General features: G+C 50.2%; 2 protein-coding genes across 11 annotated transcripts in view; one reads left to right on the forward strand and one right to left on the reverse strand.

Annotated features, from left to right (window-relative positions):
• The window catches only part of SLC6A12 (solute carrier family 6 member 12), a 24,810-nt gene extending 19,430 nt beyond the window's left edge, over window positions 1-5,380 (forward strand). For 5 of the 9 annotated variants that reach the window (XM_047866329.1, XM_047866332.1, XM_047866330.1 and 2 more), the window contains 2 exons: window positions 501-671; window positions 1,826-2,753. In XM_047866329.1, coding sequence (XP_047722285.1) covers window positions 501-671; window positions 1,826-1,969 — 315 coding nt within the window. In that variant the 3' untranslated portion in view covers window positions 1,970-2,753. Of the gene's footprint in view, window positions 1-500; window positions 672-1,825; window positions 2,754-5,369 lie in introns of those variants that run through there. The other 4 variants (XR_007153901.1, XR_007153903.1, XR_007153904.1 and 1 more) reach the window with 2 other exon arrangements.
• An 11,440-nt stretch (window positions 5,381-16,820) lies between these two features.
• On the reverse strand, window positions 16,821-121,672 carry IQSEC3 (IQ motif and Sec7 domain ArfGEF 3). 2 transcript variants are annotated; one of them, XM_047867497.1, is made up of 14 exons: window positions 121,116-121,672; window positions 87,583-87,666; window positions 65,502-65,781; window positions 52,971-54,100; window positions 50,818-50,979; window positions 35,300-35,422; window positions 34,678-34,844; window positions 29,420-29,559; window positions 28,182-28,307; window positions 26,116-26,215; window positions 25,778-25,939; window positions 22,873-22,965; window positions 20,532-20,581; window positions 16,821-17,255 (listed from the first exon to the last, which is right to left on the reverse strand). In XM_047867497.1, exons 1-14 carry the CDS (start codon window positions 121,670-121,672, stop codon window positions 16,821-16,823), a joined length of 3,609 nt encoding a protein of 1,202 aa, XP_047723453.1. The 2 variants fall into 2 exon arrangements, with proteins under 2 accessions (XP_047723453.1, XP_047723454.1); XM_047867498.1 differs by lacking the exons at window positions 16,821-17,255; window positions 65,502-65,781; window positions 87,583-87,666; window positions 121,116-121,672 and adding an exon at window positions 20,369-20,443 and having other exon boundaries at window positions 52,971-54,094.
• Between the last annotated feature and the right edge of the window lie 224 nt (window positions 121,673-121,896).

Raw genomic sequence — 121,896 nt, forward strand, 5'->3', positions numbered from 1 at the left:
ATTACCCTCCAGTTTCTGCTCCCTTCCTCCATCCAGCTGCCAGACTTCCCAGTTATGGTCTCTTTCTGTCTGCCTGCTCAGGGCTCCTCCTCCTTCCCCCCCCCCCCCCACCTTCTGTCTCAGCCCTCCATGGAGTGATGCCTTGGCCCACAGCTTGTAATGGCTTTTACTATTCTACCTCATTGAAGCACCTCAGTGTATTTATTTATCTATCTGTGTATTCTTTTAAGTTGATTTATTTGAGAGAGAGAGAGAGAGTGAAAGAGAGAGGAACCAAGCAGGCTCCTCACTCCACGCTGAGCCCAATGCAGGGCTCGATCTTATGACTGAGATCGTGACCTGAACTAAAATCAAGAGTTGGATGCTTAACCACCTGAGACACCCAGGCGCCCCCACTTCAGTGTATTTTACTTGTCCTCTGTCACTGGATATTTAAGCAGCTAAAGAGAGGATTTCAAGGGCTCTCTGTCTAATCTGCATCCACTTATCCCTCTTTCCAGGCCACCTTCCTCTTCTCCTTGAGCAAGTACACACCTCTCAAATACAACAACATCTATGTGTACCCTCCTTGGGGCTACTCCATCGGCTGGTTCTTGGCTCTGTCCTCCATGGTCTGCGTCCCTCTGTTCATCATCATCACCCTTCTGAAGACCCAGGGTTCCTTCAAGAAGGTAAGGGCCAGGGGAAGTGATATATTAAAGGGGGTTGCTGAGTGAGGTTGCAGGCAGGGCACGATGGGCAGGGCCCAACTCTGAGTGTGGGACAGCTCTTTGGTCTGATGAAATCTCAAAGAGAAGGGTCTTTGAAGACCAGTCCAATGGCATCATTTCCAGAAACACTCAAAAGACCTAGAGTCCTAGACCTTCAGAATCTGACCTCCAGCCGATCATGTGGGCAGGTTGACCATGGGTACACTGTCAAATGCTTATGGAGGAAACTGAGTCACAATAAGAACTTCAAGGTGCCCAGACAGAGATTTATAGGGCACAAATTCCTTGCTCCCAGGAAATTAATAACCAGCTATCATTGTTCATTCCTGGTTTCTTTTCTTAATTCTGCCTGGGGAGGCATGGGCGAAAGCTCCCTGTTTAGAGTTTAAGACATGCCTTCCCAAAAGGGGATAGCGCATGCTCCACAAAGACATTACACTTGCAGAAATCTATCTGGCCTACAAGTAATGGAAAACCCGACCTGCAATAAGCAAATAGGCTTATTTTCTTTTTACATCAAGAGACCAGAGATGAGTGCTGCTGGTGTTTGGTTCAGCTGCTGAAAAGAAGTTGTTAGGGCCAAACTCTTCCTCTATTTCTGCACCTCCATCCTGAGCACATCTTTTTATCATCATGCTTACCACTTCATGGTCAGAAGAAGGTTGTCATCATTCCAGTCATCACATCTGCATTCAAGGCAAGAAGGAGGGGAAGAAGATGGCACCAATAACAGTAATAATAGTAGTACTGCTCCTCATAAAAAATAATAGGCACTTATTGACCAACTGACCCTGTGCCAGGCACTATACTATGAGCTGTGTACTATTATTATCTTCGTTTTACAGATAAGGCACAGAGGGGTTAAATGGGTTGCCTAAAAGTTGCATAGGTAGTAACATAGCTGGGACTAGAACCCAGCCCATTCATGCTCTTAATCACCACGGGATTGATCATCTCTTCTCTCTTCTCAAAATATTTATTCATGTATTTACTCATATCGTGCTGGCTGCCCCCAGTGTGCCTGGCTCTATACCAGGCCCTGGGGATACAACCAGTATGAAACAGCTTTGTCTTTCTCACCAGTAGCACCCACTCGTTCCTTCTTCTCTCCACAGCGCCTGCAACAGCTCACCACCCCCGACCCCAGCCTCCCGCAGCCCAAGCAACACCTGTGTCTGGACCGTGGTACCAGCCAGGACTGTGGGCCTTCCCCAACAAAGGAAGGACTAATCATTGGGGAGAAGGAGACCCACTTGTAGGACGTGGCCAGCAGCCAAGTGGCCATTGAGCCAGGAACCTCTGTCAGGGCCACTACAGCAAACAGCCTTTGCCTCTGTCCCTTAGCACAGTCCTGCTGAGCACCTCTGTGATGTTCATGGGTGCCCCCGGCCAGAGGCCACACTGCTCTCTCCTCAGCGAGGACAGCTCCTTCTGGTGGGTTAGAGGCGGTCCCACTGCACCACGCCATACTGTTGGAACACACCTTCTTATTTATAAAGGAGGGTGGTCTTTTTTGAGTCCACCATCTGATTCTAACATATTACACTGTGTGGAACTCCCACTGTAGGGATGTTCCTGTATCTGGTGATGTTACAGCTTACTATATTTGTGCATTGGGAGGGTAGCACTGATGGGAATATGTATCATGCTTTGGCTTGGAGAGCCCAATGGAACACACCATGTTGGAAGTGACAACGAACACACTATTGGATTCTGACATTCCATTAGAGGGGTGCTTCATTAGGCTTAGTGTTCTGGAGTCAGTCCATGGGGAAGGAACTAGAGAAACAGCCAAGAGGCAAACCTTCACAAGCCATCATTGTCTTAAGGTGTCCCTAGCTGCAGCCCTAGTTCCACATGCTTCCTGCAATGTTGTCCTCAACTCATGGAGCATTGGAATGGAAAGAACTTAGAGATGATCCCTAGACTGTGCAAATGCATGGTGAGGGTGTCTGTACTTTCCTATGCCTGCAACAGACATTGCTGATTGAGTCTTTCCCACCTCACAGTCCTTTCAAATACAGTGCTCCAGGTGCTCCAGTTGCCACTGTGTTTTTTTTGTCCAACCTCTTGACTTCATGGATGAGGAAACCGAGGACCAAAGAGAAAGTGACTCTTTCAAGTTCTGGCTCCTTAGGGCCAGAGATATGCCTAAAACCTGGTGTCCTTGTTCTCAGGCCGGTGTTCTTCCCCATTATACATATTTAACAAGCATGTATGGATTGCCTGCTACTGTGTGCTAGTTTTCTCTGCCTCACCCCATTTCTGTTTAGTTATGTTGTCTTGGGGTGGGAAGGAGAGTTGTCCCCTCTATAGAGGGGTGAGCAGCTCTCCCCAGATTGGCATCCTTACCTTGGCATTTTCTCTGCCATCCCATACTCATCTGGCCAGATTTCCTCTCTGGAAAATCCTTTTGTTCTTGCCATTTTCCATCTCTCCTTCCCCCCTCCCCCTGCTTCCTTGGAGTCTGAAAGACCTCTGGTCTCCCACAGAGAGAGAGGTGTTGTGTTTGGGACGCTCCTTTCCCCATGTCCCTATAAAATTATGCCAGTTCCTGCCAAAGGCAAGGGAGGAGAAGGAGAAGAGGTGGGGTAGGCCACTCCAAGAGAGTTTCCTGGGGCAGGACCTGGGAGCTGGAAGAAGGGCAGCCACCTGTATAGATAGCCATCTGCAATGATGCACAGATAGATGTCACCCAGAGCCACTGCCCAGTGGCCAAAGTAAAAAGCCATGGTCCAGCCAGGGTGAGTTCCATCTTCAGAGTGCCTGGCGTCCTTCATCCAGAGCTGTTAGGGCTTCTCCACTTGTGAGAACAAGTACGTTGGCACACTGGGCACAGGCAGATGTCCAGACCCCTGGGTTCTGCCTCCCTTTGACTGCTCTGCACATCTGTGCTTACTTTTGTTGGACTAGTTAGTGGGTGAAGAAGGAGGTCCAGGAGAAAGGGATAGAGAGAAATTGCTTCAGCCAGATTGCGCTCCTGTATGACCCTGGGGACATGTGAGGCAGGTTCAGTGCTTTTTGCTGCCACCTGGTGGTGGATGAGAGCAGTGCAGCCTCCCCTGGCCCTGCCTCCTCTGCCCTTGCAGGCTGGCTGGCTGTTCCCTGTATAAGCTCTCGCCCTCTGGAAACTAAATACTTCCTATACCCTCCTCCCATGGCCCAAGCAGGGCTCCCCATTACAGTTGGCTTGCCTTGGAGTTGCCTAGCTGCAAGGGCATGGGGGGCGCTGAGGTCGGCCAGGCCTCTCAGCCCCCTGCCACCTCCCCATAGTGTGCTGTGCTTTTTAGCCTGGGCCCTTTCAGCCTGGAATATGGCATTTTCTATTGTAGGCGGTTGCCCTGTTCTGGACTCTGGTGGGGCACTCGCTTTCCCCAGCTTGTGGGGCCCTGAGCCTCAGCTTCTATCTCTGCAGACTGCAGACACCCATGGCCCTCACCCATTTTTCCTCTCTCCACATAAACTCACCAGGAGTTTCTGGTGCTCCGGGTTCCCTGGCTTTAAGCTCCCAGCCTGTCTGGGAAGGTCTCCGCTCTGGCTCGGGGGCCCCACTGGAGACAGCATGTCTGCAACCATTCCCCTCTCTCACTGCCTCTTCCACCCTGGCACCCAAGACAGAGCCTCTGTGGTCTGCGGCGGGCGGGGCGTGTCAGAAGGCCTTCATGGGGCGGTTGGGGCCGAGGGAACACTAAGGAAAAGAGACCTCAGACCAACTTCATAGCTTATGGAGTACCACTTATCGGGCCCACAACATGGGCAATGAGTAACAATATGACTTTTTTAAGTTTATTTATTTTGAGAGAGAGAGAGTGCACACGTGGAGTGGGGGGAGGGGCAGAGAGAGAGGGGGAGAGAGAAAGAATGCCAAACAGGCTCCATGCCTCGGGGCTTGATCTCACAAAGTGTGAGATCATGACCTGAGCCGAAACCAAGTCGGACGTTCAACCAATGAGCCACACAGGCACCCCAACAATTTGACTCTTCAAAGTGTCCAGAGCACTTTACTTCAGGAGTTTGTGTGTATGTATGTGTGTGTGTGTATGTGTGTGTATGTGTGTGTGCGTGTGTATGTGTGTGTATGTGTATATGTGTGTGTATGTGTGTGTGTGTGTGTGTATGTGGGGGTGTGTGCATGCGCATATATGCATAAAGAGCAGATGCAGGGTTATAACTTGGGGTCTGATTTCATCTCATCTAGGCTGTTTGAGTTTTAAACTGGTGGCCTGATCTGGCAACTATGATTTGGCCAGTATGATATTTAAAGAACAACTCTGAAGGTGAACGCCTCCAGGCACTGTCCAGTTTGCCACAGGCTCCCCCAGTCCCTATTATTCATACCTGACCTTTTCACATAATCTGTGCTGTGGGGGAAGAACTGAGAACTCTGCAAGGGAGGGCACGGGAACACTTGCTTTGAGCAGGACGGGGGACCAAAGGCAAGTGGTCTCAGGCATCCCTGTGCCTAGAAAAGGGGTGGTTCATGGCTTGTTCATGTATGGATTTCCCATTCTGTAAACCCTCTGATGTAATTTATTGATCCTGGTCAACTCCCCCTCCCACCTGAGCTCTTCCCTTTCTCAAGGAAGGGGGATGGCTAAGTTTGATTTCAGAGACAGATATAAAGTGTCATGGGGCACATGGGTGGCTTAGTCAGTTGAGCATCTGACTCTTGATTTTGGCTCAGACCATGATCTCAGAGTTGTGAGATGGAGTCCCGCATCGGGCTCCGCACTGAGCATGGAGCCTGTTTAGGATTCTCTCTCCCTCTTTCTCTGCCCCTCTCCCCACTCTCTCTCTCTCAAATAAAAAATAAAAAAAGTAAAAAAAAGAAAAAAATGCCAGGACACGGCAGCTCCCATGGTAGAGTGGACTCCGAAGCCAAAAAGGACAAGGTTAAGCTGGCTTTTCTGAAGTTTGGGGCCTCAGCTGCCTCCCCAGCCCACCAGCGCATCCAAATGTGCTTAGAAATCATCCTCCCCTTTACTGCAGGCAAAAGCATTTTTACCTGACTGGCACTCCTCCACTTTGTGAGGCTAAGACTGTCCCTGCTTTCTAGGCACCCTGAGTTCTTCCTGGGAATCCCTTCCCCACCTGAGGCTGGGCTTCTGGGGAGCCCACCTCCCAAGGCGGGGGTTTGCCATTCCCAGCTGCTCACTTTGCTTTCCCTGTATGTCCCCCTTGCTTGGCTGGACCTTGGTGCTGGCCTGGGCTTGGCCCCTCCCCCTCTCATCCAGCGTGCTGCCCTGTGCACGAGCTGAGGAGTGGACTCAGGTGCGCTCAGTCCCCTCCAGCCAATCCCCCTGAGCTGGGAGAGCTCTGGGAGCTGAGGAAGCCTTGAACTCTGCTGACACTGGAGCCTCTGATCCCTGGGGTGTGGACTTCCCATTTGCAGGCTGTGGTCTGTGAGGAGAAACTGCTCCCCCATCTAGCCTGGCACCCTACTTTTGTAGTTCTCCCACCCTGCTCCCTGCAGAGCCCCATAAGAGAGGGCTGGCTTTGGTTTGGGGCCTCCAGGAACAGCCTGGGCTCCTCCTCCAGCTCACCTCCCAAATCCATCCTTCATGTAGAGGCCACCTGGAGGGAGACTCTTAACTTCTGGTTGGGTCCCTTGTGTCTGCTGTCCCTGTAGACAGGAAGCACAGCTGTGCCCTTCTGTTCCATCCCAGTGTGGCCCAGGGATGTGGGTTCTTGAGCCTCAGATCAGAACTCCCCCCACTCAGTCAGAGAGAGAGAGAGAGAGAGAGAGAGAGAGAGAGAATGCTTACAGAGAGAATGCTTGTCAGCCTTGTAAGCTTTTAGCTGTGGAGGTGAGGGGACAAGGTTATGGGAATGGGGGTTAGGGCAGGGGAAAGGAGCAGAATCAGATGGTGGGGGTGGGGGGAGCTTGAGGCAGAGGGGCACAGACTAATGAGATTTTGGAAGAAGGAGCCAGGACTGGGGTCTGTGGGGGAAATATCATAATCACAGGGCTTGAGCTCAGCTCACTGGAAAGGCTAGCACGTTGTCCTAAAATAGGCAGAGGCACAGAAGGCGCTCTCTGGATAAATCTTATAGTCCACCTCCTACCTCCTACTCCCCTAAGGGCCCTGGTAACCAGCCTCCAAGATGGTCCTCAGTGATCCCTACCTCCTGGCACCCACACCCTTGATCCACAGTGTATCTGATGGAGTGGTGGCAAACGGCTTCTTCTGCCTTGACCTCTTGGGTCATTTGGGGAAAGCCAATGGCCATGCATGTGGACACTCAAGCACCCAATGGAGAGGCCCATGTGGAAGGAGCCAAGGCCTCCAGCCAAGGGCCATCACTGATGTGTCAGCCAGGTGAATGGGCCACAGTGGAAGTGGATCCTGCAGTGCCACTCAAGCCTGCAGATGACCACAAGCCTGGCTGACACTGACTGTAACCTCCCAAGGGGCCCTGCGCCAGAAACGTCCAGCCGGGTGGACTCTGATTTCCTGACCCACAGTGAGTGTTTTAAGCTGCTGAGTTTTGGAGTAGTTTATTAAGCACCAGCAGGTAACTACTATAGGCCCTTGGCTTCCCTGCATATGAGAATCCCCGTCTCCAAGGATCAGTTGTGGCCTCTTGTCAGAGGCATCCCTCAGCACTCTGGGAAGAAGATGCCTTGCTGGTATTCCTCCTGAGTCCTTTGCCTTTCTCCCACATCCTCGCCACCTCTGGCGCTCCAAATCCATCCCCGGACCCTGGGCCTTGCCCTCTTCTCCCAGTTCTGAGGCAGGTGAGGCCTGCCTGCCACCCAGGTCCTCACGTGCCCACTCCCTGTTGACCACGGGCTGATTGGATCTGACAGGGAAGAAAAGCTGGTTAGCCAGTCATCAATACAGAGAGGCTGGGAGGACCACAAGCAGAGGGCTGCTGAGGGCCCGGCAGTTACGTAGGGCTGAGGTGGGTTGGTGCTGTGGGACCCGGCGTCCTGCATTCCAGCACTCTGTGCTTCCAGTGTGACCGCTGGCATGGTGGTCAGAGCTCACTACCTGACAAGGCCAAGGCTGAGCCCCTCTGCAGGGTGAGCATCCAGCCCTGCTGATGTAACAAGAATCCAGCCCAAACTCCTGATGTGATCACGTCCTGAGGCTCTTTCTGCCCACACCACCTCACCGATCTGCTAAGGGCGTCCTCAGCGTCACCGGAGGGCCTGGCCCTGAGACCAGAGCTCGAACAGTCCACATCTGCAGTGGGTAGGCCTCCACAGAGAGACTCCATGCCCTCCTCCCCACTTGGCTCCCGGCCTACCAGAGTGAGTGAAAAGGCAGCCTGCGCCCACCTGGCTGGTCCTCAGCAAGTGCAGTTGGGCTGGGGTCTATTGGTGAGAGGAGGGGCCCCGTGAGAGGGTGGGGATGAGGCCAGAGAGTGGCCAGTGCAGGCTTGTGGGGCAGAGGAGAAACAGCCCCTACCAGGCTGCAGGCTTTTCCTCTGAATTAATTCTAATGATTTTTTTCCTCTTGATTCTTCAGGGCTTTTTACAAATAATTGGACTGTCTGGAAATAGTGACAATTTGATTTCTCCAACCATCATGCTTTCATTTTTCCTCCTTTTCCTTCACTTGGTGACTAGCGATGGTGGGAGCAGGTACCGTCCCTTCCTTCCTAGTTATGAAAGGCGTTCTGATATTCCACGCCTAGGTGTGATGCCTGGTGTAGGTTTGGGTAGGTATCACTTACAAGGCTATGACATTTTCCTCTGTTCTAAGGTTGCTGGTTTTGTATTTTTATTTATTTATTAAAAATTTTTTTTTAGTATTTATTTTTGAGAAAGAAAGAGAGCATGAGCAGGGGAGGGGCAGAGAGAGAAGGAGATGCAGAATCTGAAGCAGGCTCCAGGCTCTGAGCTGTCAGCACAGAGCCTGACTCGGGGCTCAAACTCACGAGCTGTGAGAGCATGACATGAGCCAAAGCCACGCTCTCGGATACTTAGACTGAGCCACCCGGGTGCCTCAATGTTGAATTTTATTGATTGCCTTTTCTGCATCAATTGAAATGATCATATTGTTTTTCCCCTTTAATCTGTTAATGTAGTGAATTATATTAATGGGTTTTTCTAATATTTAACCATCTTTAATTCCTGGGACTAATTGAGTTCGGTCATGGTTTATCACATTCTTTGTTCTTCACTGCCAGATTCAGTATGTTATTTTGCCTCTACAAGTATTGTATTTATGCTCAGGAGCAAGAGTGGCCTGTAGTTTCTCTTTTCTCATATAAGCCTTGTCTGGTTTCGTTTTTGTTTTTAAGATGACTCCAGAAAAGGAGTTTGGGAAATTTCCTTCTTTTGTTCTCCTCTCTGAAAGAGTTAATGTAAGATTAGAACTATCTGTTCCTTCAGTGCGTGGTAGAATTTTGCAAAATCATTTGGCCTGGTTTTGTATCATTTTCATGGAGGGAGGTGATAGATTTTTAACTACCCATTCAAATTTCTTTAATGATTATACATCTCAAATTTTCTGTTTGTACTTGAGTGAGTTTTGGTAAGGTGTTTTTTTAAAATAGTATTCATTCTGTAAAGGTTTTCTTTCTTTCTTTCTTTCTTTCTTCTTTCTTTCTTCCTTTTTTTATTTAAGAGAGAGACAGCACAAGCAGGGGAGAGGGGCAAAAGGAGAGAGAGGGAATCCCAAGATGGCTCCACGCTCAGCACAGAGCCTGACATGGGGCTCGTTCTCACAACCCTGGGATCATGACCTGAGCTGAAACCAAGAATTGAACGCTCAACTGACTGAGCCACCCAGTCTCTCCCTGTGAAGGTTTTCAAATGTGTTGTGATACGGTGTACAGTTTGGAGTTTTTTTGGAGTAGTCTCTACTTAAAACCACATTTCTGCAGTGCAGGTAGTTCCAACCCTTGTTGCCTTAACATACCTATCTGTGACGACTCTCATCTTCATGATCAGTAGTCAAATGGGACTAACTTCTGGTTTTGTTAATTCTGTCTATTGTGTATGTCTTTCCTATTTCATTATTTCTTCTTTTGTCTTTGTTATTTCCTTCCCCCTACTGCCCGTAGGATTATTCTGTTGTTATTTTTGAGGCTTTAATTTAACGTCTTAAATGAAAGTCTCCTTATCCATAAAAGGAAGCAGTTGGACTGACTAACCTGTCTGCTTCCAAGTCAGATGTTCTGGGACCCTGTGCCTCCCTGTGATGGTGGCACAGGGGGTGGCACAACCCCCTTAAGCCTGGGGGTTGGTGGGGAGGCCACTTCCTAGCCCAGATGTCTTAGAAGGAAAAAGGATTGGGGGTGCTGGGGGGAGGGAAGTTGGGAATGTGGGAATAAGAGCCAGCTCTCCTGGTGGCTTCCTGCCTTCCCGCAGCTCCTTCCCACAACTTTTCCAGAGTCTGCCTTGAGGTTCTTCAGGGTCATGGAAGCAGGAAGCACCGAGGTGCTCAGGGCTGGCTAATGAGGTTAGGGCGCCTGGTTCCCTCGGGAAAGGAGCCACCCAGACCTGCAGGAGGGATGGAGGGACAGAGGAAAGAGTTTCCAGCCCTCCTCCTCACATCCCGACCCAGTTCTCTCACCCTCCAGCCTCTTCCAGAATGGAATTTTCCCAGTGGAACCAGTTCTGACTCCAGGCTGGGACATGGGGCCTATCGCTGGGCCTGGCTCCTTCCTGGGAAGGGGAGGGGAGCACATAAGAGCTCAGCCTGTGACTCCAGGCCACTGGGCTCTGTCTGGGCCCCACGTGCTCCTGGAGGGAACACATTCCCCTGTCCCGTGAAGGGTCTCTCAAGGCCAGAAATGCCTGGTGGTGGCCTCTCCCAGCCATGCTTTGTCCAGGGATGGAGAGCTCTTCTGAGTTCTGTCCCCCCTGGCACTCCCCACCTGCATCTGTGACCCTGGCTGCTGTCTTGTACCTCAGTGGTTCGCTCTGTGGGTCAGAGGAGAGAGGGAGCTGGTGGCCAGTGAGTAGAGGAGTGAGGGGACCTACTGGGCAGGGTGTTGACAGGGTGCTGGAGTGGTGTGGAGCCCCAAGAAAAGCGGTCCTGAGCATCAGACGGGCAGAGCATCGCTGAGCTAAGGAATAGTGAGGCATCCTCCCGAGCCATTTTCCACAGGCAATCTGACAACAGTGGGCACGAGCCCCTGCTGCTGGTATTTGAGGAGACTTCCTCCCTGGGACCCAGAGTCTGGCTGGGCCTCTTGCTCTAAAACCCCCTCCATCCATGGCTTCCCTCAAGGTGGCTCCACAAGGACACCATGGGTGGCTGGTAACTGAATTTCATCCCAGGTGTCAACATTTGTTGATTGGTGGTGATTCCTGAAAAGCAGTGGTCAATTAGCCACATCTGTCAGGGCTGGGGAAGGAAGATAGGCTCGCCAAGGCACACAGTGGTGTTCTGCCTGTCCTACTGGACGAGAAATCAACCCTACTACAGTTTTGTGAAATTCACTCTGAGATCGGAAAAGGTGCCAATCCCAGGGCCTTGTGGGTAATGGGCTATGGAGTCCATGCAGTTATATTTTATTTATTTATTCATTTATTTATTTAATGTTTATCTATTTATTTTTGAGAGAAAGAGAGAGAACACAAGCAGGGGAGGGGCAGAGAGAGAGGGAGACACAGAATCCAAAACAGGCTCCAGGCTCTGAGCTGTCAGTGCAGAGGCCCACGATGGACTCAAAACCAAGAACCATGAGATCATGACCTGAGCCCAAGTCGGACACTTAACTGACTGAACCTCCCAGGCACCCCCTATTATATTTTAAATTGCAAACCTGAGTCCCCTTGGTTTGGGGTGACAGGGAAGACAGGGAGGGGGAAGAGTGCTGCCTGTGGGTTCATGGCGCCCTGGGGTGGGCTCCTCCCCATCAGGAGAACCATACGGGAGCCCTGGGTCTGGACAGTACTGCCCGGCGGCAGGACAGCATTTCCTCACTGTGGGTGTTTCTCGTCTGGGGCCTGCACTGGTGGCCTGGGTCCTCCTGCTACGGCCCAGCCCTTAACGCCACCCCCACCCGGCCTGCCTCTGGAACAGCCTGACAGCCTGCTTTCAACCCACCTCCTTTCCCGCTGATTATCATGCCCATCTGTCCGGAGTTTTCCAGGAGAAGCCTAATTTTATTATTTCCTCAGTATAAGTAGTTCTTCAAATGCATTTAAGTAAGAGATAGTAATGATTTTCATGTAAGTAAATTCATATATTAGGAAATATCTCGGTTTCTGCCTCAAAACACTGTGGCCATTCAACATTGTGGAGATGGTCTCTGAACTGCTCACCTGCCCTCAGACCTGACCTTGACCTTGTTGAATATGCCTCCCCGCAGAGGCCTTCCTTGACTGTTCACTCTGACACAGCCCTTCCCTGTCACCTCTAGCGTGCCAGCACTATGTGAGAGTAATTGGTCTGTTTGTGTGTGACGGTACCACTCTGTGTGAGCTCCCAGAGGGCAGGAATTTTGTCCCATTCACTGTGTACCCCCCACCCCCAGGCGGGGGCCTGGTGCATGCTGGGGCTTCGCAGCCTTGCTGACTTTCCCTGGATTCTAGCGCTGGCATCTCGTTCTGGCCCATTGCTCTCAGCTACAAGCCTATCCATCCCTGTCTCCCTTATTGGAAACATTCTAAGTCAATGGCTGATGAGTTTGAGTTTCCCCCCAAAGGGTCACTACCAGGGAGAGTCACTGGCCCTGGCTCTCCAGCCCTGTGGCAGATGGATCCAGGGGCCTCTGTTAGAGACAATGGTCTTTCTCTCTTGCTGAGCCAGGAATGGCCGTTCCTTCCAGATGACCTCAGGGGCCGGCAGGCTTGGAGAATGGTGGCTAGCCTGTGTTCTCACACAGCAGCAGCCCTTTTGGCCTTTGGCCCTCTCCCAGGCCTGGGCTGAGCTGGGTCCCCTCAGGGGTGCTCTCGAGGGGCCTGTCCTCAGATTCTTGGGTCAGAGAGTTCCCAGGATGGGACAGGTCCTAGCTGGCCCCAGGCTGCTCCTGGAATTTCCCATTTCCTGGAAGGAGGGTAGAGGTCATGTTCCTCTCCACTTTTGCAGGGGATAATGGGACCCAACCTGGGGAGCTGTCTGGATTTCAGGGTGTTCAGAGTTGTGGTCACCAGGAGAGCTGGTTGCCCTCTTTGCAGGTGTCCCTGGCCCCGCCATCTTGGCTGGTTGCTTTTTTCCCATGGTGCAGTGCCTCTGATGCTTCAGCTTTGCTGGAAGGCTCTCTCCTCTCTCCTCTGCCAGGAGAAATCACTCTCTGTGAAGCCTCTGTCCATGGAGCCTGATGTGAGCACTGCATGTAGCTGTGAATGCTGGCCCAAGCCCCTTGTGTCTCTCCCTAGCCCTGATTTTCTTTTCTCCTGCATTACAGCCACCTTGTCTTCGTCTTATCCTGCCGCCACCAAATCTCAGCATCCCCTCCAGCAATCCACAGATGTTTGCACCCCCACACTCTGTGGTTCCATGTACCTTCCCTGGTAGTGTTCCCTCAGTCCCTTCACTTGAGCCTGGTGCCCTCCACACAGGGCTTGTCAAAGCAGACCTGTGATTAGACAGTCAGGCTTTGGGGGGTTGACCATGGTCAGTGGGACCCTGGGTCCCCAACATGCCCCTGTTCTCCATTGCAGAAAGTCATGCAGGGCAGATGCAGTCCTGGTCCCTTGTCTCTCACTCTACTGAGATGCACACTGCCAGTCATGGGGCCTCCTCCCCCCTAAACTGCTCCGGTCTCCATGGTTAGGTGCTCTCTTACCTGGCTGACAGGTAAGTTGGTGGGGTCAGCTCCATGGCCCTGAGTCCCCAGCTCTGACCCATCATATGACCCCCCACACCCAAGTCTCCTTTAGTTAAGTTGGGGCTTCCTAACCATGTCCCATGGTGGCACAGAGGTACCTCCTCCTGGGGTGAGGGGTGACATCACTGTGGCCAGAAGAGAGTAGACTGGCAGCCCAGTGCTCAAAGACCTCAGGTCGGAGGGCCTCAGAACAGCCTCTGGCTTTGGCCTCTGGACAGACACTCTGATTTAAAGTGGGACTTCCCTCTGAGAGAACAAAACAAATGCAACCAACACAAAATTTGCTCAAGTGACATATTTCAATATAATCTCTAAAACTCTATGAATTGAACAGATAAAATACCTCTGGGCTATTTTGTTACAAAATATTTGCCATTTGGATTAGTCGCTGGGTGCAGCCACCCTGCCTTTCCCTAGAGAGGTTTCTCTCCAGCGGGGTGAAGGGGCATATGCAGGGAGGTGGGTGCAGCAAGAAGTTATATACAGCAGAACACAGGGACAGATGGATGGATGGTTACCAAGGAAGCCTATTGGACACAAAGACACATTCTGGCAGGCTGTGGGGGCACAGGTGCAGGGGTGGGGGTTGTCAAGGATCTCAGGGGTCAAGGGCTCAGGGCTGATCAATACGTGTGCCCTTGGAGGCAGGCAGGCTTCCAGCTCAAGCTGCCAGGGCGGGTCTTACTCCAGGTGTGGGGTGGGACTTGCCTGAAACCATGTGGGAAAGGGAGTTGTATTTCCCATTCTTGATTCTGGAGTTGGGGCCAGATGGATAAAATTGAGCAAGGGGCCCAGATCCTCTAAAATAAGGCCTAGAGAGTTGATAAAGTGGGGCCACCCTGGGGTAATCGGACATGTACCCAGGACGCTGTGTCTGGGGGCCCAGTCAGCCCTCCATTGCCCCCACCACCTTGGGAGCCAGGGGGAGCCGAGTGCATCTGCAGCTGGGCTCACTGGGAGAGCTGGAGGCTCTGCCACAGCTGCTGCCATGGGAGGAGCAGGAGGCTTATTCCAGGTCTTTGGGGATGAGGCTCTGGGGACAGGGACAGCAGTGGGTCTCAACTTTAGCCTGTTGGCTGATCAGGGGAGGGCGGTTATAGGCAATGGGAACTCTTGCTTCCCCAACAGTGAGGGGGCCCCATTGCACCCCGCTTCAGGCCATCAGGAATTAAAAGGTCCTCATAGCTCGGGCTTGGTGCCACGTGCTGCTGACCCCAGGCTGGTCTGCCTCCTAGGCCAGGCCTCTCAGTGCTGCCACCGCAGTGACGGGGGGTGGGGAAGCCCCCACCTGGGGAAGGGGCCCTGAGATGCCTGAGCATCTGGGTCCTCAGAGAGAGGCTCCAGGCACATGTCAGCCCTGAGGCTGAGCCCTTCCAGGTTAGGGCTGTGGCAGAGGTGGGGGGAGGGGCCAGAGTTGGCACGCCCATCAACAGGGAAGTGGGCTATGTGAGTAGGTGACAAGGGGATCCGATGGCTGAGACCGTGTCCCTTCTCAGCAGCTCTGGCACTCATGGTCCCCACCCTATGAGCACACTTAGCCACCTCACAGCCCCTCTTCCTCCCTGCTGCCTACACTCCCTTCCATTTGAAGGGCTTCTCATTTGAGCTTCATCCATTCCCTCCTGAGTCCCCAACTCCTGCGGCCTAGGCCTGCACTTTTTAAGGGTGATCCCTGCCTTGGCCAAGGGCACCAGAGGGGACTGAATCCTTGTGCTCCGTCTGTCAGCCAGTCTGTTCCAAAAGGCTGTGGATTGGAGCCACCTGTTATAGGGAAGACCCAGGACAGGGGCCAGGGCAACAAGGACGGGGGACATTAGCTGGGCAGCCACCGAGGGAGGAGGCGGCAAATTGGTCACAAGTTATGGAAACCAGGCTGACAAAGACACAGCCAGAAATAAACTCACTGGGTGACATCATACTGACGTCTGGGTGACCACACACACACAAACACACACGCACACGCACACGAAACTAGGTCATCTGGAACCTCCTAGAGTGGGGGAGGACTCTGTGCCTCCTAGCTGGCTCAGGGCACTTCCTTTAGGGCACAGGGTAGGCATCAGGAAGAAGCAGATTCACTTTAGACCTGCCCGATATTCACTGCCATCTCTTGGCATGCTTTGATAATGGGCTCCAAGTGGGACAGGATCTTAATGAAGGACAGCAACGAGCTCTTGGCACAGGACTGGAGAGTCCAGCTGGTTTGGGACAGAACTTCCTTGAAAGGCCTGGGATTGGGGCAGGCTATGCTGCTGCCCCAGGTCTTTGGGGCTGGGCTGCCTGGGTTCCGTGGGGTCTCATAAAAGCTGACCTGGGAGGTCAGCGAGCCCAGCTTGGCTCTCCTTTGCAATTGTGAAGGTGAAGGGGTCTTTTAGCCACTCCTACTGGAGGCAGGTCTGGCACCTTCTGGGGTGGGGGAGGGGGGTCAGGGATTTAAAGGCTGAAGGGCTGGTTTGGGATGGCAGCAGGGGGCGTGCAAGCACCTCTGGACCACCTGCTCCTCTCACCCATGGATGTGTGCAAACCTCTCCTGGAGGCCACAGAAATCATTCAAGAGGGAGTCTGGACGTGGGTCCAAATTCTACCTCTGCTGGCTGCATTTGTCCCTGGGCAAATCACTGCTCCTTCTCCCTGTTTGTACTTCCACACTGGAAGAACCCGTGTGTGTTTAAGTCCACGCCCTGGGCACTTTACATTGGCCAGGTCATATCTGAGGCTAGAAAACAAAGAAACCCTTTTAAAAGTTGGATTTTATGGATGTAGGACCTCACGATTCCATGGCTCTGCCGACTTGATCTTTCCCTCTTAACCTTTCTCAAAATTTCCTGAAGTCTGAGCAGCCCTGGGTAGGCAGGGCCCAGCTCCTGAGAAAGCAGGAAAAGGCCCTGGGAGGAGGCAGAGGGTGTGACCAAACTCCTGAGACTGCTGGGCTTCGGGGTGCAGCCGAGGAAGCCTCCTTACCTGGCCTGAGGCCTGGGGCCTAACACACTCAAGACTCAGAAGCCAGTTAGGCCCTCAGCTCTTGCTTTCTTCAGTCCGCGGCCCAAGTGGCCAGAGTGGTGGCAGGAGGAAGAGGAGGTCTGGACGTGCCTGGCTGTGTGGGGCCCCAGGAGAGTGAGGTGGTGTCTCCAGATTGGGGGGAAGGGGTGCTCAATGGAGTGAGGGGAGCAGGGTTGGGCGAGGCAAACCCAGGTGCCAGGGATTGGGATTCTCTTTCCAAAATGATGGTGATCAGTGACCAGTAGTGCATCGTGCCAGGGCATGGGGAGCAGCGAGCAAAGGGGCGGTGGGGGCTGCTGGGTGCAGCCGAGGGCCCCCCAGCGGCCAGCCCTCCTGGGACAGCAGCAGGGTGGGGGGGGGAGGGTGCAGAGTCTACACCAGGCTCCTGGAGCCGCTGGAGTAGCGGCGCCGGTGCAGCAGAGAGCCGGGCGGGCAGTACTGGTGGGGGTGGTTGTAGGGGGGTGGGGGCGGGGGCAGCGGAGGCTGGTGGATGACCTTGACCGGGGAGCCTGGACCACCCAGGGGTGTGGAGCCACAGGAGTCAGAGGAGGACGAGGTGTAGCAGGAGAGAGCCTGGCTCAGCAGGGGCTCCATGCGGGCCAAGCAGGGCTTGTCCAGGACAATGACCTTGACAATTTGCTGGCATTGCACCAGGGTCCCGGGGGGTGTGGGTGGCAGCGGCGGCAGCGGCGGGGGCTGCTCCCTCAAGGGGCTAGGCTGCGGGTCTGGCAGTGGCACCGGCGCTCCCCTCTCGGCCCCCAGCCCGGGGTTGTGCTGAGACGTTTGAAGCCTGTTGTGAATTGACACCTAGTTTAGAAACAGCCAGAGAAGCATGAAATGTTACAAGACTAATTCCCAGCTGCTAGGACTGGCTACCCTGAGCCTCCCTCCCCACCATTCCTGTCTCCTATGCCCCTCGGAGGCTCCCAGCCCTCACCTGGACCCGCCATCTCTCCACCCACCTGGAGGAAACCTGACTGCTGAACCCAAGTGCCGACCCTGGGTGGGGAAGGGAGAGCCCGTCTCCTCACCTGTGAGATGGGCACCTGAGCCAGCCGCCCCTAGGGTTCTGCAGTGCTCTGCAGTCACATTTCACAGGCAAACCTCTCTCTGCCTCCCTCTCTACCACCTTTGAGCTTGGAAAACAGGGGAAATGGTCTTTGCCCCCTCCTTGCCTCCCAGAGCTGTGTTGAGGGACAGTCAGTCATCTTTGAGCCTTTCAAGCCCCCTCCTCCCGCCCGCTTTGTTAAAGGAGAAGCTTCATTGTTCTGTCGAATTACAAAGGTGCCCAAACCCAAAATGCCAGGGCCCCCTGAATACGTGATCTGGACCTACCAGATCCTCCTGGATCCCCAAGGCTAAAACCATGCATGTGAAAGCAGCCCAGACAGCCAAGGCCAGAGTGTGGTCCCTAGCTGCCTTTCTGGCCCAGCCTGCGTCCCGGTTAAACGTGTCCCGCTGCAGGAGAGGGTACCCAGAAAGGACTCTAATCTTCACCCCCTCTCTCAGTCCCTGGAAGTCACTGTGAACCAGCCTGGCCTCCTCTTGCTGGCAGGGGGAGGTTGAGGAAATGGGAGGAAGGGAGCTAGCACCTTCTGGGAGGGGAGGGGTTAATTCCTCACCCTCCAGCTCCCCAGCCTGTAGGTGCAACATGCCTCAGTCCCCTTCTAACACCTGGCCTTCTGGAGTGGCTGAGACCTTCACCCTGAGGACGCATCCTACTGCCCTTGGGCATCGTCACCCAGGATGGGCTGCCCAGAAGAGCACAGAGGGGGAAATCGATGCTGTAGGGGAGGGGCCTTGATCGCCAGGCCTAGACCAAGATGGCTCAGCTCAAAACTATCTCAGAGACCTAAACCAGCAGATCCTATTGTCAGCAGAAGGTGCAGTCTCTGGGCCTGTGCCCTCCCCTTGGGCTGCTCCACAGTTCCCCAAGCGCCGGCTCCGTCTGCCCCTTCAATATCCACATTGCAGGCTTTGCTCTTCCCTCTCAACCTCCAACTTTGGCAGCGTTTTCTAGGCCTGAGATTCCCCCTATGAAATGAAGGAGCCCCTGAGTCCCTCAGTGCCCTGCCAGGACACAGGGCAGGCACAGGGCATTGCTGGGGCCCACCTTCCTCCTGGGGAGCCCTCTGTGGACCTCATTCTGGCAGAAGGCCTCTGCCCCCGCTGCCGGAGGGCACTGGCTCCTTGTCCTGCCTGCATGGATTCTGAGTTATTCCCCACGAGAAAAGTGGCCTGAACGGTGGGTGCAGGCTTTCTGCCCTCCTGCTCCCCCAGACTGTACAGCAGAAGTCTAACCGCCCTAATCCAGACCCCCTGAGCCTGCCTTCTCTTCCCAGGGGCCGTGACCCTCCCGCCCACACAGCACCGCAGCTTTTGGCTCCTCCTCGCCTCTTCTTCACTTCTCGCTTCCTGATCCCCTTCACTGTCTGCACCTCCCTCATCTCCACCCCAGCCTGGATCCCATATCTCTAATGGTAAGTGAGCAGCAGGAAGTGACAGCAAAACATTCATTTTGACCCCCTTCTCACCTTCCTGCTGATGAAGGGGAGAGAAAAGAGAGAGAAAGAGAGAGAAAGAAAGAGAGGAGATGGAACATGAGTAGCAGGTCAGAACAGCTCAGAGAAGATGGAGAAGCGCCTGCCAGAGGGGCTCGGCCAGGCAATGACGAGAGAGGGCAGAGGACAAGAGAGCTTGGGGTCCAGCTGAGAGGCCGGGAGCAGCGAGGCTGCCCTCCGTGCAGGGGAGCAGAGGCTGGCAGGGCCCTGGGGCTGGCTGGGGGTGGCAGCCTTGCAGATAGCCACATGGCCCTCTGGCAGGGTGGGAGGGGAGAACAGGCCATCAGGTCGCTTGTCCTCCCTGGGCAGGTCAGGCTAAGGCACGGGCAGAGCTGGTAGAACAAACCGGAAGGCTGGTAACTTTGTGTGTTTATCTGCAAGGCTAGAGAATGGGCAGCTGCAGGAAGATGGGGAGAAGAGGGGGCAGGGGATGGAATACCCACCCTGGGGGCTTGTCAGCTGCTGGGGCAGGAAGCTCCTCGGTGTAAAGGTGCCTCCTCCAGACACAGGTGTGTGGGGGGTGGGGGCCATGGGGAAAGAGGGAAGACACGGGGTTCCCCTGGGGCATCCTGGTGGGCAGGCTCCTCCCTCAGACCTCTAAGTGGGGGCTCCTCCAGCTTGGGGTGGTGCTGGGAAAGGAGGTGTCTGTGTGAGAAGCTAGTAGTCCCTGGAAGCCTGGCAGAGGAGTGGGAGGGGAAGGCTCACTGGGGAGCAGTGGGGGAGGACTGGGCCCCAGCAAAGCTTGTAGGGGCCACTGAATGCCCCCCAGGTAACACTTGGGGGCCTGGCAAGGACCAGCTTCTGTGGCTACGTGGCTTGGGGATGGGCAACCCCCCTCCCACATGGACAGTCTTCAAATTTACGTACTCCCCACCCCCAGTGAAATCCCTAGGATGACTCAACCCTGTTCTGCCTCATCAGCTCCTGCACACACCCCTACGCCATGGCCAGCTTTCCGAATGGACCAGCCGGTCCTGGGAGGAGCTCCACCCTCTCAGCTGCCCCCTCCAGTTCTCCACCTGCCCCAAGAGGCAGCTGAGGGCAGGATCCGGGGTGGAAGTGGTCACTGGGGCTGGACTTGAGGGGTGAGTCTCTGGAGGGGCCCAGGCTCCCTCCTATGGAGGATAGGGCAACTGAGGAAATGGGAACAGTGGCTTCCCTGATAGAGCGGGTACTAGGGGGATCAGTGAGTGATCTGCTGGGGGAGTGGGTTGGGGGATGGGTGGGGTCGCTACGGAGGCAGCATGGGCATCTCTGCAGTTGTTGGTCTGGGAGCTCGGCCTCGGAGGGCACTCAGCTGGGGAATGGGCAGAAAGTGCTGTGGCATTATTAGGTGCTGGAACAGTGGCATTACCCATGCTAGCAGTAACTTTTAATTGTATCTCTTGAAATTGGTAAAATGGTGAGTCGGGCTGGGGAGGCATTGATTAATACCTGAGAAGAGAAACAACAGAGACAGTGAGAAGAAGGACAAGCGGGGGTGCACGGAACCACTCACCTGGGCAACCAGGCCTCCACTTACCTCCACCGTGCTCTCCACCGGCTTCTCCCCCAGGGCAGCTTCCCTTTTGGCTTTGAATGCAAAGAGCACAGGGCTCACTCTCCAACCAGCCCGACACAAATCCCTGCCTCTCCCTCCCAGCCCCCACCCCACCCCTCCACCCCCAATACCAAGCATCCTTGCAGTTACACGTTGTGGCCAGAAGACTCTGGGTACCATGCCACTCCTGACGGAGGTGCAGCCCCAGGGCGGGGGCTAGAAGTCGGAGCCCAGTTCTGCCACTTAGTAGCTGTGCGACCTTGGGAGTCCAGCCTAGAAGATCTCTGAGGTTTTTTAAGCGAGCATTACTGAGTTTCAGCAAGCATTGCTCAGTCTTGACAGCCTGAGCCACTGTCAAAGGTTCCCCGGTATGGACTGTGGAAGTTGGTTTTGCGGTGGCATTGGTTCTTGGCTCTCAGAGACACCAGGAGGCTCTGCTGTGTGTTTGTGGGCACTGCACTAACCTGCCTCTTTCAGCCACAGGCACCTTGAGGGAGGGTCCGTGTTCCTTTTGTGTTTCTACCCCTGCTACTTGGCTGAGTGGTGGGGATTCAATGAGCAGGGACCTGTAGAGCACTCACCACAGGGCCTGGCATGCTTAGCTTAAGCTTAGCTGATGATGGCTGTGTAACTGCTGCTGGGGCATTTTGACTGGGCCAGCACAGCACTGGGGACCCTGCAGATCTCTAGGGACATCGTGGTAGCTTTTTCTGGCTCAGTCGCTCCTGGCTCCTACCCCTGCCCCCAGCAGGCCACCCAGAGCCCCTCTGCTGGAGCCCCTGTGACTTCTCAACACAGTGTGCATGTGTGTGTGTGTGTGTGTGCTCACGCATGAGCAAGTTCCCTTGCTGTGCTCATTGCCCTGCTTTCTGTAGCACAGAGGGAGCTCTGCCGTTATTTGGAACCTAGGAGAACCCCACTGGGGAGGTAACTGATGGACCAGGCCATGGAGACATGCATCCTGGTCTGATTGGGGGGTGCAGCTTCCAGAAGAGGCATGCTGGGATGCAGAGTGGGGTGGGGTGTCAAGTGCTTAATCACAACTGAGGTTTGGCTCTGGAGTTTCAACAGCTGTGCAAACAAGCAGCGACTCGTATACTGTGACCTTACAGGCATGAAGGGGCCGGCTGAAAAATCAGGCAGGGTGGAGAATTATGACTGCATGATGGCAGGTCAAACCCATACACAGAAGATGATATCAGAGTGAGAATCTCCATGCAGCTGAAACAGCCCCAGGTCTTGTCTGGAAAATGAATCTCATCTCCTAGCTGAGTGACCGGTGCTGTGATGCTGTCTGTCCCGGCATCACGGTGTCATGGCTGTAACTGAGGGTTGGGGACCAGCCTGAAACCCACCGGAGTGTCTCAGCTCAAGCTAATGTCTTGCTGGAACCCTGGTCTTCTAGTGCTTAGCAGGGGACACACAGCAGGAACCCAATAAATGTTGGTAAAATGAAAGAATAAATGGCTGAATTAATTAATTAATGAACAGTTTTGATGGTTTGCTGGGGGTTTGTTGGGATGGGAGTTAATTCTCACGCCATCTCGCCCTCTAATTTTTATTTGGGACTGCAGAGTGGGGGTGGAGGTAACTCTTCCCATGCCCCCTGTGGGTGGGGGTAAAGGTGAGGGGCAAGAGGTAGAAAGTAGGAAGATGTCCATGGAAGAAATAAAGCAGGTCTAGAAAACGTGGCCAAAAGTGGTCAAAAAAAACCATCTGAGGCTGGCTTGATGCGTCTGGAGTGCATAAGTCAATTTGAAGAAACCATTTGGGAAGTTAGGTTTGGAGGTTTATCTGGGTTTGGGGGCAGGCTGACTCTGGCCTGGGATAGGAACGCACTTGTGGCTCCTTAGAGAAAGGACTGGACGGGCAGATCAAGATTTCCAGACCCTCCTGGCCACTCTCCTTACCGGGCTCATGCTGCTTCTCTTTACTACACCTGTCACCCCCTCCAGTGAACCGGAGTCCCCAGACAGCCTGGGTGTGGGGTGGGAGGGGGTGGGTAGGAGGCTCCCTGACTGGGGTTAGGGCTGTCTTGGCCTGACTCCTCCAGGGAGAATGGTTGTTTTTCACAGGGACCCAGGGCCTCAGGACAGCATGTAAATCGACACATTCCTCTCACGCCTTCCTTCTCACTCGCACCACTAAGGCCCATGAGATTAAGCCTGGAGCTCCTAGCAGAAAGAAATGGCCATGGGAATGAGTACTTTCCTCACCCCAATTCCCCAGGAACCCCAGGCCGGGGGCAGAGAGTGGCCCCCGTGCAGGCCCAGGGCCATCTTAGGCCTGGGGCCTGGGACAACGGAGCAGAACCAGGGCTCACCTGTAGGCGATCCGTGCTTGGACTGTGGGTCCACCTGTGCCCCGCTGGACTTGAAGGACAGCGTCTTTGCTCCCTGCTGCTTCTCCAGCTCCCCTGCAGGACAGAGAGGCCCGTGAACAGAGAGGAACCCAGCCTCAAGCACAGTGAGGTGGAAGAGGAATGAGGAGAGAACAAGGAGAGGGGGGCTCCCTGACACGCTACAAAGTGTGGCCTGAGTCTGGCACCCCACTTCACAGCTAGAGCCTCGGTTTCTCCATCTCTGTGTGGGAGGAAGCTCTTAGCTGCTTGAATGTCAGAGGCAAAAGAGAGGGCGGTGGGCTGCTTGGGTCTGAATCCTGGTTCTGGGGCTTCCTAGCTGTGTGGCTTTGGACAATTTACTTAACCTCTCCATGCCTTACCGGAAGGGACATCGGTGCCCACTTCAAAGTGCTGTTAAGAGGATTACGTGAGCAAATACATCAAAGCCCTTGAGAACGAGGCCTAGCTGGAGGCAGGTGCTCAATAAATATTAGCTTTTATTATAGCAGAAACAAATTACTTGGACCAGCGGATCTCGGTGATGGCTGGTGACAGCCAGCCTGCCCACCTTGTGCCCAGAGGGACAGACCTTCCTCAGGGTTTCCAGAGCTCTCCCAGGGAGGAGATTCCCCACCGAGGGTGTCGGTGCGGTGCAGTCTGTGTGGCCAGGGCATCTGTCTTGTCCACAACCTTGACTCCTCTCCCTAGACTGTCAACCTGTTCCTTCTCGTTCTCTCGGCGGTGTTAGAGAAGCGCCAGTTACCATCCTCAGAGGTTTGACGATTATTAAATCACTCCTTCAGTGTCTCTTTTCCAGGAGACATAACTCAAGTTCCTTTGATTAAGGCCGCTCTCCTGGGTCCCATTTTCTGTCTCTCTAGTTGTCAGGAAGCCAGGGACACTGGACTGCACACTCCAAACCAGAACAGTTTGTCCTGACTGCTTGAAGTACACCACCAGTCAATACTTGATACTTCTCCTGAATGGGGGGTCGTCCCTCCCTGGAAAAGGGCTGTCTTGGCTTTGGAGAAATTAGCATCGTAATTATAAGCACAGAGTCTGAGGACCTTGGTGCGAATCTTGCTTTGTCACCGACTGTGTGAACTTGGACAGCTTCCTTAAGCTCTGTTAGACTCTCCTTATTCGTAAAATGAGGACAATCCTACCTGCCTCACGGAAAATTGTGGCAGGGATTAAACAATATGATAGGTCTGGCATTCAGCCCAGTGCCAGGCATGTAACGCATGGTAGCTGTTACTGTTTTCACTTTCTTTTCTACTTCCTTCCCTCCCTGCCTCCCTCACCAGTACTTCATCTTTTCTCAGCTGTTACTTCCAGCCAGACGTGAGGCTCTCTCTCTGCTCCCCTGCCCTCTAGACAGCAGGAGATGATATTCACTCTTGATATACTGCTTCTGGCAATGTCTACTCCTTTGTACTTTGGAAGGGACAGGGATGCCGCTCCCGGGCTGACGGGGGAAAAGGGATCTCTTCCAGCAAGCATGGGGCCCATTGGTATGCTGTGCCTCCCCAGGGCTGTGCAGAGCCATCTGTAACATTTTGACAGTGACAGAAGTGACATTTGAGGGTGTGTCCTTGAGCATGTTCAAGATCAACAGCCAAGGTGGCGTCTCTGAGCATCCAGTCCAGCCGTTGAAGAGTCTGTCTGTTATCCTGCTGAGCTCGCAGTTGCCCCCAGAGCGCAGACAAGGGAATGTACACCCCTACCACCCAAGCAGTTACCGAGTTGTACGGTCTGGTCTGGTGGGGTTTTGTTTCAGCCGGATTTAACGGTTTCCTGACGATATTATACACAAAACATCTTCTGTCGTTCTCAGAGGAGAAAGTACATGAGCCTCAGAATCAGACTCAAACGCAAGCGCCACCTTCTCCACTTCTAATACGCACGCCCTTAAACACATCCCTCAGTGGCCCTGGGTCTCGTCTGTGAACTGCGGACAAGCACCTACCTTGCGACCTCACTGTGAATGCTGTAGGCAAACTGCCTGGCATGTAGTAGGTGTTCCAAAAACGCTGATTAAAAAGCACTGCCCTGTCATGTTGGTCCCTTGCTCCCAAAACTCCCACTGCCTTTCCTATTGCTTAATGGGTTTATATTAATTTAGAACCACTTCCCAACAGAGTGACCGTATAAGGCAGACCTGAAGTCTGTCTGTACTTTCCGGTTTAGTTTCTGAATCCATTCTTACTAAACTTCCCGATAAAGAAGATCTATGCTTAAGCAGCAAAAGCTTGCAAGTGGGCACAGCTTGCAGGCCACTGCCGCTCTTTTCCTAAACCACAAAGTAACTGGCAAACCACCCGGACCTACAAAGACCCCACATAGTTTCTACAATGCCTGAATTGGAACAATCAAGAATCAAGGCATTCCTTAGGGGAAAAAAAAGGCAACTCCTAGGTGAGGGATAGTCAGAAAACCAGGCTGGACTCTTCAAAAAGACCATCGCATGAAAAAACAAAGTCGGGGGGACTATGATTCTAGATTAAAAGAGATTGAGGAAAATGACACAACCAGATGTAATGCGTGAATGTGACTGGATCCAGGGAGAGGGGCTGTACAAGGCAGTTCGGTGGGAAGAGAAGCGCCTGGGTCCCCAGGCCTTTTGGGTTTGCCTCCTTGCCTTGGTCGGCTGGCTTGGATGTGTTGCTCAAACACCACAGAGTCCCCTGTTCCAGGGGACACCCCCACAGCCCCACCGGAGCATGTGCACCTCGCTTTAACTGTGATGGTGCAGTGGGGCCAGGGTGGCCTCGGGATGGCAGGAGTGTCGTCCACAGTGGGGTGAGGAGTCAGACTTGTGCCGCAAGCAGCCTGTGTTCCCCGCTGACCCTGAGCCCGCCCGCCCACCCGGCCACCGCGTCCTTACACTCTATCCGGATCTGCTCCAGCTCTGTCACCTCAGCGATGGATTCCTTCAGGTCCTCCACAAACTTCTGCATCTCGTCCGAGCCCAGGGCACAGAAATGCAGCACCTGCTTCTTCTCAGAGCCCGAAAGCGGGGTCACCAGGGTGATGCCATGAGAGTAATCTGGAAAGCAGACCCCAGGCCCCCATGGCCGTGAGCAGCAGTGAGCGAGGCGGGAGCCGGCCCAGTGTGGAGAGTTGGACGGGGCTTTTGGGGTGCTTGCCCCCTTCCCCCTCCCTGTAGCCTCCAACTTCTCCCCAATACCCTTGGCCACATCTCCGGGGACGAGGGAGACTCACATTCATTCTCAAAGAGGTGGAACCCCATGCCCAGCAGGCCCACTGACTTGCAGAACGTGTATGTGGAGGAGCTCTTCTTCTTCGGGCAAAGTTTGAGAATCTGTTCAAGAGAGGGAGAGAGACATGCACTGAGCGTGTACACACATGTGTGCATACGCAGGCCCACAAGCACACAGGGACACAGGTGAGCACACACACAAAAAGAAACATGAACACACGTGCACGCTTATATACTTAGGGTACATTCACACGTTGACATCCACGCATACGTACACACACACACACACACACACACACACACACATAACAGGTATATAAATACACATACCGTATCACAATATGGGGTTTCTTGTATTGCATAAAACCCCTCAGTGGCTGTTCCCACTGCACTTAGAAGTGCACATTGCCTGCCTCTCCCCATCTGGTCCCTGCCTCACTCTGGCTTCATGTTCAAGCCCTGCTGTCATCCTTTCCGTGGCCTGAATAGGGCCAGCTTGGTCCTGCTGCAGGCCCTTTGCACATGCTATCCCCATTCCGCACCTCTCCCTGCGGCTCTCTGCATGGCTGGATTGCTCTCATTACTTAGATCTGAACTCAGATGCCGCCTGCTTAGAGATCTCCTTGAGCAGCCCATGGAACAAACGAAAACAAACCAAACCACATTGGCCCTAACCCCAGCCCCTCCTTCCTCCCTATCCCGTCATTGGGTTTCATCGTCTTCACACCACCTTTTTCCCAATTTGATACTATCTGGTTTATTTGTTTCCTTCATTATTTCCTATCTCCCTCCCCAACTAAAATGGAAACTTAGCCAGTTGCTCAGTACTTAAACACTTCTTCAGCACCTTCTCCCAGCTGGGCCCTGGAGGCACAGGAGCGCAGAAGCCAGAGAGAGCCGTGCCCCAGAGTGCCTAACAGAGCTGCAGAGCAAGACCGGTCAGGGGGTAAACCAATGGATTGATCCATAAAGCATAATAAACAGAAGAAAACCAAAGTGAAGGAATAAATAAGGTAATTCCAGAAACTGACAAGTGTTTTGAAGAGAATGAAATAGGGAAGGAATAGAAGGTGACTGGGCAGGCTACCTTTCGAGGTGCACAGGGAGGGCCTCTGGGAGGAGGTGATGTTTGAATTGAGACCTGAATGAAGACAGGGAGGTGGCTGGGCAAAGTCTGGCAAGGTGGTGGCAAGAACAAAGGTCTGAGATGGAAGGAGCCTGGCCCTTGGGACTCAGCTCTTGAGACCAAGGTGCCAGCGCAGGCAAGCAGTGGAGTGGAGGGTGGGGAGGGGAGGTCAGAGATCCAGGAGGCCTCCAAGTGGGGGGTGTGGGCTTCTTTTGCCTGGCATGGGAAACATGGCAGATATGAGGCCCGATTTGTACTCTGGAAGGATCACTCTGTTGCTCTGTGCAAGGTGGAGCTCAGGGGTGGATGGTTAGATGTGGGATAATTTTAGAGATAGTGCCACCATGACTCATGGATAGAGAGGATGTGGGAGACGAGGGAAAGACAGAGACCTGATCGTGTTCACTGCTGTTTCCCAGCACTTACAAAAATGCCTGGTACATAGTTGACCCTCATTAAATATTGTGGAATGGATACCTATTCCAGAGAACAAAGAATGAGTACGCCACAGACATGCACGCACACACGTGCACATACACACACATGCATGCATCCCCTGGGCCCCAGGCAGCGCAGGCCCCGCTCAGGCCCACCATCCCCCACTGGCTGTGGGACGAGAAGCACATCCCTGTCCTGTCCCGCCCCAGGTTTCTTGTACTGTGGGAGAGGCTCGTGATCTGTGATCTGGTTCATTCCCACCATGACTGTGGAACCATAAACAAATCACTTGACCTCTCTGAGCCTCAGCTTCATAACTTACAAAGTAGCCCTATGTGGCTAAGCAACCTCACCCCCCATGATGGGACAGTGTCGTGCAAGAGGAATCAGCCCTTAACTGTGGCATTCTGAGTGAAGTCTCTGAGGCCCTCCCCGCCCCTCTCTGGGGTCAGGGCTAAGGCTGAGCTGGGCAGCAGGTGGCCCCGGCCTGGCCTGTGAACTCACCACCAGCAGGTCATTGAAGAGGAACACCTCCCTCTGATGCGCAGCCTGCTTCTGCAGCTTGTTGACATCTGTCACCTCAAAGAGCCGGCTGCAGCAGACCAGGCGGCGGTGGGGCACCGACAGCACCTTTGGTGGAGGCAGGAACTTAGGGGAGGAGCCCTGGAGCTCACAGTCCTCCCCACCCCATAGCACCCACTTTCCGGGAAAGCAGATGGAAGCCAAGGTTTCTACTGCAAGGCCTGAACTTGACCCTAAACGTCCTCTCTCCTCACTGGGGCTCTTCCCTTGTCATGCTTCTTGGGGAGCAAGGCTTGGGGAGAAGGGTTACACGCTGGAGTAAGTGAGATGAAGGCACGGGGAATGGAAATTGAAAAGAGCTTCCAGATTGGTCAAATCTGGTTGCTGTCAACCCCCATGACCCAGGCTGCAGCCTGCAAGGTGGCCCCTTTGTCCCTTTCTCTACTGCACACCCAAATGCAAGTGTGCAAGAGGGAGGGGACTGCAGGGATACCTCAAATCTGCCGCGTGTAAAACAATCTACTGCAGGCCTTGGCAAGAAAGGCTCTGGGCAGAAAAGGGCCATCCCTGCAGAGAGGAGTTCAGTGTAGAGCTCAGAAGACATCCTCAGACTGCTTCTTAGGTCAGCAATTTAGGGAGGAGAAACTGGAGACAAATACCAGAACCCACTCTACATGCTTTCAGTTTATGGCATGAAGAGTCTCTGCTGACATATGAGTAGTAAACTACAGAGAATCATTGCCAACATGGACCATATTGCCTGCGACACAGGTCACAACTAAGGGGCACACCAGTGGCTTACCACAGTCTAGAGCCTACTTCAGCTTCTTTCCTGTCTTCCATTCAGTAGGACCATCCAGGAAAGCCCAGTATCCATCCCATCCTAAGTCTCCCCATCTGGCCATCCAGATGCTTCAACCCTAGACCACTGGGCAGCCTTTCCCAACATTTCACCTCAGCCTCTCTGCTGCCATAGCTGGTAGCACAGAGGAAGTGAGGTAAGGGAAAACGGAGGGTGCAGTGTATGGCACAGAGTAAGGACTCAATTACTATGAAGTGAGCAAATAATGGAAAAGTGTTCCTGATAGGGAAGGAGGAGATTGGGAGGAGATGTCAGCTGGTCTTGAGACAAAGGCAGGTGTGAGATGGGGGGCGCCTGGCAGCCATGGGAGAGGAAGTGGCTCCCACGGGGTGAGTGCTGTTCTGTGGTGGGCACTTACCGTCTTCATGCCCACAATGGACTTCTCCACCTTGGTGACATACGTGACGTGGTCCTCATTGGACTTGAGCTCCTTCTGTTGTATCCTTTCATAGATGCCCACCACCAGCTCCCTGGGGATGTCGGCACCGTCATCCACACCTATCAACATGGCAAGGGAAGGGGAGGCGAAGGAGGCAGAGGACGGATGTGTCAGAGGCCTGCAGCCAGAGAGGGGAAGCCCCCACCAGGCTGATGTTCCGCAGGGGTGGCCTTGATTTTGCCCTGTCCCTGTTGCAAAACCTTCAGTGACTGGCTTCCCAGCCCCACTGAATTAAGGACAGACTCCTTAGCCAGGCACCAGAACTACTACAATATGGTCCCAATACACATTTGCAGTCTCATCTCCTGCTGTTCCATAACCAGAACATCCACTCTCACCTCCCTGGTCTCTTTCCTCATCCTCAAATACAGCCTCCATGTTACCACTCAGGGCCTCACTTCTGTAGTTCTTCTTGTGCTCTGTGTATTTGTCTACCCCCACCCCACTCCCTGTCCCCCATGAGAACAACTTGAAGGCTGATATTGTCTTTTCTTTTTTTAAGTTTTTAAAAAAAATCTATTTTGAGAAAGAGAGAATCTCAAGCAGGCTCTACACTGAGAGCACAGACCCCAACATGGGGCTTGAACTCATGAACGGTGAGACCATGACCTGAGCCAAAACCAAGAGTCGCATGCTTAACTGACTGAACCACCCAGGTGCCCAGCTGATGTTCTGTCTTATTCTCTCTTGGATCTCCTCCCTCTCACACCTAATCCCCACCCCTGATTAGTTGTTAACTAAGAATGTGTGACAAGATTCTTCCCTCACTGGGAGCGTGGGGAGGTGGTGGTGGTTACATGTTAGGTGAAGAGGAGCCGGACAGCCCCCTGTAGCAATGCAGGTAAGGACACTCTACTCCCATCTCTTACTTCATAGTAATAAAACTCCAGGAACAAAAATACTGACTTGGAAACAAATTCTTTGGGAAGTAGAAAGAGAAGCCATAAAAAATTTCTTCATTCTACCTTTCCTAAATCTTTTTTTAATGACTATATGCTTCTCTTATAAGACAGAAACATTCAAAATAAAGCAACTTTGGCAAGTGTCCTCAAAGGAGATTTCCTACCTAGTGAGAGGACATTATACCTTCTATGAGCAACTCTTTGTATCAATCCCATTTCTTCCACATCTGATCTTGGTTCTTCAAGTCAGGCAAATTAGCCCATGCAGCACCCCTGGGGGCCTAAAAGACATCAGGCTGGGGGCAAGAAAGAGCAGGGACCAGGAGGCTCCCAGCCGAAATGGTAGGTTGCACACCTTTGCTCCTTCTGAATATTCTGGTCAAAGGGAATTTTTTAAAGAGGCATATACACACAAAGAGAAAGAGAATGGGGGAAGAAACAAGGGCACCATATGACCTGGAAAGTGGATGCATGAGCAATCCTGAGAAAGTGGAAATTGAAGCCGGCCGAGAAGTTACAAGCTATTCAGCACACCACAGAACCACCAAAGGGCTCTGGAATGGGTGGCAACAGGAATCCCGCTTTTAGTGGAGGTGAGGTCAGGCTGGAAACAGGAAAATAGGTTGATAATCAGTCTAAAAAGGATTTAGATCTCCCTGTCCCTTCCTCTGCTTCAGCAGCAGACTGAAGGTCAGTCCTCTAGAAGAGGTGAACCAGGAACTCTGGGGTGGGGGCACCCAAGCCCAGTCCAAGGTGGGAGTCTGTGCTGAAAACTGGAGCATGGAGTTGATGTCTATGTATTAAGAGACCCTCTCAATCCTTCTTACCCAAAAGATCTTAGAATATTGGCAGCCAGACTCATACCCTCTGGTCAACAGATCAGACATTTCTCTTCTGGGGAATCAACCAGCACAAGAGAAAAATCTGAAGATACTGCAGTAAGGGTGTCCCAATGAAACAGCTCAATTTAATCACCCTATGAAAAAGCCCACCACTCAGAACCCCCCACCCATACTCACAGAGTTTTTAATCAGCCTTTTAGCTCACTCTTAAATATTTGAGAACAATCAAGTTTCATCAAGTATATATGGAAAGTCTATAACACAAGAGAGAAAGAAGTACGGGAAAAACAGAAAAAGGAAGCCAGAAGAAATAGAGGCAAGTAGGGAGTAACCAAAACAAACAGATACCATCAGAGATATATGAGAAGATAGTTGCATCTACAAAACAAGACTAAAATGCTATAAAAGGGGAATATTTACAGAAGAAAAGAGTTATTAAAAATGAAAAATATGAGAGCAGAAATGAAAAAATTTGTAGGAAACTCGCAAGATAAAGCCAAGGGACATCTTCAAGAAAGTCCAACCAGAAGACGAATATGGAAAATAGAAAACTGTAAAAATTAGAACATCAAACCAGGAGATCTAACATCTGAATAACATGAGTGCCAGAAAGACAGTACAGAGAAGATGATATCTGCACCCTCATGTTCACTGTAGCATTACTTACAACAGCCAAGAGATGGAAGAAACCTATGTGTGTATTGAGAGATGATGGATAAAGAAGGTGTGTGTGTGTGTGTGTGTGTGTGTGTGTGTGTGTGTATAATGGAATATTAGTCATAAAAGAGAATGAAATCTTGCCATTTACAACAACATGGATGGAGCTAGAGGGTACTATGCTAAGTGAAACAACTCAGAAAGAAAAACACAGTATGACTTCACTTATATGTGGAATCTAAATGCAAAACAAATGGACAAAACAAAATAGAAACAGACTCATAAATACAGAGAACAAACTGTTGGTTGCCGGAGGGGAGGCAGGTTGGGGGTGGGCAAAATAAATGAAGGGGATTAAGAGGTACAAGCTTCCAATTATAAAATAAATTGAGTCATGGGGATATAATGTACAGCACAGGAAATACAGTCAATAATACCGTAATAAGTTTGTATGGTGACAGATGGTAACCAGACTTATCATGGGGACCATTTCCCAATGTATAAAAATATCAAATCACTATGATGTACACCTGAAACTAATAGGACATCAATTATACTTCAATTTAAAAAAGAACCATAATGAGGCGAAACATCAGGAAAATTTAGAAGACAAAGGAGAAAGAGAAGAGCCTGTACATTTTCAGAGAGAGAGAGAGAGAGAGAGAGAGAGAGAGAAATAATATGCAAAAGGTGAGGAATTGGAATGGCAGAGTAGCACTGTCCATTAAAAGACAATGGAGCAATGCCCTCAAAATTTTGAGTTCAGTGTTTCCAATCTGGAATTCTATGCCCAGCCAAACTCCCAATCAAGACTGAAGGTAGAAAACAAATATCCAGACACACAAGTTCTCAAAAATTTGCGGCCAATGTACCTTTCGTATGGAAGAAAACTAAAAATGAGCCAGCTATGAAATCTAGGATACAGGAACCGAACACAGGAACAAGACAAAGGAGGTGCCCGGATGATGGTGGAGGGAATCCTAGGTGACTGCATGCAGCTGGCCCAGCCACCTGTCCAGATAGGAGCAGAGACTAGAGGCTCTTGGGAGAGAGACCCCAAGAAGAATACCTCTCCGTGTTCCACGTGCAGAGAGGAACTTGACACTTAGGTTGGGGAGTTTGGAGATAAATTAGTGGCAGGTATGTAGAGAGTTGAGCAAATGGGAAAAGAACACAAGTATTCACTCCATGGAAATGAGAAATAGAAAGGGTTTGTAATCATGCTATACTTCAAGACTCAGCTTTGAACTGTGTTTACCTAGTCTTAATACCATAAACACTGACATCACAAAAAGAATGCTACAGCTGTAAGAAGATCATGGGGATTCAGGGTAGTTTTAGTGGGGGTGGGTTGGGGAAGGTGGATCAAAGAGGGCTAATGCTCATGTTCTATGAAATTGCTATGGTCTGAATGTCTGTGTTTCCCTTCCCCCTTTCATATGCTGAAATCCTAGCTCCCAAAACTGATAGTATTAGGAGGTGGGGCTTTAGAAACCAAGTTATAAAGGTGGAGTCCCCGTGAATGGGGTCAGTGCCATGTAAAAAGGACCTCACAGAGCCCACCCTTTCCACCAGGCGAGTGCACTGTGAGAAAGCCCCAGCCGGAACCAGGAAGAGGGCTCTCACCAGACACCAAATCTGCCAGAACCTTCATCTCGGGCTTCCTGGCCTCCAGAACTGTGAGAAACACATGTCTGTTTATAAGCTACCCAGCCAGTAGTATTTTGTTATAGCAACCTGAACGGATTAAGATATAAATTAATAGATAATGCTCAACATTTTAAAAAATGAACAAGTAGCAGGGTATAAAAGAAAGCAAAGTATAGATACTATTTCATCTCATCTATATGAAATTCAAGAGCTACACAGCTAGTCAATGGGGACGGAAGGTCAGGAGCCTTGGCATTCTGACAGGGGCACTGACTGGGCCGGGACATGAAAGGATGTTCTGGGGCCAGGGGAATGATCTGGAACGAGAGCCGGCTGTGATCACACATGCATATGAACATAAACTTCATCATGTTTTCAGATTTGTACACCTTACAGCTTGCTTTCATAGCAATTTAAAAAAAAGAATAAGAACAAAAAAAAAGGAAGAAGAAGCACGTGGCTTCGCGATATAGAAGAAACACGATAAATGGCAAAAAGAACGTTGAGAGTGGCAGAAGAGTGGCGACAGGGGCAGGGACTAATTTTTTTTGTAGCAAGCCGTGTAGAATGATTTGACTTTATTAAATGATGTGCATGTATAGCTTCGATTCCTTAAGTGCTAAAGAAGAAAAAAAGCCAGTGAGTTGAACACACATCACATCCTTCCAGTTTAGCTCTGATCCCTGCTAGGTGGTGCACTATGTCATTTAGAGAAGGACTTGGCTGCTGGGTGCCATGAAATTATCTGCAAGGCTGATGTCCATGGACCCAAGACCTAAAAGCCTCCGTCTGTCGTGCGGTGGGAAGGGCTGGCACACATAGGCGCCAGCTGTGTGGCCGGGGCCTAGAAGTCAACCAGTGGAGGACGTTCCGCGGAGGGCAAGGGGCATTGCCCAGGGGCCCTTGCTGGTTGATGTAGGGCAGTGGCCATGACTCCTGGAAACTCCCCCAATGCCTGGCATGCAAGCAACTTTTCCAGATGGCTGTGTGTGACTGGGACCACAGAGCAGTGTCCAGTGCCCCTGGCTGCTAGGGTGGCAATCTACAGTCAGCTCAGACACAGAATTCACGCTGAACAGAACGGAGCCTGAGCAGTGGCCTCAGCCCTCCTCCCCGTCCTCCTTACCTCTCAGGTTTCGGATAAAGTCCTCTAGCATCATCTTCCGGTCGGGCTTGATGTTGGGGCTGTACATGTCGGTGTTGAGGAGGATGATGGCAAAGGCGAGGATGAAGATGGTGTCGGGGTTGTGGAACTGCTGCACCACCTCGGGGTTGCACATGCAGTAGCGCTGGCTGCAGTGGGGACACAAGCGGGGGGCTGAGGCCCTTCTCCCCCTTCCCTGGGCTCCAGAAATGGGGGGTCGTGGGGGGGACAGATGCCACTTCTCTGAGGGCATCGGGTCCCTGTAGCCTGGCCCTCTTCCCCACTGAGGGGACAGGGCCGGTGTCACACAGCCATGGAGCCCGTCACCGCACCCAGATGCTCACCAAAGACTTGCTGGTCCATGGGGATGAGTGGGATGCACCCTGTCTACCTGGAAGGCCCCGGCGCTGCTCTAAGCCTAGAGAGCTCAAGGACTCCTGTCCCTTTTCTTTCCTTCCCTCCTCTGCAGCCAGCCCCCCACCCTTCCCACCCCACCAGGAGGGCTTCTCCCAGCCCCAGATGGACCCCCCAGCATCTCTGGTGCCCCACATCCCAGGCGTGTGTTTTGAGGGCTGTGTGAGGGAAGCGGGGATGAGGGTCCTACCTGAAGGCCTCTATGAGTCGCTCTACCTTCTGGGCTTCCCCCTGCACGCGGATGTGGGCCTGGAACTTCCGCAGGGCCTCGTCCAGCTCCATGCTGGAGAAGTCCATCTCGTCCACCACACAGCTGAGGGCAGGTCGGGAGGGGGGGTTCTTGAGGAGAGGTCAGCCCCTAATCCTCTCTCAGCTAGAGGCAGCTGAGGAGTAGGGTGCAAGGTGTAGCCCCCTCTCCCACTGGACCGCCCACCTTGGTGGCCAGGATTCTCCCTCTGGTAACCTAAGAGGACCCTCCCTTACACCATCTTTCCTCCAGCACAAGAGCCCTGGGAGGCAGATGGCTGACTGCTGTCTCCATAGCTAAGAGCCTGAGACCCAGAGAGGCCAGGGGGGCTATCCAGAGCCACACAGCCAGAAGGAGGCTGATCTTCCACCTCTAGCTCCCAGCTCGTCTCCTCTCAGCCTCAGAGGGTCTCAGAGTCAGGCAAAGGTTTGAAATAGGAGTAAGTGCAATTTACTTATCTGCTCCTGTCCTGTTAGGAGCCTAGTTTCTCGTGCCCATTTGGGCTTCCAGGTGACGGACCCCTCCTCCCCTACCACCCCTCGGGGTCTGCCTCAGGCCAGATGGGAAAGGAGTGAGCTCATCCTAAGCTCCCTTGCAGCCAAGGAAGGAGCCCTGAGCTCTCAAGGAAGCTGTGGCCTCTGAAGAGTAAATGACAAATCAGCCTAATGTGGGAGGGGAACAGTGTGACAAACACGGCCGGATTCTGAGCCTGGGCCTACCACTGAATTTTTTGTGTCTTTTGGTGAAGACTCATCTTTTAGAGCCTTGGTTTCTTTTTCTGAGGAGGAAAGAGGTCAGAGTCCTGCTCCCCAAGGGCGCTTCTACCTCTGAAATGCCACCTCTATCTACCCCTGGAGAGTTTGCATCTGAATGTCTCCCTGCAGTGCCTGGGGAAATGGAGGTGGGGACGTGGTTCCAGTCACCCCTACGAGGCAGTGTCATTCCTCCCAGGGCCCCTCCTGTCCTCCTGCTGCCTTGCCCTCCTTTGGGGTGGCCTGTCCCCAGGGCCATGAGCAGCGGGCAGGGATCCAGGTCTGGCCAAGCAGCAGCCCTGATGTGCCTGAGAACTGCAGACGCTCCCATGTGCCACCAGGCTCCCAGAGCCGACTTCCCCCCTTTCTGCACCCGTGCTGTGGTCCAGCCTCCTCTCTCCTGGTCGTTTCATACCCAGCCCCACAATGCCTGTTGGGGTCAGCAGCCCCTCTGCTTCCACAGCCCTGGCCGCCACTGCCACAGGGTCACGGCCTGGTCGCTGCTTGCCTTCCTGCCCAAAAAGGCGAGGCGAGCTCTGGGCTCGAGCCCAGTGTGTGGCTTGGTGCCCAGCATACCTGGGGACTCAGGGAACATTTGCCCAGTGACCGTGTGAGCAGAGAGACAAGCCCTAAGCAGGACCCACTTCCTCCGTGATGCCAGAGCCTGTGCAAGGCCCACCACCTAGGAGACTCAGAGATCCTGACTCAACCCTGGCTCTGGTGTCAGTTTTTAGAAGGAAGCAATGGGAGACAGCCACACAACAGTGGTCAGGGGCCTGGTGGCCCCTTTCGGGGGGAACAGGGAAGAGAGAGCATCACTGAGACTTCTAGAAAGGGGAGGCTAGGAGCCCCCTCTCAGCTCCCACAGGGGAGATGGCCATCTTCAGGCTGGGAGCCCATCCTCCTCATAGTCAAGCCCAGCTTCCTCTCAGACTTGTCTGCCTGGATAGTGAGAGAGAGGGTGGCACTGGGGAGGCCAAGGTAAGAATGTGGCCCAAGTATGACAAGTGGCAATGTCAGTGTCTGGGTGTTTGAGATGGAAACTGGTGGTAGCAGCCCCCGGGTCCAGCCTGGGGAGAGGCCACTCTGATTTCTCAGCAGTTCTTGTCATCCTCCCTGAGCACTCCCAGGCTGGCAAGTGAACCTCAGGAGCAGCATCATGGGGCCCACACCCATGTATCCCCTAGCCCAGCACAGCCAGGAGTTATGAATCGTGCATGACTGACCCAGACAGCGAGGCCGTCAGAGGAGGTGAACCAGTGTGGTCCTGCAGCAAGGGGACCGGAGCTAGAGCCGGGGAAGCAAGGATAGGGAGGGAGGAGACAGACGTAGAGGCAGTGAAAGACACAGAGGATACAGAGTCAGGTCAGAAAGACCAAGAGAACAGGGACAGAGAGAGAAGGCAAGAGAGACAGAAAAGGAGAGGCAAGGAGGCAAAGAGGAGAGAGAAAGACCCACAAAATGGGGGAGACGGAGACAGAGAACAAGAGACAAACAGAGACGAGGGGAGAGACAGAGACAGAGAGAGGAGAGAGAGGTGGAAAAGGACAGGAGATGGGTGTGGAGGACAGTACCACAGACTGGACAGGGGTGGGTGTTGCTGGGCATGGAGCAGAGGGGCCCCACCAGCTCATCCTGGCCCCCGCCTAACTCGTCAAGGCCCAGGGGGAGGGCAGTGGGCCCCAGGCTGGCCAAGCCCAGAGGACCCCAGGATGGCCCCCGGTCTCCCAGCCTGGCGTCCAGCCGCTGCCCAGGACTCGCCCCATCAGCCTGTCCACCGCACCCCTACCTGGCCTTCATATCCCTCAGAGTCTCTGTCCTGTGCCCCCTGCCCCAGCGCTCCAAGGGCGTGACCGCCTGAAGCCTGGGCACCGCGGTGGGGGCCGCCAAAGGAGGCAGAGGGGCAGCTGGGAGAAAGTAGGATCTGCTCGGCCAAGCACGATGGCCTAGTTTCCAGGCCTTCGCTCAGGTGACACGCAGCCCGCACGCGCGTTCGCTCGCTGGCTTGCTCGCGGCTGCGGCTAAAAGCTCCAGTAATGAGCCCAGAGCCTGAGACTCAGCCAGGTGGAAACGCCAGCGCACAGACTGGGGAGTGCTGAGTGAATCAGTCACCGGCCACGGGGGGCGGGAAGGACTTCATGGGAGGATGCCTGGGCCGTGGGGCTGAGAGTCTACACCCCACATCCTCAAAGACCCCGTGTGAGAGTTGCGAAGTGGCTTGTTAAAATGCAGCTCCCTGAGCCCCACCCCAGATCTACCCACTCGAATATGTAGAGGCGGAGCCTGGGAATCCGCATTCTTCACAAGCTCTCCAGGTGATTCTTAAGAACTGAAAGCCAGTAGCTGAGCTGAGTGCAAGGGTAGGAGGCGGGTCCAGCCCAGGTGGAGCCTTTGCAAAGTGAGTCCAGCAACTCACAGGCCACCAGGGCAGCAGCTCAGGGGCACTCGTGTGTCCCTGTCAGGCTCTCAGAGGCTGCTTCTGCAGAGCGGTCAGGGAGGAAAAAGGTGGAGACGGATGCCGCGCCCCCTCCACACACACGTGGACACACACATGTATTCCCGCCTTACTCCCTGCAGTTGCCAGCTTGAGGCATCAGTGTTCAATGCGGGCAGTGTCCTGGGGCTCTCAGATCCTGGGGAACAAATCTGAATGTGTTCTGCAAAACCTGCAGACAGGAGGGAAGGAGATGTGTTGAGTGACGGCAGGGCACTACTGTCTCCAAGGAAACAAATGCCTTCCTCTCTGTAGAGTTGGGCTTTGGGCCAGGTGACCTCTCAGGACTGCTCCCGCTCTCTGAGAAGGGTCCAGAAGCAGAGCAGACAGAGGGCTCCCGGACAGCAGGTGGCCACAGCGCCATTTCTGGCTGGCTTTGGAATAGAGCTGGCAATGACCGATGACCGACTGCTTCTCTCCCTCCTCCCAGCGAACCACTGTATACCTTCCTGGTGGGGCCTGTGGTCTGGGCTGAGGCTGTGCTCTCTCCTGACAGGCCTGTCCCGGCAGCCCCTCACCTCAGGGGCCTCTGCCATCCTGCAATCATCCACAACTCTTTTGCTCCTCCACTCAGCCTGATTCTCTTTTCTCTCCCGAGGTACAAGCCCAGGCTGCACCATGACCCACTCCCCGCTCCTCTTCTCTCACTCTTTCCCACGGCTTCTCTTATTATTATTTTTTTAATGTTTATTTTATTTTTGAGACAGAGAGAGACAGAGTGCGAGTGGGGGAGGGGCAGAGAGAGAGGGAGACACAGAATCGGAAGCAGGCTCCAGGCTCTGAGCTGCCAGCACAGAGCCTGACGCGGGGCTCCAACCCACAGACCGTGAGATCATGACCTGAGCCTAAGTCAGGCGCTCAATCGACTGAGCCATCCAGGCTCCCCCCCCACCCACAGCTTCTCTTATTTTGTTGTGTCTACCAGTACATAAAATCTCCTCTTCCCCATCCTTCTTTGCCACCCTGGAATTGTGGTGGGGAGCAGATTGTTTGACAGTTTTCCAAATCCACCCTGTGGCCTCCACCCAGGACAGCCAAGGACATCAGTCCCTCTTTGATCATCTTTAAGGTGAAAAACATCACATGTTTCTGGGTGGTCTTTTCTAGTGTATAATCTCCCCATTTTGCAGAAGGCGAAACTGAGACCACAAAGGGGATTGCGCCAGGCTTCCTGCTCTTGTGAGGCCTCTTCCCCCAGGGGGCCGTCTCCACTTCAACGGGGGTCCAACACTAGCGGGGGAAGCGCCCTCTGTGCTCATGTTACTGAGGATTGTCACTAAGTGCACCCTGACTTCATTTTCTCTCTCCATCCTGTGCGATATTAACCATTATCCTGTTATTTTGTATTCCATGTGAAGAAACCAGCTCACAAAAGAGCTGCCCCTGCAGGGGGAGCTGCACACATCACATGCCTTGCTGGCATCTCCTGGGCCAGGCAAGCCTGCCTCCTTCCCCATCTAGTGTTAATGCCCTGGGAGCAGCTGTCTTACCCTGATGCCTGGCTGGAGCCAGTGGGGGGCCAAGGGGAGGGACAACTGGGCACCATCATGGTCACAGTCACGTGCTGGGAGTCACTTCACTATCGGCAGTCAGCACAGAAGCTGTGGGGCCATCTCTCAGTTTCAGAGCTGGCCTGGGCACCCAGAAGCCACAGCAGAAAGCAATCCCCAACCCCCTTTCTTCCCTCTTCCCCTCTCTGCTGCTTTCTCTGGCCCCTGGTGGTGACTTTTTTCTTTCTCCCCTCCCTCCCTCCCTTCTTTCCTTCCTTCCTTCCTTCCTTCCTTCCTTCCTTCTTTCCAACAAACATGCATTTCCTCCTGTATGCAAGACGCTGTGCTTGGGACCTGGTATAAGTGGCAAACAACACAAACACAGACCCTATCCTGGTGAGAGAGAAACATTATACACAGAGTCAAAAATAATCATTTCATTGTAATTGTGGCCAATCCTATGTAGGCAAAGGACAGGCTTCCGTGAGAGGACAAAAGATGTATTTCATATTTTGGAAAGGCCCCTTTACGGACATGACATTGAGCTGAGACCTGAATGATGAGGAGCTGACCAAGGGAAAGGGAGGGGTGGGGGAGCTTTCAGGCAGAGGGGGGAAAGCATATGCCAAGGCCCTGTGGTAGGAAAGAACTTCCAAGGACCTAGAAAGGTCAATGAGTCTGCAATGCAGAGTAAAGGGGACAATGGAGAGTGGCAGGCTGTGGGTCTAGAGAGGCAGGCAGGGGTTTGACCAGACAGAGCTATGTGAGTCATAAGAGGATTTCGGAGTTTAGCCTGAATACAATGGGAGACAATAGGATATGATCAGAGGAGTGATATGAGCCAGTTTGTTTTATGAAGATTTCTCTGTCTATTGGGGGAGAATGAGTGGAAAAGGGACGGCAGGGAACAAGAATGAAGCAGGGGCCCTGTTAGGATGCTACTGCCAAGGCCCAAGTTAGGGCTGATGGAGCCTAGGCTAAGGTGGAGACCAAGTGGATGGGCGATCTGAGATACATCCTAGAGGAAGAACTGATGGGAGCGGGCAATGGAGGGAAGGTGGGAGGTGAGGAAAAGAGGAGTCAATGGTGAGTGTCCAAGCCCTGGCTTGAGCACCTGAGGGCCTGGTGGTGCTATTTTTTATGCCGAGTCCATGATGGGATGGACACCTATGCTGAAGGAGAGACCGAGACTGCAGATTTGGACACGTTATGTCTGAGATGCTCTTTCCTGTAATACCAATTTAGTATCTACTAAACCATCGTCCTTAGCACCCAAAGTCTTGTCTTTCCTATTTTACAAATTATAACCCTGCCTGGACCCTTCTTCGCCTCGAGTCACTACCCCTTGCCTCTACTCTTCTTTGGAGCCAAACTGCTAGGTGGTCCCTATGCCTGCTGTCTCCACGTCCTCAATCCCATTCACCTTTCAATCCGCTCCAGCCAAGCATCTACCTCCAGCATTCCACGGAAACTTTGCTTATCAAGGCCACGCCGGCCGACATGTTGCAAGTCCAATGGCACCAACTTTTCATCCCAGCAGCCTCTGGGCAGCACCAACATGGCTAATCATTCCCTTCTTGAAACACTCCTCTCTCTTGCTTCCCTCACACCACCCTCCCCTAGGTTGACTCTTTCCTCCCTGAAGGTGCACCTCCTTCACGAAGGGCCTCCTTCTGCTGCACCTCTACCTTAGGACTAGACACCAGGCTCCTTTTCCCCTCTTTTTCTTAAATGACTTTTTAAAAGTTTATTTATTTATTTTGAGAGGGAGAGACACACGGGAGGGGCAGAGAGAGAGAGAGAGGGAGAGGTTAGAATCCCAAGCAGACTCCACACAGCAGAGAGCATGATGCAGGGCTCGAACTCAGGAACTGTGACATCATGACCTGAGCCAAACCGGTAACCATCTGAGCCACCCAGGCACTCCTCCCTTCCTGCTCTTAACAACCTCTCTCTAGGTGGCCTTACCCAATTCGCTGGCTCTGAATGTCCCCTTCAACAGCTCTTAAGTGTTTCTCTCTTGTGATGCATTCACCCTTTTAATTTTATTATTAGTCACCAACCAGTTAATTCTTTTTGGTTGATCTGTATTGTTTATAAAAGACAACGTTGCTGAGTCCAGAGGGCACACGTAAACCACAGACTCTGCATTTGGTTGGAAGTTGACCAACACACTTCTGAGTGCCCTGGTTGCTGAATTCCTCTGGGCACTCTGGTCTGAATGGCAGTCACAGGGGCAACACTCACAAGACCACAGGTTGTGCTGGCATCTCTTGCAGGGAAGTCAGGCTGCCTGCATTTCACCTTTCAGCTGCTATTTAATATTTTCACATGTTTTCAGTAAATACTTGACACTGTCTGATTTGAGGAATTCTTCAGATGAAATGTCCCCAAACCCAGCATCTCCCCTCCCAAACTGAATAATACATTCATGTTTATTTGGTATAATCTCACAAATTACCCTAGAGAGCCTGAGAGCACAAATATATTCACATGCAAAGACTGTTCCAAATCCTTAGCAGCTCAGGAGGCTGTTTCCTGCGATCTGGCTGCCTCTGCTCTCCTCCAGCCCAACACCTGCCTCACCATGTCTCCAGGCTCCGAGGACTCCTCCCTCCTGTGGCCACTGCCCAGGCTAAGGGTCTCCTCCTTCCTCGAATTTCTCCCCATGACTGTGACTGCAGTAGCCTCCCTAACTGGCCTCCCTGCCTCCAAGTCATGTTCCAGAACAATCCTTCCAGGACACTCCATTTGGTCCTACCACTCACTCCTATATTTTTCAGGGGCTTTCCACATCCCTAGCATGAAGCCCAAGTTTCTCAGCCGAGCAAGCAAGGCCCTGTTAGCCACTCAGCTTCTGCCCCTTTCACGTACCGCCTCCCCTCCTGTAGTCTGGCTCTCAAGCCTGCATGCTTTTGCACACAGTGTTCTTTCTTCTTGCCTCCCAACCCCTACCTGGAGGTCCCTGTTGAGCGATCCGTCTCTCTAGGAGTCCCCCTCGACCTCCATGCTATCCCAGACAGGCGTCTGTCCACCAGTGCAGGTGTCTCCTGTGTCATAACATTTACCTGCCTGTCTTCCCACTAGGCTCTGTGCTCTTTCCGGCACAGGCAGTTCTTTTCCCCTCTGCATGTCTGGCGCACATACGAATTCAGTAACTGTTCCCGGGATGAATGAATGCGTGAGTGAGAGACCAGCTGGGTGAATGAATGGGACCTTGAGCATGTGCTCGGCTGGGGAGGGAGCCCAGGGGCCTGAGCTTCTGGGAGCTCTGCCCAGCGGTCCAGGATTGCCAGGCCTGCTTTGCCAAGGTCATCTGGAGCTCACCCCGAGACTGGACGGAGCTGCCCAGGAAATGGCCCTGCAGATTCCAGACCATGGGCGGTGAAGCAGGGTGGAGTACATGTGCTTCCCAATTCCTTCAGCCTCACGTGCAAGTGAGTGAGTGATGAGAGCCGGGGCTAACTGGTGCCCATTAAACCGCTTCCAACCGAGCACGGCTGCACCTGCCCAGGGAGGTGCCGCTGCGGATCCGCGAATGAGTGAATCAGGGGAGCGAATCTTCTGTCCAGGCCTCCCTCCCTCTCTCTGTCCTGTGGCAAGTACCTCACAGGGGATGGGCAAGCAGAAGCACAGATGTTCCTTGCGTCTGCATACACAGGTACAATCTTGCATAAAATTGTTTGTTAATACTGATCAATGCGTGGAGTCAGTGTGTTGCAGGGAAATGAAGCGTCATACACGACTGTGATCAAAATGAATTTCGTCATCTCAATTTTTTTAAACGATAGCAAGACAGCGTCTGGCAGACAAAGGAACTGACTGGGAGCTGAAAATAGGTAATGATAGCAGCAGGGATTTTTAATTGGCCAGAAGAGACAGCAAAGATCTGGAAGGTGAGGCGCATGCAGGCTGAGGCTCGGCAGAGGTGCGTGTGCCACAGACGGCGGTGGGGCGGGAGGGTCCGGGTGGGGGCACTGGCAGTCGGGGAGGAGACTAAGCCTGGGTTTCAGGATTAGGATGGAAAATGAAACCGCCTACTGCCATGGGATATAGGAACCTTGGTTTTATTTCTGCAGTTCTTGGCTCATACAATTCAATTAAAAATATCCCCATCCACCAGAGAGTTATTTTTGTTAGGCACAACTCATAACATGCCCAACAAAGGTCAAGGCTTTTTGGAAAAGTGCATCGTGGCTCAGAAAATAGAGCAGAAGGGAGCTGACGCAAGAGGACCTGCCAGCGTCCCTGATGGTGACATGGGAACAAAGAAAAATCTCGTCGGGGAGGGCCCCAGAAGGGATGGCTGCCAGTCACACCTTGAGGACTCAGGAACCAAAAGAACCAAGTTTAAACTACCCAAGTGAATTAGAAGTCAATGCGGATGTCTGAGGTGATTTTCCCTTTGCTCGGCCTGGGGCAGCATCCCTGTCTGCTGGGGGTTCTCGAACTTGAGTGGGCATCAGAGCCCCCTGGCAGGCTTGTTAACCCACAGTTGCTGCCCCCAGAGTTCTGACTGAGCGGGTCTGAGCTGGAGTCTGAGAACTGACATTGCTAACAGCTTTTCAGGTGGTGATGCTGCTGCTGCCGTTCCGGGGACCACACTTGGAGAACCACTGCTCTGTGCCATTAACAGTGGGTGGAATGAGAAGTCAGCTGTTGGTGTCAGACACCCTTGGGGTTGAATCTGGCTCCCATCATTTAGCCTTTTTCAGTTCAGGTCCCTTAGCCTCTCCATGCCTCCCTTTTTCCATCTACAGAATGGAGCGGACAACTATAACATCTAGTGGGCAGGTGGTTATGAGTTTTGAAAGAGACATTTTATTATGTAAAGTGCCTGGTCTGTAACAGAGCTTAGGAAATGACAGTTTTCGTTAGGCACCTGGAGACCAAGTCTGAGTTGACATACCAAGGAAGTGAGGTTGAAGTCCATTCTAGCATAGGTATTAAGACCTTTCCCTCATGAACAGTTCCATTTGCCTGAAATTCCATCTCTAGACATTCATCTGACTCCTTAAAATGTCCATCTATCAGGGAGAGGGGAAACTGGTTCTAGCTCAGACCTCTTGAGATTTTATGAATCAGTTTCTCAGTCCTGCTTTCTTTTCAGATGAGCAGAGCGAGCAAAGGTGAGTCAAGGGACGGAATAGTACCTGATTTCGTTCAATCTGCCACTGGCCAGGGGAGTAGTCATTTCTTCTCTCTCGGCCTCAGTTTCTGCCCCGGTGAGATGAGACGGCTGGACCAGCAGGCCGTGCAAGGGGTCTTCCAGCACTACATTTCACCACTGGGGTCTGACAAAAACTACAAGGCATTTGGACCACACGTCCCTTGAGATAAGGCACAGGGGAGGACGGCTTGGGTTATAGAACCATTGTGCCTGCCATCATCGATCTCAGCCATTGGTTAGCTCTGTGATTGTGGGCAAGCTACCTAACATCTCTGTTCCTCTGCTCCCATGTTTGGCACAGATCAACGGCACTCACCTCACAGAGCTGCTGTGAAGACGGAATGAGATTTTGCATGTATGGGTCTTGGCGCAGTGCCTGCTGGCACACAGCGAATGCTTGATAGATGTGAGCTGTCAGTGTTATGTCTCACAGCCTGCTCAGTCGCAACTGGCCCTCCTAAAAACCCCAGGAGAATGTAATCTCAGGAAGCCCCTTTCCTAGAATCCTGCTCCCTGGAAATCCCACTTCAATGAGTGGTGGGTTGAAGCCACACCTGAGAATCACATAGGGATGTCAAGAGCCCTCCAGAGCTAGGACCTGAGCTATCAGGAAGGGGCTGGGTGGTAGGTCTTTGTATGAAAGCCCAACTTAGATGCTAATGTGACCAAGCCAAAGGGAGTCTCCACTCTGGACTTGTTCACCCCATGCTTGGGGTCCAAAAATCTCCACTATAGGAGTAAGTGGGTCTGAAATGTTCATGACTCTTTATTGTTAAGGAAAATCTCTCATCTGTCAGTGTGTGTGTGTGTGTGTGTGTGTGTGTGTGATGGGGGCAGTGGGGGCAAGGGGGAAGGGCACTGGAGAGGTGAGGGGTCAAGATCATAAACTTAAAGACTTCACTTTTAGAAGAGACTCCCGCCTTCCATCCCCCTGGGCGGCCGCAGTGTCAAACTTTCAAAGCAGTGGAAATAACCCCAAAGTCTATCCCTGCCTACCAGGGGCCTCTTCCACCCTCCTCCAGACCCACAGGGGTCTGCATGGGCCCCAGCCTCCTCTCTCCTTCAGTGGAATTCTTCAGAAATAAAGTAACCATTCTGAGGTTACATGTGACACAATGGGCAGGATATTCTCAAGTAATTTCTTCCTAGCCATGAAAGGCTAGAGCCTTCCAGCCTGTTGAGTTTGACAGACAATCTGTCTTCATTTCTGAATGTCCCCTAAGAAGAACAAATCTGTTACACTCTGGCCAACACATTTCCAAGGAAATGAAATAATGCAATCTGACTAAAATGTCAAACTCTAATATTGAACAAAAAATGGGAGTAGACACAGTGAGAGAAAGAACACCCAGGAAACTCTTCTGGCAACCCAACCCAAGAGCTGCCCTTCGCACACTGCTATGGAAAGGACAGACACTGCTGCCCTTCATGTGTATGTGATTCACATTGGAAAAGATCACCCAGCCCAGAAAAGAGACCACTCACAGCCAGCGTGGAACATTCCCCCATCCACTGGCCTTCAAACCTGCTGAAGCGAACATTTCAGAAGGGAAATAGAGCAGAGTCAAATTTCCCAGCCATGTGAAAACAGAGAGAGAAGCTTCCAGCACCAACGGATCCTAACCCCAGCTGATGTCTGGCTCCTTCTGCTAAGCCAACACTGCCCCTCTCTCCTCGTCACCAGAGGGGGCTTCTCCAGAGTGCAGGATGGTCCTCAAAGGAGCTCTCCCTTCCCCAGCAAGCTTCAGCATGTTCTCGTTGTCCGGGGAACAGACCTGATCCCAAACCAGACATGGGGTGGTCTGAGGTTTCCCTGGCCAGGGTGGGGAGGTGTTCAATGCCTTGTGTTTTCAAGTGGGAGAAATAATAACAGAAATAGCTAATATTTATAAACAACTTCCTAAGCATCAGTCACTGACTTAAGCACTTTACATGCATTTAAAAATTTTAACTCATATGACATGGGTGATATTTTTCCCATTTGACAAGTGAGGAAACAGGCTGGTTTCTCCTTTAAAAACAAACCAAAGCTGGGGCGCCTGGATGGCTCAGTTGGTTAAGCATCCAACTCTTAATTTCCGCTCAAGTCATGATCTCAACATTCATGAGATCGAGTCCCGCATCAGGCTCTGTGCTGACAGTGCAGAGACTGCTTGGGATTCTCTGTCTCTCCTTTTTTCCCTCTGCCCCTCCCACTCACTCTCTCTCTCTCTCTCTCTCAGAATAAATAAATAAACTTAAAAAAATAAGATAAAAAAACCCCAAAACTTTCCTAGGTAACCAGTGGAATGGATGTGGCCTTTTGCGCTCAGAATGCCTTCTATTATTATCTGATAAATCCTGGTTAAATACATTCCTTCTTGGAGTGTATCTTCCATGGAAACAGGGTACTAAGCAGTGAAGAGATCAGCTTCCAAGGGCACCAAGGGTCAGATTCTGGAGGCAATGTCACCACATCAGATGTAGGTGCTCAGACATAAGTCAGCACCTGAGGTAGATTCTGCTCAGCCCCTTCTCTCTTCCCTTCCTCCACAGGCCCACAAGCAGTTGGTCGTGGTGGGGGTCCCACCCCATCCCCTCCTAGAAGCCTCCACCCTCTCCTCTTCTTGCCTGGCTGCATCTTGGAGAGTGCTGGGGCTGGGGCTGTCTCAGTCTCCAAGGGGTTGGGTGATTTATGTCCTTTTATTCAGCAAGCAGCTTTGTACAGAACGGACGCGACATGCTGAATGTCACCAGGCGGGGGCAGGGAAGCTGTGTGGAATCCCAATGAAGCCTTTTCAGCCTGAGCGAAATGGCACTGGTGACTTTGTTACTGTGTGTTTTCTCTGGTGGGAGGAAGGAAGAGGTAGCAGACCCTGAGAGGGTGCAGGATAGCTGGCTTGGGTGGCAGGGAAACCCTCCAAACCCCAACGTCGGCTCCCCGGCGAGTGCCTGCCCCTTCCTGGCTCTCCATCTCCTGTGGGCGCCCCACAGGAGACAAGCCAGCCAGTCAGCAACGCGCACTTGGGTGAAGAGGCTCCTTTCTGTGGAGCTCTTACGTGTAGCAGCTGAGCATGCCAGGGTCTCAGCACCCGGGGCCTGCATGGCTGCAGAACAAAACACGAGGGGCTGAGGCACCCAGTGGGGCAGACTGGGGCTTTGGTCTGCACTCCACTCTCCTGAAACCACAATGCCTGCTGGAGGTTCCTTGGCCCTTTGTCTCCTTTCCATACTCCTCCTCTCCTCTCTCCCCTTGACACCTGGGTCTGTAAGTTCCCCCCAGGCCACAGCCAAGCCTATTCCTCACTGCCCCCATCCCACATTCTCACGGGTGCCCAGCTCAGCCCCATTCCCAACACGGAGTAGGCACTCCACGTCTGTGGAACGAATGGAGAACTCTGGTCCCCCAGCACTGCTCTGGAGCCTGCGGGCTGCTCTGGGATGAGCCGGTAGCATGACAAAGCATGACCTGGATGTTTAGGACAAACAATTCTGCATGATCCCAGTGTGCTACAAAGGCCCTGCGGAGTGGGAAAGGCCACAGATTCACAGGAGTCAAAGGGACCTCTGGGAGCACACAGCCTGACCCTCCCACTTTACAGGAGAGGAAACTGAGGCCCAGGGGAGGCCTCCCAGCATTCGAGGATCAGAGCCAGGGTTCAGAGCAAGCCCTCTCAGGCCCGGCTTTCTCCTGCCACCACACACTGCCCTCTCATCCAGAGCCAGATCCCCACCTCAGCTGCTAGCCGGGTCCCCAGCTCGGGCTGCAGTGCTGATCTGTCTCTAGCCCGCACACTCAGTCTCCCGGGGAGGATGGTAATCAGTTTGCACTGTGCTGTGGAGGCACCACCGGGGCTGGAGGAAAAGCATGTGTTCCTAGCACTCCAGGTCACTGTGGGCCTAGCAGGTCAGAATTTCAAGGCCAGACACACAGGGACTGGGGAAGGCAGAAGAAACAGCAGTCAGGGCCTGTGCCCCCAGAGCAGAGAGACAAAGCAGGGTCACCCAGGGGCGGGGGCAGCTGGGAAGAACTAAACGATGAGGCACAGCCCCATGCCCCCTCCTAGGGAACGGAGGAGTAGAACGGGGACAATAGCCAATGAAAAGGCCAGAGAGATGAGCCAGATGGGAGAAAACAAGGTGAGGAAAGAAACAAAGAAAACCTGATCTTTCTCCTCTTTCTATCATTTCCTCAGGGCATCCCCTCAGGGCCCCCTGCATAGCAGAGGTAGTGGTGGGGAGGAAGGGGAGCCCAAGGGAGAGGGAGAGGAAAGGAGGGGGAGAAGGAAACCCTGCACACTTATCAGTTTACTTTTTTTTGCAGGCATTCAGAGCATCTTAAGACCTAATGGAGGGGGGCGGGGTCTGAATGTCCAAAGCTGCCCAGAGTCAGAGGCAGGACCTGGGTTCGGTCAACTAAGGGGCATCTGGGGATTTCAAGGTCCCTCAGCTGGGTCCAAGCCCCTGCTCTTTGGACTGTATTCAGTGAAACAACTACCAGTGAATTTAGAAATGTGATAGGGATTCCAGAGGACAACTGGAATCAACTAGAGTGGAGGACAACCCTCCACTCTATAGGCTTGGAAATGCAGGCCCAGAGAGCAGGGACTTGTAGAAAGACACAGCACCAAAACTCCTTCATAAACAGAAGCCATGTCTCTGAGCTCCCACTCCAGGGACATGGACAACCCTGCCAGTCAGCCCATGCTCCCAAACCCTTGAGCAGGAGCCCCCTGCCCCCATGTAGCAGGCCCTTGCTGTTCTGAGAGCAAGTACAAAGGAAAGAGGTCTCTCAGGAACACTTTTGAGGAAACACTTTTGCTGACTACCCAAGAGAGAGGGGGGAAGTGGGGCGGGGAGGGGGGTGCTTCTTACAGCATGGTGACCTTCAAGAAGGAAGTGAGCTTAAGGAGACTGGATCAGGCTTCATGGGGCCTCACCCTCTCTTTGCCAGGGGAGAGGTGGCTCCAAGGCCCCAGGGATGCCACCCCATGCCCTGTGGCTCCCGGGGTGGTGAGTGTGAAGAGACTCTCATGTGCTCAAGCCTCCACATGAACAAAGCTGAACACGGCGGTCCCCTCATCCTGCCCCCATCTACTGATCTTGGTGGTAAACATATCTTTACAGAATCACTCTATTTCTTGCTCTAAAAACCCTCAGTCTAACTTCTTTTTTCTGCCTCCTGTTTGCCTCCACCAATATGACACTGGGTCCGTGTGGGGAGCAGGCCAGCCTCTGGGGGCTTGGAGGTGGGGCAGATGCCCGCTAGAGGGTGGGCTGAGGCCTTTCACCAGGCAGAGATGGCCCCAGGGCAGACATAGTCCCCTTCTTTTCCAGACTCATTCTCTTGCCCCCTGAGGGTAGCAGGGAGGGAGGACTTTTTGTCTCCTTTGACCATTCCTGTACCCCTGGTTCCTCCAATGGTACCCTGCCAGAGGGCGCTCAGTAAATGTCTGCAGGACTTTGGAGGGGGAAACAGAGGCTGGTCAAGATTGGGCCAAGACTCCAGGGGTCCTGCTCACTCCCCTGCATCCTAGGGGACCCTAGGTGGATGGGCCAGGGAGAGGGGCACTCACTCCAGCACATCGCGGTTGAACTGCTTCTTGCTGTTACCCAGGAACTCCCCGATCATCTGCCGGCTGAGGCCCTTGCGCTGGAGCAGGAAGTGGGCCACTCCAATGGGGGTGTCAGGGATGAAGCCTCGGGAGATCAGGAACTGGATGCCTTTGTCCGGGTTTCTAGGGGTGCGGGTAGAGGTGGGAAGAAGGAGTAGAGAGTGAGCCAAGGCCATCCATGACTACTTTCTTCCAGCCCATGGAGCCCATAAAGGTGCCTGGAGGTTTCTGGGAAGAATTCCTATGAAATGCTAGGGTTCCTTCCACTGCAGAGGGGCTCTGGATCCAAAACACCTCTCTCCACAGCCTCACCTTCCTGCACACCGCCCCCCCCCCCACCAGGAATGAAGGTAGCATGGGGAGGGAAGGGGTTGGAGGAGGTCTGGCCAAAATGAGTGAATTCCAGAACAGGTGGAGAGGTGTTCTTCTGTGTTCCCTGAGGGCCCTGAGGCCTGCCACCAAAGCCCTTCCTCCCTGTCTGTATTCTGTTGTCTATACTCAGTTCCCAGCCTGGAATCTGGAAGGAGGGTGAGACTGGGGGACTGAGGTGAGCTCTCCTACCACACTGTCCATAGTGTCCGTAGACTCCTGCTCTCCACCATTTACTTTCTCAGGCTCCAGTCTCTACATGTGGGTGTGGGTGCCGTGTCTTCAGGCAAATGTACTCACAGTGTGGTCTGCACATCCATGCTGTTCCCTGAACTGTGTCTTATTGGTTCAGGAGAAGACAAGTACGGAGAGAGAGGGTAAGCATTTAGAACCTTTTATAGCACTTTGACATTTTCAGGATAACCAAGCATGTGATTGTTTTTCTAGCAGTTCATTTTTATTGCATTTTACAGAAGTATCAGCCCACAATATGTCAGGTAAAAACCCAAACTGGTCCTTCACCACAGATAGTTTGAGAACCACTATCTTGAGGGATCGCGGTATCTGTGTGCGTGTGAGCGTGCACGCAGAAGTCGTGCTGTGGAGGTGTGAGGGTGGGGGCTGGGCTCACCAGGGGGCAGCCTGACTTGGAGGAAAGAATGATGGACCAGCAGCCAGACCAGCCTGAAGCTCACTGGCTACATCACCGTCACCGTGTGCAACTCGCCTGACCTGTGTGAGCCTGTTTCTTTTCTATAAGAGGCACAGTAATGCTACCTGTAGATATTGTTCAGAAGTTAGCAAGATGCCTTATGCAAGGTGAGCCATGAACAGGCGCTATTCCCCCCCTCAAGCTTCTTGAGACCAGGGGATGCGTCCTACCCGTCTTTGTGGTCGCCATGCCATGGCACTCAATAGATAACAGCTGAGTGAATAGATGCACGTCCGTGTGGCTGGAAGGGGTGTTCTATTTCCTGGCTCAGGGCTCTGAAGGAAGGGGTGAATGGAGGGTGGAGATGAGTGAACCTATACTCGAGGCTTCCATGGTAGTGACATGTGCTTGCCACCAGCTGCATACATTCTAGTTGCTAGGACAGTTTTGACTGGGTGTCTGGCTGGGGATGCCATTTTTCTGCTTCCGTTCTCCTGTTCTCTTTCTGTCCCCCCTCTGTTTGCTTCACCCCAGCTTCCTTGTCTCCCCCTTTTATCCACATCCCTCTCCTGCCTTTAATCTGCATTCCTTATTCTAGGTCTCTCCTCTCCCACCCCACTGGCCTTTGCTCACTGCCTCCTCGCCCATCCTCTCCTGTCTCCTTGACATCATCCCCAGAAGATAATGCTGTTTCCCTAACTCCGTGTCCTACCTGAATGATTTCTGCCCAATCCTCATACGACCAGTACTATTATTCACTGAATACTGTATTTTCTTTTAAATTCTCTCGCTTTTCAAGTCCTAGCTTCATCGTAAGCAGTAATAGCGGTGAAAGCACGGGGCTCGATGTGTCGTTTTGTCCCTAATCCTTAAAATACATTTGTGACAATGAAAAATAGAACGTGTATTCCTACACAGTGTCTCAAGGAGCAGGCAGGGCACAAAGGCCACGTGGGGGGGAGGGAACTGGGATGATGAGGACAATTACTTGGCTCTCTGCTCACCTTTACAGGTCCTCCCCCTCCGGCCCCCGCCCCCGCCTCTCCTTTGCGGCCCGGGAGTCCCTTGAGCTCCAGGGCGGGTGCTCACTCACATGTTGAAAAGGTTGAGGCCGATGCGATAGAGCCGTTTGCGCAGCGTGTCTGTGGAGAGCGTGGGCGACTTGCAGCTGGCGGGGTTCTCGCAGTGGTAGCGCGGCAGGCTCAGGATCATGGCCTGCAGGGCCTCCTTGGAGGCTGAGGCCGATGCTTCCGATCCCGACTTGGCCGACTTGGTGGACGTGCTGCTGCTACTCAGCTGCTCCGAGTTGTCGCCGGCCTCGGCCTCCGTCTCCTTCCCCGCCTCCCCGGCCTCCTCCTCCTCTGCCTCTGCCTCCGAGACCGCTACCGCGGCCCCCTCCACCACGGTCTGGGCAGCCCCAGGTGGGTGCGCGCCCAAGGCGGCGCTGGCTCCGGCCTCTGCGCCCGTGTTCTCGGCGGGAGCACCCCCCTGACCCGCGGTGGGTGCCTCGGGGGGCTCCTGCCCCGGGGCTTCGCCCTGCTCCGCTTTGCCCGCAGCCGCGGGCTCTGCCGGGGCCTGGGCGGTCTGCGCGCCCAAGCAGTTGGCCACCGACAGAGCCGTGGCAGAGGAGACAGAGATGTTCTGGTTGGCGATCTGCACGGTGACGTCCCGGAAAGCCATCATGAGGGTGCTGCTGTGGCCCTGGGGCAGGCCGGCGACCTCGGCGGCCTCTTCCCCGGGCGCCGGGCGGGCGCTGTTGAGCTCCCGCATCTCGGCCTCCAGGCCGGGTGGCCCCGCGCCCGCGTGCAGGGCCTGGTGGAGTTGGTAAGCGCCGCTCTCTTGCAGGGAGCACATGGTCTTGAGGCTCCAGGTGCTCAGGGCGTCGTCGATGGACTTGGCCAGGGACTGCACCTGCTCGGTGAAGGAGTCCTCCAGCTCGGTGAGCGTGCCCGCGAAGGTGGGCGGCAGGGAGGGCGAGCGCACCAGCGGCAGCCCCATGAGGCCGTAGCCCTCCATGAGCGCCTTCTCGGCCGCCAGGCTCTCGGCCGTGGGCGCCCGCACCTTGCGCAGGGAGATCCGCCGCGGCAGGCGGCTCTCCAGGAGGGAGTTGCGGATCTTCTCAAAGTTCTTGCTGAGCTGGTACTGGCGGAAGGCGGTTTGGATGGTGCAAGCGGCGCGCCGGGACACAAGGTGGCCCCCGTACTTGTGTTCTAGCATTTCAATCTGCGAAAAGAACCAGAGACGAAGAGCGCAGTTAAGACTGGGAGTCACCGACGAAGCTTTGGCGGGGCCCAGCAGTGCACAGCTGGCGGGTACGGAAGGGCCAAGTCTGAGAACTCCCAGCGTGTCATGGATACTTGCCAAGATTCCTAGAGAGGTAGGATGTGGGACTGGCTTCCAGGGATTCGCCATGTCCTGGGGGCAGGGGACAGGTGTGTTACTTCTGCTTGTTGTGGTGGTTACTTATTTTTTTTTAATTTACTTTTTTAAATGTTTATTTATTTTTGAGGGAGAGAGAGAGAGAGAGAGAGAGAGAGAGAGAGAGAACGCATGGGGAAAGCAGAGAGAGAGGGAGACAGGCAGAAGCTGCCTTCAGGCTCTGAGCTGTCAGCACAGAGCCTGAGGCGGGGCTCAAACTCATGAGCTGTGAGATCATGACCTGAGCCAAAGTCAAAGGCTTAACTGACTGAGCCACCCACGAGCCCCTGTGGTAGTCATTTTTAAATGCTCATATCAGAGATGCATATGGAAACACTTATGGGTGACAGACACATAAGTTATCTTGAATTTGTATTAAAATACTTCATCAAAAAAAATGGAACTGTTAGATGAAACAATGTTAATCGTAGTTATCTGGGAGTTTACTACAGTATTCTTTCTACTTGTGTGTACATTTAAAATAATAAAATAATACAAAATTAAAAATTAAAAAGAAATGCTAAAAAAAAAAAAACCCAACTTGCTGCTACACCTTGTTCACCTGCTTTCTTCCTCAGCATTCACATCAGTGCATTGCGGAAATCCCTGACCCTGGGATCATCATAACGGTTGGGACTGGGGTTTGATTAACGCTGTGTTCCTAGCACCCAGCCCTAGGGCTGGCACATAGTAGATGCTAACTAGATGAGATATGAGCAACCAATAATATTTCACCATGTTTCCCAGGGTCATGGAATGGGGCAGATAGAAAGGCTAATTTTGTCCCTCAGTACCATGCTTCAACCTGCCTCCTGTTGAAGGAGGCTCACCAGGGACGGCAGCTGGAGTGACTGCCTCTCACAATGCCAACAATTTCCTGGGCTCCTTCCCTGTGGGTGCCCCCACCACTGGACCAGCAGAGGCACCCTTCTAGACCAGAAAATCTCATAGATACAACCCCAAACCCCAGGGATAATCCCAGGTAAAAGGAGATGACCTCAATCTTGCCTTCAGCTCTTATGTCTTGCCATTCAGGGCCCTTCCCAACCCCAAACCTAGTGGCATTATGCTGTCTCTCTTCCCAAATCCAGCTGTCCTCTTGGAAGATAGTTGGGAAACTTCAGCTTATTGAGGTTTGAGTGGCCAATAAGGCCTCCTGTATGACTCCCCTCAGAAGTGTTTGCATGTCACGAGATACAAGGCCTTAAGCAGAATGTCTTCATGATCCTCATATTAAAGGGCTTTCAAGATACTCTTAAAACTCACACCAAGTATATTAGTTAGCTACAGCTGCATAACAAATTACCACAAGCTCAGCAGCTTAAAACAATACCCACTTATTTTTTCATAGTTCTGTACGTTAGTAGTCTGGGCATGGCTCATCTGGGTTCTGTGCTTGAGATCTCACCTGGAAGAAATCAAATGTCAGCTGGGACTGCAGTCTCACACAAGATTCAGGGTCCTCTTTCAAGCTCATTGCTGTTGGCAGAGTTCAGTTTCCTGAGATTCTAAGACTGAGGTCCTCACAGCTGCCTGCTGTTCCTGGCCACACAGTAGTTTGGCCATTCAGGGCCAACCAGAGGAGTGGCTCTGAGGCTTCACCTCCTTCTAAAGGGTTCACCTGATTAGGTCAGGCCACCCAGAATGATTTCCTTTGGATTTGGTCAAGGTCAACTGCATGGTAACCTAATGACAGAGTGATATCCTATTATATGCCCTAGTCCCATCCCCACTCAAGGGAAGGGAACAATACAGGATGTGCACACCAGGGGGCAAGAATCTCAGAGAGGGGCATCAGGAGTCTGGGGGACCATCAGAATTCTGCCTATGGGGTTTTATCACGTACCCAGGATCTCCAGAGAAACAGAAATTTCTGACATCTCAGAGGCATTTCATCACTGCTTTTGCAGAAATCATGTCAGAGGGGAGAGAGCTCAGCTCAGTCTCCCTGCAGAACCCTGCCAGGCTCCCTGAGGTCTGGAATGGAGATTGGCCTTGACTAGGCAGGAGAGCCTTCCAAGGGGGAAGTTATAGAGAGTGAGGGAAACTGACCACTTAACTTTCTCCTTCCGTCAATTTCTGTCACACTCTTATCCCTCCTCAAGTCCCATGAGAAACTGACACCAGGCAGGAATTCATATTTCTTTCCCAACTGGCCTATTCACATTTCAAGGGAAACCTTAGACCCAAAAGCATTCTCTTCAGGTTATGAGATGCCATTGGCAACAGAGGGAAGGTATGAAATCCCATTGCCTGAAATGTTTCCAGAATGGTAAAGATGTCCATCCCCCTGGCACAGTATCATCCTATCTGGAGGCAGAAGGCTGGCTGAACTAACCCTAGGAGACTTCTACTAGCCAATGTCCCCAGTGTCACCCAAGCAGAGAAGAAAACAAGATTTTAAATATCTTGAACCTGGTTCATCAAATCTTCCACTATACTGTAAGCCCCACGAAGGCAGAGACTTTGCCATGTTTACTGCTTTATCCCCAGTGCTTGGAGAATGCCCAGCACACAGGAGGCCTTCAAGGAATATTTATTGAATGGATTAAAGAATTAATTGCAAAGTTATCTTTGTGACTCTCAAAAACCACCCTAACTAACCCATAACTTTCTTTTCCAGGAGCGGATGCATTTCACTTGTGTTTCCAAACTCCACTGTGTCACTGGCCCCTTTCCACCTGCCTACAGACCCTCTCAGATCTCCCCAGGCTAAATCATAACTCCTCTTGACTCCCCAGCTCTGGGGCACTAGCCCAATATCTTTCTTTCTGTTTTCCACCAAACCTCTTGGAACACTAGTCTACACCCTCTGCCTCACTCTGTGAGCAAATGGCGAATGGCTGATCCAAGTTTATATGCCCTGAGCCCCCAGCATCGGTCTTCTGCTCCCACTGGTTTTCTAAAATGACTCTTATGAAGGTAACCAGAGACCTTTCTTCATGAAACCTGAAGGTCCATCCTCAACCTTCCTCCTCCCTCTTTTCTGCAGCTCTTCGTATTTTTATCACCTTGAAACTCGGACCTCGGCTCTCATGACTCAGTCTACCTTGGTTTGCCTGCTTCCATACAGCACTTCCATCCTATATTCTGACCTCAAAATCCCTAAGCATGCCAGTTACAAGTCATATGAGTGCCATCTTCCATTCTGCAGAGACATTTGAATTATTTTCCCATGCACTTCTGGACATCTTCCATGACTTTTACATTGGAGGTCATTAGAGCAGCCTCCAGTAGCTGATAATTAACAACTAATTAAGAGGGAAACTATCTCCGGCAGAGCCTTTGTGGCAACTCTACAGTTGTCCTGCAGGCTAGTATCTTCTCACCTCTTGTGTGAGAACCTTGTCCACTATCATAACTTCACTGTACTTTAATCGGCTGATGAACAAGCCTTAGGGGAGATAATCAGTCCCAGATCTGCTTCTTCTCTGCTGGTTGGCCTTGGACAAGTTTCCTAACATCTCAAACTCTCAGTTTTCTTATCTGTTATGAAGCTAATCCTGCAGACTCTGTAGCTTGTTATGAGAATTGAATCATTTCATATGAACTTGTCACATAATCAGTGTGCAGTAAGTGGTAGCTATTTGATGACAATGATGATTCGGTGAATGACTCTCAAATTTCAATTCCTAGGCTTGATCTTAGATCCCTCTGTTCACCTATACAAAGCCACTGCCTTGCCCCACCTCCCCGAATCAGCTCTCGATGATTTATTTGCCTTACAGCACTTTGGCTGTTATGCTATCCAGTCTGGGAATCTTGTATTTGTCCATGCATCCTCCTTTGCCCACCCTCTGCATTTGTCAGCCTCCAAGCCTTTATTCCACCACCTGTCCCACCCCCAAAACCTTTTGCATCATCCTGACCTTTCCACCAAACTGTTGCCACATGGGGCTCTCTTCGACTCCCCACTTGGACCACCCTGGCAGCCTCCCCACTGCCTCCCTGCTCCCTTCTCACACCCACCATCCATCCTACACTACATTACCCTGATGAAGGCTCTTGAGGAGCAGATGTGAATACAGACGTTCAGCTGCTTGAGAGCATTGCCCCAAATAAGTATATAAATGCTTCCTGCTGGCCTTCCGACCCTGAGCAATCTGGCCTCAGCCTACCTCCCGTTTTCTACTACTACACCAAGCCTCTGTACATGCTGGCTCGACCCCTGCTCCTCCCCCAGCCCACACTAGGCTTCCCTGCTCTGAGCATTTGCTCAGCCTTGTCCCTCAGCCCATGATGTTCTCTCCTTTCTTCAGAACCTGCCTCAAATGGGCATCCTCTGTGAAGCCTCCTCAGTTCCCCAACCAGACAGGAATCTTACCACTTTAGGTGCCTGTGGAGAACGTTGTTTCTTACTTCTCTTGGATGCCCAGTTTTCTCCACTAATCTTTGTGATATTTAACTAACCCACCCTTCCTTCTCTCCACACCCCCTACCCTGACTCCAACAGAGCATCAGTTATTCGAGGCCCCTGATCCATGGACAGCACCTAGCCCAGAGCCTGGCAAGGACCAAGTGCTCACTATGATATTTGAATTCAGTTGTTGGATCTTCTCCATTTGTTCCAGTGCATTTAACACAACCATCTCCCATTTATTCCAGCCTCGTGCCTGCTGCAACCCCAGCCTGCACTGTCCCCCACTGTTTCTTTCCATCCTTCACAGCCACCCTCCATGCTCTCTGTATTCCCATGGACTGTATCTTACAGGAAGGATGGTATTATCTGTCTCTACATTCTTGGTGCCCAGTGTTGAGCCAGAGCCATGGTTAGGGCTTAATAAATGTTTGCGGACATGAACTAAACTGAACTCTGTCCTATGTCCCAGGGGAAATAAAAATCTAGGCTCTCTTCCGGATCCGGGCTTGGAGTCAAATGCTCCATCCTCCCCCTCCCCCACAACTCTCTCAGACACATACATATACATTTCCCTCCCACAGGGCTCGGGAACTTGGCAGCGTCCCAGGTCAGTTCTGTCCACCCAGCCTGGCCCTCCCAACAACCCTAACCCTTTTCTTTCTTTTTTTTTTTAACGTTTATTTATTTTTGAGACAGAGAGAGACAGAGCATGAACGGGGGAGGGTCAGAGAGAGGGAGACACAGAATCCAAAACAGGCTTCAGGCTCTGAGCTGTCAGCACAGAGCCCGACGCAGGGCTCGAACTCACGGACCGCGAGATCATGACCCGAGCTGAAGTTGGCCGCCCAACCGACTGAGCCACCCAGACGCCCCTAACCCTTTTCTTAACCAAGGCCAGGTCAGAGAGCTAAGAGAGTTGGGTATGGGGGGAGGGTGGTCCCCAGGGTGGGGAGGGGTCTTTGGGCCCACAGGCCTAAGAACAGCTCATCTCACTTCTCCCTAAGCCCCATGAATCATGGGTAATTGTAGCCTCGCTTCCTCCCAAGAGAGCAATCTCTCTGCTTCTGCCAGAAGAAGCTGTGGAGGGGGGCTCAGGGGGCTCTGTCTGCCTAACGAGCCTCTCAGTGTTAATTAGAACATGCTCCCTCTTTTCAGGTTGCTGCAGCAGCTGAGCCTGAGAAGGGCCGCTGAGAGATGGTCGCCAAGTCAGGGTGAGGGAGGAAGAGCAGCTAGCTGGGGGGCTGCAGTGCTGGGGAATGAGGGAGCCAGGCCGGGGTGGGGGTGGCTTTCACATGTGAGCAAGGATTTCCTCTGATCCAAGATTTCCCAGCTGAGAATGTTAAAGCATTACATGGAATGAGGCTGCAGAACTTGGCAAGGGAAGCCTTACATGAGGCTTAGGAGCAGACAGTCTAGGGTGGGGAGAGAGGAGCTTGGAGATGCTAAGGGTGGCCCCAAGGGAAGCTGGCCTGCACTGGGCAGGCTGTGAGCCCCGCGTCTTCCCTGTGTGCCCACCTTCCTGTCCAACTGTCCAAAATACAGCAAGCATTCAACACAGCAGGGCACTGAGGCCTGCCTAAGAGCAGGGCTGCTCTTGGGAACCTCTTCTGACTACAGCCAGCTAGGGGTAGGGGGTACGACAGCTCAGCTACTCCTGGATCACAGAGACTGTCTCAGGTAGAGCTGCTGCGGGGAGCCTGATTTGAACCCCGGGTTGGGCTCCTTGCCGTCTCCAGTGCTCCCACAGAACCCTGTGCACTGCTTCCTTGGAACCTACCCCTTCACTGGGATGAGGAGGCTATGGAAGACTCTGGATAAAATCAAGGACTGTGGAGTCCCAGTCTTGGCTGCACCAGGAATGCACACCTAGGGATGTGTCTTTGGGCAGGTTACTTAATATTGCTAAGCCGTGATTTTCTCATTCTTAAAATGGAGATAGTAGTAGTACCTAGCTCACTGGGATATTATGCAGGTCTGGGGAGATATTGCATGGAAAATGTCTGGCACATAGTTAATGCTATTAATGCTAGCTAGTACTGGTTACGAGTCAGTGCCCATCTCTGGAATGAGCTCCCTGACAACTGTGCCTGTGTCTTTTGTATTGTGGTGTCCCAAGCCTTGCACAGAACAGCAATGCAATTCTGTTCCCTGAACCAGATGCAAGTGAACAGAAGGACTATCCCTGATGAGCATTGCCTTCACCATCATGCTCTGGGGGTTGGTCCTCTGGTGCCCTCCATGCCCTGGTGGGATTCTTGCCTTCAGAGGAGAAAGGAGCCTTAGATATTCTGGTACAATCCCTCATTTCACAAGTGAAGAAACTGAGACCCAGAGAATTGGAAACATGGCCACCCTGACCCTAACCCTAATCTCTCCCCTTGAAGGTATCCCCTGGTGAGGCTGGACCCTGAGGCTTAGGTATGGGAGATTTGTTGTGGAAGGGTCTGCTCTCCAAAAAGAGAACATGGTTTCCATCCAGGACCTGACTTGGGTGGGGGGCAGGGCCTGGATGCTACTGACCGTAGCTGCATGGTCCCCTGGCTTGGACAGCATACACAGTGATGCCATTTGGACAACCCACATGAGCTCCAGTGGGCTGTTCCTCAACGGTGGCACAGAACAGGATACAAACTCCCTAGAGAACCTGAATGAATTTGGAAACCACTCGGGTGCCCTATGTATCCTTGCCACACCGCTTTTCTAAAGGATCCTCCAAAGGAATCTACATGCTCCCTCCTTGTCCCCCTAGGTTGTAGCCCCGGGCTCACTGTGAGATGAAGTGAGGGAGCTGAGGGCAGAGGGAATGGAGGATGGAAAAGCTGTCCCAGAGAAGCTGGCACTTCTTCCCACTGTGATTGTGGGGCGAGGCCCTAGGGGCTGGGGGAACAGGGAAACCCAGAAGCGGTTTCGTTCTTTCTTTCTTTCTTTTTCTCATGTGTTCCTCCAGTACAGAGCATGTCCTAGGCACCAGGGACTGTGCTGTGTGGGGAAACAAAGGTGAGCAAGAGTAGCATCATCACCTAACACAGAACCCTAGGGAGTGCTCACTCCTCACACAGACCATGAAGTAACTGGCCACTCCGAAGGTGTTCTGTGCACAATCCGCTCAACTGTGCGACAGCCCTGAGAATGACATAGTCCTTGCCTGTACGAGTGGGACAGCTACCAGATGGCATGGAGTCAGCAGTGGAGCACGCAGTGAAAGCACACACCCAGGCTTGGGGATGCTGACCTGAGACATGAAGTATGAGTAGAGATCACCCAGGTGAAGTGTGATGGGGGACAGGTGGTGAGTATTCCCAGCAGAAGAAATAAAATATGGCAAGGCCCAGAGGCAAACCATAGCACAGAGATCTGGAGAAAGGTGAGTGGGGATGGCAGGAACCCTGCGTGGCAGTGGGGCAGGATGTGGGGTTGTGTCAGGTGGTAGAAGAACCAGGAAAAATCTGTCCTACATACAGTGAGGAGCCATGGAAGGCTTTCACACACACAGGCTTTCATCTGATGTGCTGTCTTTAAGAGGGCTCAGCTACAGGGTGGAGATCAGGTTAGGAGAGGCACAGCTCCAAGTAGGGGAACCTGTGGGGGTTTCCCCAGGGGCTCAGGTGAGAAGTGATGGTGGCCTAGCCTGGGGTGGGGGCAGTGGGGTTAGCAGGAGAGGGTGGAATTTGGGAAATAGTTAAGAAGTAGCATCAGTGGGCTTGGGGATGGAGAAGATCTGGGGCGGGGGAGGGGTGTGGGGACAGAAAGGAGCCACAGGCAGTGCCTGAGATTCTGGACTGGCTGATGGAGCAGGCCTGGCAGGTTGGTGGACTGGGGAGATAATGATTGCCCAAGATCTTTCTAGTGTAAGTACTATAGGATTTGCACAACTGGTGGAAATGACAGAATCAGATACTAAATCCTAGATCTTAAAGAAACCTATAGCAAAGTCAGGTCCGGGACCCAGGCTTCATTCGCCTCTCCCCCTTCAGGTCACTAACTTAGTATTTTCCCCTTTCTATCCCTGAGCATATCTTCTTCATGCCAGGGACAGTGTCAGGCATGATATAATGATGGGGATATAATGATGAATAATGAGTCATGGGCCCGGCCTTCTAGGAGGAGTCAAGTCAATAGGGAATGATGATACAGGGCTGAAGGGCGATGACAGCACCCCCTGGGTACTAGGGGATTTCTGGGAAGGGGCATCCAATGCAGCCTTGGGAGGGCAGGGAAAGCTGCCAGGGAGGAGGAGGGAGAACAAATTGAGGCCGACTGCCAAGTGAGGGGGGGAGCAGGAATGTTAGTGGTAGAGGCACAGAGAATAGCGTGTATGAAGCCCCGAAGAGTTAAGAGACAACTGAGGCCTGGAGAACCTAAGCAACTTGTTCAAGATCACACAGTTCATTTGCAGAAGAGACAGGAGTTGAGCTCAGTCTCTTATAAATGTGTGTCGTGTTTTTAATCACTTTTCTCTAGCCCCCTCACTTTTTGCCCTCTTCCTTCTGCCCCCAGCCTATGCTTGGCCTAGAGAGATACATGAGCCAGAGGAGATGCGCTATTCCCTGAAGCTGCATTCACTCAGCATAAAGGTGCCTGTCACACCCTCAACTTTCCCGCCTGCTGGCTTGACATGCAAACCCATCTCTCAGAATGGTGTCTACTATAAAAAGGCTCATGATGCCAATCAGAAGCCTGTATCGCTCTCCATATGCCACATAGTCAGTCAGAATTAAACTAACTCTCCTGCCTAAGCTGAAGTACAGGTTTCTTTTGGTATTAGTCACCGGATATTCGTTAAATTGCACTGCAATTTTTTGGGGGGCAAGTAGGGAGCACTTTTTTCTCTTTGTTACCCCACTCTCTTATTGCTTTGCACATCATAGTTATTCAAAAATTATTCACTCAGAGGGCTCTTACTATGTTCAAGAAACTCTGCTAGATGCTGGGGGAAGGGTACAAAGATGGGTAAGAAATGATCTCTGTCCTCAAGGAGCATAGTCATGTGGGATTGAGAATACTTCTTATCTGGGCCAACTGACCACCCACATCACACTGTAGTGTTCCAGATGGACTGTCTTCCAGCCCCTGCCTGGGCATTCCCGGTAACACAGAACTCACTACCTCACAAGCAGGACTTTCTATATTTTTAACAGCTCTAATTGTTAATTGAGCTAAAAGCTTCCTTTTCTGTAGCTTTCATACGTTAGTACCACTATTTTTGACTGGAATGATAGAAAATATATCAAATCCGTTTTTCACATGCCAGCTCTTCCATATTTAAAACTTGTTTTCACGTCTACAATTTCTCCATATGACTCCAGCCAATCCTATTTTCCTTCTTAGGAGAACCTTGGAATCCTCATGATTCTTACTTCTGTCTTAAATGAAGCCCCAAGAACCAAGGGCAGGCTCTAGACAGGCCCTGACCAGAAACCAGTGTGGGGCTCCAGCCAGCTGCTCCCCTATACTGAGGCTTATCCACCCTCCTGTGAAGGCTGCTATACTCACTTCTCTGGCAGCCATTTCACTGGTTATTGATTCATCTTGAGCTTACAGTCAACCAAAGCCACAAGTTCTCTCTCCCAGGACCAAGCCTGCCTATCTTATACTAATGCTGTGGGCTTTTCAAAGCTAAGAGCAGAACTTTAGCTCTTTCCCTGTTTCATTTAGACTTTTTCATTTAAATCTTTATGTCTGGATGAGATTTCTACAAAATCTTGGATTCTATCACCAAGGTATTAGCTGTTCCCTTTAGCTTTGTGTCACTAGAAAGTAGTGCCTTGTCAAAAATGGTTGAACTTAACAGGACCAAGGACGGTGCACCGCTCAGGGCACCAGGAAACGGCATGGATGGAAAAACCAACGTTTTTTGAGAATTCTGTTTGAAAACAACCCACCTGACTATATTGTCATCCGATTCACTTCCTATCTTGTCCACATATATATCATGGGAGATTTTGTTAAATACTTTACTGAAAACCAGATGTTCCACCTCCAGCCGACCTTGATGCTGAAGGAAAGAAATGAAGTTGGTTTGGCCTGATTCAGTCTTAGGGACCTTTCTACTAGCTTTCCTTCCCCAAACTCACTTTGTCCATGGAGTTAAAGAATGTTTCTTTTAAAACCTACACATTTGGAGATGATTCAAGGTCTAATTCCCAATTTCGAACCAGTGCCCAGAGTGCTTAACTGGCATTCCCAGTCACAGACTTAACTAGAGCAAGACCAAGGGGTGGATCCTATGTCTATGGCTCCAAGTTCAATGTTCTTTCTTAACAAAATTCAGTCATGATATCTTTATCTAAGCATATGCACATGAGTATACACACACACACACACACACACACACACACACAAATGGAATTTGTTCTCCAATAGGGGACTTTGGTTTATCTTGGGAATCCTCAGTCTACCCAGAGGAGACCACCATCTTTGCATCTCATTTGAACCTAAGTGTGCCTACACATGGGGCTTGCTCCTTGGGTGGACATGTGAGTGGGCTATCTCTTCTAAGCAGCAGTGGAGGTAGGGGCTTCCCCAGAGAACAGTGGGCCACCTGCCTAGACATTTGTGAGGGCAATTTAGGCATCCTGCACATGGCAAGAGGAGCAGACCTCTGAACACGCTGCCTAAGGGACAGGCATTGCAAGGGTGTGGCCCAGGCCCTGTTAAGGCTGCTTGCCTGACAAACTGGGCTACAGGGATGGGCAGAACACTTAGCTCAATTTGGAAGAACTAGTGGCAAAAGAGGCGTGCCTACAGCACCGCAGAGGTGGGCCCAAGTGGGGAGATACCCTGGATAGCCCCCGAAGGCAGGGCCCCTTCACCACCCTCCCCGCCCCCCTTGGAGGCCCTGGGTACCTGTTTATTCTTTAGGTCAAGGGAGAGCTCGTAATCGGAGGCGTTAGGGGCGTGGGAGCAGAGCGCCGTCGCCAAGGCAGGCTGCTGCCGGCCGGGGGAGGCCGCGCGGTGGGAGCCAGCCCTCGGGGAGGCACCCCCCGCCCCCGGCCGCTCCTCCTCCTCCTGCAGCTCCTGGGCTTGAGCCTTCGGGGCATGGGCACTGGGTCTGCCGGCTGCCACCGCCGCCGCTGCCACCACGGAGTCCTCCATGCCCCCACCGGCCTGGGCACAGGAGCCATCGCTGTGAACAAAAGGCAACGGTGCTCGGTTGGGGGGGAGCGGGACAGGGTGCATGTGGGTGCGGGGTGAGGAGAGAGACTGGGCACTCTGGCCTGGCCTTTCAGGCAGCGATGGGCCTTCCTAGTGGTGGGGGCTTGGGGTGCCTCCTGAAGTCACCTCTAGGGAGGGGCTACCTTGGCAGGGAAGAACTTCAGGCAAGGAAGAGAGCCTGAATTTGGAGAGGGTATCCCAGGCAGAGGAAAGGAGCAGCTATGATCAGAGCTCATGAACCTCTGCTTGCTTAGAACCTCTGCTCTGCAGTAGAGCAGAGTAGGTAGGAGTAGACTTCCTGGGTTGGAATCTGGACTCTGACTCTTATTAGTTATGGGAACCTGAACAGGCTGCTTAACCTCATTGTACCTCTGTTTTCCCATCTATAAAATGGTCACAGTAATAGTACCTCCTTCATAAGGATGTTGGAAGGCTTACATTAGCTAAAGTTAAGACAGTGCCTGGCTCAGAGTCCTTGCTAAATATAAGTGTTAACTATCATCATTATCAGTGGTCTGGTTCCCTGGCCAGTGGCTTAGGCAGCTGGAAAGAAGCTGATCCACACACTGAACCAGCTCCATCTTTATGCTGCCCAAATGACTGTGGGGAAGGAGTGATGCTTACAGGCCTGGTCTGAGCATAAAGCCCCTCCAGGCCAGGCGGACACCAGCTTTTTAGGACTGAGTCTGTAAAGAGAAGGGTGGTTGCCCTGCTGGGTCCAGGGGAAGATCTGTCTTTGGCTTCTGGCCTCTCCTCCCCTCCCATGGAGCCCCCAGGAGGCTGAGCCATAGCTGCTGCCCACCTCCTTACCCTAAGGAGATACCTGCTAACTGGAGCCGTCATACCCCAGCCTGCCCTGGGGAATTAATACACTCAGGTTGCTCCCCTCCCTGGCCAGTCTCCTAGTTCCATCCTTCCCTCAAGGCCAAGTGCTAAGCCACCTGTCCATGAAGCCTTCCCAAGCAACTCCAGCTTTGACTGCTCCGTCTGCTAGCACACTAGGAGCTGCACTTAGAGAGTCTATCTCTATTTCCCAGGAGCAGAAGCATCGTGGCTACAGCATGGGCTCAAATCCATACTCTACCACCGTGTGGCTTCAGTTAAGTTGCTTTTCTTCTGAGCCCATCTCTGGCTTCCTCATTTGTATGGTGGAGGTACTAGTACCTATTTTAGGTTATGGTGAGGGCAGAGGAGTCAGTATGTATAAGGTGTTTAGCACACTGCCTGGCACAGAGTAAGTGCTCAGTCATTGTTAACTCATGTCCCCCATCTATCGCCTCTTAGAGTCCAGGACCTATATTCTATTTTATCCCTGCTCCCCAGTTAATGCTGGGCAGATGATCAGTGCTCAGCTAATACTTGTTGATGGATGAATTGAAGGGAGAGCAAGAGTCAAGGGACAGCAGACAGAGATAGAAGATCAGGACTAGAAGGGACCCTAATGTCACCTAGTCCAGCCCTCCAATCTCCCTTTCTTATAGAAGGTGGGGTGACCCTGGCCCAAAAGCCAGGCAATACTTAGGGTTTCTTTCCTCTATAGTTTTGCCTCCATGTAAGGTTCCCCCAAATCAACAGGCAGAAAAGAGACCTCTTTGTGTTGCTTTCACCCAACTTTGGAGCCTCCTGGTACTAGAATAACCAAGGATGAGTGGCGAACCCTTCCACTCAATCTCCATCTATCCTCCCCATACTCCTGGCCTCATTGCTCCCATAAAGGAGAACACATTGGCTGGCCCTAGCAACAAGGAGCCCCAAACTCCCTAAGGAAACCCTTTATATGCATGATTCTTTCCTCCATCACTTTCTGTATGGCCATTAATCGAGTTGTATAGTTGGATGAGCTCTAGTTATCTGATATGGTTTTTTTTCCACCAGTTTTCACTGGTTGAAGACCTGACTGCAACTCATCTTGTCATAAGACTTACCCATTCTTCCCATAGGGCACACAGATACAGCTCTTCCCTCTCCTATCACAACCTGCCTCCCCCACAATGGGCCTGGGGGGCACCATTCAGTGTCATACATACATCTCTTCTCCAGACTGTTCTTGGTGCTAATGCCCAAGCCTCTTCACCCTAAAAGGTTTTCCAGAATCTTTAGAGAACTGGTGGCTACTCAGGACTACAAACACCTTTAAAAATAGCCCTATGCTTTCTTTTACTGTGGGAGTCTGCTTGGCAAGAGGTTCTGGGGGAGTTGATGCCCCCCAATAACAATACTGAACCAGTGATGATGAAGGCAGGTGAATAAATACTCTGGCCTCTCATCCCTTGAGCAGAATAACTCCAAAGCACATTCCATGTCATCTCCCAAAAATGCCCAGTGGCCAAAGCCATGACCTGATCATTAACGAACATGTATTGGCTTCCTTCTCTTCTCTCATCCCCCACCCCCACACAGGCACTTCTTGGAGTCACCTTATCCCAAATAAACTACTTGTGTTAAACCAAAACAGATTTTAAAAATAGCCTTCTTTGTGGTCCACCCCTCTGAATATAGTCAGACTCCAAGGCCTTATCTCCTGAACTCATTCATAGGGCCTGGGAGTTAGGAGACCCCTCACTGTCATCTCTAGCACATGCACATGCACATGCACATGCATGCACACACACACACACACACACACACACCCCAACACACACACAGACACACACACACACACCAACGCATACACTGATGCATACATAATGCTTCTAACTAGCTCTGTGGCTTGGGTAATTTGTTCATCCTTCTGTGTCAGTTTTCCTTACTTGTCACATGATGAGAACTTACTTATCTCTAAGCTTGGAATTCTGGAAGCTTGGATTCTAGTGCCAAAGCCAGTCCACCAAGGCCCACCAGCCCCAAGGTTCCAGACTGTCTGGCTGGTGGAACCAACTCTGCCTTTGCCCACCTCTATGCAAAGGGATCTGAGAGACTATGACACACCCCCCAATCTGAGTATATGATGAAAAGTATTAGAAAGAGGACTTTGTCCTTGCCTTCCCTCCTTAGACTTCTCCACTCACTTGTGTGGTATAAAGTAGCTATGGGAGACTCAGAACTAATGTCATCAATATGGCAAAGTTTAAGATTATACAGTACAGAGAAAAGAACATGGGCTTTGATGTCAGGAAAACCTGGGTTAGAATCCTCTTTCTGCTACTTACTATGTGAACTTGGGAAAGTTGCCTAACCTCCTTGTGCCTCTATTTCCACAAAACAGGCATCCTAACTCCTTTGCAAGGTTGCTGTGAGGAATAAATATAGCTTGCAAAGAACTTAGTACAGTGCCTGGCACACAGTAGTCCTTGATAAATGATGACCACAGTGGTGGCAGTATTTGGAGCTGGAAACCTACAGCATGGAGTCTCAAAGGAATTCCCAGAAAAACAGCATGGAGAATTTCTATGTGGAAGGAGAAGGGGTTCTCAACATTTAGCCCTCTTCAACCTTCACAAAACAAACAGTAAGGTTTTTCCATCATAGCTCATGTTCCCAGACCTCCAGACTAACTCCCATGGTCTTTAGGGAGAGAAGCAAAGGCAAATTGGCTTACAGAGGCTTCCTCCCACTCTTGTTCACCCACTGGAGCAACAACATGGTGAAGGACCTTGGTGTTGGGGATCACAAATCATGGGATCCATCACCTCTGATGAATCCATACACATCTACCACCTACAGGAAGTCTCCTTGGCTGTACCAGTCACAATATGAGGTATGCCCTAGGCAGACATTTGTCCAATGCTCCTTGTGTGGATCTGTGTTGTAGTCACTTTTCAGGGAGCTGTAGAGGCCGGAGTACTTAAAACTTCTCATCAAAAGAATGTTCCCAGCCTCTCTTTCCCTCTCTGTACCCCATCTATAAAAATGGGCCAGTGAAAGAGTTTAGAATATTCATCCTAGCTGTTGCAGCTAGAAGGCCATATACTTCAACTTAGAGATCATCTACTTCAATCCCAGTCTCTTATGGAACCGTAAGCCCATTGTTCCAATGTCCAGAACATCACACTTTGCAAGACACAGGCTGTGCCCCCTTGAGTGTCTAGAGTTCACTGGGCTGACCTGATATCATGAAGCTGCTGTCCCCAGTGGGTCAGATGTCAGGCAGCCTGGCACTTGGACAGGAATCATGTGAATGGTATTCACTCCATGACCTGCATAGATTCTTGTAAGGAGAAGAGAGGGAGAGGAGGGGAGAGAGAGGCTGGTGATGTTAGCTATCTTGGGCTCATTATCCAGCTGTATGGAAACAGATTCCTTGAATGGCAGCCCACTAGCCTAGAGATACTTAGTGTGACTGATAACATAAAGGAGATGCTAGTCACAAGAATCTTTCCTGGGTTGGGACACCCACTTGAGAAGGGAAAAAGAATGTAGGTGGCACCAAAACAAGAGGGTTCTGAGAAGGCTTTGGTGGCATCCATATGACATTAGACCAATAAAAATACAAGGACTCAGGCCATGAATGGGGGTTATTCCACACATGAGAAAAAGACAGGATTTGAGCATGGCAAATGAAAGTCTTTGAGAAATTGGGGGAATAGCAGTTGCTCAGAGGAATACTACATGTGCCCAAGACCAGAATGACCTGTGTGTTGGGACTGAACATCACATCAGAGAGTGTCACCTATGTGGGAAGCTGACTTGTTCTTGGAGGGATGATAGGGGCCCGGAGAGCATGGCATATATATGACTCCCCTGGAGTTCTAGTGACCACTCCATCCTATCATTGCTGATATCAAAGCTGATTTCATAAAATGTAGATACTTTAATGTCAATACTTTGCTCAAAACCCATCAGTGACTTCCCAATACTCCTGAGATGAGGTCCACCAGCGTGGACTTAGAAGCATTTGTGATCTTACTACAACCTCCCCTTCCAGCCACATTTCCACCAAGTGATCCACCCACTCTGTGCACACTGAAATTCTCCCCAAATCTGCCAAGCCCTCTCAGACCACTATGTCTCTCAATAACCTTCTTCTGCCTTGATATGTCTTCTCTCCATGATCCTAATCTCCCACCCCCATTTTCTCTGCTTTGTCAACTCTTTCAGGACACACTCATTGCCCCTGGGAAGAATCAGTCCCACCCTCCAATGTGCTCTCATAATTCTTGGCACTCGCCTCTATTTCAGCAATGACCACTTTGTGTTCTAATTATTCATTGATGTGTCTCTCTCTGTTAGACTATGCCATGTACACCTTTTTATCACCAGTGAAATCACAGCGGGCTGGCTCATAATACATGTTTAATAAATGTTAAATGAAAAGATAGATGGCTGGACAGGTCGATGGATGGACATCATTTAATCTCTACTACTTTCCCAAGGGCAGAGGTACTGAGGTAAGGTCAGTGATGCACCACCCAGACTCTCCTTCAAGGAATGACTTGTTGCCCAGCTCTGGGAGACTGCCCTCTGCAGTCAGCCCCTTCAGCTCCTTCAGGGAGTGTCTCAAAGGCAGTGTCTCCTTGGCCCAAAGTCACGTCCTTCCCAGAGCTGTCGGAATCCAGTGACTGATTGAGGCAGGGATATAAAGGCTCAGCCATTGTTACTTAACCTGGGGCAAGTTTGGTAGGTCATTCTCCCTCCAGAGCTCACCTGGGACTGGCTGAGGATTTTGTTGGACTTCTGTCACTTGGACTTTTTCTTTTGCCCCATGCTATGTTCCTGCCCTCCTTTCCGTGTGTGTTGATCCCAAGCACATCCTCTAGGAAACATTCAGCACCCTCAACTCAGAGTCTGCTTCCCAGAGAACCAAATCAGTGACACAACCAGCTTTTCTTTCTTCTTCCTTCTTCTCTAGACAGCAAAGATTACCTGGGTCTGCCTGCCCACACACCTGTAGAACCTTTCCTGTTTCCCAACACCTTTGAAACACCTTGAAAGAACTCTGGGCTCTCTTTCCAGAAAAATGCACATGATTTCATACATGCCAAATTTTACCTTCACATTCTGAGGCCTTAGAGACTCCATAGACCCAGGCTAAAAACACTATTCTGGAGAGATGATCACAGATTATCTGCCATACGCTGAAGACTGTGCCAAGGGCCATAGGCAGCTCTGGTCGTACAAAGTGTTTGGCTACCACCCACCTGGGAGCTTTCAGACACTGTTTACTGTTATCCTAGCACCGACGGCATCCTTGTTCACAAGTAAGAGAGCTTGAGTGGAGTGAGGCCCCTGGTTCTGCAACTTGTTTGTTAGCTGACTTGGGCAAGATACCTAACTTTTCTGTACCTCAGTTTGCTCATCTGCAAAGTGGGGATGTGAATATCTCCTTTCAAAGAGAGTGAGAAAGGTAAAATTAATTCATAGATAGGCTGGTATGCTGGCCACAATGGGAAATATGGCCTCTTTTTTTTTAAGTTTATTTATTTATTTGGGTGGGGGGGAAGTGCACCCATGAGTGGGGGAGGGGTAGAGAGAGAGAGGGAGAGAGAATCCCAAGCAGGCTCTGTGCTGTCAGCACACAGCCGGATTCAGGGCTCAGTCTCAGCAACCATCAGATCGTGACTTGAGCCAAAATCAAGAATTAGACGCTTTGCTGACTGAGCCACCCAAGTATCCTGGAAATACAGCCTTTCTATGCACCTGGCAGGACCCTGTGCTCACACAGCCTCTGCCAGGGAGCTGACTCAAGTCAGTGAGTGTCCTCCCTGGGCTCCCAGGCAAGGCCATGTCACCCCCTGCCAGGAGCTGGAAGGATGGAGGTAACTGGAGAACTGTGCAAGAGCCAGGAGAGGGCACTTAGGTCCATGCTGCCCTACTGGAGGCTGGCTTGAGTGATGGCCTTTGGCATGAAGGTGGAGAAAGGAATGAGAAGGCACCTAGAGGCCCACCTCCTGAGGGGCTTGTTGGTGTTGGTGCTGGTGGGTGGCCGAGGGAGGCTGTTTTCCCATCTGTGCAAGGCTAAAGCAGCGATTACTAGAGACCTTGTCAGGAGGGTTTGGGGGGGGCTAAAGGATTCCTCATGTGGGAAGAACCTCCAGAAGTCCTGACCAATTGCACTACATTAGCCCAAACTCTGCCAGCCTTTCTTTTTTTTTTTCAAGCTTATTTTTGAGAGAGAGAGAGAGAAAGAAAGAGAGAGAGTGAGTGGGGGGTTGGGGCAGAGAGAGGGAGACAGAGAATCCGAAGCAGGGTCCAGGCTCTGAGCTGTCAGTGCAGAGCCCAATGCGGAGCTTGAACCCACAACCTGGCGAGATCATGACCTGAGCCAAAGTCAGATGCTTAACCAACTGATCCACCCAGGTGCCCCTGCCTGCCTTTCTTAAAGTGCTTTTGGGACAAAGAAACTAGGCATTTTGCAGAAAAAAGCTAACAACATGGCTCGCATCTGAAGATTTTTCAGCCTTTACTAAAACACTTCCTTATCTCCCATGTCTGAATCAATAAGGTGATCATAGATGGTCAGAATAAAGGCACCAAGCAAGGAAAGCCAAGCATCCTCTGGGTCCCAGATAGTACTGGGGAAATCTGAGGTGAACAGAGGGCCAGTGCTGGAAACAGAGTCGCTCTGTACTCATTCTAAGGACAGGCTAGAAAATGCTACTCCAGGTGTTGGAAGGAACACTGGGCTGTGAGTCAAGGTCCAATCTGGCTTCTGCCCGCAGCATTTGGTATAACCTTGGGTATGCCACTTCTCTCTGGACCTCTGTCTCCTCATCATGAAATGGACAGTCTCTGCAAAATGCTTTGACATCTGGAAGGAAAGAGAGGCTCAGCTTTCTCCATTTCTCCTTTCCTCTCCATGGGCCCCAGGCCCACACTGCACCATCCCTGCCCAGTGGCTGGGCTCTGGCTCCTCTGCCCTCAACACCCAAGGACACAGCATAAGCCTCCCTTTACTTCCCTTACGTCATTTAATCCATGGCAGCACCTGCCCCAGCCCATGGCTCCTTGACCTCCATTATCCAAGCTGGAAGCCAGGTCTCAGAATAGAAACCCCTGGAGGAGGGCAGCTGTGGCTTTCTGGGTTCATCCACTTGCAGAAACTGCCCTGGATTCATTGACTGTGACAGATGCTTCTCCTTCCCCTCTCCCAAGGGCCCTGAGAGAGTAAGTGATGCTCTCTCTTGTCAGCTCCTTGGAGACTCTGGGCTTTGGTCTCATAGCTGTTCCAAAAAAGTGCTGGCTGGTTTGCTTTGTCTGTAGGGGTTTCCTGTCAAAGGAACCACAGTCTTCTGGACTTGTGCCTTCCCCATATCCAGGCCCACAGTACCGTGGTGCTCACTCAAGGATGGTCACAGAAGCAGCCCAGGCAGACTGTCCCCAGATGTCCAGTGTGGGCATCAGCCTCCCCTACTCAGCCCACCCCGTAAGGGAACAGCAGCACCTGGGCACATCAGAACCTGCTGTCCTCCAGGGAAATCTCATCTAGAAGTTTCCTCTGGACACCTCCCTCACAGGCTCCTAAACTGGCCACACTGATTAATTCCATCTTCTTGCCACTGGAATCCTAATATTTTGAGCATTTTATTTTCTCACAAATAGGCATAGATCTGGTAACAAAATCAGGCTCTAAGGACATCCTACCCGCTTTCTGCCCCTTCCCTGACACACAGCACACAATTTCACAAATGCATGTTTCTCTAAGCCCAGACACAGAACTCACTGTACCCTTAAATGCACCTCAGATTTCTTCACCGATTATGTCTGCTTGTGTTATCGTCCCTAAGAGAAGACGTTTCCCATGCCTGACATCCTCGTGGCACCCAACCCTGCAAGGAAGCTCCAGAAACACTGCCTTTAAAACCATCTCTGGACACACAGCCTAGAGTCGTCACACAGCCAGTGCAGGAAACACTTCGTATTTACAACCTAGTGAAACTCTGGATTTTATTTAATTTTTTCTCTTATTATGAGCCATTTTACATATGGAAATATGAGTAACATATGTAAAGTGTAAAGAAAAATCTTCACTTGTACCCAGCTCAAGAAATGGCACATTAGAGGCCTTTGACACCTCACATATTCCTTCTCTTCTCAAAGGAATCTTTGTCCTGAATTTGTGTTTATTATTTCCTGCTTTTCCTTGGGGGCAAATTTCCTCCTTGTCCTTACGTAAGTGGCGGTGGCTGCTTTTGCAGCAGCACCAAGCCTGCATAGTGTGCTCACGGGGCAGGTCCGGGAACACTCGAGATCTTGCAGACCCCACACAGGTCAGGAGGCCCCTCTCCAAGGGCAATGGCCTGCAACTCCATGCTGGCAGGACAGAAAAGATGGCAGGGATCTGGCCGCAGCTGAGCTGCACCCATTGCCTCAGCAAGGAAGACTTTTAGGAAAGAAAATGGACTCATTCTTTAAGGACCTATTCCCCCGCCCCACCACCACCACGGTCTGGGTATGTTACTATGGGCCACGGTGACTCTCAGGAGCCACATAAGTGATGCTGGGAGAGGTGTACTCAAGAAAGACATCAGCCCATGAGCCAGCTGGGAGCCAGGTCCAGGGTGTGAGTGCTTTGGGGTCCCTGAGAGGAGGGAACACAGGAGGCCACAGGCAATGTTGGCCAGTGCACAGATGGGGACAGCGCTGCAGCAGGTAGGACTCCACGCCAGACAGCCTGGCTTTGCACGCTGGCTCTGCCATCGACTTGCTGTGTGACCTTGGGCAAGTTGCTTAACCTTGTGCCTCGCTTTCTTCTCTATGGGAGAATTAAGGTAGAGAATTAAGGTGTGTAAAATGCTCAGTAAGCCCTATATAATGAACAACTATCTTTTTCCTTTTTAGGATTTCCAACATACTATTCTGTTCAAACAAGAAAACAAAAAAGCAAAAACCTCATTCCATTTCCGAATATGAAAAGGTAGGAAGGAAGTGACTTCAGAATAAAGAACAGTCCTTAACTTGAACTATCTTTCTCTCACGTTCTTGTGCGAGAGTTCTTTAAATGGAAAAGTAGTGCTCTTTTCTGCACAGCATAATTTCTGGAGCTCTGAGTTACAGAGGATGCCAAGAGAAGCCTGCCAGGAGGTATAAGGGCTGGGAGGCAGCAGGATATAACGAGTGGGAGATGAAGAACCAGACTGACCATGGTTTAAAATCTAACAACTCACTTGCTGTGTGGCCTTGGCTAGTTCCCTAACTTTTCGGAGCCTGTTTCCTCTTCTGTTGGGAGAGTTGACAAAACAATGTCCATAAAGCTTCTGGGACCTACTGATGCCCTGTAAATGTAGGTTTCCTTCCTTCATCTGGGCATGTTGCACTTCCTCACCTTCTGGCTCAAGAGCGATGACTCCCTGGAGAGCAAAGACCTCATCTAATCCTTCTTGGGTCCCTCTGAGGGATGGTGATGATCACAACACACACAGTGCATCCCAGAGGCTGGGCCATGCCCAGCTATTTTGTTTCCTCATGGCTATAAAGTCCCTTTATTCCATCCTCCTCCCGTCCCACTCAGATCGGCCCTACCTCACCCCAGCAGAGCAGATGTTTTTTTGGATCTTGAGCTATTTCCAGGGAAAGACATTCTCTCAGCTCCTCACAGACTCAACTTCACCACAAGCCAGGGAAAAGGTCTCTGATGGCCTACAGGTGTCTGTGGCAGTCAGGTGTGTGCTGACCCCAAACAGGAGTCTTGTGACACAAGAGATGGAAATGGCAAATGCCCGGTAGTGTAGGACGCTGCTCTGGCCATCCATCCAGTTTCTACGGAACAAGATTATTGACCTATTTCCTTTCAGTCACCTTCATTATCTTTTGCTTTCTGACTTGAAGTTCTTCCTAATGTCTAACTTCAGTCATTCTTGCTACCGAAGAAACCTTCACAAGCTCACAAGGATCAGAATGGCTGTATTTTCTACATGTCTGCGGGTTTCACACATCTCTCCAAACGTGTTTAGGATGAAGGGACAATGCATAGCACACTGGCTTTGGGAAGAAGCCTCAGAGATCCCAGCTTGGGGAACCACCCACCCCTCCAGGCAGGGCAGGGGTCAGTGCCAGGCCATAAACCTTTCCCTGAAAGGGTTCGACTGTTTCCTCCTTTTTAAATAAAAAAATTTTTAATCTTTATTTATTTTTGAGAGAGAGAGTGTGATCAGGGGAGGAGCAGAGAGACAGGGAGACACAGAATCCGAAGCAGGTTCCAAGCCCTGAGCTGTCAGCACAGAGCTCAACACGGGGCTCGAACTCACCAACCATGAGATCATGACCTGAGCTGAAGTTGTACACTCAACTGACTGAGCCACCCTGGTGCTCCCATTTCCTCCTCTTAAGAGAACAAACTGTCAGCTGGCAAGAATTTTCTGATAAAATACCTCTGCTCTTAATCTCATCCTAGCCTGCACTGTAACAGCCTGGTGCTGGGTGAAATCATTTCCTCTCCTGCCCTGATGTCTAGAAAATCTCCTCTCTGGGCCCGTTGGCCCTACTGGATTGGCATTCATCTGGGTCTCTAGCTTCTTTGATCTTTTCCCCAAATTGGTCCCTTAATTCTGAGAGTCTCTCTTTCATTCAGATATTGGGCTCTTTCCAGCAGCCTATGTCCCAGGCTAGGCTTGAATAGAAACATCTGAAAGATGCCTCCTTCTCCGTGCCCATCACCTGCCATCCAAAGGAGGGACTAGACCCTCTTTCTGAAGGGCATGTCTCAATGACTCTGAACAACATTCCAGGTAGTGTGCCCCCTCCTACTTGCCATACCAGGGGCTCTGCCATTAGACCCTCATCTCCTAAAGTAGTCAGCCCATTCTTTCTAAACATTTCCTAGTCATACTTGAGTTTCTAGTCCCCTTCTCTGGGACTCCTGGATCTTGATTGATTTCTCCCTCTCTGCTCCTGAAAAATCCAGCTTTCAAATAGTTAGCACTTACTGAGTGGTTCCTATATGCCAAGCACCTTTCCAGGAATCATCTCATTTAACCACCTCAACCACTGTAAGAGGTAACTGCTCCTGTTATCCCCATTTTACAAGTAAGCAAATTGAGGATGAGAAGGTTTATGTAATTTAACCAAGGTAACAGAGTTTGTAAGTTGCCAAGCCAGGATTTAGACCTGGATTTGAGTTGCTCTGTCTGTGTTCTCAACCGCTCCACATTCTAGTACTTCCTTGAAGTCTTCCTGAATTTATCTTCGAGCCCAGGGTACTATTTTACTACCTTCCCACTTCTCAGATCTTCCTGTCCAACCTAGAAGGGCATCCACAAAACTCATCTGGCGCATCCCTCTGCACTTGGAGAAGAAAAGAGACTCTCATATTTTTAAGTTCGTTATTAATCAGTAATTGTGAGTATCCTGTTCACTGGTATCATTGCTCATTATGAATTAATAAATTCATAGTAATATACAAGTCTCTTATGCTGTTTCTGGTGAGCCAGGTCCCCTGAAATCCGAGGACCTCAGGGTCACCTAATTGCTTCTCCAAACCTGCCAAACTGCAGCCTAGACGTGGAACATGGGAACCACGCTGAGATCCTGCCAGTCTGTGTGGGTGGTGGAGCATGGCCGAGGCAGCGCATTCAAACAGTGACAGGCAGGAAGCAGGCTTTAATGCCCCCTGTTTGTTGCAGCCCCTCTCTTTATGCGGGCTTGTTTTGATCTCTGTCAGCTTCTTCCTTTGGAACCTGAACAAGTTGCTTCTTTCCCCTATTTCCCCAGCTGGAAAACGGACACAGTAATTCTTGCTCCTGTGGCCTTTAACAGGTTTGTGGTGAGGATCAGACAGGTGAACGGTTGGGAAGGAGTTTTACAACCCGGAGCACCCTGTACACATGTCAGTTAAGGTTATGACCAGCTTTCCACCGAAACTTCCTTCATTTTCCATCATTTCTGTCCTTGGAATGAAGGAAGCTGCATGCATGGCAGAAGGGAAGCGGGTATCAGGCTCTTTCCTGGAGCATCCCGGGGGACAAAGTCCAGCGCCCAGGCAGCACAGGCCCTTGGATGCGGAGAGTGGGGTGAGGACCAGGGAAAATGACAGAAGGTGGTTGTGAGAGCCTGGACGACTCAGAGCGAGGCGAGGCTTTCCTCCTTTTGAAAATTCCCTTTTGTGTTTTAACAATCAGTAGAATGGAGAAAGACAGAAACCGTGCACCGGCCCACTTGATGCTTCTCCTTTCTTATGTGTGCTCGCACGAGTTTGGATGTTGCCGTTCCCATCTGCTTCTTGGGTCCCCTGTCCCCCATGTTCCTGTCATGCCACTTGTCCTTTGTTTTGCTTTGTAAATGCTCCCGGGTGCTCCTGCTGCCTCAGCCCAAGGCAGAGTGTCTTCTTACAGAATTACTGCCACAGGGACCCTGGGATTAGACGGTTCACCCCCTTATGTAGTAGCTGGGGAAACTGAGGCATTGAGCTGGTGGTAGAAAGCCCCAGCTCTTCAGGAAGCCTGAGTTCTAGACCCTGTTGGGCACGTCACCAGCTGGGAGAGCTTGGGCAAGGCACCTTCCTCCGGTCCTCAGTCTCCTATCTGTGTGATAAAGAGTGGTGTATCACTTGGGTCCCTTCCAGCCAGAAACCCTCCGTTTCAAAAGCAATAGCTCCTGCTAGCTCTTCTGTCTGTCAGGGACAGCATCATATGCCAGTCTTCCTTCACAGACAGCTGTCTTTCCTGGTTTTTGTTTTTGTTTTCTTTTTGTGGTTTTTTAATCATCATACACACACATACACACACACACAAAATCTCTAAGAATCTCCTTTCTTAAGCTGTTCCAAGGCCTCTGTCAAAGGCAGTAGAATCATTAAGAATGCCTGGTCTGATTAAACCACTTGCTGCAGACTATGATGATCTCCTCTCTTTTGGTTTGATGAAACAGATTTAAAGCCCTTTTTGTCATATATCAGAAACACTCACTGAAATTATAAATTATTGCCATGGTCATGTTATTGGTTGAAAGACAAATGAATGGGTGAAGATGACTTTTCAGAGGAGAAAACAAACCCAAACCAAAAAGGCCTAAGAGTGAGGTTAGAAAAATCTCTAGGCTTGGGGCGCTTTGGTGGCTCAGTCGGTTGGGTGGCTGACTACAGCTCAGGTTATGATCTCACGGTCTGTGAGTTCGAGCCCTGCGTCGGGCTCTGTCCTGAGCACTCAGAGCCTGAAGCCTGATTCCGATTCTGTGTCTCCCTCTCTCTCTGCCCCTTCCCTGTTTTCTCTCAGTCTCTCTCTCTCTCTCTCTCAAAAATAATAAACAATAAAAAAATTTTAAAAAATAAAAATCTCTAGGCTTGCAAAGAGAGGTTACTCTTTCTGGGAATGAAAAAAAAAGGAATACCCAAAAGACTCAAACAAGAAGTTTCTGGGAAATGAAAAAAAGAATCTCTTTCCCTAAATTGGACAAAACTGTGCATTAATGAACACCAGCAGAACAGAGATAGTTAGATGTTCCTTGTGGTGGCTTTCATTTTGTTGTTCTGGGAGTAGTATACTTAGTTACGTTTATTTCTTTAAATAATAAAGCCTGAAGCTTTTTCTCCCCCTGAAAATATTCTCCCAGTTATTCCTGTCTTCAGCTTGGTTGTTCTGATGTGTTTACCTCCAGGTACCTAGAGTCCTCAAAGCCTCATTTGTAGGGCCTCATTTGTAGCCTTCACTGTTGCTGACCCACAAACCAGGCTTTCTTGGAGGAGCCCCCTCTAAGCAGCCCCCTTCCTGTGGCAGGAGAAGTAAGAGCCTGCTGTTCACTCCCCCACCATGCTTTCACTTCCTGTGCTTGAGAACACCCCCCCTTCTTTGGTCACCTGACTGGCGGCAGCACCTGCAATAGATTGGTTCAAATCCTAGTTCCGCCCTTTGCCAGGGCTATGGCCCTTAGACAAGCCATTCATCAGCTCTGATCCTCACTCTGTCCTCGAACCTGGGACTGAAAGCAGTTCATGAACCTTTGGTGGGAATTAAGTAAGCTAATATCTGTCTAGCACGTAGCAACGGCTCGCTAGCTGACAGCCAGTGTTCTCTTTCCCTCTCTCATGGGTAAGGGACACAAAATAGAAATATAGACTGAAGAGGAATTCTCTAATCATCTCTCAACACACTGCTGACAGAAAGCTGTCTGTCCTAACTCACAGCTCTTTGAAGGTGGGCCCAAGCTTGGCCTCATTCACATGACACAGCCCCAGCCCAGGTCTGTGGACAGGGAAGTTTGAAAATGCCCTTTGGTGACAACGGAGGTCTCATGAAGAGACTGGTCTTAGAGGATCACTGGGTGGAAAAAATACACGAGGAAATCGGCCTGGGCAAATACTTGACTCCAAACACAAGTTTCACGTTGCAGCTGAGGAAAACTCACTGAACAGAAAGCCAAAAACCATGACAAGACAAAGCTTTCCTAATACTCTCTGGAACTGGGGGTATGGGTGTGGGGGCCATCCCCTAGCAGGGAATCAAAGTATTCTGACATCTATTTTGTCCTTTGTGCCTCCTGAGTCTGGCAGGGAAGACACAGATGGGACAAAAAGCATGGACATGAAGGGACAGGCCACATGGTTGGTCAGGGAACAGGTTTCTCTAGCTCCAGGACCAAATTCTTCTGCCATTGCCTGTGGTTATCCTCAGGTATAAAGCCCAGCCATAAAGGCAGATTCTGCCGTAACTACACAGAAATCCTCAGGACACTGGTGAGCAAACCTAACCTGCTCAGAAAGCCCAAATAAGAAGGAGCAGCCCCGCCCCTCCCCCTGCTGTTTGCCACTTGAGTCCAGGTTTGCTGTGTCCTCAGCCAGACTGATGTCCTCAATCCTCAGGAATCCCACCTGGGCCCCACAATCAGATGATCCATTCCAGGGCAGGTCATCATGGGAACTGTCAGAACACTGTGTTAGGTCACATGATCCCAACCCTTGCCAAGGCCTTTGGGAACTACCCGCGGGACGCTGAGGAGACCAGACAACTTCCCCTTGGCCTTGCCTGCTGCCCACTGCCTTCCTGTTGTGCCGAGGCAGAGACCCCAGAGCCTAGGGGCTGGGCAGCTTAGGTGGGCCGACCCTCCAGCCCCACTCAGGCCTAGAAGGGAAGCGTGTCTTCTCTGTGCTTCTCTAAGGAAGAGGGGACAGAGTTCCGCAGTCCCAGAATGAGCCCCTACCCTCTCCACTGCGGGTGGGGCAGGATTCCCGGCAGCCTCGGAGCCAGAGCTGGGGATGTGACTGATGGAGCTGGCGCGTGATGTGATGCCGAGGCTCCCTAGCCCAGCTGTTTGAAGACTAAACTGTATCGATTGAGAATTTAATTGCTCCGTAATCGCTGAGTAAACACTGGCTGCTCCATTGATCATGCCCCAGGCCAGCTGGGGAGAGCCAAGAGGCGGGATAGAGGCGCCAGCGATGCGAACGAAGGGCTCTCCCAGACAGCATCCTTGGAAGGAAATCCCTTCCTCAAGGATATAGTAGGGAGTGCAGCCTCCAGCAGAGCTCACAGCCACCCACTGCCCAGTCTGCGGGCTGGTTAGCAGGTGCAGACCAGCGCCAGGAAAGGATGGGGGCTTCGGAGGGGCTGCTTAGGGCGGGAGGTTCTCTCTGGACACCATATACTAAGTGGGAAGTGCAGGCTACAAAATCTTTTTTTTTTTTTTATGGGGGGTAAATGTAAAATACAGTCCTTAGAAAAATAAAACCCTGGAAGGTTGCACCCTAATATATTGACAGTGGTTAATTCTATATAACTGAATTCAATTATTTTCTTCTTTATATTTCTGTATTTTCCACATTTCCAACAACTAGCAAGTATAACTTATAATCAGAGAAAATAGATGTTATTTAAGATCAAAAGAAATGCCTAGAAGGGTTTCTCCTGTGCTCTGGAAGAAAGAAAGAAAGAAAGAAAGAAAGAAAGGGAAAAAACCCTAGCAGCAGCTCTGTGGAAAGTGGTTGCATTTTGGAGTTAGACCTGAGTTCACCTTCCAGTTCCAGAACTGATTAGCAAGGTCCCTCTGTCAAGACACGGGACTTCTCTCCATCTCAGATTCCTTATCTAAAACTTCAAATAACAGCTATCTCACAGAATTGAGATAAAATACTCAGAGTGCTTAGTGCAACATACCTGGCATGTTCAAGAAATATTAGTGTCTCTTCCATCCTGGAGGAAGGCTGGGCAGGTAGGACCGAATAACAGGGGTGAGTCATTGAGTTCACTGGGGCCCAGAGTTCCTTCTTCCCCAGGGCTCCCAAGGGGAGGGAGTTGTTCTGTTTCCTCCCTATGCTTCCCCTAGCTGAGCCGCCACCCCACCCTTACAAGCCTCCTCTCATTACACTAATAGAAGGCAATCTTCCTCCACTCGGCCCCATTGCCACCCACAGAGACAAATGGGCTGCCATTCTGTTGGATGCTGCGTGGTGGCTGGCCAGTTCCAGGGTCATTGTCAGGGAGAGCGTGAGAGGGAGGAGAGGGATGGGACTGGAAGTAGGGCTGCAATTACTAGCCTATTCAGCTCCCTAGAATAAAGCCCTTGTCATTAGCTAGCAGCAGGAGGAGGTAGGGAAGGCGGAAGAAAGAGCCTGGCACACACTTACTGCACCCGGCTCTGGGTTCCATGCCGCCCCCCACCCAGCTCTCACCTGAGGGCCTAAGTGCCCTGGTAAGCACAGAGGGTTTGCCTGGGCGGGGGATGGGGGTGGGTGGGGGTGTGTGTGGTGTGTGTGTGAACCCAGGCCCATTCCCTGGTGGACTCACCATCCCCTCAGAGGCCTCTGCCAGCCCCATAACTTCTCCATTGCCCCCCAGTCCCTGATGCCACCGCTTGGCTCCTTTCTTACAGAAACCCAGCTTCCAGACTTGCTCAACTTTGGGTGTTCCCACCTCCTGGGGTATCACTCCCTGGCAGGCTCCACATCCCAAGGTAGAGTTTCTCCTAACCCCATCCCTCAAGGCTTCTCTTCAGGTGGCTGGGGCAGGTTGTCCTAGCAACGCCCACCCCCCAACCCAGGGCTGGGGCTTATCTGTCTCTTGGGGAGGGGTGAGGGTTTCTCCTGGCCCCTTAGTCTCTCCTCTGGGCTGAGGGTTTGCCTCGGGCTGTGGCAGCTCCTCTCCACTGGTCTGGCCAATGGGGCTGTGGGTGATCAGCTGCCGTGAGGCCCCCATGGGATTCGTCCAGAGTTCTTAAGAAAGGGATTCTTGCTAAGTCCCACAGCTTGGAGTGGGGCAGGGAGAGGACAGACCCCTCAAGTTGGGCTGATCTTGATCACCACTGGCTTCAGCTGAGGTGCAGAGGAAGAATGTCAGGGAGCCAGCTCTGAGGTCACACACCAAAGGTCCCAGTGACCCTGAGACCTGATCAATTGGTTTAGATTTCTTATTGGGGTCTCCTGTGCAGACCAATGGGCTTATCCCCAGAAGATTCAGAGGCTGATTGGGCTGGAGCCTGGCTGAGCTGGTGGGAAGCCAGACTGACAAGAGCCTAGCTTGTCTCAGAGCCCTGCAGCCCAGCCCAGGATCTCCCAGGGTGGCCCAAAGGGCTTTGTGACCCACCAACCCTGCACTAGCCCTCAGCCCAATCTCTGACTTTCGCAGGTTCTCACAGAGAAATTCCTGGGAAGGTGTGGGCTATGCTCTGTGGAGGTGGGGCACCTGGTTAAAGGAAAGTGGTAAGTGGGTGTAAAGGGGTCACAGATAGGGTTAGGAGCAAGGATGTGGGGGTCTAATGGGAGAAAACGTTCTTAGGATGCAATCCCCCCAGGAAGCCAGGAACAGACAGACTGACTGACACATACATTGTTGGACTGTCAGAAAACATCCAGAGGGCCTCCTCCCAGAGAAGCCAAGAAACTGACATCAGAAATAGACAGACAGACAGAGAGGCAGAAATACACTCTAGGAAACTACAAATGAAACAGAACAACTTGGAATAATTGGGAACAGAGGCAGACAACAGCTGAAGGTCTGGACCAACTGGGTGTAAGTCTCCCTGTCCCACCCAGAGGAGAGGGCTGCAGGAGGGTAGTCCCTCCATAACCGAACATCCCCCTACCCTCCCTCCCAGAGCACCTCTGTCCCCCACCTTGGCACCTGCCTTTTCAAGGGAAAACTAAGATAATAGATTTCCTACCCTCCCACTCCAAATCTTGAGAAAGAGGCCTATTCCCTTGGCAGCCATGATGGGGGAGCACTCCTCCCCTGCCCCACATACACTTGTCACTCTTTCCCACATGGCACACCAGCCCCTCCCATCCCTTCCCACCAGGGTCCAGGGCCACAGGGCAGGTGGGCAGGCAGAGGGGTGTGGGCATGAGAAGGAATAAGAGGGCTGAGAAGTGAGAGAAAGGATGACCGTGGAAAATCCAAAGAAGGATTCCTGTTGCCACACCCCTAGGACTGAGCTTGAGGGCACCCTGTCATCTATCTTCGCCGATGCCTTGTGCTTGGGTAGTAGCAATTACATGCTTACTGAATGGAGCTGGATTGACGGGGTGGGAGGCAGACTAGACAGCCCTTCTCCCCACCTGCCAAGGAGGAGATTTTTAGGAAGAAGACTCAGCTGTGTGTCTGAACAGTGACAGCCCATTGGAAGGAACCAGGACCCTCTGTCTCTTTCCTCGAAGATCATCCTGATGCCACTCCACTCTCTGTCCTCTCTTCTCTTCTCTCCTTCTCACATTCTCCCATTTCTGTCTACTTCCAGTTTCCAGGTGAGCCATTTCCAATTTGGAAATTGGAAACTAGATGGGGAGATCCTCCAGAACTCAAGTGGCCTTACTTGTTCTTATGTCCCCAGGCACAGAACTTGACCCACAGACCACCCAGGGCATGGGCACAGTGCTCCGTCCCTCTCTTTGCCTTCCATGATCCTACCTGGTCACCCTCGGGACAAGCACACCTCCCTCAGCTCTGGACTGAAGGATCCCAAAGTGCCACTTGCTTTGGCCTGACTCTGACACCTCAGAGTCCTGCCTACACCCCGGCCCTGACTTCCCTTTAAGGGAACATGAGTAGTGATGCCTTTCAGGGGTGATTTTGTGTCTTTGTGTCAATAGCTACCATCTCTGATGCCTACCTAGTGCTCTCCAAGAAATAAAGGAGGAAAGATCATGGAATCACTCAGTCTCAAACAAGGAAATGGTGAGCGGTAGGAGTGACATGCCTTCAGGGCAAGTCTGGGCGCTGGTACTTTCTGGCCACGTGATTATAGGCAGGGCCCTTGAGTGCTCTGAAACATACTCTGCTCTCAAATAAGACAGGGACGAGAAAGAGAAAGCCTGGTCTAACCTCACTGAGCAGCTGAAAGACCCAATGAGATTATGCGTCAGTGTTACTTTCCTGACAGACCACCCTCTTGGGAAATTGAGGCCCAGGGTTGCTGAGCAACTTGCCCAAGTTCATCCCAACAACAGGAGACTGTAGATGAGGCCAAGTTCAGGCCAGAATCCAAGTATCTTGACTCCCAGTGACATAAGAAACAAGTAAAAAAAGAGAGAGAAATGTGCAGAACTAAGAAGAATTGGTGGAAAGAGAACAAAGCGTGACCAAGGCCCCGGGATGTAGACACAGGAGAGGAATTTGATGTGGGCCAGAAGGGGAGAGGTGAAGCAGAGAGACAGGTGAAGGTGGAAGACAGACAGAAGCACAGAAGTGCAAGGAGGAGGGGCCACAAAATGGGAGGTGGAGGGGAGAGGGACCGAGTTCAGCTACTCAGAGTGACTCTCATTTCTCCTACCCTAGCTGAGGAAATGATCTGCGTGGCGCAGAATTATTTACCTACGCTTATGTTCCAGGGGAGTCTAGAGCTTAAGAAACCCAAAGAACTCTCTGAGCACCTGTTCAGGCGGCTGTTAGATGTTAGTCCCACAATGTAAGACGTCTGCAGCAAACAGCTGTGGAGAAGAGGGGCCACATTGTGGGAAGCAGGCGGTGCCCGAAGCCTTGCAGCGTTTCTGTATCCATTCAGCACTTTGTTACTCACCGCCCTTCCCGTGCAGGCTTTGCAAACGTGATGATAATTCCGCACAGAAACTTAGAGGTGGAGGTACTCCACGTTAAAAGGAAAAGTTTATAGTACACGTAAAAGCTAAACAAATAGGTTTTGTGATGACGATGACTACTCCCTGCAGAAGACAGCTATGTTGTTGGCATTATTGGAGAGACCCCAAATATGTGCTGTAAAATTCACATTTTCTGTCTGATTAGATTGGCATGCTGGGCCCGTTCCATCAAATATATGTATATATATCTAAGTTTTATTACCCTAAGATGTCATCAGTGACTAGGAAGTGATCTGATATTTTGCTAGTTAAAATAGTTAAATTAATTTAAAATTCTTTAATTAAAAAAATTAACAAACGAGAAAGGGACTATGACTAACCCACGACAAGATGAAGCGGGCCTGGGACAGTGACACCAACCCCTGACTCAACATTCTCCCCCTTCCTTCCCAGGTCAACAGCTAACTCAGTGAAAAGCCTGACAATTAAAACTCAGTCATCTTGGCTCTTTTATGGGAGGAGAAAGATTAGAAAGAAAAGAAGAAATCTTTGCTACCATAGAAAAGGCAGGCACAACCCTGGACTGAGCACCTGCTTAGTGCCAGGCACCCTACCACGTGATTATATATTCTGTGTATAATCCAACTAACTTCCCTTGATTTCTAAAAAGATGATATTTTATGTAGGCTCTTTAGGGGAAGGAGCCTAAGTTTGGCATTTGAACATTAGGGTATAATGGCCTCCAGAATTGGGAATGGCTCATCTGGGGACCAGAGGAAGGCAAGAGCAATAGAAGGCATGAGACAGGAGGTAAAAACAGACAGACAGACAAAAACACAGGACTCAGAGGAAGAGGCCGAATGGCGCTGTGCAGTGTGCTTTGCTTCGAGGGGAAGGACAGTGGGGGTGGGAAAGGGAGGACGGCCACCAATGCATTCCCACCTTTGGGAGGCCAAGTCGGAGCAGGCAGGCTTCTGCTCGGCGTCAGCGGCTGGGCAGCAGAACTGGTGCAGCACGGTCTCATTCCTGAGGGCAGAGCAAGAGGGAGAAGGTCAGGGGCGGCCTTGACATGTTGGGCCCAGCTGGCACTGACACATCCCCCACCACCTGACCCGAGAACCCTTCAACCTGTGTTAACATTACTCCAGGGAGGAGCTTCTGGCTCTTCTCCAACATGCAGTAGGCCCAGTTCAAACACCACCTCCTGCTTACAGTCCCCGGACCTCCCATCAACCACCTCCTCCTCCTCCTTCTGAGCACCCCCCCATCCCCGGCCCTGTCCTCTGCATAGGATGTACCATTTATTCAGCCCTCCCGTTTATCATTATAGTTCTTTATGACCCCGTTCCCTACTATGATCTGGCAAGACCAAACTAGGTCTATTCACCCATCGTGCACAGAACTGTATGCAGGGAATGTGTTTAAGCTGATCGTATGCGAAGGTAGAAAGCACTCATACAGAGATTTTAGGGTTGCTGGCTGAAAATCCAAGGCACGGTGCTTGATGAGGGATTTGTTTGATGCAAATGAAAACGCTAACCCGGAGGCGGAGATAGAAATTCTAGTGCCAACTCTACAGCTAGCCAGCTGTGTGATACCTCATCACCTTTTCCAGGCCGCAATTTATTTACTAATGAAGTAAATGAGTTGAACCAGAGAAGTGGTTCTCAACCCTAGCTGCTTATTAGAATCACCGGGAGCTTTAAAAACCATCAATGCCTGGGCCCTAACCCCCAGGGACTGATTCACTTGGTCTGGACTTTTATAAAGTCCAGGACTTTTTATAAGGTCCCAGGTGATTCAAAAGGTAGTCAGAATTGAGAGCCATTAGACTAGATGATTTTCAAGGTGACTTCCATCTCTAAAACTCTGTGATTCTAATATCTACTTTGAGCCACCTTGGGATTTAACAGTAAAATTAATTTTGGATGAAGGTATGCTGACATGTGGTCTTTTCTCCCTTAGCAAGCATTCACCATCATGGAGTCAGAGAATGACAGAGCTGGGAGGGCCCCCAAAGATTTCCCAAAAGACATTTTTAAAACTTCCTTTAGCCTCAGAACACTTTGTCCAAACACAATCTTTCCTGGAAGCCCATTTTGTAAAACAACGAAGGTGGTCCCTCTATGGTCAGGGAATTGGAGGTCTATGCCTCCTTGATCTGCTGGTCCCAGTCTTGGTAGCCACCTCCCATGTGTCTCTTGGGGGCCCCAGGATTATAAGAGCATAGATTAGAAACTGCTGTGTTTGGGGTGCCTAATGGGTAAGCATCTGACTACAGCTCAGGTCATGATCTCATGGTTTGTGAGTTCGAGTCCCACCTTGGGTGAACACAAGCCCGGCTTTAGGTGAACAGAGCCCAGCTTCAAGTAAGCTGGAGCTCCACTTCAGGTGAACATGAGTCTCACTTTGGGTAAAATATGAACCCCGCTTTGGGTAACCCCGGCTTCTCTCTCCCTCTCTCTCTGCCCCTCATGGGATCCTCTCTCTCTCTCTGCCCCTTGCTCACTTGCTGTCACTTGTGACCTCTCTCTCTCTCTCTCTCTCTCTCTCTCTAAGAAAGAAAGAAAGAAAGAAAGAAAGAAAGAAAGAAAAAAACTGCTGAGTTTATCTCTTCTCATGGAAGAAAATAATGTTGGAGCCTACCTTAATCTGACAAAAATAATTCCAGAAAGATTTCATGCTTACGTGAGAAAACATAAAACAAGAGAAGATTTACAAGGAAACTTAGGAATACAGTTTATGTGTTGCGGAGACTTCAAAACAAAACAGGAAATTGAAACGCCATTAAGAAAAAGAAACATATCTGACTACATACAATGAAAACATCTTGTATAGAAAAAGATACTCTCATAAGCCAAACAACAAATGATAAAGTGGGAAAATATATCTGCAACACATATGACAGAAGGCCATATCCTTCTGACAGAAGGCCTTCATATCCTACATTGAGATCCCACAAATTCATAATGCAAAGACAGACCCAGTAGAAAAAAATGGGCAAAGATTAGGAATCCCAGTTGACAGAAGAGGAAATCCAACGCGCTGGTAAATAGATGGAAAGATGCTCTACCTTACTAGTCAATAGGGAAGTGCAAATTAAAGCAGCACTGAGATGCCATTTCCCAACCACCATACTGGCAAACATTCAAAAGACTAGTTACAATAAGTGCTGGTGTGAATGTGGAGAGAAACGTGCCATTGTCTCCCACCTGTGTGGTTGTGAAGTTTTACAGCTGTTTTGGAAATTAAAAAGAACTCATGTCGGATACAAAATCAATGTACAGAAGTCAGTTGCATTCTTATACACTAACAATGAAGCAACAGAAAGACAAATAAAGAAACTGATCCCATTCACAATTGCACCAAGAAGCATAAAATACCTAGGAATAAAATACCTAGGAATACCTAGGAAGCATAAAATACCTAGGTAAATACCTAACCAAAGATGTAACAGATCTGTATGCTGAAAACTATAGAAAGCTTTTGAAGGTAATTGAAGAAGACATAAAGAAATGGAAAGACATTCCCTGCTTATGGATTGGAAGAATAAATATTGTCAAAATATCAATACTACCCAAAGATATCTACACATTCAATGCAGTCCCAATCAAAATTGCACCAGCATTCTTCTCGAAGCTAGAACAAGCAATCCTAAAATTCATATGGAGCCACAAAAGGCTCCGAATAGCCAAAGTAATTTTGAAGAAGAAGACCAAAGCAGGAGGCATCACAATCCCAGACTTTAGCCTCTACTACAAAGCCGTAATCATCAAGACAGCATGGTATTGGCACAAAAACAGACACATAGACCAATGGAATAGAATAGAAACCCCAGAACTAGACCCACAGACATATGGCCAACTAATCTTTGACAAAGCAGGAAAGAACATCCAATGGAAAAAAGACAGCCTCTTTAACAAATGGTGCTGGGAGAACTGGACAGCAACATGCAGAAGGTTGAAACTAGACCACTTTCTCACACCATTCACAAAAATAAACTCAAAATGGATAAAGGACCTGAATGTGAGACAGGAAACCATCAAAACCCTAGAGGAGAAAGCAGGAAAAGACCTCTCTGACCTCAGCCGTAGCAATCTCTTACTCGACACATCCCCAAAGGCAAGGGAATTAAAAGCAAAAATGAATTACTGGGACCTTATGAAGATAAAAAGCTTCTGCACAGCAAAGGAAACAACCAACAAAACTAAAAGGCAACCAACGGAATGGGAAAAGATATTTGCAAATGACATATCGGACAAAGGGCTAGTATCCAAAATCTATATAGAGCTCATCAAACTCCACACCCGAAAAACAAATAACCCAGTGAAGAAATGGGCAGAAAACATGAATAGACACTTCTCTAAAGAAGACATCCGGATGGCCAACAGGCACATGAAAAGATGCTCAACGTCGCTCCTTATCAGGGAAATACAAATCAAAACCACACTCAGATATCACCTCACGCCAGAGTGGCCAAAATGAACAAATCAGGAGACTATAGATGCTGGAGAGGATGTGGAGAAACAGGAACCCTCTTGCACTGTTGGTGGGAATGCAAACTGGTCAGCCACTCTGGAAGACAGTGTGGAGGTTCCTCAGAAAATTAAAAATAGACCTACCCTATGACCCAGCAATAGCACTGCTAAGAATTTACCCAAGGGATACAGGAGTACTGATGCATAGGGGCACTTGTACCCCAATGTTTATAGCAGCACTCTCAACAATAGCCAAATTATGGAAAGAGCCTAAATGTCCATCAACTGATGAATGGATAAAGAAATTGTGGTTTATATACACAATGGAGTACTACATGGCAATGAGAAAGAATGAAATATGGCCCTTTGTAGCAACATGGATGGAACTGGAGAGTGTGATGCTAAGTGAAATAAGCCATACAGAGAAAGACAGATACCATATGTTTTCACTCTTATGTGGATCCTGAGAAACTTAACAGAAACCCATGGGGGAGGGGAAGGAAAAAAAAAAAAAAGAGGTTAGAGTGGGAGAGAGCCAAAGCATAAGAGACTCTTAAAAACTGAGAACAAACTGAGGGTTGATGGGGGGTGGGAGGGTGGGGAGGGTGGGTGATGGGTATTGAGGAGGGCATCTTTTGGGATGAGCACTGGGTGTTGTATGGAAACCAATCTGACAATAAATTTCATATATTTAAAAAATAAAAAAATAAAAAAATTTTTAAAAATGTATCTTATATTACTGAAAAAAAAATTAAAAAAGAAAAAAGAAAAAAAAAGAACTCATGTCGGGCACCTGTGGGGCTCAGTTGGTTGAGCTTCTGACTCTTGATTCCGGCTCATGTCATGATCTCATGGTCATGAGATCAAGCCCCACGTCAGGCTCTGAGCTGAGTGTGGACCCAGCTTAAGATTCTCTCTCTCTCTAAAGGGTTAGTATTCAAAATCTATAAGGAACTTAGCAAACTCAACACCAAAAAAACAAAACAAAACAAAACAAAACAAAACAAAACAAATAATCCAGAGAAGAAATGGGCAGAAGACATAAATAGACACTTTTCCAAAGAAGACATCCAGATGGTCACAGACACGTGAAAAGATGCTCAACATCATTCATCATCAGGGAAATACAAATCAAAACCACAATGAGATACACCTCACACCAGTCAGAGTGGCTAAAATTATCAACTCAGGAAATAACAGATGTTGACTAGGATGTGGAGAAAGGGGAAAACTTTTGCACTGCTGGTGGGAATGCAAACTGGTGCAGCCACTCTGGAAGACAGTGTGGAGGTTCCTCAAAAAGTTGAAAATAGAACTAGCCTACAACCCAGCAGTTGCACTACTAGGAATTTATCCAAATGATACAACAATGCTAATTCAAAGGGTCACATGCACCCCAATGTTTATAGCAGCACTATCAACAATAGCCAAAGTATGGAAAGAGCCCAAATGTCCACTGACTGATGAATGGATAAAGAAGATGTGGAATATATATATATATATATATATATATATATATATACAGTGGAGTATTATTCAGCGATCAAAAAGAATAAAATCTTGCCATTTGCAGCAAAGTGAGTGGAACTAGAGGGTATTATGCTAAGCAAAATAAGTCAGTCAGAGAAAGACAAACATCATATGACTTCACCTGTGTGGAATTTGAGAAAGATAACAGATAAACATAGGAGAAGGGAAAGAAGATAAAAACAGTGAGGGAGGCAAACCGTAAAAGACTCTTAAATACAGAGAACAAACTGAGGGTTGCTAGAAGGCAGATGGGTGGGGGGGATGGGCTAAATGGGTGATGGGCATTAAGGAGGGCACTTGTTGGGATGAGCACTGGGTGTTGTATGTAAGTGATGAATCACTGGGTTCTACTCCTGAAACCAATACTACACTGTATGTTAACTAACTTGAATTTAAATAAATAAATTTTTTAAAAAAATTTTTTCTCTCTTTCCCCCCTCTCCCCACCCCACTGCTTGCTCTCTGTCTCTGTCTCTGTCTCTCTCTCAAAAAAAAAAAAAAAAAGAGCACATGTCTTCTGACCTGGCAATCCCACCTCTGTAATTTTATACCCTAGAAATGTAAGTAACCTGTTCACAAAAGTATTTGTACAAAATGTTGTGGCAGCATTGTTTTCAGTGGGGGAAACAAAACAACTGGAAATAACCCGAGTCCCCACCAATCAGGGCATGGTTGAATGAATTGGGATAGCTTCATTTATACCAGGGAGTTGTGCACTGTACCCCTATATGGAATTATGTGTGATATCTTTGGCCTGGATGGATTTCCACACGTATGGCTAAATGAGAAAAGGAAGCTTCAGAGAAGCATATGTAGTTTTGTAAAATAAACAAGGACCCCTCTCCCTCAAATGCCTATTCTATACATTGCGCTGTATTTCTACATATATATATGCACATATATATATATATATATGTGCATATATAACTAAGCTGTTAACACTGGCTACCTCAGCAAGAAGGCACTGGGACAGAGTAGGCAAAAAACGGAAAAGGAAAAAATATGCTTGGTGTAATGTTAGCTGAAAATGTTAAATATAAATTCCTACTTATGACATTATTGTAAATACATTAAAATTGGATATGTACCTGAACAAGGACTAGAAAGTTTCAGGAACCTACACAAATATTAATGTCATTTCAGGACAGATCATGGACATTTTTATCTTGGATTTGTGTTAATTTAATAAATTATTGCTTATGGATTACATATAATCTATAGATTATGGACTAATAATTAATGCAACTAATCTAGTTTTGTAAAAGGGCAATAAGGAAAATAATTGAATCTGACCCCTCATTTCCCAAATGAGAAAATTGAGGCATGGAGTGGGGAAGTAATTTGTCTAGAGTAGTTCCCTGACCAAAGTCCCAGCACCGTCTTCCAGACACCCTCATCTCCCTCACTCCAGCCCTTGGTTCCTGGGGCAAATCAGAGTGTTCAGGGAATTGTCTGGATCTCAAATGTCTGATTATAGCCCCTAGGAATGAGGAGAAGGGGGAGGAGAAGGAAGGAGACAGGGAAGAAACCAGAAGGGCTCAGAGCCATGACCCAGGTATGCAGGTATGGCAGAGAATGTACCCCCCCACCCCAGTTCCTGCCACCAGGTGTACCTGTGCCCTGGGGGTCAGGTTCAGAATTTCAACAAATGTCCCCGAGATCCTCAGCAAAGAGGCAGAGTGTGTTCACCACTCAGGGCACCAGCACTTAGCTAGGAGCTAATTAAAGCTTTAGCCAGGGCCAGGCCCTCGAAATTCTGGGACACTGTACACCTATCACTTCCCACATCTATATTCAGTTTGAGACTCAGGATTCCACTGCATGGCCATAAAAATGGTGGAGTAGTTTGGAGGAACTAGTGGTGTGTACAACATCACAGTAAGTAGAGGCATGAAGAAGGGGGACTCCCAGTAGGAGAATCAAGGAGGCAAAACCAGGATCCCAGAGGAGCAACTTTGAACGAGGAACCCCCTCCTCTCCTTCACTGAGGTGAACACAGCAGATCTAACCACCAGGGAACCTCTCCAAAGAAGATTACTTGAGTTCCAGGAAAAGGCAGAAATTATAAAATCATTTCCCGTCACTTCCCTGACACCTACCCCTCCTGGTACCATCATCACTAGGGCTGGCAGAGCCTGAAGACTGAGCTCCTTTAATTTTTTTTCACTGTCTCTTAATTTTTTCACCTCCTCCAGGAAGTCTTCTCTATCTAAACATGAAGAATAGGAGGAAAAGGTCACTCCCTTGCTCAGAGGTCACTCCTATTCCTGAGGGGTGGGAGAGGCTGAATAGCCAAAACAACTTTGAAAAACAAGAACGGGGCGCCTGGGTGGCTCAGTCAGTTGGGCGTCTGACTTCAGCTCAGGTCATGATCTTGTGGTTCGTGAGCTTGAGCCCTGTGTCGGGTTCTGTGCTGGCAGCTCAGTCTGGAGCCTGCTTTGGATTCTGTGTCTCCCTCTCTCTCTGCCCCTCCCCTCTCATGCTCTGTCTCCCTCTTTCTCTCTCAAAAATAAACACTAAAACATTTTAAAATAAAATAAAATTAACCTCATACCTTGTGCCATATTTATATATAAATTAATACAAAATGGAATATAGACCTAAAGTAGCAGATACCATTTAAAACTTCTCAAAGAAAACACAGGAGAAAATGTGTATCTTAGAGTATGCAGAGATTTCCTAGCTAGGACACAAATAGCACAGATCATAAGAAAAAAATTAATAAATTAGACTTCATCAAAATAAGAAATATTCTCTTTGAAAGACACTGTTTAAAAAATGAATAATCCTTACAACTTAATAATAAGATCAACAACCTTATGGAAAAAAATGTACAAAAGATTTAAAATAGATACTCTGCCAAAGAAAATATACTAATGAAGTGGTTAGTTATTAGGGAAATGCACATTAAAACCTCCATGAGAAAGCATTCGACACTCACCAGAATTAGTGAAATTTAAAAGTCTGAAAATAGCAAGTGTTGAAAAGGGTGTGGAGCGCCTGGAACTCTCACACACGTCTTTCTGGTGGAAATGTAAAATGGTGCAACACTTCAGAAAGCACTCTGGCAGTTTCTTACAATGTTAAACATGCACTTACCACATGACCCTGTAATCACATTCCTAGGTATTTACCCAAGATAAATATAAACATAGATTGATAAAAACTATTCATAGCACCAAACGTTCACAGCAGTAAAATAAAACTGGGAATTCTATACATGTACATTCAATTAATCTTTGACAAAGGTGCACAGAATGCACAACGGGGGAAAGAGGGTCTCTTCAACAAATGGGGTTGAGAAAAGTGGATATCCACATGCAAAATAATGAATTTGGATCTGTATCTTACTGTACACAAAAGCAACTCAAAATGGATGAAAGACGTAAATATAAGACCTGAAACCATAAAACTAGAAGGAAAAAAACACTGGGGGAAGATTCACGACATTGGCCTTGGCAATTGTTTCATGGATAGGACACCTAAACCACAGGCAACAAAAACAGAAATACACAAGTGGGACTACATTAAACCAGAAAGGAAACAACAGAGTGAAATGGTAACATACGGAATGGGAGAAAATATTTGCAAACCATGTGTCAGATAAGCAATTAATTTCCAAAATATATAAGAAAGTCCTACAACTCAAGAGCAAAAAAAAAAATAATAACTCAATTAAAAATGAGCTGAGTTGAGTTTACCTGAGTGAAACATTCCTCCAAAGAAGACAAACAAAAGGCCAACAGGTATATGAAAAGATGCTCAATGTGACTCATTACCAGGGAAATACAAATCAAAACCACAATGAGGTATCACCTCACCCGTTATGATGGCTATCATCAAAACATATGTATATGACAAGTGTTGAGGAGGATGTGTAGAAATTGGAATCTTTGTACACTGTTGGTGAGAATGCAAAATGTTGCTATGGAAAACAGTATGGACGTTTCTCAAAAAATTAAAAATAGAACTATCACATGATCCAGAAATCCCACTTCTGGGTATTTATCCAAAAGAACTGAAATCAGGAGCTTGAAGTGATATTAGCACCCCAATATTCAATGCAACACTATTCACAATAGCCAAGATTATAAGCAATCTAAGTGTCCATCAATGAATAAATGGATAAAGAAAATGTGGTATATACATACAATGGAATACCATTCAGACTTTAAAAAGAAGGAAATTCTATAATACATGACCACATTGATGAACCTTGAAGACATTAAGTAAAATAAGTCAGTCAGAAAGACAAATACAGCATGATCCCACTTATGGAAGGTAACTAAAATAGTCAAACTCATAAAATCAGAGGCTAGAATGGTGGTTACCAGGGGCTGGGGAAGAGGGGGAAATGGGAAATTGCTAACCAGTGGGCATAGTTTTGATTACACATGATGAGTAAGTTCTAGAGATCTGCTGTACAACATTGTGTCTGTAGTTAACAAGGCTATATTGTACATTTAAAAACTGAAGAGAGTAGGTCTCATGTTAAGTGTTCTTACCAGAGTAAAATAAAGTACAATGAATAAAGTTAAACACCATATTTTGGTTTGAATATCCATGTCTTAAACCATGTGACTAAAATGAGTGGTTCCCACTTTGGGAGCATCTGCACCTTGGCCAGAGGAGTAGGAGGGAGTAGAACTGGCCCAGAGTTAATACAAGGAGGGCACAGGTACATGTCCTCACCAAGCACTGTCTATAAATTCAGGAAATGATCTATCCTGCACACATATGGTCCAGGTGTTCTAAGTGTATGTAGAGCCAGTTTTTATCAATAAAATAAAAATACATGTTAAAAAAAAAACCAGCAACAACCTAAATGTTCATTAACCGGTAAATGCAAATTGTGGTATATCTATACAATGGAATACTATTCAGCAATAAAATGAACAAGCTTACTCATATGTGCACCAACGTGGATGAATTTCAAAAGGGCATCATACTAAATGGAGGAAGCTGGACACAAAAGTCTACACATTGTATGACTTCCATTTGTATGACTTCTTAGAAAGAGCAATATAACAACAGTGACATCAGATCAGTCTCAGTGATAAGGGAGGGAGACAGTGAACTGCAAAAGGGAACAAGGAGTCCTCGGGGTGAGGGAAATGTTCTATAGCTTCATTGGGGTCATGGTTGCAGAACTGTAGACGGTTTGTCTAAACCCATACACTTGAAGTCAGTGAATTTCATTGTATGTAATTGTGCCTTAATACAGCTGATGCTTTTAAGACTAAAATCTTTTTCTCCCCCTTCTCACTTCTTGATACTTCATCAAGAGGCTTTAGAATAATTTCTTTTCTAACTTTATTCCTCCCATTGCCCCCAGATCACCTAATTATTAACCCCCCTCCAAGCAGCAATAAAAAACACCGGATTTTTCCTTTCCTTCAACCGCTAGATTGGATTTTCAGAGACCAGATGGCTCATGACTGAGCCAAAGGAGTCCAGGGGGCCAGAAACTAGGACAATGAGAAACTGGGGGTGGGGATGGTTGAATGGGGGAAATTTTGGAGCTGGGCCTGGGGCCGAGAGCCCCTGAGAAGTGCAGTGGTAACAGTGCTGAGCTGGAGACCCAGCTCCCCTTTCAAAACTGTGGGCCCTCTGGAAGGTCAAGTCATGGTAAATGAGGCTCTTATTCTTGCCCTGTTTATGTCACTGAATTATAGGGATTCAATAAGACTTTGAATGTGAAACTGCCTTGGGAGAAACATAATAAACCCTGCACAGATGCAAAATCTTATAATGACTATTATTGATATTATTAGTCCTCGTCACTGAGGAACTCAGCAACCACAGCGCTATTGCAAGCAGAGACCTACCAGGGTGCCATCTTGACTTCCTCTTCCTGGGCCCCCACCCCCTCTTCCAGGCATGGGGGCAATGGACGAAGGGGTAGATTTCCTTTGCTCATTGGTGCAATCTGCCACTGCACAGTCTTCCACAGAAGGCTTTGGAAAGATCTTAGTAAGGCAAGTGCTTACAGATGATCCAGCAGCCAGGGGCAGAGAAAGGAAGTGGCTTGTAGTTACTTACATGTGGATTTTGCAAGTTTTTCACTCAATTCAAACGAGAAACAGTGGACCCCATCTCCCTTCACATCTCCTTAAAAAGGCATCAGGGTATTCTCTTCCTAACAGAAAGGGTCACCTCTCCTCCTTACTCTCCCCCACAGAGCTCAGAGCCAATAACACTCCATAACTGCTTGCTTGTTCATTTACTCATTGAGCAGTTCCTGCCTGCTAGAAACTTGATGTACGATAACCATGAAATGATGGACTGGAGAAGTAGATATTATTATTCCCATTTTACAGATGAATAGAGAAATTTAGTAACATGGCCAAAGTCACACCGCTAGGAAGATGTTGAGGTAAGACTTGAACCCAGGCCTGGTTCCAGCCCCCAAGTTATTTTACTGCCACGGAAAGAGCTGGAGATGTGCAGTCGGCCAAATAGGAGGCCTGGGTGCGAGTTCCAGAAAGACATCCAGCTGTGTGGTTTGGGCAAGTCACTTGAGCTCTCTGAGCTTCTCCCCTTATCTGTGAAACCCATGACCTCACTGCGTTGCTTTGAATGTTGTAAGAGGCAACCGGCACAAAAGCTCCTTGTGCATGAGGCAGACCGAAGGCCACACCGGGGTGGGGCCGCTCGTTGTTATGGTCTCCTGACTGCAGCTCCACCTCCCAGCCCATGTCTCAGACCACCACAGTGCCCTTCTGAAAAAGTGTTTTCATTTCGTGGAGGTGGCAGGCACAGGGGAAAGACTTTGGCTTGGAATCAGGAGGACTTGGACATACATAGCTCTTTTGCCATTTACTAAGCTTTGTGACTTTGGGAAAGTCTCTTAACCACTCTGAACATCTTCCTTTATCACTCAAATGGACATAATAATAGTAGTACCTCACTGGATAGTTGAAGGAACTCAATGAGAAAATATACTTTAGGAATTTCGCCCATAGCCCACAGTAGTGTATAACAAATGGCAGTCGCTCCACTCTTGAATTAGTTGTTCCATTTTCCAGCCAAATGGCCAACTCTGGGCCCTGTGTGTGTCTATATCCCTATGCGCGTGCACAGGGCCTGCCATTGATTACCTGTTCATTGCTTGCTAAACTGACAGCAGAGTCGGCCTGGGTATAGTCACCATGTTTTACATGAGGTCCTCAGGCCTGATTCATCTTGCAGCTCAAAGAGTGTGCCCTTTTGCCAAACTCTCCCTATTTTCACCAGCCCCCCGCCCTTGGCAATCACCGTGCTACTCTTGAGTTTGACTTTTTTTTTTTTTTTTAAGATTCCATGCATAAGTGATACCATGCAGTATTTGTCTTTCTCTGTCTGGCTTATGTCACTCAGTGTAATACCCTCAAGGTCCATCCATGTCATCTTAAATGACAGGATTCCCTTCTTTCTCATGGCTGAATAATATTTCAGTGTATATCTACAGCACACTCTTTATTCATTCATTTGTTGGTGGACACTTAGGCTGTTTCCCTATCTTGGCTCCTATAAATAATGCTGCAATGAACAGGGGAGTGCAGATATTTCTTTCAGATTCAGTTTTAGTTTCCTTCAAGTAAATACCCAACGTGGGATCGCTGGATCATATGGTATGATATCTTTAAGGTTTTGAGAAAATGCTGTTTTCCATGGTGGCTGCAGCCGATACCCCACCAACAGTGCACAGGGCCCCCTTTCCACCCTCAACCTCACCCACACTTGTTATTTCTTGCCTCTTTGGTGATGGCCATCCTAACAGCTATGAGGTGATGGGATACATTGGGGATTTGATGTCCATATCTCCGACAACTAGTGGTGCCAAGCATTTTTCTAATGTACCTGTTGGCTATTCATATGTCTTCTTTGGAAAATGTCTATTCAGGTCCTTTGCCCGTTTTTTAGCCAGATGTTTGGGGATCTTTTCTATTGAGTTCCTTATAGATTTTGGATATTAATCCTCATCAGACATATGTTTGGCAAGTATTTTCTCCCACTCTGTAGGTTGCCTTTTCCCTCTGTTGAGGGTTTTCTTTGCTGTGCAGAAGCGTTTTAGTCTGATGTGATCCCACTTGGTTATTTTTGCTGGTGTTGCCTTGTGCAGTCCTCATCAGTCACCTTCACCACAGTGATGGGCACACAGTGCTGCTGTCTCTTCCCTTCTTTACAGCACTGCACAGTTTATATAGCATTTTCTCACCTATCTTTTACCCTTTGTACCACCTTGTGAGTTAGAGCCAGTTATTCCCCTTTGCGGATGAGGAACAGAGATGTGACCTGGTTTCCCTGAGGTCACACAGCCAGTAAGGGGTGGAATGAGTATTGAACTGAGGTCCTCGGGTCCTAGGAGTGCACCGGCATGGAGCAGTGAGGGAGCCACATACTCTAGGGAAGAATTCCATCAAGGCCCCTTAAACTACAGGAAGTAGCATGGTCCCATGGAAAGCAAGCAGGCTGGAGGTTTGGGAAGACATACATTCAGGCCCTACCTTTCCACTGGGATGGCTGTGAGATCTTGGGCAGATCATCTGACTTTCTTCTGCCTCAGATTTTCAGCTGTGAGGAGGGAGGATCATAAAGGAAGCTACCTCATAGGGTTATTGTGAAGATCAAACAAAATAACCCATGTCATGCTAGTGCAATGCTTAGCAGAGAGCAGAGTCAAAATCGATGTCCGTACCATGCACCGATACGGGGACCATGCACCAATACAGGCCACGGCAAGTCCAGAGTCCAGAGTCTGGTTTTGCTACTTTCTAGTTAATAGGTTGGCCTGCCGGAGCCTCAGTTTCTTTACCTGTAAAATAGGATGCTAATGGCATCTACCTCAAGGGTTAGCATGAGGATTCAATAAAGAGCTCAGAAGTGTGCCTGGCCACGTCAATATGCCCCTGCTGTCCCTAGATCCAGAATTCCTCTCTCCCAGCCCTGGAGTTGCATGCAAAGTCTTGCAATAACAGCCCCTATCCATCTCTGAATTATATCATTAGGAAACAGAGTGAAATGCACGGACACCTCCACCAGAAATCCCAGGCTGCCTTGATCTCCAGATCTCCAGGTTCCGCCCACCCTACAGGGCCCAGCACCCAGACCTCTGCAAAGCCTTCCCCTGTTGCTGCTGTGCCTGCACCCCAGCCCTGCTGGCCTCAGCTCCTGCCCCTGTCTGGGCTGGACCCTCTTATCTCTGGATTCCCACGCCAGCCTCCTTCCAACCCCGGTGGGCCGCACCATCAATTTTTTCCATGCTGCGTCACCAGTGTTTATGTATATGCCTTTCCCTATACTAGAGTGAGTTCTCCAGGGCAGAGCAGCGCCTGGGACCAATTAGCTTCTCCATCCAGGATGGCATGCAGTCTGGCTCGTGGCATGCAGTAGATATCATTTGCTGACTCAGTGTGTGAATAAAGTCCCTATTACCGAGGGTGCTGGAGAAAAACGGGGAATTAAACATGCACATTCGTGAAATGCGTACATATGTCAACAAAAGCCCAAGTACATGCCACAGAGACCTGTCCACCATTATTATCAAATGTGCAGCTGTACAAAGCCCTTTCCAGATGTTGCCTCAATTTAATCCTCATTTTAAGGATTTTAAGCCTCCTCTTCTGAGGAGGCTCAGAGAGACAGGATACTTAATATCACATAGCCTTGGCATCAACGTGGCAGTCTGGGGGAAGCCTAACTCAGACCAGGAAAGTCGGTCTCTCATTTGAGTGTGCCAGGGGACCCCAACCTCCTCCTCCCTCCACACTCACCAACCCAGCCACGCCTCAGGCATGAGGGCTTCCTCTGAGCCCCTGAGCTTCCTGCTGCCCTCTCTCCTTCCTGCCCAGCACGGTGGCCCTGCCAGCAACCCCCGAGCCATTCAGTCGCCTATCTTGAAGCCTACTTGTTTGAAGTCCAGCCATCTTTGTAGGGAGCCAGCCAGCAGAACTCCCGGTGCCAGGCTGGGCGGCTCAGCAAGAATTACAGAGCCAGGCGCTCGGCTGCATCCCACCAGCTCTTCTCATGAGAGATCTTTCTATTACCTGGCAGACAGGTGCCTGGCTACAGGGGACAGCCAGCTTGAGAGGACAGATCGGAGCCACCCAGCCCATGCCAGCCACAGAGGCTGCTTCACACCACATCCTGCCTCGTACCAGAGAAGCGCGCCTACACAGTGTTACTCACCCACCCTTAGTCAATTGTGGGCATTCACTGCTTTTTCCAGGAACGGTGAAGGCAGATCCTGGTCAATAACAATGGCTGCATTTGTCAGTGTTTCTGATTTACCGTAACATTTTTGAGTGCCCTATGAATAATCCCAGTGAATAATGGTAGTAAAAATAATCATAGTATGTAATTATAATAATAATTAATATTAATATTAATGCCATGTACCTGATGAGGAAATTAAGGCCAAGGGAGGTTTGATGACTCCTGAGACACAGCTAAGACTCCAGCCCCATGCCCCGCCACTGCTGTCTACTGCATCCTGGCGCTCGCTCCTGCCTTGCCCTACAACCCCAAGGCAGGCATCGCAGGGGAGATGGCCTCTGGGCTGTGACAGCAAGAGTCTTGATCTTTCCCTCTATAGCATAGTCAGATTTGGAGTTAGACAGAAACATAAAACCCCATCCAGCCAATCCCCAATCCTGTACCTCAACTACCTCCTAGCCACCTGCCCTGCTCATGTGCTGCAACCCAATTCACAAACCCACAGAAACACTCACTGCTTCTGGGAACCAGCTACACACCAACACTCAGTGTGCTTACAGACACTTGCTTGGGAGTGCAGAGATTCATACACACATAAACATACATGCATGCTCCTCATTGCACACACACATATGTGCACACACTCCTTAACACGCACACCTCATTTTGTGAACACACCCACAACTCTCACAAAAATGCACATGGTTCCTAAATATACTCCAAGTCTCACACTCAATAGAAACTCCCCAAACTTATGCACACACAAACCTATGCACACAAAACCTATGCACACACAATACACGAATGCACATGCATTCACTCTTGCGTATGTAGACACACATATACATATATACATATTTTCACATACAACTCTGCATGTGCAGTCATGTGCGTGCACACACACACACCACAGAGCCCAAGGATTTTCTAGCCCCTACATGAACCCTCCTGACCATGTGGGTCCTGGAAGGATATGATGTTCCATGGGGACCTACAAATCATCCATCTGTGGCTATGTGTGGGTGGCATTCTGCCAGTCCTCTAGCCTAGTCCTGTGTGGCATGGCAGAGATGAGTGGGCCAAAGGCCAAGTTCAGAGCTGCAGCAACACGAACAACTGTCACATGGGCATGGTGCCACCAACCTTTTTGTCCCTGAACATTGAGCCAGGTTCCCCATCAGGACTTGCCTAGGGGAAGCGCTTCTCATGCTGCAGAGGACTCCCCTAGAGTGGGGATGGCTATGTCAGGGTATGAGAGGCTAAAGCTTGCATGGGAATCTTGAAGACACCACCTTACTGTGTGACCTTGGGTGGACCACCTTAACCTCTCTGAGCCTCAGTTATCGCACCTGTGAAATAGGGATAATAATACCTTCCCATCAGGGGTGTGTGGATAAAATGAGGTGATAGATGGACATAAATGCCGAGCACATAGCAGAAATTAGCACATGGATATTGAAAGAAAGACGGAATAAGTGACTGAATAGCAGATGATTGGGAATGGCACTCTAGGGCTCTCTCTGCTGAACTGCTCTCCCTCTTCTGCCCTTTGAACTCCCAACTCAGTTTGCCACAGTAGTGCACCCTTCCCTGTTCAAAGTTCCACCCCCATGTCTTCCCGTTTGTCTCTCACCCCCCAGACTCCTCTGGAAGCCCCATCTGACCCTCCAACCCCATCTCTCCCACCCTCTTCCCTTCTTTTATTTTTTGAATACATTCATGTCTTCCAGCCCCAGGGCCTTTGCACAGAATGTTTTCCCTTCAGGTCTTCACATGGCTCTGTCCCTAGCTTTATTTAATCTCTAGGTGAGGTCTTGCCTAGCAAAACTACCCTCCCCTTCAGTCATCCCCTTATTATCCCTCAGAGTCCTTATGAGTTTGTATGCACACACATATGGTCATTTTCTTGTTTAATACCTGTCTTCTCTTGAATATGAACTCCGTGATGGCAGAGTCTTTGTCTGACTGTGAATTCCCAGCACCTGCAGCAGAGCCTGACACACAGTAGGTGCCCAATAAATATTTGCTAAATGAATATACAGATATGACTCCAGCCCTTGAGGCAACTAAATAAGATTTTTCCATCCCTAAGTAACAATAATGTGCTCAGCTCCCCTCTCTCCACCTTCCTCTTTCCTATACAGCATAGTTCATTATCTTTTAATATTTTCCCAGCCCCTAGCTAGTCTAATTATTCACAGCACTCATGTGAATATTTGTGTATATGTGTTGATAAATGAGTGTGCTTGGGCCGATCTATTCTAATGGTTCTTAAGCAGGGAGCAGCATCAGAATCCTGAGAGTTTCATTTAAAAAACCTTCGGCTGCCCTCCCTCCACTAACCGCCTTGTGAATGACAGTCTCCAGGGCGGAGTCAGGGGCGAGTGCATCTCTTAGCCATCTGGATACCTGTTACTGCATCATCTGCAGGAAGGCAGTGGAGAGCAGAGGTGAAGATACCAACTGCTGGAATCACACTGCCTGGGTCTGGGTGTGGATACCACCTCGTGACGGTTGCTTGCCCTAGGACAACTTACCTAACCTCTTTGGCCTCATCCCCCACTGTAGCAGTCATTAGCACATATACAAGGATAAGTCTGTAAAGCACTTAACCCAGTGCCTAGCCCATAGCAAGCGCATGACAAAATGTTCACTTTCATTAAATTATTGTGGCTTCCCTCTAGTGATGCAGTCTTCCTCAGTTTCCCTACAGGGCTCAGCTAAGGGCCATTCTGTGGCAGATGGTCAGCAAGTATAGTCGCCTGTTGTATGATGGAAACAAATGTGTGATTTCCCCCACCTTCCAGAGCGGTCTTCTGTCTTAAACCCATGTCCCCCCTCCAGTTATCAACCCATTACTTTACTCTTCCTTATAAGAAAATTCATCAAAGACTTTTCTATACTCACTGTCTACTGTTCCTCTTGTTCTGTCATCCTTTAAAGTTCTTAGTAGGGAAATTTCAAACATACATTTTACCAATCTTTTACCCCAATAGTTTTTGCAGGAGTATTTTATTTTTGAGGGGAAGGGACAGAGAGACGGGGAGAGAGAGAATCCCAAGCAAGTTCCATGTCCAGAGCAGAGAGCAACACAGGGTTCAATCTCATGACTGTGAGATCATGACTTGAGCCGAAATCACGTCAGACTCCTAACCAACTGAGCCACCCAGGCGCCCCAGCTGGAGGACTTTAAAGCATACCCCAGAAATAATATCATTTTAGACAGAATATATTTCTAACAAATAAGAACTTTAAAAAAGATACAATAAGAGGATCATTATTATACCTAACTAAATTAATAATAATTCTCCATTATCTGTGTTCAAATTTCCCTGTTTGCCTTAAAAATGTCTTTTTAGAGTTGTTTGGCCTAAATTAGGACCTATTCAAGTTCCACACCTCACATTTGGTTGATTTGTCTCTTTTCCCTTCTTCCTTACACCCACACTAATCAAGCTCCCCCGTGGTGCTACCAAAGCTATGCTTTTCAAGGTCACTGATTACCTCAATACTGTTAAGGCTGATGGCAGTTCTCGTCTCTCACCCTACTCCAGGGCTTGCCTCCACCTTCCTACCCTCCTGGTTGAAACACCTCTGTGCTAGGACACTGCACACTTCTCCAGCCTTTCTCTTGAAACTGGCGTGCTCCAAGGCTCCATCCCTAGTCCTCTTTAGTATTTTCTCGCTTCTTGGGGATGTCATCCAGCCTTAGGGCTTTCAAAGCCATCCCAAATTTATACGTCCAGTTCCAAATGCCTACTAATTGTCTCCACTTGGGCGTCTACATCCCAAACTTAACATGTCTGAGACCTCACCTTTCATCTCTCCCTGTCCAGACTTCCCCATCTCCTCCTTCCAATAACTTTGGCCCAAACTCTTGGACTCACCCTCAAATCCTCTTTCTCTCACACACCGCATTGATCCTTCGGGAAATACTGCTGGTTCAACTGCTTGTCACCACCGTCACTGCTACTACCCCAGGTTCACACCACTTCCATCTCTCGATTGGACCTTACCACAATGTCCTGCCTGTGTCCTTGCTTCTGGCTTTCTTCCTCTTCAGGCTATTCTCAACTGAAACTCAACCCAGCAGCCAAGGTTCCTTTTAACCCAGTTTTTCTGAAAGTAAAAGCCAAACTCATCACAATGCACGTCAAGACCCTATCAGTGTTTCTCAACAAGAAACACTGGTATTTGGGGGCCCCTGGGTAGCTCAGCCGGTTAAGCATCCTACTCTTGGTTTGGGCTCAGGTCACGATCTCACAATTCTTGGGTTTGAGCCCTGCATTAGGCCCTGCGCTGAGGGCGTGGAGCCTGCTTGGAAATGTCTCTCTTCCTCTCCCTCTGCCCCTCCCCTACTTGTGCTGTCCCTGCCTTTAAAGGGACTTGTGCTGTCCCTGCCTTTTTTTCTTTAAACTTTAAAGAAAAAAAAGAAACATTGGTGTTTTGGGCAGGAACATACTTCACCATGGCAACGGTCTTGTGCACTATAGGATGTTAAGTGTATTCCTTGCCCCTCAGCACTTCCCCATCAACCCTGTCAGCCATTGTAACAACTAGAAGATCCCCACACATTTCCAAACAGCCTGATGGATCCCAGGTGAGCAGGATTTGCTGCACCCCTGCACTCTCCCACCTTCCCCATGCCCCACCAACATTTCCAATGTTGCCTCAGACTACTCTCCCTGCAGTCCTTCTGCTCCTGTCTTACTTGAACAACCAGGTGGGTTCTCTCACCAGGACTCTGCCTCTGCTGTGAGCGCTCACCCCACCCCCCACCCCGATGGCACAGAATCCCCTCTTCCAGGCCTTTTGCTCAGGTCTTATCTTCTCAGGGAGGCCTTCCCAGGGTCCCCTGTTTGAAATTGTAAACCCCCTTACTCCCAGGTCCCCTTCTCTGTTTTATTTTTCTCCAGAACACCCCTCCCATCAGATGTGCTGTATGGTTTCATTCTTAATCTTGCTTAGTTTTTGGTCTGTCAGCTTCACAAAGGGAGTTGAGGATATTTTGTTCACCACTGTACCCCAGTGCCTGGAACAGTAGTAACTGGCACACAGTAGACAATCAAATATTTGTTAAGTGAAAGAACACACCTGCCATGAATATACACTTATGTAGAAAAGAAAACAAGCACTTTTAAACCAAGGAATAAAGAATTGATTTCATACTTTGCAAGGACTGGAGTATACTCAGTCAGGGGTGGGAGGTAGGGAGAGTGGTGATGAGAACCTCAGTTTCTTCCTCATATCAGTCCAGGAAGACTTCCTGAAGGAGGTGGGGCTTTAGGACCCACCTTCAGCTCATATGAAGGAGATTATAACACCCTGGCAGCTCTCCCAATCCTGATGGCTGTAGGCAACAAAGGGAGCCAAGCTAAAAGAGTGGTGAAGACTTTTCAGGTAAGGAAGTACACTTCTTGAATCTTATTTCCACCGCGATTTACCAATGTCTGCAGGAGACTACAGCAGCTGATGGAGGTCCAAGTTGAAATAGCCCTCCTAGGTAATGTGTGCCTACCCACCCACCTCTCAGAAAAACACACCCCAAAGAATTACACAGAAGCAGGCTACCCAGAGCTTGCCTTCCAAACTTCAGCAGACAAGAAGAAAGAATTCAGATTCGCAGCCATGCAATGGCATATTTTACAGCTATTATAAAAGAATAAGGTGGCTCTTTTTATATTAAATATGGAAGGATCACCAAATGGATATTAGGCGGAGGAAGCAAGGTGCAGAACAGCATATAGCTTACTGTCATTTGTGTAAAAAGAAACACACACACATAAACACAAATATATACAAACATTTATGTATGTGTGTGTGTGTATTTGCTTGAATGTACATGGACTATCCGTGGAAGGACTCATGGGAAGCTGCTAACAGTAGTTTTTGGGGGGTGGCAATGGGGATGAAGGGGTTGGAAACAGGGTGGGGAGACACTTCACTATCAACTCCTGCATTTTTTAATTTTGTGCTATGTATTATTTATTTGAAAAGCGTAATTTAAATTTAAGTTTTTTAATGTTTATTTTATTTTTGAGAGAGAGAGAGAGAGAGAGAGAGAGAGAGAATGAATGGGGGAGGGGCAGAGAGAGGGAGATAGAATCTGAAGCAGGCTCCAGGCTCTGAGCTGTCAGCACAGAGCCTGATGCAGGGCCCCAACTCAGCAACCTGACAGATCGTGACCTCAGCCCAAATCTGACACTTAAGTGACTGAGTCACCCAGGAGCCCCAAGGGTAATTTAAATTTTAAAAAGAGCACAAATAAATTAACAAAATGAAAACCAGCAGGGCCAGGTGAAACGTTCAGCATTTTTGGTGTTAAAACGAAAGCCACTTGCAGGAGTACAGGCCACCAGAAGTCTGAGGACAGAGTCCTTCAGCCCTCGCTGACCTCACTTGATAGGTCCCACTTGTGGCCAGGGGCTAAGAAAGCCAGTGGGTTCCCAGGTGCCATCCAAAGCTGGGCAGGATCCAGAACCTGCCCTGCTGGTACAGGGTGAGGGAGGGGCTCCCTGTGCCCAGGCTGGTCTGCCCATACCTCCTGGGCTAAGGACTCATTCCTAGCTCCCGTGTTCTAGAAAGCAGTGATGAGGTGGCCACACAGAGCGACCCACAAAGCCATGTGGAACAGGAAGTGGTAGGCTTAGGTGTGTTCTTCTGAAAGGAAAAAAAAAAAAAAGACAGGCGTGGGGGTGGGTGTGGATCATGGACAGGAAGGCAAGGAAAGGAAGAGATGACCCTTCTTCAAATGTTTGAGGGATTGTGAAGGAGAAGTCGTCCTGTTCTGCACCCTCTGGAAGCCACAGGGAGGTAAGGAAGAGCGCTCTACCTTCAAAAACCACTTTCTGACTCCAAAGGTCCTAAAATAACAGCAACTACTATGCTCTTTTGAGTCCTTACTGTGTGCCAGGCACTTCCCTTGCTTGGTGCTTTATTGGCATTTCCTCTTAATTTCCACAGCAATCCTATGAAGCTAGGACTATCCCTATCCGCATTTACAGATACGAAAACCAAGCCTGTCGCTACTGAGTATCAGCTCATGACGGAGTCAGGATTCAAACCTAGTGCTACAAATGAAGCCATATGCTTCATCATAGGTTGGGCCAGAATCCCAAGATTATGTGATCCTATAAAGCACAAATATAAACACGGGAAGCTAAGTTACAGCCGGGATTCTCTCGCCGACATGTCTTGGGTGCATGGGAAGCTAGGGGAGGTGGATGCTGTGTAGAAGTCGGACCTCGGTGGCACCATCCTGATCCCTGAAGCCGCCCCCGCCTCCTCCCCTTCTCCAAAGGGGATCCACTCACACCAGCCTGGGCTGGGGCCTACGGAGGGAGGCCTGGGAAAGGATCCGCACCCTCGTGCGGAGCGGTCATGGTCTGGGGCGGGGGGAGCCGGCAGGGCCGCGGGCGGCGGCAGCAGGAGCAGCAGCGGCCGCACGGTGACGCAGCACGGAGGCCCCCCGACCTCCCCCTCGGCTCCCGGGAAGGCGCGGGCGGCGGTGGCGCCGGGGGGCGCTCCCAGACGCCGTGGGCGGGCGGCGGTGCGCTCGCCGGGCTGAGTCGGAGGGGGCCGCGGGGCGGAGAGATACCGAGGGGAACGGTCACACTCGAGAGACTGGCGGGGGCGCGGGGAGAGGGGACCAGGGAGAGGGGCAGGGGGGCCTCAGGCGGAGGCCGGCAGCGCGAGCGCGGCCAGGCCCCCGGAAGGCGGGCGGGGGCGCCGCGGGCCGGGCCGAGCCCGAGCGCACAGGTGCCAAGGCTGCGCCTCCGGAGCCGGTGACTCAGCGGCGCCGCGCCGGGCGGGGGAGGGCTGGGGGCGCGGGGCGCGTGCGCGCGGGAGGCGGGGGGCGCGCGGCTTCCCCCGGCCGGGGTGCCCGCCCCCGCGGGGGAGCGCAGAGCTCGGCGCGGGGTGGGCCGCGGCGCGGGGGCCGGAGGTTCCATCCTGCTGTCAGCAGCTCGCCAAGCCGCCCACGCAGCCGAAAGCCCGGCGGCACGCGCCCTCCCCTTGGAGAAGCCCCCGGGGAAGCGGCCAGAGGAGGAAGGGCTTTCCCCAGGCTTTCCGAGCGAGTTCGGGGGGCAGAGGTTCCTGATTCCTGAGCTCTCCCCTCCAGCTGCTCCCGGTTTTCATGCAAAATCCAGAGGGAGCCCGGTGGAAATTCCTTGGGCACTTATAGCTGGTAGCCTCTGCAGCATTCACCTCGTTCCTCCCCGACCTGCAGGGAACGCCCTACACTGCAGGGGTCTCCTTTTTCTTCTTGAAAGCGAGAGTGAATTCAGTCTCCCTCTATCCCCCTTCCTGAGCTCCCTTCCTAAGGCTCTTATCATTTGGAAGCCACTTTTCACGTGTGAGCGAGGTCCTTCGTGCTGCAGCAACCTCCTAACAGCTCTCCTTTTCGTGGACTTGGCGAATCGAGGGGAGACAGAGTTGAAGAGCTGAGCAAAGAGTGATTGTCCCCTTTGATCAAAGAAAAAACCAAGGCCCAGAGAACGGGAAGGATTTGCACCAAGCTTATACTTGGGGTCTGTGAGGGTGGGCACAGCATTCAGAACTCGGGTCCTGACTTCGTGGTCAGAGTCCAGCCTGCTTCTGGAATACCCTTGGGCCCCCGGCCCTCCCTGATTGCCTCTTAGCATTTAAGTTGCCCCAAGAATTTCAAAGATGCCAAATAAGCCGGTTCGGAAGCAGCCAGGGTATCTCTGTAAAGACCAGACTGTGCACAGGAAATACTGAAACTAGACACAAGCAAGAGATTCCCAACTGCTTTGCAGAGTTTGTGTTGCTGTTGCTGCTTTAAAATAATCACTGGGTTGAACTGATGTGTTGAATGAAAATCGTGGTGCATTGGAATCATTTATCAAGGAAGAAATCGTGGAATTCCCTTGCCTCTCTGCCTGGGATGGGGAGTGTATTCCTGGTTGGAGGCAGGGAGGCAGCTGGTTTGACCTGATGGCTCCAAAGCCCTGAGAGGTCATGTGGTGCCAGGCCCTGGCGGAAGCTACCCAAAGTCAGGTTCAGGGAAAACCACAGGGCAGCTTTCCATGTATCACGCCGCTGCAGGCTACTTGAACTTCCAAACACGGTACCTCAATAGAGAGTCTCAGATCCCCAACCCCTGCACTTGCCCACCCTCCAGACAGCCTTCCTCTCAGGAGCTCACAGCCTTTGGAGGCCAGGTCTCTTTCACATCTGCAACAGAGTGAGGGAGTGGAGGCATTATAGACTCACCCCATTTTACAGAGGGGAAGACCCAGCAGAAACTGGCTAGCCAAGAGAGATGAAGTAAGTCATGCAGAGAAAGGAGATAGAACCCAGAGTTCCGACAGTATGACCAGAGCGGGGTGTCCTGGGGAAGTGGGGGGAAGACCTGCTGAGTTCTGCTGTGAGACCTGCATGTCTTTATATGGTGTCCATTGTGATCCATTTCCCCAGCCCAAGTAACCCACTCACCCATGCACAACTGCAGCCACTCAGTCCCGCAAGCACGTCCACACCTTATACACATCCACTCACCCTCCCTGCAGTGTCCTGACATTTCCATCAACACAGCTGATACTGTCTGGTAGAGAAATAGGAGTAAAGAGGCCTGGAGCTTGAGACTGGTTCCCATTGCATTCTCCCAGGCCAGAATCCAGCTCTCTCTTCTCTTTCCACCTGGACACTTGGCCACAGTTTGGGTTTCCTTTCTCTCCCATCATCATAAACCTTTTGCCTATTTCTTATACAGCCTTCTGACAAGGCCAAGGGCAGATCAGGGGGGTGGTGTGGGTGGCCCTGAGATGAAACACTCAAAGGGCTTTCTCATGCTTAACTCTTAACACAGCTTCCCAGGCTCAGGACCAGACTGGTCTGGGGTCAGAGGCTGGGGGCAGTGGGAGGGGAGGCTTCTCCATGCTCATGGATAGCTATGGGGGTGGGCTCTATTAGCTGGGAGGAGCCCTCATATGCCTCTCACTCCCCAACTGGCCTTAAGAGCTGAGCCACTGATCTAGGTTCTCACACATACTAACTGCAGAAACTGGGCTGTTGGGCTTAAGTACAATCTACTTCCCCTGTGGGGCCTCCCCTCCAGTTGAGATCTTCTTCAGCTCTGACACCATACCCTTGCCTCCCTCCACTCTGCAACTGCTGAGCCGGCCTGGATCATACATATTAAGAGCTTATTTATTCAGGCAGTATTCATCAAGCACCTACGAGATGTTGAGGTAGCCTCTCATCCCCCATTTGTTCCAGGCCCATGAAGTACCAACCTCTCCTTTCTGTTAACCCTTCCTGTCCACAGGTTCCCACTGCATAGCAAACCCCAATAGAGTTGCCAACTAAAAAAGTATTTTAAGATCCTAAAAAGGATCAAAAGAGATTACCAAGTGTCAGGATGCTCCTTAAGTTCCTGCCTTATGACTTGCACATGAAGCTCACTGAGAAAGTATCCCTCTACGACCCAGATAATTACTTTTCCAAGACACGCCAGTGCAGGAGTGCCATGGGTCCCCCTGCCCCTTCGCTTGCCAGATCCAGGCAAAGCAGTGCTGGTTCCCTGAAAAATACAGCAGAGCTGAAAATCATTTAGGCTTTCAACAGCCTCCCCCATGAGCCCTTCAACCTTTTGTGAGCCTCATGCCTGGTCCCTTAGTCAATCGGTGCCACCATGGCATCCTCCTTCCTTATCAAATCGGCTCTTGGACACTGCTCAAATAAAACCTCTTTCATGCTGAAGTGTGAAGGCTGATATAGCTAAATGTGTTGTTTTTCTCCTGTCCTAGGAGAATTTGCATTTTAACAAGGGGGATAACCTTGAAGTATCGTAAGGAATCTCTAATTGTGGAGTTGTTGGCACAGGCAAGCTAGTCTGAAGGCAGAGACCTCCCTGGGTCCCCTGAGTCGCCATAACTAGCTGTAGGTTTGGCCTTGTATGCCCACAGCCCATTACCATATAGTGTCAGGAGAACCAGATGATGAGTTCTAGGCCCAGTTCTGCCACTGATGCATCTGGAAGCATCAGTCACCTCTCGGGCCACAGTTTTCTCATTTGCCAAATGAGAAGTTTGGACCAAAGGACTTTTTAGTACCTTTCCAGCTCTGACTCCCCCTAAGGGCAGGAGGACCCTGATCCAGCTCCTAAAGCCCTCCAGCCCCTACAGCTGTGACCAGAGGGAATGGCCTGATGCCAGCACAGAGTGTGGGCGGGGACTTGGACAAGACTGCATGGCCTCTGTCCACAGTAGCCTGACTGCCTGCTGGTGACAAAAGGTACCACTCAGCACATACACTGGTCCTGCAGAGTTACATAACCCTCCCAGATGGGATATTCCAAACAAAGAGCAACAGCAGAACAGCCCATGCCCCCACGGTGCCCAGGGCCACACATAGCAGGCTTTGCCTGTGGTGGCCTCACAGTCACAACCACCCTGGGATGGAATTTCAGAAGCCCACTCTCTTTTTTGTTTATTTGTTTGCTTGTTTGTTTCTTTGTTTCTCCTAGATGTTATTTCATCTAAGAAAGTTCTTTTTTCTCTAGGCTTGATCAGAGAAAGTAGAGCCCTCCCCCAGCTCCCTGCCTTTCCCCTCAACCACCACCCCAATTCCCACAACACATCAGACTCTCCTTTTCTCAGCCAGTCTCTGCTGTTGTTTGCAACTTTTTGACCTCAGAGGTAAGCAAAGAGCAGGTCTACCTTTCCATCCCCAGGATGGAAGAATTTGGAAGAATGGATATAGCTTTCATTCCAGGGAAGTTGCAAGCATTCTCCTGGTTCAGATTCCATTCCCCTCACCCTTTACTTTAATCCTTGACAAGTTCATATACTAGATGAGACTGTGGTTTCCCCACTTAGAAAATGGGCAAGGTCATTCTTATCACCATGGGGCACTGGGTGATAATTCAGATCCCTTTGATTTCCTTAGGAGAAGTGCAAATAATCTCACAATGATGCAACAGAAGACACTTAGTTGAGTTTAAGGAAGTATTTCCCAGCTATAAAGTCATGGGACCTCATCACGGATCACCAAGGGTTAGAGGATTTGTCCTGCTTGGCTGCATTTCAGGGTAAGCTCCACATTCTCATATCTGCAATAGCTTGGGTATGCATTGTCCAAAGGTAGAGGGGTAGATGAGAAAAGGGCACAGGGGGAAAGCAGGCTTGGAAGGATGGAGGAATCCTGAACTTGGATTCTAGTCTTTCACTGTGGTCTGACTGTGGATGGGCCCTAGGCCCTGGTTTCTTTATCTGTAGAAATACTACAATGTATTAAGCACTTACTATGTGTCCTGAACAGTACTAACAAATGATACTATTTAACTTTTAAATTTTACAACTCTTCAACGTATATATTACTTCTCATTTTATAAATGAAAAAAACAGAGGCTTAAAGAGGGAAAATAATGAATGTAAAGTCTCGTAGATGTTAGAGCAGGATTCATACCCAGATTTGCTTAATTTCAAAGCCCATGTTCTTTTTGAAAATTTTTTTGTAAATGTTTATTTTGAGAGAGCGCAGAGGAGGGACAGAGAGAGAGGGAGACAGAATCCCAAGCAGGCTCTGCATGGTCAACATGGAGCCAGATGCGGAACTCAAACCCACAAATAGTGAGATCATGACCTGAGCCAAAATCAAAAGTCGGACATTTAACCGACTGAGCCACCCAGGTGCCCCACAAAGGCCATGTTCTTAACCGCCTAGGTCTTGAAAATTCTGTGATTCTGTGGTTTCCTTAAGTTCTTCTTAGCCTGAAAAACCTAATTTCTCCCTCATTCTATTCCTGATCTTTGTTTGTTTGTTTGTTAATGCCCATGTTCCTTGAAATGGAGGTGACCACCTTCCTCCATGGAAACAAGAAACCCTTTCCAGCCTGTATGAGAACCTACACTTTGTGCTTTTCCAGAAGCAGAAGAGGAAGGTGCTGCAGTCGCCCAAGCCTTGGAAATCCTGCCAGATGGCCTTGCATTTGGGGATCTGCCAGGCGCAATGAGAGTGTCCCCAGGACTTCTTATAAGAACCCCCTTACTAAGCAGCTGCTTAGTGTTCAGGGCCATAGAGAGTCCGTTTGGGCCCCAGTGAAAAGTTTTGAGGGTCCCCAACAAGGTCAGTCTGTCTAAAAATCTTTACACAGGATTTAAATTCAGGATCCAAGTCTCTTTCTGGACCACAGGTCCTACTGCTGATCCCACCTTTCCCCTCCTTTCCCATATCAGCCTCACTTTCATTAGCTCTCCACCCAGACCTGACCCCATCTGCCTTTTCTCGTAAGTGACCTTTGAAACTCAGGCTGCACAGATATTTGCTGAATCAGCAGAACCAACTGCTGCTCCTCTTGCTTGGTTTCAGGCCAATAGGAAAATGTTCCAGGATGCCTTTGTATGGGGCCCTTATGGTGCTAACTCTGTGGGCCTGGGAAGGGCTTGGGGATATGGAAGGACAGAGCAGGATGGAGCAAGACACAGGGAGCTTGTGAGGAGGACAGAGACCAGTGGGTTTTCCCTGAAGCAGGGGTAACTTGTTTCTCTTGAATTGTGTTCTTTTTGGATGAAAAATTGGAAAGAGCAGTGGTCTGGGCTCTTGTACAAGCAGGGGACAGAGGATCTTTATAAGTGCCTACTTTGTGCCGGCTTCTAGGTGAGCAAAAAGACACACACTCCTTCCTCTTGGTGAGCCTTCACTCTGGCCCCATTTTCCAGCTGACCGGCAAGAAGTCCTCTTCTTGCTGGGGGTAGAGGAAGAAAAGGAGGATATGCAGTTTGGTGAGCACTGACCTTCTCATTGCTTCCCCAGCAAAGCAGGCCTTCCAGCTACAGGTAGACAAGGACTCTGAGTATCAAGGCCCTTCTTACTCTGTTGAAAGGGTTTAGCCTAGTAGGAGGTGATTAGGATAGGGGGGACTGTACTTTTAGGGGATGGGATGATGTTCATATGCAATACAGGTATCTCTGTGAATTGAATCTTCAGGGCTCTGTCCTCCTTCCAGCTACCCTTGGCTCTTACTCTTCCTGACATAAACCCTTGACTCCAACCAAGATAACCTCTCTGGGCTCTCAATATGACTTATATGCTCCCTCTTTTCACCCTGTTCTCTTCTGATAGAGGGTGGCTCTAGGCAGCAGCAATCTGCTTATATTTGTTTAGATATTTCTTGATATATGTCTCATGTATGTTGAACAAGGACTATTTGCTTCTTTCCTGTTTTTCCCCAGCACAGGGTATACAGTTTTGAATGGACCGGACACTAGATAAAATACAGCTGACTGACTGACAGACCTTCACAATCTCTTAATAGCTCTCAGAATGGGCCAGACTTGAGCTGCCATCTCCAGGAGGACAACCCTGACTCAGTAGGAGCAGAGACACCTGCTCCAATCAGCATTTTAGACAACAGGCTAAGAAGCACATCTAATGACATTCTAACTATCCTTCAGCCTCCAGTCAGTATGATACCATGGAGCTCAAAAATTGACCTAAGATTTATTTCACACTTAAAGTATGGGAGTAGAGAAGAGGAGACTTCCCTGGGCAGCTTACGTGGAACCAACGGATAGATAGAAGGAAGAAAATATGGGAGAGAGAAAGAGTTTGAGGGGAGAGAAGAAAGAGTAAAGAGAGAAGGAAGGACAAAGAGAAAGGAAAAAGTGGTGAGGAAGAGAAAGTATAAAAGGAAGACAAAGGACGAAGGAAGAGAAGAGAGGACAGGGGCTACTGAGCCACCCAGACTTCATGGCTACTTGGAGGTGGGGAGTAGGAGCTGAATTTGATTCACAATTCAGGAATCTTACCCAGCCTCCAGTAATCCTCTGCTTAAGGGTTGGGGAACACGGGAAAGCCCTGGGATCCACCAGCTCTAAATGCATGGCTGGGTGGGTGTGCAAGCATGTGCTCAGACAGAGGAGCTGTGGTCACACTGAAGCAGTAGCCTCAGGGAGGGTCATGTGCTTCCATGGCAAGAAGTAGACTTTGCCCGATCAGGCTGAGGCTCTGACTCCAGCCAGGAAAAGGGATAATCAATTCTGTAGATGCTGTGAGCCTTGATTGAAAAAATAAAGAGGAGGAAGCTAGATCACTGCTTTCATTAAGAGGCAAAAACAGTGGGGGCTGGAGCTTAGCAAGAGCCAGGAAGCATGCAGAGAAAGAACATTAACCCCTCCAGCATCTTTCTTCCATGGTATGTCTGCACTCACTCACCCCCTCATCATTGCTTCCTTGGCCTGACCTCCAGGGCCACCACTTTCCCATCTCCCTCAGCAAAGAAGGCAGAGAGGCCAGGCTGCATATTAATGCAGATCTGATGACAATTAAATGATCCATTATTTTTTGGTTCCAGATTCCCCAAGGCTCTTGCCTCTCCTGGATTTGGGCAGGAAGAGGAGTTCTGAGGATAAGAGACAAACCGTGTGGGAAGATAATGCATCTAACACAATGCCTGGGCCCTTGTAACCCGCACTCAACCCTCAGCAACCTCACCAGGGCTGCATTCTTACTATAACGAGGCCAGAGAAGGACAAGTAAAAAATGAGAAAAGATTTCAGTAAAATTATGATCCAAAGACCTCATCTGTCATATCGTCTTCCTACTTCAGCACGCCCAGTAGAGAACTGATTCAGCAGGGAGCTCCCCAGGAGAAACACCAGGGAGAGGGCTGCTGGCTCTGCTCTTCTCCTCATCTCACCCTATCCATAAAGATCTCTCTCCTCTCTCTCTCTCTCTCTCTCTCTCTCTCTCTCTGCCTGCTGGCTGCATCTAGCCCTGCACCATCGAGAGGTATGGGCAGAGGATGACAGCCATACAAAATGGGGGTCACGGGTAGAAAGCAAGGTGGGGCCAAACACGTAGTTAGCAACAATGATTTATTCCTGAGGTTCTGTGGGGGTGGAGGGGGACTTAGGTTGAAGTTAGGCAGAACCGTGGAAAGAAATGAGTGGCACAAAAGGCACAAAAGGCATTCAGCCAGCCAAGATGTCCATGATTCACACCCAAGGGGAGAGAGAGTTGCAGGGAGGAGGTAAGGCATTCTCTCTAAGTATCTTGGTATCCAGCCTCAGAGAGAGCAGAGGGAAAAGCTGGAGGATCTGGAGGAAGGAAGGAGCCACTTGTGGTATTAACCTCTTATTGCCTGGCACAACTTTCTAAGGGAAAGATTTTTAACAACTTCCACTCTCCTCCACCATTCTAATTACTTCTTGTTTTTGTTTTGCTCCTATGGGAAGCAAAAGCAGGACAAAGGAGAAGAAAAGATGAGGACACTATGGTTTGTCTCTGGTTTTGACTTGTGAGGCTGGATAGGAATCCAGGTGATTCCTAAATCCCTGGTTTCCCAGCAAGAGCACCTGGGAAGGAGAGTTTGGGCTCTCTAAGCTACTTTGGGGACCACAGTAAAGTCCTTCTCCAAGAAAAATTAACTAAATCATTCTTGCTCATGCTTCCCTGAAGGGATGAAAAGAAAGTGTGAAAGAGAAGGGAGATATCAAAGGGCATGAGGAGAAGAATCAGGTGAAGAACGATAATTACCAGGAAACTGTGGCTGCCCCCAGGGAAATGAATGGACCATTTCTTCCCCCCCCCCCCATTTGGGGGAAAAGCCAGGCAATACCTTGTAAGAATATTGTCTTTTTTGAACCATGGGCACTGAGGGAAAACTGACTTTCTGCTTTTTATGCCAGATAAGGAAAGAAAACCATGAAACTGAAGGAAGAGCAAATGGGCCATTGAGGGACCTGGGGAAGAAAGCCGCATTTTCTTGGGGCCTGAATCAAGTGCTATACGTTTGCCAAGCCAGATCATCCTGGATGTTCACCCCTAAGAGCCCATAGTTCCAGTCAAATCTACCCTGTGAGCTAACATATCCTGACCCAACTTCTCTAACTATGTAGATGTGAGGAGAAAATGAGTTTTTAAGGAATACATCAAATCTTCACAAGTATCTGCAGACCTAAAACATGCTGAGACTGGATGAAGGTGGGATTCTTGGCTCTCCTCCTTCCTCTCCCCACCCCACTCTTCCTTTAGCATCACCATTGTCAGGGGCAGGTGCTGACTAGGTACTGATTTCCCCTGAGCTGTTCTTCCATGCAGTTCTCCCATCACCTGTATAATCAGAGGAAGGAAGCTGATATGTCACAGCCTTTCCAGTACAGAGGTGGGAATATTCCAGTCCTCTTTCATCTCTTCTTCCCATGTCCCTAGTTCACAGACACTGAAAGTAAAGAGCTTGAGGTTCTAGAGTCCCTCCCTGGGGTTAATGAGTATATCTCTCTCAGGACCCAACATGAGGATTCCTATTATCACCAGATAACCAAGCGGAAACAAGATTTGCAGTCACCAGCCATAACAGAGAGATTTAAACATCCAAATACCAACAATTCCTTTTGTCAACTATCCCTTTCATCATTGTTCCCTTTCCACAATTGCCAACCACCCTACACAGAAATCCTCCTTGAGTCAGAGGAAAAAGCTATAGCCAGATTGAGACCTCAGGCTATAACACAGTCCTCCACTGGCTTGGTGGGATGTGTCTTTGCACCCCTTTAGTTCTATGGGGATTCAGAAGAAAGATGCCCACTCAGGTCAGAGCAGAGTAAGCTTCCCCCAAAGAGCCACTCCTGGCTTTGACTCCCACTGCATCACTTAAAGAGCCAGACTCATTCCTCTGGGAAATGCTTTCTCTCACCCTTTATCTTCCTCTACCTCCAGCTCCGCTGCCTTCTCACATCATACCTGCTTTTCAACTGTATCCCCTGCATCCTAAATTTTCTCAGATTCCAATTCTACTATGCCTAGACCCTAGCCGTTTTAAAGCTCTTAACATGTCCCTTTGCCAAGCCTCTGTCTTTTTCATATCTCACTTTCCATTCAAATAATTTTACTACCCAAACTCCCTTCCAAATTTTTACTAACTTAAAAAAATTCAACTGTTCTTTTTTCTTTGGTTTAATTTTCACCAAAACTTCCTTCCAATCTTGTCCTCTTTAAAACCTCTTTAAAACCGGTATCCCCAATAACTTAAAACCCATTTCTTTCCTCCTTTGCCCCCAGTAATGGTCTGGATGCTCTCTTTTGCTCCAGCATCCCCTCAGCCCTCTCAAACACTGATATCAATCCCTCTTTTCCCCCAAATCTCCTTGACACACTTCTACCTCCAAGCATCTGCTCATCTCTTCACTTCAGGCTACTCTAGTCCTTCAGACTCTTAGGTGCACCTGGTTTTCCCCTTATCTCCTCCTTTTACCCATTTGCTTCCCTGTCTGTCACAACAGTCCCCATCCCTTCTTCCCCACTCACTCGGGTCTCCTGCTCAGGACGCCCTTGCCGAGGGCGGCGGGGGATTTGTGCTGAAGGAGGGTTCCAGCGGCAGTGCAACAACTCGGGGGACGCTCTTTCTCCTTGTCGGCGACGGCCCCGGGCGCCACTGGGTGCTGGTGGGGAGACTGGGGTGCGTGAGCCCTGCTGCTGGGGCCCGGCTGGGGCTGCACCAGGAGCTGTCCGTGGTGCTGAAGCGGTGGCTGCTCCGGCGCAGGCTGCGGCGCGGCGGGCGAGAGCTGTCCGTGGTTCTGGAGCGGTTCCTGGGCCCCAGCGGCGGCGGCGGCGGCGGCTGTGGCCGGGGTGACGGGCAGCGGGGCTGGCGACGGAGGGACGAGCCCGGGCGGAGGCTGGGCTTGCAGCAGCTGCTGGTGCTCCCACAGGCTGCGGTTCTCGGCGCTTAGCTCGTCCAGCCGCCGCTCCAGCTCGTCGATGCGCTGGCGCTGGGTGTGGATGAGGCTCTGCTGGTTCTGCACGATGGCCGTGAGCTCCTTGAGGTAGAGCACGGCACGCACCGGGTTCTCCAGCAGGCTCTCCATGCCGCCCGCCGCCGCCTGCGCCCTGCCTGCGCCTCGGCGGGCGGCGGGGAGCGCGAGGGCGCGCAGGAGCCGAGCAGCCCCAGCGATCCGCTCACCTCCCTCTCCAGCGGGCCCAGCCTCCCTCCCAGCCGCCGGCGCCGCGTCACGGCCACACAGACATTCACACACGCACCGAGGGGCGGGACCGCGGCGCCAGGGCCCACCCACCCACCCTCCCACCTCCG

The sequence above is a fragment of the Prionailurus viverrinus genome, chromosome B4 (assembly GCF_022837055.1).
Source record: "Prionailurus viverrinus isolate Anna chromosome B4, UM_Priviv_1.0, whole genome shotgun sequence".
Lineage (NCBI taxonomy): Eukaryota > Metazoa > Chordata > Mammalia > Carnivora > Felidae > Prionailurus > Prionailurus viverrinus.

Coding starts and splice junctions, on each gene's coding strand:
- IQSEC3 (XM_047867497.1), bottom strand. CDS start 121,672: ATGGAGAGCCTGCTGGAGAACCCGGTGCGTGCCGTGCTCTACCTCAAG. Junction 34,845..35,299: donor CGACTCATAGAGGCCTTCAG/GTAGGACCCTCA, acceptor TCCCCACTGCAG/CCAGCGCTACTGCATGTGCA. Junction 29,560..34,677: donor CTTTATCCGAAACCTGAGAG/GTAAGGAGGACG, acceptor CCATGTTGATAG/GTGTGGATGACGGTGCCGAC.